At 39.7% G+C, this 144,179-nt stretch overlaps 1 protein-coding gene across 4 annotated transcripts; it reads right to left on the minus strand.

Annotated features, from left to right (window-relative positions):
* Positions 1-241: 241 nt before the first annotated feature.
* LOC149255889 (2-oxoglutarate (2OG) and Fe(II)-dependent oxygenase superfamily protein) lies at positions 242-105,810 on the minus strand. 4 transcript variants are annotated; one of them, XM_089460594.1, is made up of 4 exons: positions 104,909-105,789; positions 62,552-62,727; positions 61,682-61,752; positions 242-529 (listed from the first exon to the last, which is right to left on the minus strand). In XM_089460594.1, exons 1-4 carry the CDS (start codon positions 105,617-105,619, stop codon positions 525-527), a joined length of 963 nt encoding a protein of 320 aa, XP_089316720.1. In that variant the 5' UTR covers positions 105,620-105,789; the 3' UTR covers positions 242-524. The 4 variants fall into 4 exon arrangements, with proteins under 4 accessions (XP_089316720.1, XP_089316718.1, XP_089316717.1 ...); XM_089460592.1 differs by lacking the exon at positions 242-529 and adding an exon at positions 61,059-61,514 and having other exon boundaries at positions 104,921-105,810; XM_089460591.1 differs by lacking the exon at positions 242-529 and adding an exon at positions 61,059-61,514 and having other exon boundaries at positions 104,909-105,794.
* Between the last annotated feature and the right edge of the window lie 38,369 nt (positions 105,811-144,179).

The raw sequence follows: 144,179 nt of genomic DNA on the forward strand, positions 1-144,179 counted from the left end.
AGATAAGCAGTAAGTAGAAAAACAAAAAGAATGTCTTATAGGCAACTAAACATATAAAGCAAACATGATTTCCATTTAAGAGAATGTAAATTAGATGAAGCATCATTATAAGGATCAACAATTACCTCTGGGAGGAGAGTTTGGAAAATTAGGAGTTAGAACTAGTTTCATTTGAAAAACACCAAATTCATATGGAGTGCTAGCTGTAGGAAAAAACATCAATAAATGTAAATATAGCTCATGTTCCAAAAATCTAGTAATAACCATGAAAAAAAAATGAATTCAGATTCTTCAGTAAATGCAATATAAGAAATAATCCCTTTCTCAAGCATAAAACATCCAAAATATGCTACATTGTTCTGGATTATTCTTTTAGAATGTACATGGTCCTTCAATGTCCGCAACTATGATTGAAAAAGTTGTCATCATTTACCACCACTTTTATACCTCCATGAGGTGATTCATTAAGACTCTTCAGCCCCTTTGAAATTTCATTTATCACCACGGGTGGGAGCTTCTCATTTTCAACCTATAACACAAGATATATATGTATTTATGTATGAAGATCCACTTCAAAATGGAAAGCATCACAAAAATTTATGCCTGACAAAAACCATATTAACTTATCGTGAGAAACTCGAAATATAACAACCTACATGCAATTTTCACCACTGTCCAGGATGTTGGGGTTTTACATTTTGTAAATTGAAGACTAATTGAAACTTTGCACCTTTAATTCTAGCATTGAGGAGATGAAAGGAAAAGGGACTTTCTTGCAGTGCTGAAGAAACCAAAATATGCCAAAAATATATGTATTGGTAAAGACAAAACATAAACATTCACAATATGCCAATTACTAATAGCTATTTATGTATAGGAAAATGGTAATAGAAAGCACAAAAAGGTCGAGTAAGAGATGAAAGGCCCCAACTATTTATTGATGTAAGGTTTTTACATTTGAAAGGAAGAGGGGCTTCCTTGTAGTAAGAAATAAACAAATTTATGCCAAAAATCTATGCATGAGGAGAAAAAGGGATAGAAACATTCATAATATGCCAATTTAGTTGTAGGAAAACCTATATTAGAGATAATTGAGTATCTATAATGAGTTAAAAGGCCCCATCATCCATCAGTAAGGTCAGGATTTTTACCATGTCCCACTGATACAATTGCCTAAAATTTAATTTGTAGCAATGGCTGAAAACATCCACTTGCTAATTTGGTAGATGTAACCTCCCTATCTAGTAGGTAAGATGGAATTTCACAACTCTCATTTACCTTGAAGGCTTGAGAATGAAAACTTCAGTAAGGAATGAGGAAAGAAAAAAGAATAGATAACATAGTCAAGGAATAAAGACCACTCGCCATGACAAGATAAAGGGGCCACATATTCATTCTTGTCTATATTGACCAATTGTATCTGGGTGAAACATGTGTACAACAGTAACATAATTAAAAGAATGAGAGTTCAAAGAAGATCCGTACAAAACATTTGCAGGTTGGTTGTAGAAAACAGTCAAGGTATGCATATGATGCAATGGTGTAGTTTTAGCAGGAAGAAATAAGAAAAGATATGAGGCTCCAAGAATTGGCAGGAGAAGAAAATATTTCTTCTTCTTTCTCTGGGACCAAGGATTCTTCAATTATTTTGCATGAGAAGTCTATTAATGACATAGTACACGCAGAATAAAATGGAAATCCTTTATCTGAAGAAAAAGGAAGCTTGTGAATGAATGGCATGCTTTTTGTTCAACCCATGGAAACAACATTAGTGTTTTCTAGTGTTCTATCTCTCCATACAAATAATCAACCTTTTCTAGTGCTCTATCTCCCCATAAAAATAATTAGCCTTCTCTAGTGCTCTATCTCTACATGAATATAATCAACCTTTTCTCTATCTCCGCATGAAAATTTTATACTAATCAAGTTTAAAAATTCTCAAAATGGCAGTCGAATTGGACTTGAATTCCAATGGTTGTACCACTATATCCTCCATGGAAAGGGGAATTGATGTGATTGGTTTTGGGTGAATTACATGAGCATTCTATATCAACGTAGCTTAGGATTTGGTACATATGAGCAAGCTATAATTGCATTAATGAATGAGATTCAAAGCCAATGGTCATTGCATTATGGATTTGTACATTGTTGGGAGATGAGAGATGTTATCTTCTTTTCCCCTTAAGTTTCAACCTTGTTAAAGTCCTTTTTTAGTGTACCAATAGGATAGGAACCATTCTATAGATGTATGATGATGTAGATAACATAAATATATGCAACTATATACTCTGTAAATTATTTGTCTTCAATTGTTCTTTGTACGACTGAGTTGGGTCAAGAGTACTTTTAACATTGAAAAGTTCATATAAATTACACTACATGTCTCAGAGGTTTGGTTTGCTCCATCTTCCAAATAAAAAAAATCATGTTAGCATGATAGAATTTATGTATCCACTAACTAACATTGCATTTGTAACGAATCTCCCGTATTTTTTTTTTAATCTTGTGTTGTTGAAACTCAATATTAAAATTCCCTTTAACAAATATTCTGGTTTAGCATGGGCATACACACAAGTCTCACTCCCTAGTATTTACCCAAAAAGAAAGAGGTTGAATTAAGCTAATGAAAATATTGATTCGATAATGGAAGGCATTATGTGTACTTAACATGGGCAAGTTGTTTCCTATTTAATCATAGCTTATTATTAATCTATGTCTGCAGAGTCATTATAAAATGGTTGACCAACAGATAACAAAAAGTTCTCAAGTTTGAGTTTGTGAAGCTAATGGTTCAAAAATTTACTTCATCCTTATTAGACACTCACTCAATGGTTATTACGCACCCACATTCTCCTTTAAGTCTACACTAGCAACTTACGACATTTATAGGGACATTGTTGTCCATGTCAATGATCACGATATGAGAGAAGTTGTAGGGTTAACATAAATATTCATCACAAATGTATATTATTGACATGTAAGCGCAAAGGAGATAGAAGAATTTGCAAACTAAGAAAACATCACTTTATAGGGTGAAAGAAACTATTAACAAATGGATTATGTACTTCCAATTCCATATAAGCGATGGTGGAATTTTGCCAAAAGGTTTCTGCAAATTTTCTTCATATATTTCTTCTTTGGTAAAGTGTCCTTCCTTCCAGCAAGAATGTTTGCATTGTGTCATGTCAAATCTACCTAGTTATTGTCATCAATCACATTTTGAGCTACATATTGCTATATTCGACATAACTAGTTTGAAAAACATATAACACCACAACCCAAACAAGGAGGAGGCCTTGAAATGCCCAAGTTACAGAAGAAAATCAGTTTAAACAACACTGTTAGGATTTGAAAAAGTCTCCAAGGTGTTTTTGTAAAAAAGGGTTTTCAATTCTGTGAGGACTGAGGAGAGTCACAACTATGTGCTTTAGTTTATTTCTGTTAGAGACTATGCCTCAGGTTTATGGTCCCTAGACCATTTTAGCCTCTCCAAATGATGTTTTATTTTATAAGACTAATGATGCAATAAGAGAGGGAATATCTAGCTAAAATTATTTTTTTGTATCTCAGCACATTGCAAATCATACAGTCCCTGTGGATGCAGATGGAGGTACAAAGAAGGTCATGCAAACCACTAGAGTTAAGGGCTATAATTCCCATCTTGTCTTTCATTCATTGTACATGACTCTGTTATGCTATAGAGAAGTATGAACTTAAAATGTCACATTGATTGTGTGCCTCTCTTTTGAGCAGGTCCATAGACACTTGCAACTTCGTATGGAAGCACAGAGAAAGTTTTTGCAGTCAGTTCTAGAGAAAGCAAGGAAACTCTTGCAAGTTAAAACTTGGGGTCAATTGGATTGAAAGTTGCTTGTTCAAAAATTTTTGAGAAGGCCTCAAGACTGAAAAGTGTCTACAATTTCTAATTTGACTTTCCCTACTTTGACTAAAATATCAGGTCTATTTCCAGAATCTGAAATTTTCAGTCAATAATTCTAGGTTGCAAACTTGTTTGGATATATTTCCTTCACTTCGAATGAGAGTTCAACGAAGATTCCTACAAAAAAACAGTCAAGATATGCATATGGCATACAATAGTGTAGTTTTTGTAGAAAGAAATGAAAAAAGATACGAGGTTGCAAGAATTTTCAGGAGAAGAAAGTAAAGTATTTCTTCTCCTGTTTTAAGGACCAAGGACTCTTCGACCATTTTGAATGAGAAGGCTACTAGTGACATAGTACAAACATAAGAAAATGACAACTGTTTATTTGGGAAGAAAAGGAAGCATGTGAATGAATGGAGTGCTTGTTCTTCAATCCATGCCAACAACATTAGCCTTTTCTAGTGCTCTGTCTCTGCATAAAAATGGCCAGCCTTTTCTAATGCTCTATTTGTGCATGAAAATAGTCAAATGCCTTAGGCAAGCAAATTTTATATGAATTAAGATAAAAACATGTTCCAACGAGAGTAATAAAATTTCAAACTGGTTGCAGAATTGGACTTGAATTCCAATGGTTATACCACTGTATCCTCCAAGGAATGGGGGCTTGATATGAATGGTTTTGGGTGGAGCATATGAGTCTTTGGCACATATGAGCACACAGTGGTTGCATTCATGAATGAGGATTAGATCCAATAGCCATTGTATTATGGCTTTATACATTTCTTAGATATGAGAAATCCTTTCGTCTTTTTCCCTTGAGTTTTAAGCTCGATCAAGACCTCTGCTAGCATATCAATAAGATGCACGGCATTCTACATTATATATGTGATGATGTAGATAATGCACTTATACAACTACATGCTCTGGAAATTCTTTAGCTTCAGTTGTTCTATGTGCCAAAAAGTGTCCAAGGCCTACAACAATATCCTGGACCCTAGGAAACAACAAATAGAATAAATTCAACTAAATGCCCTTTCACTTATTCATGTAGATTAAATAAATTCAACTAATTTTCCTTTCACTTCTTCATGTAGATTAAATAAATTCAACTAATTTACCTTTCACAACTAATGTATTGAATTCAAGTCCGAATTCAAATTATGATTGGAATTACTAGTCCAGTTGCGTAATGATTAGTTTCCGAGCGTAGAAACAATCTGACAGACATCAAAGTAATTGGAAGACAATACATTTTCAAGCGAACATAACTAAAAATTGTAGAACATCCGGTACATCAAAAACCCATTTCTCACACCAGTACAACTGAAAATGGAAAACAACATATATTATACTATGTATCAGAGTCCCAAATAAATTCTCTCTCACCTCATATGAGATCAGAAAAGTTTCTCTAATAAATCGCATGTTTTTTTTTTAAACGGACACTAACCTTGGCTGTTTGGGTAAACTTGCAACTATCTCAGAGATATAATTCTGAACATTAAAATCCTATGAAATGGAATCTACCATACCTCTATATAGAACTAAATTCTATGACTAAATCAGACCAAATGCACTTAATTCCCCTTACTGAAACTCTTTGTAATATTTGACTTATGTTTGAAGTTTGTAATGATACCATGAACAACCTCTTTCGAAGAGAGAAAGAGTTTGAAACAACTACGCAGCGAAAGTGATCGAGATATGCTTCTTTTCATGTCTCTTAAGCTTCACATTGTAATTATTTTTCATCCAACGTTAAGAGTGGTGTTATCCTGAACTTTTCTTCTCGGGCAACATTCTTTACTGTCCCGATCTGTGGAGGAAGCGATCAAGTGATGACCTCGATCTGTCAGTGATGGTTAGCTTCCTCATTATCTTCTTCCCCATCGATATTGAACCACCCTTGTTATGAGATGTTGATATATGGTGTTTTATGGAAAAATAACAGTATCTGAGTTGGGTGTAAACTTAAAGAAAGTAAAGTGAAGATCAGCGATGGTGGTGGCTGCTCGTCTGGCTATTAATGACCAGGAGTTCCATGAGGCCACTTCCACTTGCCATTCCTTCACAATTTGCTTTAGCATATAAATCTCTCATTCATATGTGGGATTATTCAAAACAACTCTATGAAACATTTCAAGGTTATCATTGATGGGTTTTCCTCCTTGAATAAGGACAACACCCTTGGCATACCTATGTACACCAATCTGAATTTCAAATGGTTGTTGTAAATTAGAAATTGCCAATCCTGGTGCCTTGCTAATATTCACTTTTGACTCTTCAAAATATCTCAGTTTGATTCTTTCTCCAACTCCCATCCTTCTTTGAAATGGTGACTATTGGTCACTAACAAGATCAAGTGCCTTATGAATCCCTTCTCTAATAATTGTTCAATTGTCACTTCATTTACTTCCAACAATGACTAATGATACAATTCAATGTTAGGAAATGGAGATTTGAGGAGAAACGGAATCCCATGTTCAACATTCGTCTTCATTGGAAACCCTTTGAGTTCTTAAAACACTTCATCATATGCTTCCACAAGTTTCTCTAGTTGTTACTATGCTCATTATTAGAAAATTTTATGGATTCTCCAACCTCCATTTTACCTTCATTTTGATTCTATCCTAAGAATAGTAATCTAAATTTCTTGTTTGTACTTATCAACCTACTTTCTTATTGTGCGCTTGTCAAAGATATTTTTCTATTTTATTTTGTGAATGTTGACAATGAAAAATGTCCATCCTTTACCAAGTAGTACTAATTTTCCCTTCATGTACAGGCTCCCAAGTATTACCCTACATACATCAAGTGGTATGGCATCCAAAACCACATCATCAATATAATTTGCGTCAATGGAAAATATAAACTTGCACTACTTGGTGACTCCCACTTCCATATCTTGAATTACCCATAGCGAAGAATAAGGTTGGAGATGGTCTTGCACTTATAGTCCAAGTTTTTCTACTAGATAGGATGATACAAAATTTGATTGTAATCCAAGATGAAAGAGACAATCAACCTTCATTTTATCAAGCTAAATTTTTGCATGGAATAATTTGGACATCTACCTTTCAATTCAAGACTAAAAATATTCAAGCTTACCTCTTTGTGAGTGGATTTACAAATTATTCTTCCAACAACAATGAAATTGCTCTAAATTTAGCTTCAATTTTCAACTATTAATATAGCCTTCTTTTTCTATTGCTTATGGTGTTGTATATGAATTTTGGATCAAATTTCCAACATTTGTCCTATGTGCCCATCAACATGATAATATTTACGATGGGTTGAGAATCAAGGTTTTGTTGAATGGTGGCTACCAGTTTTTTTAAGGGAAATCATCCTCTCTCTCAATGTCAGGATTGAAAATTACCAAGGCTCATGCTCAGAAATGAAAAGGAAGCAAGGAGGTTCCATTCAATATAGTTTTTTCATGTCCTAAGGGCACAAAATAGCCAAGTGGACCAATTAGATAATCATTTGGCTCTTCTAGATGAGGAAAAATTAAAGACAAAAGGGGGGATAATATCTTCATCCCATATCCCATAACATAATTGATATTATCTATAATTCAATAGAAAATGTCAAATTGCAATGAAGGACAAAAATAGAGACAAGGTGGTGTAGTGCATTCAATCTGAAATCATGGGTATTAATAAACCACAATGCCTGAGTACTCTCTCACATATCACTTGCAATGACATTGTAGGACCTTAATGGCATAAAATGTTTCTAGATATTATAAGTGCAATTATTTTGGTTTGTTTTGTTATGGAATGTGTTGGTTTCAAGGATGATAGTGGCTTCCAGAGACCAGACCCTTCCCTTCAAACTTCTATTTTGATGTTTCATTAATATTTTTTCTATGCATGTGTTTTGGCAGACTTTCTTCTAAATATGGGATCCACCATTCTGTAATAGAGCATCATTTCAAGTCTAGATTTGTGCCTTTTCAAGCTCATGTCATGAAAAACATGGAGGGTTTGGAGGATGGCCGGGAAGAGTGACCCAAGTCATTGCTTTTCATCTAAGCCATCAGATTCACATCATGCTTTGACACAGAATGAATATCTCCTTGTTTACAATTAGGTACCTATCTCAAATATGAATAATATAATTTTGATAAAGTTTGTTAAGTTATGGTATGTTCTATGCTTATAACAGTTTACTTCTTTTTCTGTTCCACAGATTAGCAATCACATGTACATAAAGTAAAGTGCAGATAGAACATTAAACGATCGACAGAAAACAAGCCAAAACAAGAGACACAAGATGTGGCGGCTAGCCAGGGACAAACCCCACAATGCGTGGGGAAACCCTTTGATCAAATCTTCTTTTATATTCAATAATTCAGCAGAGAGAAATAGTACAATAAATCTTATTTATATCAGCAGTAGCAAACCCTAGATCAGCAGCATCAGCATTAGCGGCTTCATCATCAAAACTAGGGCAAACTATATCTCCTCATAACTATTTATATCCTTCAATTAAGCTCTTCTAATATCATCATTCATAAAGTCCTGATGATGGATCCCGATTGGGATTTGAAACATTGACAGAAAATGGTTAGTACTGTGGATTCTCCAGTAACTGAGTCAAAAGATATAAACCACAGATGTCTTAAATCCGGAATCTTGTCCCTATACGGAGGGGATACTTGGAGTGAAATCATTTTACTCGAAAAATTTAGAGTGAAGATAGCAAGAAGAGCTGCGGACCTCACTTAGCTGATCCTTAAATCTACTCTCCTCATAACTATTTATATCCTTCAATTAAGCTCTTCTAATATCATCATTCATAAATTCTTGATGATGGATCCCGATTGGGATTTGAAACGTTGACAGGAAATGGTTCGTACTGTGGATTCTCCGGTAACTGAGTCAAAAGATATAAACCACAGATGTCTTAAATCCAGAATCTTGTCCCTATACGGAGGGGATACTTGGAGTGAAATCATTTTACTCGAAAAATTTAGAGTGAAGATAGCAAGAAGAGCTGCGGACCTCACTCAGCTGATCCTTAAATCTACTCTCCTCATAACTATTTATATCCTTCAATTAAGCTCTTCTAATATCATCATTCATAAAGTCCTGATGATGGATCCTGATTGGGATTTGAAACGTTGACAGAAAATGGTTTGTACTGTGGATTCTCCGGTGACTGAGTCAAAAGATATAAACCACAAATGTCTTAAATCCAGAATCTTGTCCCTATACGGAGGGGATACTTGGAGTGAAATCATTTTACTCGAAAAATTTAGAGTGAAGATAGCAAGAAGAGCTGCGGATCTCACTCAGCTGATCCTTAAATCTACTCTCCTCATAATCTTCTAATATCATCATTCATAAAGTCCTGATGATGGATCCCGATTGGGATTTGAAACGTTGACAGAAAATGGTTCGTACTGTGGATTTTCCAGTAACTGAGTCAAAAGATATAAACCACAGATGTCTAAAATCCAGAATCTTGTCCCTATACGGAGGGGATACTTGGAGTGAAATCATTTTACTCGAAAAATTTAGAGTGAAGATAGCAAGAAGAGCTGCGGACCTCACTCAGCTGATCCTTAAATCTATTCTCCTCATAACTATTTATATCCTTCAATTAAGCTCTTCTAATATCATCATTCATAAAGTCCTAATGATGCATCCCGATTGCGATTTGAAACGTTGACAGAAAATGGTTCGTACTGTGGATTCTCCAGTAACTGAGTCAAAAGATATAAACCACAGACATCTTAAATCCAGAATCTTGTTCCTATACGGAGGGGATACTTGGAGTGAAATCATTTTACTCGAAAAATTTAGAGTGAAGATAGCAAGAAGAGTTGCGGACCTCACTCAGCTGATCCTTAAATCTACTCTCCTCGTAACTATTTATATCCTTCAATTAAGCTCTTCTAATATCATCATTCATAAATTCCCGATGATGGATCTCGATTAGGATTTGAAACGTTGACAGAAAATGGTTCGTACTGTGGATTCTCCGGTAACTTAGTCAAAAGACATAAACCACAGATGTCTTAAATCCAGAATCTTGTCCCTATACGGAGGGGATACTTGGAGTGAAATCATTTTACTTGAAAAATTTAGAGTGAAGATAGCAAGAAGAGCTGCGGACCTCACTCAGCGGATCGTTAAATCTACTCTCCTCATAACTATTTATATCCTTCAATTAATCTCTTCTAATATCATCATTCATAAAGTCCTGATGATGGATCCCGATTGGGATTTGAAACGTTGACAGAAAATGGTTTGTACTGTGGATTCTCCGGTAACTGAGTCAAAAGATATAAACCACAGATGTCTTAAATCCAGAATCTTGTCCCTATACGGAGGGGATACTTGGAGTGAAATCATTTTACTCGAAAAATTTAGAGTGAAGATAGCAAGAAGAGCTGCAGACCTCACTCAGTTGATCCTTAAATCTACTCTCCTCATAACTATTTATATCCTTCAATTAAGCTCTTCTAATATCATCATTCATAAAGTCCTGATGATGGATCTCGATAGGGATTTGAAATGTTGACAGAAAATGGTTCGTACTGTGGATTCTCCGGTAACTGAGTCAAAAGATATAAACCACAGATGTCTTAAATCCAGAATCTTGTCCCTATACGGAGGGGATACTTGGAGTGAAATCATTTTACTCGAAAAATTTAGAGTGAAGATAGCAAGAAGAGCTGCGGACCTCACTCAGCTGAACCTTAAATCTACTCTCCTCATAACTATTTATATCCTTCAATTAAGCTCTTCTAATATCATCATTCATAAAGTCCTGATGATGGATCCCAATTGGGATTTGAAACGTTGACAGAAAATGGTTCGTACTGTGGATTCTTCGATAACTGAGTCAAAAGATATCTCACATACCAACCGTCGGATCGGCTTGATTCCACCACCAAAATTTGTGGCTTCCAAAGGAGGTTCAGATGAACCTACAGCGCAGTTCAGATGAGGAGATATTCTAGTCCACGTAGGTCAAACTTTACTTTTGCAGTTGCATCTTCAGTTTCAGCGGCTTCCTTCAAACTAGGGCAGCTAATATCTTGCAAACCGTCCGTCGGATTGACTTGATTCCACCATCAAAAGTTGCGGCTTTCAAAGGAGGTTCAGATGAACCTACAGTGTAGTTCAGATGAGGAGATCTTCTAGTCCACGTAGGTCAAACTTTACTTCTGCAGTTGCAGCTTCAGTTTCAGCAGCTTCCTTCAAACTAGGGTAGTCGATTTCTTGCAAACCGTCCGTCGGATTGACTTGATTCCACCACCAAAAGTTGCAGCTTTCAGAGGAGGTTTAGATGAACCTACATTACATATCAGAAGAGGAGGTTTGATGGTCCACGCTGGTCAAAGTTTGGATCTGCAGTTGCAGCTTCAATTTCAACAGCTTCCGGCTTCACATGTGTGAGAGAGAGACCCTTTTCTGCGCAGTAGAGAAGAGACTCTTTTCTGCGCAGTAGAGAGAGAGAGATGTGATGAGATGAGTGATTCAAAATGAGGAAAAGTCCTCCTATATTTATACACAACGTTGGTGTTTGAATAGATGCGACTGTTAGGCTTATGAGCCTACATGAGTTGTAGGTCGGCGTGATAATATTTCCATAATCAAAATAAATTCATATCTCCATGAATACTTATCGGAATTGGATGATCTTTATATCAATCCTACACCTCTCAACGAGAGGAATCTAATAAAAATATTATCAGCCATGAATAAGATGACCCACATGAATTTTGGCCCTAGTTGCCAATTTTAATAGAAGCTCAAAACTCCAGACATGCAGAATTAAAAGAGATTGTGAAAAATTGGAAAAGGAAAAATAAGAAACTTGAAGCTAGGTATCATGTGCTTTAAAAATTTTCCTAGGCATCACTAATTTTCAATTCCAAAAAAACTGGAAATAAGGGATGATCCAAAAAAAAAAGGTTCAACAACTCATAAGCAATTGCTACTAGTCAAAAAAATCAAAATCATCCACTAAAGTGAACCTTGGGAGAGGTTTTTGACCATAGGGAAAACCCTCAGAAACCCTAAAAAAAGAAACAAATCTGAAAACCCTAGATGAATAACCCTTAGGGTAGTGCCTCTGGCCAAAAATATTCAAATTAGTTGCACTAAGTAAAATGAAATAGGTTCTCACCTGCTCTAAAATTGTCCAAGGCCTACAACGATATCCTGGACCCATCAAAAGAAGTACGAGGAGATGCTTACTAGTCCAACACTTAGGAAGTTTCCCAGCCTATGAGCAGCATGAGTCGGAACCCTCGACGAACCCTCGGTGAACCCTTTGCGACCTTCACTGTGAAATAATCATGAAATGCCCTCTACGACCTTCACTGTGAACCCTCTACAACCTTCACTGCTAAATAATCATGACATGCCCCTTGAGACCTTCACTGTGAACCTTCTCTAACCTCCATTGCCAAAAAATCACCCTCTGCGACCTTCACTATGCTTGGTGTGAAACCTGTCCTCCCCTACTCACCTCTCCTACCCAATCTACAGAACAAGGAATGGACCTCATCACTGGAACTACTACTCTAGAAAGGGAAGGAAAGACTAATTCATTAGTCACTATCATTCGCATATGGAACTGGATTGGCTGAATGACCGACTTAGCTGACAGAACGAATGGCCCCTTTGGAAATGTTTCTCAACCTACGTGCCTTTGCGACCTTCACTTCCAGGAAATGTTGCTCAACCTACGTGCCTCTATGACCCTAGCTACTCAACCTACGTACCTCTGCGACCTTCACTGTGCCTTCACTGCGACCCTGGCTGCTCAACTTGCTTGCCTTTGCTACCTTGACTATGCCTATGGTTGCTCAACCTGCGTGCCTTTACAACCCTGGATTCTCAACCTGCGTACCTCTGTGACCTTCACTGTGCCTTCACTGCGAGAAAATCACAAAACCTGGCTTCTCAACCTGCGTGCCTCTGCGACCGTGGATGCTCAACCTGCGTGCCTTTATGACCTTCATTGTGCCTTCACTGTAAAAAAATCACAAACCCTGGTTGCTCAACCTGCATGCAGCCTTCACTGTGCCTTCACTGCTAAAAAATCACAAATAATGTATGCACTCAGCGTACTTTAATTTTGTTTTAGCTGCTTTTTTTTATGCGCTTGGCCATAATATTTAATAAAAAACACCCTAAAATACTAATATTTCTCTATGGTATATAAAAACCCAAAATCCCCTAGTTATATAGTCAATATAATGTTTTTTTTTTTTTTTTTTTTTTTTTTTTTTTTTTTTTTTTTTTTACCCCAATATGAACGCACGTGATATAGTATTGCTTCGTCAGTGAAGCCCCATGGAGACGAGCTTGGTCTGGTTGTTGTATCCTCCCAAGTTGAGAGGGAGAGATAGGAACATCATTATTGTCTTCACTTAGGAAGACAAAATGGAGGATTGGATAAGCATTTGGCATCTCATACTCTTTGAGGATGAGGTAAGGCATCCAAGATGAGAGTAGTCGTGGACCAATATTCTTTGAGGATTGGCTTTCCAAGATAAGAATAGTCCAAAGAAGGTCATACTCTGTGAACACCCAGTGGAGTATGTACCTTGAAAGACAATGATGATGATGTCTATGAATCATTGGTCTCACCAGCATTGTGTTATGATCTTGTGGAGAGATAGAGTTGTTAGTCAAGGCCTTGCTATGTGACAATGTTGGTTGGTATGATGCTAAACATATGGGTTACCAATCTGACTCTTCTTATTAGATCTCTTCATATTTATAATATTCATGTACCATTTATGAATACCTCCCTAGTTAAGAGGGAGTGTTGGAAAATGTGTAACTAGGTTCGGTCTTCATAAATATGATATGTACTTTTGATTCTTGTAAAATGAAAGAAAAATATTGTTATTGTTTTTGGTGCATGAGTTTCATGCTCAAGGTATTTATTTTATAGTTCAAACACCCATTGAGTGATTCTAGGGTTTGTCCTAGGTCAAGAAAAAGGGTCATTGTCATAAGTTGAAGACCCCATCGGGCACATTGTAACTTGTAAATAAAATTTTTATTTTTTTTAAAAGTGTCAAGATACCCTCCAAGACCAAGTCGGCCAGACACTTGGAAAGTCGACCTAAAAGGAAGAGCCATGTCCACCTTGAAGAGCCTATACATAGGAGGAAACTCGTCCTCCTTGAGACACATTCATCCATCACTCATTTCTAGCGAAGAAGGAGGAAGAAGAAGGAAGAGGACGAAGGAGACTTTTGTTTGGGCTATTTATCTGTCACACGTGTGAAGGAGGACTAGGGTTTCTGCAACATATCTAGGGTTTTCATCTACAAGTGTGATCTTAGAACAAAATAAGGCAAGGTCAAGTGAAGGTCACCAAAGGTCATTCTCAAGCTCCAGAATTCAAAGAGAGGCAAGCAAAGGTCTAAGGAAGCCTTAGAAGGCCAAATGAGGCTCACACATGTGGTAACAGTCATTGTTGGAGGGCTGAAATTTTTAGGTTTGCAGTGGAGGCCGAAATTTTGTAGCATAAGGTTGAAGAAGTGTTATTGGAAGAGATTTGACTAGGTTTGACTGGATCAAGGTTAGCACATCATCCGGAGAGGTTGGTCTTGGTATTGGAGGGTATTGGTTTTAGTCTTAAGGCCTTGGAATTCGTCAATTGAAGAATCGACAAGGAAGAGAAGCGATTTGCGGGTTTTCCTCTCATGTGGAGAGCTTTTGGCCCTTGCTTGCAGCCTATATTTTGTGTTCTTGTTATTCTTGTTTTGGTAGATGTTTGATGATATACAAATAATAATAACAAATCTAATAAGTAAAAGAACATCACAAGAAGTTATCAAGTAAATAGAAATCACTCTAATCATTGCCCTATATTTTCTCAACAATGTGCAACCTCATGAAGATATCACTAAACATTATTACACATCGGCCTTGCCGACTAACATTTATGTTTTCATAAAGACAGTTGCGAAAGAAACATCAGCCTTAAACTTTGTGGAAGCTCTTACTATAGAGAAATATTTGTGATCTATTGGAGACATTGGCAACGATGAGGATTTGAAGGACTCCGAAAACACTGGTAAGAAAAACCAAGCCTCTTCTAGTAGAACCAAAGACAAAGATTTAATCAATGTGGAAGGATTTACCAAGTCTCTGAAGTTGCTCACAAACGGAGTAGAATTGAAGAGACGGTCAAGGAAGGCATCCACTATCAGTAGCAAGTCTTCCAAGCCACTGTTATTCAAAATAAATAAAAACTCTCAATCGGCCAAGTCTGCTCAGGGTTCTAACATGGTGTTCAATATCGAAAGCATGGGCATGGATATCTTCTGCAACTTTCATTAAGAAAACCATTCGAAAAATACATGCCTACAATGGAACCACAACATGAACAACATGATGGTGAATCTCGTTGACACCTTATTAACGGAAGATCAAACTAAGCAGAATGAAGAGACAAATGAACCTGTCGCAATTGAAGAAAGTATGGGTGTTGGACATTCATTGGATATGTTTAGTATCATATATAACAATTAAAAAAAAGTGTTGATCAGCCGACAACGAGTGAAGCTCCTCTCAGGTAGTCATTTGACCATTACAACCTGAGGAGCAAGGGACCTATTTCTGAGCATTAAATTAAGAAGTAATTACTGGACATAATTTTTCCGCCTTCTAACCCAACTTAGAATTCACATAATAATTCTGGAGGTTCTCCTTCTTCTAAGAACACTTCCAACTGTTGAAAAGTGTAACTAGGTTCGGTCTCCATAATGACATGTAATTATGATCTTTGTAAATGACAAAAAGAAGAGAATAAGATTATTATTGTAAGACTTGCTTCATGGGTTTCATGAGCAAGAGATTTTATTTATATGGCTCCAAGAGATTTTATTTAGATGGCTCCCATTGAGAGCCTTAGGATTTTCCATGAAGAACCCTTCTTGTGGATATAACAATGTATATGAGTCTATAAAAATGTCTAGAAGCCCTCCAACGACAAGCACTAATACTCCTCTTCAAGTCAGCCTTAAAACAGAGAAAATAACTCATGTTGACTCATCTATTTGGAGACACACATTTTCATATGTATAGGTCAGCTTATTATATGGGACAAACCACTATAAATAGGTGGAATGGTCTCTGCATTATTACAACACGGAGGTTCGGGTTCCTCTGAAATTTCAGTGATGAAGTACAGTCAACAGTTCAGTGACATCTATGAGATATTCAAATGGGTAAGGGAGGGACAACGAGTTTGTGTTTAAGGCTAAATCATAGTAAGTAAGGCTCAGACCTCTCTAATATTCAGGTCATGGTCACAACAAAAGGAAGAGAAAAAGTCAAATGCAAAGAAGGAACTCAAATAATCGATGGAGGAGCATCAAGGGTCCTTTTAGGGCTCAACAGAAGTTATGTTTCATAAGATAAGGGACTCTAGGCTATAGCAGAGGAAGACCATTGTGTGGTGCTATGAAGAAGCTATTGTTCTCGGATCTATCACAGTATTTTGGTGTTGCTACAGTGGTCACATTTTGGTGACACTACATTGACATGTCTCGGTGCCATCACTAGTGTATCTATAGCTTGTTGAGGAGATGATCTCAAGATTAAGAAGGTTGAAGAGGAAGAGGAGTCAAGAAGGAGAAAAGAGATGAAGACAGAGAACTAGTTTCTTGGTCTTGGAGTGGCTAATAGGTCAAGGGTCTTGTTCTTGGTATTTGTCAATTGGAATCTCTATAAGAAGAATTTGTGTAGGTTTTCCTCTCAAAGTGTGAGAGGTTTTGGCCCTGGATGATAGCCTACATTCTGTGTCTCTTTTCTATTTATTTTCATGCATTAGTTACTGTTTGATGAAGAATAACACTAATAAACTAAGAATAAGAAGATCCTAATCTAAAGAAGTAAAAAGCATTCACAAGCAGTCACTAATTGAAGATAAATCACCTAATGTCAATGCCCTAGATTTCTCAACATGGTATCAGAGCTAAGGTGACAGTGAAGGCAGGGCATCTAATCAAAGAGACACTCAAGGATTGAGTTTCAAGGAAGGCATCAAAGCAAAGTGAAGGATATACATTGAAGAATCAAACCCTAGATAAAATGAGGAATTCTACTTCAAATGAGTCTTGGGATCATCAAATAATCAAGGCCAAAGCCTTATTTATACTCAAGGCGAATATATCTACAAATCAAGGAAAATGGAAGTCTTCACCAACAAGAGTGTTGGATCCTATAGTCTTTAGGAAAAGACCACAAAGACCCTCATCAAGATGAAGAGATCTATAAAGAAAGGCATCTCATAGTATAGATAATCATTTCTGGGACTAATATCACATCATCTTGGAGATCCTAGAAGTATGTTTGATCTTCATTCATTCACTACCAAAGAATTCGAAGCATCTTGAAGGTGAGAAGGCATTATCATTTTCAAAATCTATAATGCAAGCTCCCTATCATTGCAGCAAGGATCCCCTCCTCATCCTTGAAGAAGATCATCCAAGGAAGCATCAAAACATCCTCATCAATCACCATCTAAAGGCATTGACATCATAAAAGGAGCAATCTCCTTTATTGAAGAATGGATTTTCATTTGGAAGAAGATCATCTAAAAGGGGCACTAGTACATCTTCTTCAAACACCATCAAAGTGATCAAGTTGAATATTTAATCTTCACTTGTCAAGTAAGTATCTTTCATTCTATAATAAAATTTGGTAAAATGACTTCGTTTTGCAAGGAGATCTATAAACGGGTTGGGTCATCAAGCATCCTTGCATGGAAAGAGGAGGATAGACATAGTCCTCAAAGAAAGTAAAGTCATTGAACATACAAATGAAAAGGTATCCTATGAATACATGGAAATAGATTCTTATGAAAGATCCCCTCATATAGCAGTATTGGAGACATCAAAGAGATAGTATATGATAATCTGGTAGAACTATTCTCTGAAGATGCGATAAATAAGGTCACATTAATTAGATCTGATCTACACAAGTTGAAGGTATCAAAGGATAAAGTGTTATCTTCATAAGATCTCAATTGCAAGATCTAGGAGAGATGATAAGGAGATAATCATCATTGTTCTAAATGCACTAACTGATGAACAAGGTAACAAATATCTATGAGGATAAGAAGGCTAGCCCATTCAACAACTTGTGGTTTCTATGCAAGATAGAAGAAGATAGGTCGAGGGAAAAAAATATTCAAACATTTATCAAAAGGAAAATAAGAACATAGCTAAGATTCAATGTTATGAGCATTATAGGAAATATTGTCCTAAGCTCAAGTAGGGCAATAACAAGGAAGATAAAAAGGAAGTCCATTTCACCGAAGAAGTGGAGAAAGTTAAAAGAAGGAAGTCCAAGGAAAAGGAAAATCATTAGAAGTAAGAGATTGTGACATCACCATAGGAAACATGAAGGATGTCTGATAGTCAACTATGAAGGATATAGCTCTTGAGAACCTCATTGGAAACTAAAGGAAAGGAATAAGTCATCCAGGAAAAGGCTCATCATACATCAAATGGTAACATTTGTTGTATAAGGATATGCAAGATCCTCAAGACTCATTGATGGAATATTCATCGAAAGGTTCACCAATCAAAAGTAGAAGCAAGTGTTTCATTAGGAACTCCAACTTATGGAATTCATGGGATGATGGTATGATGACATAAAAGATGAAGCAGATCAAGGGGTTGAAGCTCTTTTCAATCAAGGAAGTTTCTAAAAGAAGCCTAGAGGACCTAAAGGTAAATGAGTTATGTATGCTTGTATTCAATATTATAAAGTCATGTTGTATGGTTGTAGGTAACATGGATCATTGTTTGATCTTGAGAAGCATGATCAAAGGAAAGGAATCTCCTCCTATAAACGGTTGTTGGAAGGCATGGTCACACAAGATGAAATCAACATAATATGTCCTCATATGAAGTATGAGGTGGTTGACTACAATTGAGGAACTCTTATTGGAAGCTCCTGGGAATAGAATGAAATGTGTGAAGAAGGGAAGGAAGAGATCGTCAGATAATGCAAACATGGTAAAAGCAACCAACATCCAAAAGACCAAGAAGATTTGACTAGGAAATCTCCCGGAAAGACATGAAGACTTTGATGGAAGTTTGGAAAAGATGGAGACCCTTGAAAATGGATATCTTTGGGAGATATGTCAATACTACGCAAGATGGTGATGCAAACTGGAATATGTCATGATGAAAGACCATCAAAAAGGTAATTTTGATTTAAGTGTTCATTTCTTATTTTTTAACAAATATATGGATGGGTTTACGCAGGGATTAGGGGAATTTTGAGGTCTAAATTGGGCCTCCTAAGAAAAATGTACAACCAAAATAAACTTTATAATAACCAATAGGATTCAAGATGATGATGTTAACCATGGGGGATGATTCACCATTTTTAGAGTAAAAATGTAAAAATATTAAAAAATAATAAAATAATAAAACTATTTTTTCAACTCTTATTTTCAACTTATCTCCTTAAGGTTTTACTCAAATTTGGAGCGGGAGTACTCGTTGGATGAAAAATTTAATTCCTCATCCAAGGAGTACCCTTTTTCCATACTTTCGATGGACACTGCTACATGAAAAATGAGAAATACATGAAAAACGTGATTGCAAATACGTTTTTCATGTATTTCTCATTTTTCATGTAGCAAGGTCCATCGAAAGTATGCAACATGGGTACTCCTTGGATGAGGAATCAAATTCTATATCCAACGAATGTTGTCACTCGAAATTTGAGTAAACCCATAGGGAGATTAGTTGAAAATACGAGTTAAAAATTAGTTTTTTTTCCCTTTTTTCCTCTAAAATTGATGATGTAATCTAATCTTATTTTATGATTTCCACTATTATTTTATAAGTTCCTTAGGAGGCCCATTTTAGACCTTAAAACTCCCCTAATTTCCGCAAAGGGAAGAATTGTGGATGTCCTCCAAGAGGACAATATAGAAGGACGTAAGATCCTTCTGGAAAATATGGCATGAAGAAGGTAGCATGACATGAAGCAAGGCCAGATGAAGACTGATGGATCACTTTCTTATGAAAGGAGTAGTGACATGACTGACCCATGGATGAAAGTGATGGATGATGTATGCCCTCTGAAGAAGCCACAAAGGATGAAGACTCCTTAGTAAAGAAATTCATGACATCAAAGGAAGGAGACCTTCAAGCATCTGGTTGAGGAACTGTTGTAGGTCCCGAATTAAGAGGGAGCCTGAAAACAAGTTTCTTACTTGGAAGAAACTTGGAAATTCCTAAGACAGGAGGGAGATTAGGTACATTCCTTCTGTAGGAATGAGTACATTCCATTATTGGAATTGATATGTCCTTCTTAATTGAGAGGGAGATATAGACACATCATTCTGGTCTTCACCTAGGAAGACAGAATAGAGGATTGGGTAATCATCTGGCATTCGATACTCTTTGAGGATGAGATAGGGCATTCAAGATAAGAGTATTCGTGGACCGATATTCTTTAAGGACTAGTTATCCAAGATAAGAATAGTCCAAAGTAGGTCATACTCTGTGAACACCCAAGTGGAGTATGTACCTTGAGAGACAATGATTATGGTGCCTACGAATCGTTGGTCTTGCCAACATTGTGCTCTGATAATGTGGATAGGTTGTTAGTCAAGGCCTTGCTATGTGACAATGTTTGTTGATATGATGCTAGACAAATGAGTTACCAATTCAATTCATCTTATGAGAAATTCTTCAGATTGAAAATGACAAAGTACCATTATGAATATCTCCCTAGTTAAGAGGGAGTGTTGAAAAGTGTAACTACGTTCAATCTTCATAATGACATGTAATTATGATATTTGTAAATGATGAAAAGAAGAGAATAAAATTATTATTGTAAGACTTGCTTCATGGGTTTCATGAGCAAGAGATTTTATTTAGATGGCTCCAATTGAGAGCCTTAGGATTTGTCATTAAAGTCAAAGAGTCAATTTCATGTATGAAGAACCCTTATTGGGGATATAACAATGTATATGAGTCTATAAAAATGTCTAGAAGCCCTACAATGACAAGCACTAATACTCCTCTTCAAGTCGGCCTTAAAACAGAGAAAATAACTCATGTCGACTCATCTATTTGGAGACACACCTTTTCGGATGTATAGGTCAGCTTATTATATGGGACAAACCACTATAAATAGGTGGGCAGGGTCTCTGCATTATTACAACACGGAAGTTCGAGTTCCTCTGAAATTTCAGTGATGAAGTACAGTCAACAGTTCAGTGACATCTCTGAGATATTCAGATGGGTAAGGGAGGGACAACGAGTTAGTGTTTAAGGCTAAATCACAATAAGTAAGGCTCAAATCACTCTAATATTCAGATCATGGTCACAACAAAAGGAAGAGAAAAAGTCAGATGCAAAGAAGGAACGCAGATAATCGATGGAGGAGCATCAAGGGTCCTTTTAGGGCTCAACAGAAGTTATGTTTCATAAGATAAGGGTCTCTAGGTTGTAGCTGAGGAAGACCATTGTGTGTTGCTATGAAGTGTTGAAAATGCAACAAGATGATGGAGCTTAGTGGAAAGGAGTCGCCTTCACTAAGTGGGCCCGCGGGCTATTTTTGGCGCAAAGTCTATTTTTAGACTATGTCTATTTTTAAACATATGGATCATGGTCTATGAGTTGCAGGATGCTATTTGTGGATGATTGGTCATGTTGGTAAAAATAGATGGACTTCTATTTTTAGACATATGGGCGGATTCTATTTATAGATTGCCAGGCTAAAAATAGAATAGTCAAATATTATTAGCTCATAATAATATTTGGACTATAAACATTATCTTATCCTCTTGGAGCACTTCAGTTTGAGCTACAGATGTGGCACATGCAGCTGTCAGAAGGAAATATGCTTTTCTTATGGGTCAGTTGAGCTATTGCATGGTGGACTTCAGTTAGAACTCAAGTGGTTGAGTTTTGGTGGAGTTGATTGAGGAGTTGATGGAGTTGTGTTCAGCTTGACTTGGTTAAACTAATTGTATTTAGTATAATTGCAGAATACACTAGTGATGAGTGATGTGAATTAATTTTTAATTAATTCACTAATTATTAACTCATAAAGCAACTAAAGAATACATCAGTTAACTCAGTGCATGGACAGTTCAGTGGAGACAGGTGTTAGAGGTTGAGATTGCTATCAGTTGTGACTATAGTTGTGCATGAGATTTTGCACAATCAATGGATTGAGTAATGCCAATGAGGATTGCGTGGTTCAGCCAAGAAAATATGAGTTTGCTTCATCCATTCATCATTATTCTCATGCAGGATTGCGCAGTGGAGGCAGGCAGACAGTGGAGGAGATTTGAACCTGTGATTGATTCAGATCTGAGCTAGTTTGTGTGTAACAGGTGGAGATAGTACTGAGTACTTGTGAGGAGTATTGTACTATGTATTGTTACATGTTCTCAACCATTATAATATACAGATAGTGTGGGGTTTTCAACTGTATGCTTTCCCCGGGTTACATACTGTGTTAATGTGTGCATGCGATTGATGTTTCATTGTTTTTAATTTCGCAAAATTGATGATCAACGTAGAGGAGGTTATGTATTATGCATGTATTCCGCAATAGTGTATAATCGGGATTATCTCTGTGAATAAGTGTCATATTATTCAAAATTTCTACATGGTATCAGAGCCAAGTTGATCATCAGATCTATTATTCAGAAAGTGTTTACATTTTATTTCTTCAGGCAGAGTCTGTAATCGGGCCAGGTAGCCTCTGGATTTATTCCTTCCTTTGGAAGGTGAGATATCTGGTAAAAGCCCATATAGTCAATCGTTGTACGAGAAATAATTTGTTCTCACGAATTTTAAATCAGAAGCAGTTGAGTTTTGAGCTGGTGGAATTCGCATTTGCAGCAGTGTTTTCTTGGTGTCAAAGTTGAAATGTCTTTCAACGGATTGTGATTGGAGTATGCTCTTGAGGTCAGCTCGAATTATATTGCATGGAAAGACAGGATGGAGGCAGTGTTAGATGATAATGGGCTGAAGGAGTTCATAGAGGCTGAGGTTCCAAAACCTATTGATGATGTTGAAGGTGTGGTTTGGCAAAAGAAGACAACAAAGTGTCGAATGGTTCTGTTGGAGGGCGTGAAGGATCACATTGTGTCCAGCCTGCATGGAAAGGCTTCTCCATACTTGATGTGGAAAGCGTTGACAGATCTATTCCAAAACAAGAGCGATCAAAGGAAGTTGGCACTCAAGGATAAACTCAGAAACATTAAGTGTGAGAATGGAGACAGTATGCCCAGGTATCTCACAAAGTTCACCCAATGCTGGGATGAGCTGGGAAGTGTGGGGGTGACTGTCGATGATGAGGACTTGGTCAGCTTGGCTCTCCTTGGTCTTCCGAAGAGTTGGCATTCCTATCAGGACTCTGTCAATGGTCGGGAGAAATTGCCAGAATGGGAGAGACTTTGGTCAGATCTTGTGCAAGAGGAGATCAGGCGGAATATTAGGGACGGATCTTCATCAAAGGCATCTAATGAAGAAGATTGCGCTTTGGCTGCCAAAGCAAAGAAGGGGAAGGAGAAGGGTTCTCTTTCCGAATCCAGTTCTTCCAATGATGGGAAGAAGGTTGACAAGTTGAAGGTGAGATGCTTTCGTTGTCATGAGTTGGGCCATTATGCTACTAATTGCCCAAAGAAGAAGTCCAAAAAGGGATCCGAGGAAGGATCTGAAGGTGAGGCACTTGCTTCACAGTTTGAGTTGGATTTCACACTCTTCGCATGCATGGTTTCATCCATGGTGGGAAGTGGTTGGTTTCTTGACAGTGGAGCTTCTTTCCACATGACCAGTGACAAGAGTTTGTTCAGTACTTTTGGAGGAGAAATATCTCCAGATACTCATAGCGATGGGTAATGATGAGAAGTATAGTGTCTCAGGTGTAGGCACAGTTATTTTTCAGATGGAGCATGGAGCTCGCCTTACCTTGACCGATGTCAAGTGTGTACCAGGACTGAAAAGAAACTTGGTGTCGATCGCGATGCTGGAAGACAGAGGCTATGATGTAGTCTTCAGTAAGGGAAAGGTTTTCCTTGGACACATCATCACTAGACAGGTGAAGCAGATTGGTTCATGGGTCAAGAACTTGTATGCTCTTGAGGTTCAAGATGCATGCAAAGCCTTGAGCAGCGAGGCAACTGATGGAGACTTGGTGGTTGAGAGAGAGCGTATATTACCTCTCAACATGCAGAGCCAGAAGAAGTCTCAGACGATTGTGGAGGAGCCACGATTGGTGCAGTAGCTTCAGGAGGTTGTGGAGCAACCACAACAAGGGAAGCTGAGAGGAGATCGAGTAGAGACATCTACTCATGCAAAGACCTCCAGTAGGGGGAAACTTCGAGCCAGGTGGGCTGAGGGATCACATGCAGCCATACCTCCAGGTAGGAGGTGGGGCAATATAGAGTGATCGTCCCAAGGAGGAGGGGCAGGATCCTTGAGGTACCCAACCTCTTGGATGAGACCTTGCTACGGGAGCCCCGATGTGGAGTAGCAGGAACTGACTGATTGGGTAGAGACAGATGCGGATGGAGCAGCAGAGAGAGCGACAGTGTAGGGAATCCCAGGACAGCGCATAGCTCGCACACTGCAGCAATGCGAAAGGCACAAGTGTTTTGCACAGTGCTAGGTGGCACAGAGAGGTGTGCAATGGTGCGAGATGCATGGAGATGTTGCAGTAGCGCAGATGTTAGAGAGGGAGCACTTATCAGCAGCAAGTAGAGCTTCAGAATCAGAGTATGTTCCTAGCCCAACAGAGTGGTCAGTTGGGAGTGTTTTTGTTCCAAGTGTTGTTGGAGCAAGTGGACCGGGCAAATGTGTTGCATGCAGAACATTCCAGAGTTGCAGGATAGGGGTTGCAGATAATCCATATCTTGTTGAGAGGGAGTGTTGAAAATGCAACAAGATGATGGAGCTTAGTGGAAAGGAGTCGCCTTCACTAAGTGGGCCCGCAGGCTATTTTTGGCGCAAAGTCTATTTTTAGACTATCTATTTTTAGACATATGGATCATGGTCTATGAGTTGCAGGATGCTATTTGTGGATGATTGATCATGTTGGTAAAAATAGATGGACTTCTATTTTTAGACATATGGGCGGATTCTATTTTTAGATTGCCAGGCTAAAAATAGAACAGTCAAATATTATTAGCTCAATAATATTTGGACTATAAACATTATCTTATCCTCTTGGAGCACTTCAGTTTGAGCTAAAGATGTGGCACATGCAGCTGTCAGAAGGAAATACGCTTTTCTTATGGGTCAGTTGATCTATTGCATGGTGGACTTCAGTTAGAACTCAAGTGGTTGAGTTTTGGTGGAGTTGATTGAGGAGTTGATGGAGTTGTGTTCAGTTTGACTTGGTTAAACTAGTTGTATTTAGTCTAACTGCAGAATACATTAGTGATGAGTGATGTGAATTAATTGTTAATTAATTCACTAATTATTAACTCATAAAGCAACTAAACAAATACATCAATTAACTCAGTGCATGGACAATTCAGTGGAGACAGGTGGTTGAGATTGCTATCAGTTGTGACTATAGTTGTGCATGAGATTTTGCACAATCAATGGATTGAGTAATGCCAATGAGGATTGCGTGGTTCAGCCAAGAAAATACGAGTTTGCTTCAGCCATTCGTCATTATTCTCATGCAAGATTGCGCAATGGAGGCAGGCAGACAATGGAGGAGATTTGAACCTGTGATTAATTCAGATCTGAGCTAGTTTGTGTGTAACAAGTGGAGATAGTACTGAGTGCTTGTGAGGAGTATTGTACTATGTATTGTTACATGTTCTCAATCATTATAATATACAGATAGTGTGGGGTTTTCAGCTGTATGCTTTCCCCGGGTTACATACTGTGTTAATGTGCGCATGCGATTGATGTTTCATTGTTTTTAATTCCGCAAAATTGATGATCAAAATAGAGGAGGTTATGTATTATGCATGTATTCCGCAATAGTGTATAATCGGGATAATCTCTATGAATAAGTGTCATATTATTCAAAATTTCTACATGAAGAAGCTATTGTTCTTGGATCTATCACAGTATTTCGATGCTGCTACAGTGGTCACATTTTGGTGACACTACATTGACATGTCTCGGTGCCATCTCTAGTGTATCTATAGCTCGTTGAGGAGATGATCTCGAGATTAAGAAGGTCAAAGAGGAAGAGGAGTCAAGAAGGAGAAAAGAGCAGAAGGCAGAGAACTAGTGTCTTGGTCTTGGAGTGGCTAATAGGTCAAGGGTATTGGTTTTTGTATTCGTCAATTGGAATCTATATAAGAAGAATTTGTGTAGGTTTTCCTCTCAAAGAGTGAGAGGTTTTGACCCTGGATGATAGCCTACATTCTGTGTCTCTTTTCTATTTATTTTCATGCATTGGTTACTGTTTGATGAAGAAGAACACTAATAAACTAAGAAGAAGAAGATCCTAATCTAAAGAAGTAAAAAGCATTCACAAGCAGTCACTAATTGAAGAGAAATCACCTAATGCTAATGCCCTAGACTTCTCAACAACAAGAACAAGTACGTCACTCCTGCTGCAATGAATAAATTTACACCACCAGATTCATCAACGCAACCTATTACAACAGTAAACATTGATTACAACATTGTGGAAGATATGAAATGAGCTCGCGTAACCATTTTGTTGTTCGAGCTTGCAAGGATAACAGGCCAGCGGGAACTAATTCTCCGAGCACTCTCATCACACCCTCTGGTAGGTAACGAAGTTTTTTCTACTCAGGTAATGTTAGGTAATTCTTGTGATATCCTCAAATCTGTTGTCAATGTTGTAAATTTAAGTTCTAACACTCTATGCCCATCGGTTTTTTTAAATTTTGAAATTTTTAATTAAAATGTTCACAATTGTTTAGTCGATTTTGGTGCATCTACAAACATGATGCCATTGTCAATTGTCAAGAATATAAATGTAAAATGGGATAGAATTGATTCACAGATCATACAAATTGATAGATCACTTGTTCACGTCATTGGTGAACTCCGAAATGTTCTTATTTGACTATCATCTAATCACAGATTTCAACAGTTTATTAATATTGTAATTGTGGAAATTCCCGAAGCATATGGTTTACTGCTAAGCAGAGATTGGTCCAACAAACTCCAAGGATACTTTTGCGATGGACTAGTCTCACTTATGGCTTCCATACAAGGGCATAAATAATCAAATTCGAGTTGAAATTGAGCCCTACTTGAAGCGTACCGTGACACAACTTGATGAGAAGAATGAACCAATGAGCTTCGCAGAAGTGATCTTTGAAAATTGTTTTCTTGAAGGGGATCATAGATGTTATCTAGATCATCCTTCGCCAGTCCCACCAGACAAAGTTGGAACTCCTTCGTAGAAATCCAACTGGTGATAATGACATTTGTACAGTAGATGTAGGTAGTACTAGTGTAGGACGTAGCTCTAGTTTTTCTAATACTTGGATTTTATATTTTGATGGTTCGAAAATGCAAGAGGGATCTAGAGGTGGTTGTGTTTTATTAGACCCACAAAAGAAAAAACATTTGATCTCATGACACTTGGAATTTGAATGCACCAACAATATTGCAGAATACGAATCACTCATCCTGGGTTTAAAGAAAGCCATCGACCTCAAAGTTGAGGTTCTCAAGGCAATAGATGACTTTGAAATCATCGTATGACAAGTACAAAATATTATACATTATGTGTCACCTAAAGTCAAAAGTTATCAATAAGAGTTATGGCATCTAATTTTGCAATTCCAAGCTTTCAATATTATTTATGTTCCTAGGATTCATAATGTTGTTGTTGATACATTAGAAAATTCTATTGCTATGTTGTCACTGCTTAGAGATGGATTTTCTATTGAAATTATGTATAGGCCATATGTACCTGATAATACCACTAACTTTTGTGTTTTTAATGATGACCAGCAAATATTGGATTTTATGGTGATCACTAATGTGTTCAAGGATGCAACCACTGACGAAGATGAGCACGATAAAATATTGCAAGATGCAACACAAGCAAGAAAAGGGAACCCCATGCCCAAGGGCGTGGTGTCACTTGAAAAGTTGTATGACTTGAAAAATCGCTTCAAGGGATCGGTAAACGCGAAGACTCATAACTTGACCCTATCGCACGAGCAAATAAATCATGTTACAAAACAAGATCTGAATTTTGTTAATATCGATACTTCTTGCACACCTCAAGGGCAGTAAGATTTAATCCACCTTTTCAAGAAATATCTGGATGTTTTCGCGTGGACATACGATGAGCTCAAAACTTATGACATGTGAATAATCCAGCATGTAATTCCAATCAAGGAAGGGGCCAAGCCTTTTCAACAGAACTTGTGTAAAGTTCATCCGACACTTGAGCCCCTGATTCAGAAAGAGTTGCATAAGTTGTTGGATGCTCGAATCATCTTCAAAGTGCGACATTCAATATGGGTATCAAATTTGGTTCCGATAAGAAAGAAGTCTGGGAAAATACACTTGTATGTGGATTTTCACAATTTGAATTGTACCTCGGACAAAGATAATTATCCAATGTCGTCGATGGAGTAGATCATGTAAACAGTATCAAGGTCTGACATGTTTTCCTTGCTAGATAGATTTTTTGGCTACAACCAGGTTCTAGTGTCGGAACCTGAAAAACACGAAACAACCTTTCGGACCAAATGGGGTACATTTTATTTTAAGAGAATGCCATTTGGGCTTATCAACGCAAGTGCAACTTTTCAACGTGCTATAGAAATTGCATTTCATGGTTTGATTTGACAAAGTGTAGTGGTCTATCTTGAGGATGTAACAGTGTTTTCGAAAAGAAGGTCTGACCACTTATGCCACCTAAAGCAAGTTTTCAAGCAATGTCGCAAATACGAGATATACCTTAATCCCAAGAAGAGTGTATTTGCAGTGTCTGAGGGAAATCTCTTGGGCCATATCACCGCAAAGAGTGGGATTAAGATGAACCCTGAAAGTGTCCTAACTATTATGTAGATTCCCTTCCCAGTGAATAAGAAAGCCATGCAGTCCTTCTTGGGGAAAATCAATTTTCTCCACAAGTTCATCTCTTATTATGCTCAGATAGTGAAACCACTACAAGAGATGATAAAGGATACAATATACAAGTGGGATAAAAGGGAAAATGATGCATTCTCCCGTATAAATCAAGTGATCGCAGAAGCACCAACACTATACAGTCTAGACTTCAGCAAAGATTTCTTGCTCTACACCTTCGCTTCTTATAACTCTTTGGTTGTCATTCTTATGTAGAGGGATGATCAGAAAAATGAATGGCCCATATCATTCATGAGTGTCAGCTTGCAAGGACTAGTTTTAAACTACCCGGCCATCGATAAACAGGTGTACACAGTTTATAAGGCAGTAAAACACTTTCGACCTTATCTTCTAAAGAATCATTGTATTATTTTTGTGCCACACACAGCTGTCAGATCATTGTTTGTTCAACAAGAGCTAGGTGAAAGAAGATTGAATTGAATGACCAACTTACAAGAGTACGAAATGGAGTTCAAACCAGTTCACACTATCAAAGGCCACATTTTATGCCAGCTAGCAGCAAAAGCGACAAATGCACCAGAAGATGACTCTTCAAGATGGGAACAAGAGATTGAAATGTACAATATCAAACAAGCTACCCCCACGGATACACCAACCTCTTGGTACATAGACGTGCCATAGTATCTTGAGCACAGTACTTTTCCCTCTCACTTATCAACAAGATAGAAGAGGGCAATAATATTGAAAGCTCTATCTTATCAGTTGGTACACGGAGTGCTTTTGAGAAAGCACCATAATAGAGTCCTTCTTAGGTGCTTGGAAGCACAAATATTCTGAATGGGTTTTGCATGATCTTCATGATGGACTAGCCGTAGGACATCTCACGGGTGAAACAACGCATAAAGGTATGCGGGTCGGTTTCCATTGGCCCAAACTTTTCAAATATGCTCACACTTATGCCTACAAGTGTCCGTTTTGTCAAAAATGTGTTGGCAGAAAAAAGAAGTCAATTGCCCCATTGCAGCCCATTATTGTGGAAGAACCATTTCAACAATGGGACCTACATGTTGAAATGGGACCCACATGTTATCGATGAGATCATTCCACACTCATCAAAGAAACACTGCTATATCCTCACTACTACATATTACTTCACGCGGTGGACAAAAGAGGTTCCCCTCAAGCGAGTGAATGATCAAGAAGTCATCATCCTCCTCAAGTATAATATTATTATCAATTTCGACGTTCCGACTTCACTTATTTTTTACAATGCAATGTATAATTTCTCATTGCTAAAACTTTATGATTTTTCATTGGAAAATGGTATCATATTGAAACACTCACCTAACTACTACCCGTAGTGAAATGGTCTTGTTGAGTCAACCAAAAAGAATCTTATTCGTATCATAAAAAATATTGTCTTCTCTTAATAAAGGAACTGGCACTCTTCTTTGTTGAATTCTCTATGTGTTGATCGTGTCACGCCTAAGCCTTCTCTGAATACCTCTCCTTACTTCCTAATGTATAGAAAAGAAGACATCCTACCTCTGAACTTCTACCTGCATGCCCTTCAACTTTCGCAAGAATCTCAGGGTAAACCTTGTCTTCTAGTTCAGATTAGGATAGACACCCTTCTTAAGCTACAGGAAGAAAGAAAGAAAGCAAAAGAAAAAAATTATCTTCAAAAGAATCGTATCAAGAGATGGTTTGACAAGAAGTATGCTGAGAAAAGTGAATTCAATGTGGGTAACCTAGTCTTCAAGTGGGATAAATCCCACGAAAATAAGGGGAAACACACTAAGTTCCAATCTATGTGGATCAAACCATTTTTCGTTCATGAGAAGCTTGGCCATCACACTTACCATCTTCAATCTTTAGATGGGAATATTGATTCTCTTCTTGTAAATGGCCAAGATTTAAAACATTATTTTCAATGATAGTCTAAGGTTGTGTCCTACCCTATGTACATAGCCCATTGTTTTGTTTGCTTATTTTTCGTATTCAGTCTTTTCGTTTGTTTTCATTCATGTGAATAAGTGTCATGTTCAAGTGTGTTATGGATTCCCATGAATGTGGAAAAATTGAAAAGTGTTTTATGACACTGCAACATTGGGCATACCGTTAGTCATTTTTTTTGTTGGTTACACCTTTTGGTCGATGACGTTCTGATGGAAAATACAATCCTTGCATAAGGAAAGCTTTGTGTCGAACCATGATATCCATTCTTATTATGGAAACATCATGCCTACACTCAGTTCTTTATCTTTTGGTGTTCTCCATGCTAATCCAATCAAGTAGAGAAGGATAAGGGGAAAATCTAAAGAAGAAAACAAATATCAGAGGTTTTATATATACTTATCTAAAGGAACAACCTATTCTACTCTCAATAGGTAAGGGTCCCTCTTCCACCCCATAAAATGAATAAGTGTTGATGCACAGTCCTATATAAAATAAATAAATAAAGGGTGAAAGAAGAGAAATGATTATTGCACAGAGAGGTGAAGCAAGCAACTCTGTCAGGGAACTGTCCAGGATCGTTGGCGGCGGAGCAATGTTTGTGTTCTTGAAGTGACTTTGTCGGGGTATTGTCTAGGCCTACTAGCAGTGGAGCAACACTAGAGATGAAAAACTATAATCTGAAAATCTAAAGCTCACGAATAACATTACCCTTCTCCTTATTCGAAACATTGCGATATGGTTGATTCTATGATTGTGTCCAACCGAGGAAGGATAAAGGGGACTATGTTTATGCATCGAGTAAGTGGGGAAGTTAGAGTAATCCAAATGATGAATCAATACTCCCTGGGGAACTAGATCCTCCACGAAATATTTGACCAAGGCAGAGAAGTTGGAATTCAACTAATGTGTCGCCAACTGTTGTCGTTGCTACAACACCCTCCAAAATTTTGGCTTACATCCAAATTTCAGAGTCTACTTTTAATTTGGATATTGTCGTCGCAAGTATTAAGAATCATTACACATGTTTTCTCTAAGTGTTCTCATCCCATTTAGAATAAAATCAAAGTGTCATCTTTTAGCATGACAGACTTTGCACATTGCACAAATGTAGTTTTGGTTTGTTTCAAGGGATGATCTTTGTGTAAATGATTTATTGTTATCATGTAGACATGTATCGCACTCATTTCTAGAGTTTCAAGCATTGTCCCACAAGTGTCGTCACTTTCATTGCAAAGTGTATCTTTAGTGTCGCACTTGGGGAAATTTGTCGCAATGTCATCGCATTGAGGAAAGTATGTTGTTCATGTGTTCTGGGTGATCTATGTTGTGTCGTCAAGTGTTCTAAGTGTGTGATCATGCTCAAATCTTGTCCTTATTCATTTTCACCTTAGTGATCCGGCACTTAGAAAAACATAGAAAACTTTCCGACCAAGCAACTTGGCATCACTCAGCCTTCCTGAGATGCGCACTGTGCAGTTTCAATCTTCAAGCTTCAACATTTCCTCTTGGTACTGCACAATGCATAGTCTCTTCCTTCCAGAACTGCAGACTGCGCAGTCTTAGTGCTCAGTCTCGACCCTTGAGATCCAAAACTACGTAGTTCCTGACTTCAGTCAGTCTCCTCTACGCACTGCGTAGTCTCAAGCATCAAGCCTCAACCTTGAGCCCTTGAACTGAGAAATCCCTTGGCCTTTGTCCCTCTGGAAATGCGTAGTGGGAAACCTCAAGCCTCAAGCCCTTAGCCTGACCCCTTGAACCCCTCAACTACACAGATTTCTAGCCCTAGCTTGCCTAAACTGCACACTGCACAATCTCAAGGCTATTCCTAGCCCCTAACCTCCTAAGTTGTGCAAATACGCAATCCTTGAACCTGTGTCTCATCATGTCACCCATTTCCAACTCAATTAATGGATCATCATTAAGCATGTTATACTAGGGGTTTATCAGACTGATGTTATCTTGTCATGAGTGGATTTCAGTTGCAAGTGTCATTTCATGTCATGATAGGATGATGATGAAGGAGGTGAAGAAGAAGACCCTACTAGAAGAAACCTTTGTAGTTGTGAAAACAATTGATCAATCAAGAGAAGACAAAGGGACATCAATTTGCGATAACATCTGGAGATCAAGATTACATTGAAGACTTCCCATTTTCAAGCCTCAAGAAGGAGGAAGAGAAATAACATGCACCATCTCTCAAGATGACTCAAAGATAGTAGTAGAAAAAATGACTTGACATTTCCACATCATCATGCAATCCATGTCATCAATGTCTTGTCATGTCATTATTGGCCACATAATTTGTGAATTTTGTAATTTCATTTTATCATAAATGTAATGTAAAGTGGAAGTCCAAGAGACATGTATAGAATGTGAAAATTCATGTAGGAGTCGAGAGGTCATAGAGAAGTAAAATAGTCATGAGGATAGTCCAAGGGTCATAAGGGAGGTAACTCTTGGCTCCTCCTACTAGGCATTAGAAAGGAAAACAATTCTTTTGGAGGAGCAAGTGGTTGCTCTAATGCTCCACTATTGGGGATAGCGGTGTTCATTGTCTTGATGTATCTTGGAACTTTTTCTTAATTCAGAAGCTCATTGAGCCATTATTCTTTCATGCATATGTCATAAATATTATAAGACTATTCTTTGAATGTTTGTGATGTATGTTGTTTTCATGTGTACCAAGGAAATTGAACTACGTAAATATTGTAGGACTATTCTTTGAATGTTTGCGATGTATGTTGTTTTCATGTGTACCAAGGAAATTGAACTATTTCGGTGCCTTTGGTACTTATATTGTTGAAGGCGTGTTGTATGGGTTTTGACAATTGTTGCTTCTATGTGAACTATTTCTCTAGTTTTTCAACAATTCATTCATTTGTACATGCTCGTGTGCCTTTTCTAGATTAGTACTATTGCTTGTCTTTAAAAATCTCACTTTTCCCTCCCCTTTCGGTAGAAGAACCCTGATACATTCCGCAGTTGAAAATTCCACAAAGCATACTCACTTGCTAATCTAAAAGTACCTATGCATTACTCTCTTGTGTTGAACATTGTAGCCTAGGCATAGCTTTAAGAATATATGATAATCAGGCCTTATTTCTGGAAGGGCTCCCACACCAAACAGTGCGAAGTCTAATTGAGACTTTTCATCGGGTAGGCCCCCTTGCATGTTGGCGGTATCTAGCACTATCAACATATTCACATCATGAATAAAGAATGGAGGATTAGGTAAGCATCTGAGACCAATATTGATACTCTTTGAGGATGAGGTAGGGCATCCAATAGGCAAGAATAGTCAAATAGGAGATTCCTTGAGGATGTGTAAATCTAAGAAGGGAATGGTCCAAAAAGTACATACCTTATGAACATCCAGATTGAGTATGTGCCTTGAGAGACAATGATGAAGGTGTCTGTAAATCATTGTCTTCCTAACATTGTGCTCTAATCTAGAGGAGAGATAGAGATGTTATTCAAGACCTCGTTATATGACAATGTTGGTTGATATGATGATATGAATTGATATAAGCTGAAAATATAGCTTATGAAATGGCTACCAATCTAACTCTTCTTATTAGAATTATTCAGTATGAGAATGTCCATGTACCATCAATGTATTATGAATACCTCCCTAGTTAAGAGGGGGTGTTGAAATAAGTAACTAGGTTCAGTCTTTATAATATTTTATGTACTCTTGATTTTATGTATTTGATGTAAAATTTAAAAGAGAATTATTATTGTTATTTTATAGCATCGGTTTCATGCTCAAGGTTAAATTGTTTTAGGTCAAAGCACCCATTGTGTGCTTCTAGTTATTGTCATAGAGTCAAGAAGTCAAAAAAGTCATTCTAATATGTAGTAGACACTATTGGGAATTTTGTAACAAGTAAAAAGAATTTATTTTGAGTCAAAAGTGTCAAACTTCCCCTCCAAGATCAAGTCGGCATGCAAAGAAGAAATCGGCCTAATTAGGGTTATTCGTCCTCCTTGAAAACCTATATATAAGAGACCATTTAACTTCATTTGGACACTCACTCACTCATTCACTCAAGGAAGTGAAGACAAGAAGAAAGAGGGAAACTAGATATCTAGAAGGAAGAAGGAAAGGAAAAGTTATGAATTTTACTCTCTCTATCTCTCACATGTGCGAAGAAGAAGCTAGGGTTTCTACAGCTACAAGGACGAAATTTTTGAACTATCAAAGAATGGATAAAATCCGAATTGAAGAAGTTAGTTTGATCATCTACAAGCCTTTGAAGAAGAAGCATCCCATGTGAAGGAAGGAGGAAGCCTAAAATATCCCTAATCACTCACACGTGCAAAATTGCAGCTAATTTCATGAGGGTTGAAAATTGCAAAACTGCAGTGAGGGCCAAAGTTTGTTGCTAGGGGTCGAAGTTGAGCATTTGGAAGAAATTTGGCTTGGTTGACTTGGTGAAAAGAAGCACAACCTCAATAAGGTTGACTTGGTCTTGGAAAGGTGTTGGTCTTGGGTCTAAGGGTCTTGGAATTCGTCTTTCAAAGATTCTATAAGAAGAGAAGAATTTCTTGTGGGTTTTCCTCTCTAGGAGAGTATTTGGCCCTGGCTAGCAACCTACATCTTTTGTCCATGTATTCTATTGATCTTCATGTTTTGGTAGTTGTTTGATGATAAGATCACTATAATAATAAAAAGAAGAAGAATACATTCATAAGTACATAAGGTTAAAGTAATAACATCACAAGCAGTTATCAAAGTAACAAGAAATCACCTCTAATCTAGCTTCCATAGATTTCTCAACAAGGAGTACTCATGTTAAATATTTTCGATGGATCCTGCTACACAAAAAATAAGAAATACACGAAAAAAATGATTGCAATCATGTTTTTCATGTATTTCTCATTTTTCATGTAGTGAGCTCCATCGAAAGTATTCAACATTGGTACTCCTTGAATGCAAAATTAAATTTTGCATCCAATGAGTGCTCCCGCTCGAAATTTGAGTAAAACTGTAGGGAGATAAGTTGAAAAAATAGTTTTTCCATTTTTTGTATGTTTTTACCATTTAATTTTTGACTCCAAAAATGGTGAATCATCCCCCATGGTTTGCATCATCATCTTCAATTATATTGGTTCTTATAGAGCTGATTTTAGTTGTACATTTTTGTTTTGAGGCCCATATTTTACCTCAAAATTTCTCTAATGCATGGTTGAGCATAAAGTAGACTTCAGTCTCCTTGTCCACAACAGAAGCAGAATATATCGCAGTAGCAACATGTTGTACTTAGGTTCTCTGGATGAAGAAAACCCTACAGGATCTTCAAGTAAATTTTAATGAGCCAATTCAGTTATTCTGTCACAACACTAGCGCCATAAGTCTGATCGGGACTAATGCAGGAACACAAAAAAAAATAGATATAAACATAAACAAAAAGATGCAACAGAAATAAAACTTCATTTCATTAATATTAAAGAATTGAAATATGCTTAGATACATAATTGAAATAAACTAGCTCGGGCGATGGTGGCTTATCTCTGAGAAGAGATGTGCTAGCTACATGCCTCTGAATTGTGTTACAATGAGGCTCGAGGAACTTTTTATTATTGAACAACAATGGGAAAAACCTAAACAACCAAAACCCTAACCCCCAGAGATGAAACACCAAGACTTTGTGGGCCCCTAAGGGTTAGTTGGACAGCCAACTTCCCGAGGTCGTAACTTGGTCATATGGTCTTTGTTTGGCACGTACGATACCTTGTTGGAAATATCTCTCTGAGCACTACAAGATTTGCTGCTAGCCCCTACCTATGGCTATTTGACAATCGTGGACCTCAAAAAAACGTCGTTTATGGGTTCAAAACAGCGTCAGAAGTTCAAGACTTGAAAAACTGCTAAAAATAGTAAATGTTGCTATAATCAAGGAAACAAACGAAATCGACTGGAGGTCTAGGTGGAATACATGGGTGGCCACCAATATCCACCTGGATCAAAGTCTCTCTAAGAATCTTGTAATGCATTCAAAGACAAAACACATTCCTATTAATTACCACTTTCTTCAGGAATAGGTTGTAGAGAATAATATCAAGGTAGAGTACATTAGAACAAAGGAACATGTAGCCGATATATTCACCAAACTTCTACCTCGGAAACCTTTCAGTACGTTCGGAAAAAGATTTGGATTCTACCAGGTTCACATTGATATACATTCCATTCAGCGAAGCAGACAGGGGGATAAAATCATGTTGAAGGAAAAGAAAGGCATATCTCTCGTCAATGGAAGTTACCCCTTGTAATTTATGTCAAAGGGGGGGATAAATCAAGGGAATAATATCAAAGGCATTGATTCAGGGGGAGTGTGTGTGTTTCCATTAATGAAAAAGGAGGAAATTGTTGAACCATGGTTGTCATTGATGTCAACCCAAGCAACAACCAGAAGAAGCCCCACTTTCAATCACAAAAATGACAAGGAAAATAAGGTATTTGGGGTTAGGATCATCGACATTTGATTCTCCTTGTCATGATGATTTCGATGGTATGTGGTACATCTCCTAATTCCTCACGGTTGAGGAGTTACACCTCCGTAAATATTGGAGCCCAAATTTTGGTCAAGAAGCCCCAAAGGATATAGTTCAAGCAATTTGTTTTTATTCAAGGAAATTAATTTAAATGGTCCTATTTGAATCTATGATCAAGGGATAATTGAACTATCAAGTTGGCCACCGAATTAAAATTATTTTGGCTCCAATATAATTTTTGAAAGTTGAAGTGTTCAAGTCGGCCTCATAAAATAACCTTTTTTGGCTCCAAATTTGAAATTAAAATTTAGGTTGACTTTCCCTCTAGAAGGCACCTCAACCACAATATATTCAAGGTTTATTTATCCTCAATTACAACTAAAATCTAAGTCTTTTCAACGCAATATATCTATGTCTATCTGCGGCCTTTGGAGTGGTCATGACAAGCATGAAGACAGGTCAATCTGTGGGTGAAATACTTTCTATATTTTGTTTGTTGGGTCTTCACTGAGGCTTTAAGGAATTTTTGAGTTCATTTGGTTTGTTTGAGGGAGATTTGGGCTTATCTTCTGAGGAAGTTCGTTGATGTTCTAAGGCATATTTATCACGATATTTGGCCCTCTATGATAGGGCTATCTTGATCCAAATTTGAGACAGAGCTTGCAGTAATTGATGTGAAATCATTTGAAGACCATGTTGATTTATTGAAGCAAGGTTCAATTGTTTATTCACACTCTTTCTGAGGCTGTTTCAGCCTTCAATCTAGGACAAAATTGAGGCATTGTATGAGGCAATTTTTCGTGGAGATTTTGTGCATTAGTCAAGCCTTATTTCTAAAACCTATTTTGGCCACTTTCAATACTGCCTTATGGTATTTTGTGACAATATTTTTATCCCTTTTGATCAGCTTGTTTGAACAAACTTTCAGCCTCACTATGGTAATATATTTGGCCCTTTTTATCAACTTGTTTGCATAGATCTCTTTCAGGACTATTTTGTGGCATCTATGTGGGATATAAATTCGCCCTAGTAACTAGCTCTATGCAGCATACATACTCGGCCTAACATTTGTGATCATACTTGTGGCATCTTCAGCCATGTCAAACTCTTGAATCGGTACTTGTATTTGTCTAAGCTAAATATTAAGTGTGTGTATGGAGTATATGTTGGCTTGCTAAAGCATATCCTCTGAAAGGTATATTTGGAATCATGTCACGGTTGGTTGAGGTAAATTTTATAACCCTAATTCGAGCCACCTAAATCATTTTCTAGTGAAGTCTAAGCCTGGTTAAATATCACTTCAAGGCAAAGCCATCAAAGAAGTTGAAACAATTCACTAAAGTCGTTAAGGTCAAAGAGGCTCGGCTATCAATCATTTATATATAGCAAGAACTATGTATTAAGGGAAAAAGCATCAAGGCATGGGAAAAGAAGGTAAAGGTCAGATCAGAAGACTTAAAATGCATCTTCAAGACACATTTTACATCAACATGCATCATCAAGCACAATTGTAGCATACATGTTTCACTAGAAGACTTGAGGTACGTGATTGATTAATTTCAGTTACATTGTTATGTATCATAAAGTTTGTAAAAGTATCATTTAGTAGAAGCTCTAAAGTTTTGAATAAGTTTTATATCTGAAGCATATATCAGCAGGAAGGGTTTCATTGAAAATCTTTGTAAGTGGGTCATTCTCCCTGGTACGGAGGCCCAAAAATAGTTTCTTTATTTTATATATTTTTAGGGTGGATGGGTGGTGCAAGGAAGGAGAGTGGAGTCTCCTTCGAGTTGTATCCTAAAAATTCTTCAGGGTGGTAGGGTGGTTCTAGGGCAAGTTGAATTTTGTGGGGTGTTGGAGCATCCTATCAGTTGTAGCTGATAAAACTAGGGCGCTGGATTGTCCTTCTAGTTGGAGCTCGTAAAACCAGGGCGCAAGAGCATCCTTTCAGGAACTGGAGCTACCTGATAAACTTGAATTATTTTTTAGAGTACTATGGAGTTGGGGATTACATTTTAGTTGGAGCTAAAGCATTTTTGTACTCACAAAATATTAGAAAAGTGTTCGTTGGTTTTTCTCCTATAAAGGTTTCCAACTAAAAATTTGTTGTGTACTGCTCTTGTGATGTGTTGTTGATTATTGTTGTATTATTCAAGCTCTAAACATTTTTAATTAACTAATTGTAATCAAAATATTAATTCCTCCCCCTCTCAGTGTTTCCAATAAACATAATCTTTTAACTGTCAGTCAGATGTGTGATCAAGCTTATGATCTCACCTTTCATGCTAAACATTGTGAAATAAGGAACACTAGTTTCAGAAGATAGTAGGAAGAGAAATAAGGGCTCTAGGAAATCTATATATTCTTGATGAAATTCAAGGAGAAAAATGTTACATAGGATAGGTAGACAAAATTTGGTTATGGCATAAAAAGCTAGGACACTTAAGTTGTAGTGTCCCTCCTTGGTTAGTTAGTTTTGGTGACACTTGGAGAGGTTGATTTTGATGGAATGATATAAATATTATGTATTTCATACTTATATATATAATTTTGTAAGATATAGCCCTGGTTTGGTCACATGGTCGCTGCATGCTTATGATAAAACCCATGGTTGTGTGTAAAAGACTGATTTTGGTAAGTACATATCAACAATGTTTCTCTTTTAGTATCCTAATTTTGACTTTGGTGCATGACATGAATGATGATATATGATTGTGAAAAATAAATCTATGATTGATTATAGTTGTATTTATGATGCATAATTTGTATGATTATGTGTGCTTAACTTTGTAATGAGAATGATGTGGCAGGGAACTTGGTCACTTTCCAATGAGGATGTTCAAATCAAAGATGAGTGTGGAATTCATTTCTTCAAATCAAAATGGCTATGGAAGTCATGTACATCTCTGAGTAAAATTTGATTACATTAATTTCATTATGAAATTCATTAGATGGTTTTAAGCTATGAAAATTGTTATTTGTGCAGGCCTTAGCATAAGACCTTACCAATGAACCATCATACGAGTATGAGCTCACAATCAGTACCTTGAGGTGAAGCATGGAGTTTCAAGCAGAATAGATGAAAAGCCATGGAATATCAAGACGTAGAGTCTTGGATCTATGAAATAGATAGGTGCGTGAAGTCCTAAATCTTTGAAAGATCCAAATGCAGAATCTTAGATCTATTTAATAGACCAAGGCACAGAGTCCTGAATATACTAGGGCAAACAGCCCGGAATATATTAGGGTGTGGAGTCCTAGATGTAAGGAAAAGGGTGTGTAGTTCTAATAAATCTGGAGAGGAATGCAATAGGGGTGTGAAATCCTAATCCTCCAATAGAAAAAAAAAACACCACTCATGAGCATAAATCCACAGGGTAAGCCTACCTAGATTATCCTTGAATTAGTCTAATTCCAAATTTGCCCACTTTTAATGGGCTCTTAAGTTAAATAATATTTTAATAAAAAGGGAGATTATTTATTAGGAAAAAATGATAATAACAAATTACCTAGAAAGAACACATGGAGTGATGAATATTAGAAAATTAATTTAATTAATAATTAAGAAAATTTGAGTGTTTGCCACCTCAGGTGAGGGTGATGAATAATATTAAATTTTACAAATTAAAAATAAATTAATTTTGCATGAAAGGGGTGATGTGTCACCCCACTCATTGCCTATAAATTTTGAAGTATTTTTCCATAGTAGGGGAGACCTAGAAAGTAATATGATGCTGCTAAAATGTATTAAGATTAAATCTAAAATTAGACATTTGTAGATATAATACTATGTTTTAAGCATGGAATTAATGTTTGCTAATATGGTCCAAGTTGTGTTACAATAGGGGTGTTGAAAATGGCAACAAGAAAATCTTGATTTAATTCTCCCTTGAATTAAATTAGGAGAAAATTGTAATTCCACATTACAAGAAAACAAGAATGAGTTAACTAAGTTAGTTTCACTTAGTTGGCTCAGTTAATTTGAGTTGAGGACATAATTTAAGTCATGTAGAGTGGTTACTAAATTTCAAGAGCCTAGGGTGAGTTTAATTTGAGTTGTAATAGTTTAATTCAATTAAATTGAGTTAAAAACAGTTAAACTAGTTCCCACTGTTGTTGGAACTAGTAGGAGGTCTAGCAGTGAGGTGAAACTTCAAAGTTCAACCAGATAACTGATAAATCAAACATAATTAACTCATGCATGCATGAATTTCGAGTTACCCAATGTTAGCATTATTAATTAGGTGTTGTCCTTGATGGCAACCTACCTAATGAGTTGTCCTTGATGACAACCTATTTGATCAATGGAAACCTACTTGATAAGTTGTCTCTTGATGAAAATTTGTTTGTTAAAGGTATAAACAGGATGTGTTTACAGATGTGACAGAGTGTTTTGAAAAATGCATGGCAGTTCAGAGGCAGTGGAATGATAAAGTTGGAATTTCAATAACTATACGTGGGTTCATCAAGACCAAGTCGCGTATACACACAAGTTTAAAGAAGCAAAGGTGCATACAGTTTCTGCACCATGGTATTCTAAATACCAAGGGTACTTACCATGGTATTTCCCTGTGGTATTGAGCCCAACAACGATTTTTTTTCTCCCGTCTAAGAAAACCATTGGCTAGAGTATGGTTTTAACCTATGGAATTTAAAAAGGATAAACTATATAAGGTGGTGAAGATCAAAGTGTGTAAGGTGTGCAAGTGATGGAAATATTATGAATAGTTAGATCTAAAGCAAATGTGCATGTGAAAGGGTTTCTGATGAATACTTCAAATTGAAGTATATTTGCGTTGTAAGGGCCATAGTTGATACATAGATCTGAAATAATTATGCACCAATGAATACAATGATGGATCAAGACCATGAGACTTGAAATAACTTTTCATTGTATGATTTTCTCATGGATTGACTAAACCTAAGTATTCACGCATGTTTTTATCTATAAATATTATGATCTGGGTCTTTCTGAAGTTTTGAAGAGTTGTGCAATTTTAGGTCAAATTTTGCATATCTATACGTAGGTTGGTCTCAGTAAAGTTGTGTATACATACGGGTTCACTTCTTCAAAGTAATGTATATAAAGGAAGGATTTATGTTCATAAATAACCGATCAACCTGATCAGTGTTGTTGTATCTCTGTTGTCTGTCAATGATGTCCTCATGTTGATCTGGGTTGAGTGATAATGTCTGAAGTATAACTAATTGAATGATAAAGTCGAATTTGGTTACATGTTGATTAGTTGAAAAGATTATTGATGATGCCAACTGTATGAGAGTTTTGTAAGCTAGCAGCATATTTCAAAATAACTCTGGTCAACTCTGTGTCTGATTCAAAATTACAAATCTTTGGTATATTGAGATCTGTACGCAGGTTGCTCTAAAGAAAAGCGCGTATACACGCAAGTTGCCTTAAGTGAAGTAGTGTATACATGTTGGCATATGGTTGATCAGGATCTGCAGTAACGGAATATGGTTTCTGTGATATGCAGTATGATGTTTGATATTCTGGTTACAGTTATCTAACTGTTCCAGTTGATTGGTTGAGTTTTGATTAAGTTTCAATGGTTTGGGTTTTAGTGATTGGTTGCTTCAGTTGTGTCGGAGATTGATGATTGTGTTACAGTGATGAGTTACAATTTAATTATTGATATTGAGCGTAAGTGTTGGTAGTGGGTCCAGTCTGAAAATTTGATAAAACGTGACCTACAAGTTATGATGTGTTGTAGCATGTGGATCCAATATGAAAATTTATGAAACATGGTACTCAGAGTTGAGGGAGTTGGAGCTTCCTTCCAGTGGTAGTTGGTAAATCAGATCAGGGGTTTGGAGCTCCCTTCCAGTAGCAGGTGGAGAATGAGTGAAGGTTGTAGCCTTTTGCAGGTTGGTGTCTGCATATTGGTACAAGTTTACACCAGTACAAGAGCCAAGGGGTTGGAGCTCCCTTCCAGTAGGAGTTGGAGAACGAATGAAGATTGTAGCCTTCTGCAGGTGGGTGTCTGCGTATTGGTATGAGTCTGCACCAGTATAAAATTGTAAAAATATTTTTTCTATATATTAAAAAGAAGTCAGAGACAATAGCGAAAGGTGGTTTTCTCCCACATTCAGTTTCCACCTTAAATCTTGGTGTTCATGTGTGTTGCTTATGTGTGATACTTTATTTTGTTCTTACTGCACCTTACTGCTTGTCAAATGCCTGATAAATCTCTTACATTCTAGTTTAAGTTTAACAGATAAAGAATTAGTTGTTTTACAAGTTTACTAAGCATACACTAGTTTCTTTTACAACAGTCGCATACATAGCAAATTGGGTTCAGTAAAGTCGCGTATATATTTCAGAAAAGAAAATCATTATTGTGCATTTTTAAAAATACTAATTCACCCCCCCTCTCAGTATTTTTCCAAACAATTGGTATGAGAGCAGGTCCTTTCGCAGAAGCTTGACCGCTAGAAGGAGATCTGTCAAGACACTAGGAAAGAAGCAAAAGAAAAAAGCACCTCAAAAGAAGAAGACATCTCAAACAGACAGTGACAGAAATAGAGACGATTGGCTATTAGATGGAAGAAAATATTCAAATATAGAATCACCTCAGAATGAAGATGATCAAGAAAAAGAATTATCGGGCATTGATTTTTGGTCCTCTGGTGATACATTTCCCTATTCATGCAATTTTGAAGATAATGAATATGGAAATGAAACAATTGAATTTTCTCTTATGGGTAAAAGTGAAAGAAATCTAATGACCATAGAAGTAGAAGTTAAAAGGCTCACAGATAAAATTAGAGATCAACAAGATCTATTTGATAAAAGGGAATGTACCTACAAAGAAGAGGTTACCAGGTTAAAAACTCAGTTGGAGGAAGGAAACAAAATAAGGAAGCAGTACAAGGAAAAGGAAGATCAATGTCAAAGGTTACAAGATGAAGTAACATCATTAAGAAATCAAGTGAATGAAAAGGATACAACAACCAAGGAACTTAAAGAAAGAACCAATTACTGTAAAGGTCTTGAAGCTGAGGTCATCTCTCTAAAAGAAGATCTTGAAAAATCAAATAAGCAGAATGAAGAACTACTTCAAGCATTTGAAGAACAAGAAGATAAGATTCTCAAATTAAAACAAGTGAAGGAAGGAATAAAGGTTGAAGAAATCATGAAGAAGCAGTAACTAGAAAAGGAAAAGAAATATCAGGTTGAGGTAAATATCCTAAAAAGCAAATTAGAAGAAAACAATAAACTTTTTCAATTTCAAGATGGTACTAAGATTTTGGATAATCTTCTTAATAGTCAAAGATATCCTTGCCATCAAATATGGTCTTGGTTTTCATGAAACAAAGTGAATCTAGCTCACAAGCTGAAGCAAGGAATTCTAATGCAAAATATGAAATGCTCAACAAAAAGATAAGTAAACCCCATCAATAACCAAGAAAAGAAAGTCTTCAAAGGAAATCATTTACTCCTAACTATAGAAGTGTTAACCAATTTTTTCCTCTAATCAATAATGTTGAATGTTCTATATGTCATAATTTTGGACATGTTGCAGCGAGTTGCAGAAGTATAATGTTTCAAGCTAATAACCGTCTCACAGAAAGATCATCAGCGTCCAAGTACTTTAAGGGATATTGTTTTCTTGCAATATGTTTGGTCACAAAGCCATTAATTTCAATAGAAGGAATATGAAACATATAATATGTTATGCTTGTAGCAAGTTTGGGCATGTAGCAAAACAATGTAGGAACAAGTCTATGGACAATATGGTAAGCAACCAAATAAGAACATTGATATCAGAAAATCTGAAAAAGATGTATCCACCAACAAGAAAGAAAAGGAAGATCAGATAAGGTGTGGTCTTGCTCTATGCTCATTCGAAGACGAAGATAAATAGTACATAGATAGTGGATGTTCTCATCACATGATTGGAGATAAGAGTAAAATGGAGTCTCTCATGAAGAACAATCATGGTAATGTTATTCTTGGAACTGATGTTCCAACAAAGTTCTAGGACCAGGTACAGTCAAAACAAACTCAGGGGGAGATGAAAGTGTGAAATTTCAGTATTTCACTTTCGGCTTGCGAATCTTATGAAGAAAAGTCATGTATATACATGAGTTCTAAACTGCACAGTCACGTATATTTTGGTTTGATGAAGAAATAGTGGGACAGACTCAGGAAAAGGGTCTGATATGGTTCAGTCAATTATCAATTGTCTTTTCTGTTTTGATGGTTGATGATTACAGTCTGTTGATGTTATTTAGAAGTGCTTTTGGCCCTCATAATTTTTTTATGACTTGATGTATAACTGGTTGATGATGATGCCTTGATGATTCTTACTGATATATGAAATGATCAGATCTGACAGTGAACAGTTGGCACAAGTTCAAGGGGAGCATTTGTTATGCTTCTAATAATGCATTTTTGGCATTATGTTTGCTTTAGAAGTCCTTGGTACATAATGATGCTTATCAATGGTGATGATGCTTATGTTGTTGAAGTGCTTAAATGATACATCATGCTATGCTGCGGTCATGGATTGCTTATGATGAATTCACAGATAATACTTATATCTTCCTTGAGCCACATAGTTGTTTTGATCTACTGATCAAATTTATGGATGATTATTTTGATGATGCATATAGTACATATGTTATGTTGCTTACATGGTGATCTTCATAAGTTCAACGAGAAAAATAAAGCTTGAGTACACAACTTCATTATTTGATGACGATAAGTGTCACTCATTACTTTTATGCAGTTGTCATCATGCCTTCAAAGATGCATAAATTTCATATGATGCAGTTATGGATGAGGATTCCTATAGTTCTTGGCTCTCAAATGGTATATTGTTTGAGGATTGTTTCTTTTGATGGTATCAAGAAAGTTTTACAAATGATTGTGAGCTCATGGTTTTCTTTTCTCATTGATGAGAATCTAGATACATATTGCTACCTCTATGATGGATACATTACTGTAGATAAGGATCACATGGATGATTACTTAAGTTGCATATTGGTAAATGATGTTGGTATAAAATATCTTCTTGTATGACAAAAATTGGCCAAGAGAATGGTGTTATTGCAGGTTTCATGAAGACATGCCTATTTGGAGACATGGCTTACCTAGTCACATAATGATGATGATAAGGAATGATGAATACTTCTTCCTATATTACTTTATGATGATAGGCTTGGTTCTCACATATGTTGATTATCATGGTTGATGCTTATCAGATGTGGGATGTTAGAAAACTCCCTAGTGATGATACATGTTTGATATATTGAGGGTTGTTGTGGAAAGAACATGCAATTCTTGCTACGATGATTTGATGATGATGTTGTGTTCATGGATGATGAATATAGTGCTTTCACATGTATATGATATGATATGAAAGGTTTTGTGAAGATATAAACATTACTGCTTGGAGATATGGCATATGCTTAGTTGATTCATGAAAGGATATGTTTTTTATGAACATGAATTAAGGCTTTTTCTACTAAGGAAAAAGAGCACGGTCAAGAGGATGAGTTGATAGCAGATATATATGAAAATTTGTATGCAACATACTTAGTCATTGGTTGATGACATTAAAGCTACATTGTCTTATCTTGCGAATTGATGATGGACATATACAAGTTGTTGTTCTTGATGCTGTTAACAAATGCTTATGGTGCAGATCATATATGGTGTATGATAGTTGTTGATAACTATCATGGTCTTGTTTAGGTCTTTGGTTTTTGTTATAAATGTCATTTGATGTAAAAGTCATATAAATACTTATGATGTACTCATTGTAAAATTCAGCCATGTATGGACTATTGTGGTCAAGTCCTTTTGGACATATGATGAATTTTGAAACCCCATTGTGTTTGGGAAGTTGATGTAATAATGATGTCAAATGTGCAAACCCACTGTGATTGGGTGATTGATGTAAGTTTTTGGTGATAGGACAAGTTCTATGAGTCATAGAGTCATGTACTTCATTGTACATTTGTCAAATATTTTGGCATGTGCTCAGGGGGAGCATGATCAGAGAATTCAGCATGTGCTCAGGGGGAGCATGGTCAGTGAATTCAGCATGTGCTCAGGGCGAGCATGGTCAGTGTTCATATTCAGCAATTCAAATATGGAAGTCTTCATTCAACATTGATCAGCGGTTTTCCCTTGATGTCAAAGGGGGAGAGTAGCTTGGTGTTTGGGTTGGTGTTTGGAGAGTAGCTTGATGCTTTGAAAAGATTAGTGGTTGGCTTGATGTATTTACAGATTGTGGTGAACAAACACCAAAGTGGTTGCCATCAAGTCCAAAGGGGGAGAGTGTTGGCATTATGAATTAGGTGTTGTCCTTAATGGCAACCTACCTGATGAGTTGTCCTTGATGACAACCTATTTGATGAATGGAAACTTACTTGATAAGTTGTCTCTTGATGAAAATCTATTTGTTAAAGGTATAAACAGGACATGTTTACAGATGTGACAGAGTGTTTTGAAAAACGCATGGTAGTTCAGAGGCAGAGGAATGATAACGTTGGAAGTCCAAGAACTATATGCGGGTTCGTCAAAACCAAGTCACGTATACACGCGAGTTTAAAAAAGCAAAGCCACATACAGTTTCCACACCATGGTATTCTAAATACCAAGGGTACTTACCATGGTATTGCCCTGTGGTATTGAGCCCAACAATCGTTGTTTTGATCCCGTCTAAGAAAACCATTGGCTAGAGAATGGTTTTGACCTATGGTATTGAAAAAGGCTAAACTATATAAGGTGGTGAAGATCAAAGTGTGTAAGGTGTGCAAGTGATGGAAATCTTATGAATAGTTAGATCTAAAGAAAATGTGCATGTGAAAGGGTTTCTGATGAATACTTCAAACTGAAGTATATTTGCATTGTAAGGGCCACAGTTGACACATAGATCTGAAATAATTATGCACCGATGAATACAATGATGGATCAGGATCATGAGACCTAAAATGAATTTCCATTGTATGATATGCTCATGGATGACTAGATATAAGTATTGATGCATGTTTTTATCTCTAAATATTATGATATGGGTCTTTCTGAAAAGCTACGCAATTTTAGGTCAAAATTTGCAAATCTATATGTAGGTTGGTCTCGGTGAAGTCGCGTATACACACGGGTTCGCTTCTTCAAAGTTGTGTATATAAAGGAAGGGTTTATGTTTATAAATGACTCATCAACATGATCAGTGTTGCTATATCTCTGTTGTCTGTCAATGATGTCTTCATGTTGTTTTGGGTTGAGTGATAATGTCTAAAGTAGAATTGATTGAATGATGAAGTTGAATTTTGTTACATGTTGATTGGTTGAAAAGATTATTGATGTTGTTAACTGTATGAGTGTTCTGTAAGCCAATAAAATATATCAGAATAACTCTTGTCAACTCTATGTCTAATTCAAAATTACATAGTTTTTGGTATATTGAGATATGTACGCAGGTTTCTCTACAGAAAAACGCATATACACGCGGGTTGCCTTAAGTGAAGTAGTGTGTACATGATGGCATATGGTTGATCAGGATCTACAGTAACAGAATATGGTTTTTGTGATGTGCAGTTTGATGTTTGATATTCTGGTTATAGTGATCTGATTGTTCCAGTTGATTGGTTGAGTTTTGATTAAGTTTCAGTTGTTTGGGTTTCAATGATTAGTTGATTCAGTTGTGTCAAAGATTGATGATTGTGTTACAATGATGAGTTACAGTTTGATTACTGATATTGAGCTTAAGTGTTGGTAATGGGTCCAGTTTGAAAATTTGACAAAACATGGCCTACAAGTTATCATGTTTTGTAGCAAGTAGATCCAGTATGAAAATTTATGAAACGTGGTCCCCAGAGTTGAGAAAGTTGGAGCTTCCTTCCAGTGGTAATTGGTAAATCAAATCAGGGGGTTGGAGCTCCCTTTTAGTAGCAGCTGGAGAATGAGTGAAGGTTGTGGCCTTCTGCAGGTTGGTGTCTGTGTATTGGTACAAGTTTATGCCAGTACAAGAACTAGGGGGTTGGAGCTCCCTTCTAGGAGTTGTAGAACAAGCGAATGTTGTAGCCTTTTGCGAGTGGGTGCCAACGTACTGATATGAGTTTGCACCCATTAGGGGAATTTTGAGGTTTAAAATGGGCCTCCTAAGGAAATAATAAAATAAAATTAGATTACATCATCAAATTTTAGAGGGGAATTTAAACATACAAAAAAAAAACAACAACAACAACCTCGTATTTTCAATTTATCTCCCTACAGGTTTACTCAAATTTCGAGTAGCAACACCTGTTGGATGCAGAATTTCATTCCTCGTCCAAGGAGTACCCATCTTGCATACTTTCGATGGACCCTACTACACGAAAAATGAGAAATACATGAAAAACATGATTGCAATCACGTTTTTCATGTATTTCTCATTTTTAAGTAGTAGGGTCAATCAGAAATATGCAACATGGGTATTCCTTGAATGAAGAATTAAATTTTGCATCCAACAAGTACTCCCACTCGAAACTTGAGTAAAACCTTAGGGAGATAAGCTGAAAATACGAGTTGAAAAAATAGTTTTATTATTTTATTATTTTTTAATCTTTTTACTTTTTTACTCCAAAAATGGTGAATCATCCCCCATGCTTGACATCATCATCTTAAATCCTATTGGTTCTTATAAAGTTGTTTTTTGTACATTTTTCTTAGGTGGCCCATTTTAAACCTCAAAAGTCCCCTAATGTATACAAGATTGTAAAAAGCTTTTTCTTTATATTAAAAAGAAATTAAAGACGATAGCGGCATGTGGTTTCCTCCCACATTGGGTTTCCACCTTAAACCCTGGTGTTCATGAGTGTTGCTTATGTGTGATACTTTGTTTTTTTCTTACTACACCTGCTTACTGCTCATCAAATGCCTGATAAATCTCTTACATTCTGGTTTGAGTTTAACATATAAAGAATTAGTTGTTTTACAAGTTTACTAAGCATACACTAGTTTCTTTTACAACAGTCGCGTACATACGCGAGTTGGGTTCAATAAAGTCGTGTATATATTTCAGAAAAATAAAATTATTATTGTGAGTTTTTAAAAATAATTATTAAAACTCTAGCCGCCCCACCACCCCTCTCAATGTTTTTGCCAACACCTAGTTGATATTAGAGTTCTAGGGTAGTGTACTATCAGTTGTATAATTTTCTGAGTTGTACAGTTGATTCATGCAGTTAGAGAAGGGACTACAACGATTGCACAATTCTAATTGGGAATTTCCCTAATTAATAGTGGTCTAATGCCCAAGGAAACAACGAATTGGGAGCTTGGAGGGATTGAAAATTGACTAAGTGTTGAGCCAGCGTCAGTCAGTTAGGCAAAGGATAGAAGATATAGGTGCAGGTTGTGCTCAAGCTTGAGAAAGCATATTGTATGCATCGAAATTCTCTCATTAATGCAATACAAATAGTAAGGGGTTTTCAGCAATTTCTTTCCCTTCGATAAATCTTTGTGCATGTGTGATGTTTCCTTTTAGCACGTATATGATTTTTGTTTGAGATGGTTAATTAACTTTCACAGATGAGTAGAGTAGCTTCAAGTATTGTGATGTATTAAATTTCATGAGCAGTTTTAAATCTACACATTATTTTCTACATGTTATCAGAGCTAGATTTGTAGAAATTTATACATGGTATCAGAGTTGGATTCACATTAGAAACCTGTCCAAAGCCACCAATGCATATAGCTCAGCGAGGAAGTTGCAGTGCGACACGGTTTTTCACATTGATTAACGGGGATTTTCCCGTCCCACATCCACCCAAACTCCATTGAAACCAAAGTTCTTTCATATAAATCATTTAAGTCCTATTCACTCGAACACAATCCTATAACTTGCATTAAACAAACTCAAAGACTCCAAGGATTTCCTGAGGCTTTGTTGAGCTTTCCTTGGATCTGAATGTGACCTAGAGCACTCCCACAATGAGAATGAAACATTGGACATTTACATATGTCTGTCATACACATCACACACAGTGCATAATCGATTCTCCGCATAAATAGAGTGCATTATAATATTAAACAAGTCAGGGAACTTTTCACTTTATAAACATACCAACAATCAGAGCATTGTAATAACAATTAACCGCATGTCTTCATGCAACCAATCAAATTTGCATATAACTTCAATAAACATTCATTTCATCCACAGAACGTTAGTATTCCAACTTAGCCAAAAAAACATCCAAGGCATATTGCCCATCAAGGACATGCAACAATTTTCAATGACCATTCAAGAACATTATACAACCATGCATCAACTAATAACATACAAGTCATGGTAATCATTCACATTCAAATATGCATATGACATTGCACTTATTTGAATGGTCATAAATGGTTGGAACTGAAGGTGGGATTTCAACTCTTCATCCAACCATAAGCCAACTACACCACATTCTTTCTTACAATTGTCCACCCCCGAGCCAAATCCATGATCTGAGGGATTTCTTTCTCATGGATTTTAACCAAGCTTAGTTGGGATAATGCTCAGCCCCAAGAGTATAGGTTTACTTTATAGGTGGTTTATCAATTGTGTCTTCAAGGCAAGCACTGCAAGAACCTGTAGCTCGTTGTCTGGATGGTTTATCATCTTACTTTGCACACACTGAGTGGTTTATCAGCCCTCTTCAGCGAACACCCCAGTGGATTGCTACCCTGTCTAGTGGTTTATCAGTCGTCTTGGCAAGCACTAAACGGTTTATCAACTTTCTTCGCAAGCACTTAGTGGTTTATCATCCATCTCAGCGAACACTCATAGCCCAATTCCTCCTCTAAGTCTCCCAGTGACCTTTCATTCTTGGACACCAAAGTCCAACAACTTCTATGCATCTGTTATCACTCAGGTTGTTCCCAAAAGTTGTAAGAAAGGGAATATAGTCGAGGTAACCACAGACCAATCTTTTAGATACAGAATCTAGCTAATTTGTATCCAGAGAAAGCTCTCTCTTTTTTATTTAGCTTTGTTTTTTAAAGCTATTAGGCTAGTTATGAAGTTCAAGGTTTTTTGTTTGAGTTTGGGTGGTGAGATTCAATAGAACAGAGAGGTAAAACTGAGTAGTTCAGTCCATTGGGCATGATGGAGTCAAATGAGATGGTTTTTTGGATTTGGTTTCTAACAGAGGATGGCATCACAGAGCAAGGTAATCAAACAGGGAACAAATTAAAGAGCTGAAAACAGATAGAATGGGCTCAAATGGGTGAAGGGCAGTTAAGAATCCCTTAACATATTGAAAAGAGGGAAAGTGAATGATTACTGATAAGGAGCAGTTAAGAATTCCCTAGCAAAAAATCAACATGAAAGAATCAGAGGAAACAGGAGCAATTAAGAATTCACTTTATACTAATTCTGAAGAAAACACAAAGAATAATGAAGACTGAAAACAGAGTGCAGTTAAGCAAATTCTGAATTAATCTTTCTCTTTATCATTCAGATCATGAAACATAGATAACATAATAGACAAGAAAACTGTAAAACACACGATATAAGGGTACTTATTGATCCATAGGTTGATTCAAGAATTTTGTGACAAGTCTTCTGCATCAATTCTTCATCCAGTAGGCCAGACAACAGTTTGATTCCAACAACTTTTTATTCCAAAGTGTATGAGTTACAGCAAAGTCTAGGGAAATCTACAAACACCCAACCTCTTCAAAACTCTAATGAAGGGGGTATTTATACAATAGAATATGTACAACAGGTATCTCATCAAAGTTGTGAGATAATATCTGGATTTTAACCTAAAGTAATTTACAAGCAAAGTAGAAACAGCTAACTTATGTTGTGCTGGAGGCAGGCTTTTAGGGTTCGGCTTGCAGCTGTCCTGTAGTAGCTCTGTGCCGACTGTTTGTCTTAACTGCCCTTTAATTCTGATCTGCTTTCCTTTGTCGGCTCCGATACTCTTTATTTCTGACTTGATTTGCCTTTAATTCTGCACTGATACTCTTTAATGTTGATCTGATACTCTTTGACTTGTTGCGTACCCTGTTTTCTTTGTTCATATATGTCCAGTGTTTAGCCCAAAATATCTTTGTATATGTCGGTTTCTCTCTTCTGCAAGCTTTGGAAATCCCTCTGTTTGCTTTAAACTGTGTTAAACGAGGGAGAAAACTGCAAAATGGTGGGTCGGCAGAGTCTGCGAGCTCGTTGCTGGAGCTTTCTGGTCCGGAGGCGGTTGAAACACTGGAAATGCGACCTTGGTCCCTTTTACGCCTGGAGCGCGCAGGGGCGCTGAATGAAAAAACATAACAAAATGACCTTTTCATCCTTTTATTCGACAGAATGATTTTTGGTGGGAAAATTTTGGTTCGAAGGACGGATGACGTCAACATGACGTACGGGACAGATGACATGGCGGTGACGTCAACAGATGACATCAGCGGGGGGGAGGGCGGTAAATGGTTTTGCCTGCACCGCTTTTGGGCTTGGGCAGTTTTGGGCGGAGGGGCAGCGAACACGGCAGGCGGGCGACGCGTGTCCACGGTACGGGACCAAAACCATCGTTTCCCCGGGACTTAACGTGCGGCAGAGGAGGGGGTCGCGAAATGGATGTGGATCGTCGGATGCGAGGGCGCTGATCGGACGGTGGATGCACTGCGGAGATGGCGGGAGGTTAATTCGCGGGGCCGATCAAATTAACGTTAATTAATGATATCAAGCGCGTTTTCATTGGTTATCGGAGTGATTAAGTTAGGTTATTAATCAACCCTGATGGTGATTAATTCCATTATTTGCACACGGGGAGGGTTCTTATTAAGCTCCAAATGAACTTATTAATCCCATTTGTACAGTGATATGGTTATAACTAACCGGGGTGGGGATATTAACAATGCGGGGTTTTTGACATATTTATATAATACGAGAATTTGGGAAATGATTTTTACACGGGAGTTATATAATAAAGTTAAAGTTAACATGAAAAATGATTTAAAAATAAGCGCTAAGTTAAAAACTTTAGGCTTAGGATAAAAAAAGGGGTTTATGTGATTTTTATACAAATTTCCTAAGTAAAATGGGGTTTTTACTTAGGCAATGGATGAAATGGAAGGAGTGGTTTTTTGGAGATATTATGCAGATCTTAATATTTGAGGGGGAAATTAGTAAGTGTTTTGGGGAAAACATGAAGGGGAGTTAGTCATGCCTCGCTTGAGTTGCTCCAAGAGTAATGTCTGCCATAGTACATTGTGACAGGAAGTGTAAGTTAACACATTTTTTAGAGACAAAACCTATCACAAGTCTCATTCTGCAACAGCAATCTACCTACCCAGCCTACTTTGCCTAACATTTTTTCTTCCTTACTTTGGGTGCACTTAGACTAGCAAACCCTTTTCAATCTTCTTTTCTTTTCATTGTAAGCCTACCTAAGTCTGCACTTATTACTTCCAAGGGTTCAGATTAGACTGTTGAGCTCCTTTGCTTCTCTACCTATCTACATATTTGCCAAGATTAAACAGTTTGGTCAGATTTTATTCTCTATCTCTAAAACATGAAATTCAAACATGAACTGGCCAAGATTAAGTTGTTTGGCTATTCATCAATTGTGGCAAGAAGTTCAACAATCTGCACACAATGCTTATTTGCAGGAAATGAAAAAGTAGTGGCATTTAGACTTGCACACTTTCCTGGTCTTTTTATTTGGGGTTCATTTTTTCTCATTTTTTCTTTTGACCATTTTATTCTTTTTACCCTTTAATTTTTCTTTTAGCGTATACCCTCTTTACATTTTTTAAATTTTTTTGATTTTTTGATAATATGGAAACCTTTACAGCAAGGAAAGGAAGAACATATTACAGAGCTCAACTAGTCAATCATGAAATATGACACCTATTACTATAGGAGTACAACAGCATCAATATGGGGTATCACATCCCATCAGTATTAGCAAAGTTTCTCAAGCGTGTAGCTCCTTACACCTGCCTTTCGCTTTGTCTTTTTTCCATAGTTTTCTACACTTGCTCTATTCCCCCACATTCCCTTGTTTTGCTTTTTCGTTCTTTCTTTTTACTCTAAGCTCTTCGTGGTGCCCCCATTGGACTGTTCACTTCCCCTCCCCTTCATGTCATGGAAGCAGGGAAAAACGTGGGCATCTCCTCTACCCTGTCATGTCTTTGCCATTTGTTTGGTGGTGGGCTACACTAGCCAACACCACTTACAACTCTCCCTTAGATCATGGATCCGTATGTCCCACTCTTCAAGCCAACCAAATATAAAATTATTTTATAATCACAGTAATCATTTAACATTACAAAATCAGAGGCTAATACAAGGGGTGTTACATTAACCATTCATGCAATCATGTGTTTTCATTTAATGTTATGGGCATATTGATATGGATCATGGGGCAAACTGGATGACTGACCGATCTCGATTGTATTTTTGTTCCCACACTTCGCTTAGGAGGTTAATCTTTGACACTAAGTGGGACCTTCTTTAAGGCCTTAGGAAGGGAAACATTGGGGAAGCAGTAATTGATACAGTGTATCCATAGTAATCCATACTTACCATTTTCCATATCTCCCTTGTTTTTCATCTCCATTCTTTGTATTGGTATTCATTGGCCATTGGGATTGGCACCCTTCATCCACATCTCTGAGTCAGGACCTAGAAACTTGGCCCAAAAGGTTGATGCAGCTAAAAGAAAGATAAAAGCATGTAAGGCAATAATGAAAGAAAACGTAAAATGCAAAAGATGGTTAGGATTATATTTAGTGTGTGGGCAAAAGCCTACCAGGGGATTTGCCTTGCTCATTAGCCATCACCCAGTTCCTCAAGCATTTAATGCTTCATCTAAAGAATGGAATCTTGAAATTCCCAACCTTGATGAGTGAGAAATTGCTCCATCTTATAGGGGTATTGGTAAAATATAAAAGCGAGCTTGGGCACCTAAGTTATGCAACAAATAAAGATAAATCATAAAAGTAAAAGGCGTGCCAAAGGTATGGAAAAAGCAAGCCAAGGAAAGGGGTAACGCGTGCCACCATAATTGCTTCCTCCTTAAATCTATACACTCAGGATGTTGAACCCCCATTAGTTGGTCACATGGTTGTGGCACCTGCCATGAAGTCTTTCCCACTCTAAAACCATTATTATTACACACACCTATGAATTGATGGGCTAACATGTGACTCCCCTTGGGGGCTAGAAAGACCTAATAAGGCTATTGACATAAGCATCCCTAATATAAGTGTGATAACTTGTTTACTGTTCATGATCTAGTTAAACATTTGAAGGTGAGTTTTGTAAGAAGTATTCTTGTGCCCCTAGCATTAGATATGGTCCACTATGATGCTTTAACGGTTTATGTCCCTCATGATTATTGATCTCACTTCATCTTAAGAGGTTTTTACCAGGTAGTGTTATCACAACGATAGAGACCCCTTACGAGATGGGCTTGATCCCCTTCAACAACACTCTAGAGGTCGTTGCACCCCATCTAGAGAGAAATTCTAACCTGTGATGCAACATTTCCCCTCCAAAGATGAGCATTGTGCTATGAAATTATTCCACATGATACTTGACCCTCATGTAGCCCCGAATGTTGAAATGTTGAAGCAATGAAGTTTGGCATTGGACTACTAGATGATGTGCCCAACGAGACCCAAGATGCCTCTAGGCTGGCCTCGACACTGTTTGATGGATGTTGCTTATTCTAGAGCCCAGATGATGGTGATGATCCTTGAGATGACATGGGAGGGCTTACACATACCCTTGGACCCCAACACTTGAGCATGATGGTGTCATGTCACTCCCTTTGCTCATAGAAGGGTGGTGTAGAGCATAATTATGATGACATCATGGTTTTGGAGGCACTTAATGGAGGCATACCCATGCCCTTTGAGCCATTCTTGGAGTGAGGAGCACCCATGATCCATTTTATCACTTGCTCGTGGCACCTTGAGCACTTATTGAGGATGATTTCATAGTGGAAGGCATTATTTCCCACACGCATGGGTTATTTTTAACATTTATGTTATGTTTTTGAGTTATATTGAGGTCGACTTGTGACCTCACTCTTGTTGAAGCTTAGCAAACTTCTTTAGGGCTTCACTTGTAAAAATTATTGAAATAAGCCAAGTTAGACCTCATATAAAGAGACGAAGCTTTCTTTCATCTTTTTCATCACCATTCACTCATCACACTCTCCTCTCTTTAAGAATGCGCATTAGTCTTCTTGTCTCCATTTGGGCAAAATGTGATCTTTTGTAGTGCAAGTTTTCTAAGATTGATTGAAGTGATTCTTGTAGAAAATTATGTTAAGTTTACCGCATATTTTATATGTTTGCATGTTGTATTTGTGTAGTAAGGTTTCTACATGTGTTGATCTGAATGGAAAATGGCATCAACCCATGGTATTCATCCACCCATGGAATTTACCCATGGTATTGTAAGTGGCATCCACCCATGGTATTGTAAGTGACATCTACCAATGGTATTCATTCACCCATGGAATTGACCCGTGGTATTGTGACATCCACCCATGGTATTCATTTACCCATGGAATTGACCCGTGGTATTGTAATTGAAAAATACTATAAGTAACAAGTCGTATTTTGTAAAAGGACAGATTGTCCACCACAATGTAGTCCTTACAGTTATTATTTGTTTTAATAAAAAAAAATCTTTGTGGTTTTGTTTATTGGACATTCTACTCTTTTTCTTCTGGCAATTTCAATTTTTCAGATCTTAGGAGCCTCCCACCCAAAATTTGGATCAGTGCTATCAGAGCAGGTTACGATTCCATGGGAATGAGGGTTTCATGCATATTTTAGTTTCAAATTTTTGCAGCTATATTCAACAAACTTCAGGCACGCATTGCAACATCCACATAGCACTTTCTTGGGCCAAGCAGGAAGAATTTTTCTTTTTTCATTTTTTTTGCAGGAAATTTTTTTTTTGGCGACAAGTTGATCAAATCTGAAACATTTGATGCAATATTTACAAAAACAAATAATAGATCTGGATTCCTTGCGAAAAAATACCAAAATTCAAAAAAACAAGCAGCCGAATGAGAGTCTGGATGAAAAAGATATCGCTGATTTAAAATCAGCTATGTTGTAGAATTTTTTTTCTGACAACAACTAATGCATGGAGACACTCCTATCATTTTTTGAAGTTTTTTGTGCAGAATTTCAGAAAAAAGATTGTAGATCTGAGCTCCTCTTGAAAAATCACCCAATTTAAAAAAAAAATGGGTCGAATCAGAGTTCGAATGTGGGAGATATCGCTGATTTAAAATCAACTATTTTTTCAGAAATTTTGCGACGGCAGAAAAATTGCAGTGCGAATCTGAGATTCTAGAGTGTCTAGATAAAGATTTCCAACACATGGGAAGATGCAAAAAAAATACCAAAATTCAAAAAAACAAGCAGCCGAATCAGAGTTTGGATGAGGAAGATATCGCTGAGTTAAAATCAGCGATGTTGTAGAATTTTTTTCTAACAACTGATGGATGGAGACTCTCCTATCATTTTTTGAAATTTTTTGTGCAGAATTTCAGAAAAAAGATTGTAGATCTGAGCTCCTCTTGAAAGATCACCCAATTTAAAAAAAATGGGTCGAATCAAATTTTGGATGTGGGAAATATCGCTGATTTAAAATCAACTATTTTTTCAAAATTTTTGTGACGGCGGAAAAATTGCAGCGCGAATCTAAGATTCTAGAGTGTCCAAATAAGGATTTCCAACACATGGGAAAATGCAAAATGGTCCTTCTGCTTCTAAAAACAGGTTATAATAAATATTCTATGTTATATTGACCGAGTTATGTCCATTTTAATTTTGGAGCTGCATTCGGAGCAGGTTCCCATTGGAAATGTGCCCTCTCACCCCACTTTAGTAGGTACCTGCTTCACATTTATCAGTTTCAACATAGCAACATTCGGCTTAGGTTATTTGGAGACGTGCCCTCCCACCCTAGGCTATGTAGGCACCTGCTACTTCATCAACAACCAACTTCACGGTTATGGGTCAACCGCACAAAATCCTTGTCATCGAAGTCCATTTGCTAGGCTGCACACTATTAGTATCACAGTTGGTCACAACCATTACAGGGTATCTCTATCCTCGGATCTTCGTTTGTCATGGTTATGGGTCATTCACAAACCCACACTTCATCGAAGCCCATTTGCTAGGGCGCACACTGTCGATATCACAGTTGGTCACAAGCATTACAGAGTATCTCTATCATCAGATCTTCGTTCATCATGGTTATGGGTTAACCACATAAAACCCTTCTCTTCAGTAGCTCTTCATATTCAACAAAGGCTTCACAAGAGGGAACTTCACGCAATGGGGACCATTGCTTTTTAAGGAGGGAGGAATTATCTGAATGGAAAATGGCATCAACCCATAGTATTTATCCACCCATGGAATTTACCCATGGTATTGTAAATAGCATCCACACATGGTATTGTAAGTGACATCCACCCATAGTATTCATTCACCCATGGAATTGACCCATGGTATTGTAACTGAAAAATACAAGAAGTAACAAGTCGTATTTTGTAAAATGACAGATTGTCCACCACAATGTAGTCCTTACAGTGATTATATGTTTAAAAAAAAAAATCTTTGTGATTTTGTTTATTGGACATTCTACTCTTTTTCCTCTGGCAATTTCAATTTTTCAGATCTTGGGGGACTCCCCCCCAAGATCCGGATCATGTGCCATGATATAAATTGTTGAATTTTATCTTGAAATCTTGCTCCTCTATGATATGTAAAATTGTTATCCTAGAATCCTATAAGATAACTCCGAGTGTCCATCTCTTAAATTTAAAACCTTGCCGCACAAAGAAATCGTTAGGGTTTGGAAGTGGGTGCCCTAGTCATCCCCCCATTTCAACAAAGTTGTTCTCATTGATTTTTGCCCTAGAAAACTCCATTTTCCCATTCTAAGGAAGGCACTAATCATAGTAGTGTTGATCAAACCCCTTTCTTTAATAAATTTGTCTTTATTCTTTCTAATTCTTAGATATTTAGGGTTAGGGATAGGGTTTTATGTGAAATATTACTAAAAAATAATTTATTTTTGATGTATATTTGTTCTTAAAGTAGAAAATGCATTTAATAATTATACAAAAACAAAACCTAACATTATTTGCATGTTAAAACCCTCCTTTAGGGTTGACGTCATCATCCTTTTGCTATTTATGCATAGTTTCAGCCATAAAACTACATTATAAACCCTTGATCCTAAGTAACTATTTGAAGGTCTTGCCCCTTGTGTTGATTAATCATTAAGAGACCTTTTCCTTGGGCTGTTATATGACATTTCTTGCCTCATCATTGAAAATCTGTGAAACCATATAATCAGTCTAGGAGCATAGTACTTGAACTCCGGCAAAGATTACTTAGGACTTCTAAGCTCCACCGGTACTATATCCCAATCTTGAGACCTCATTCAATCACCTTGAGCCATTCTCATTGAATGTCCCTTAGGTGATCATTTACAAAAGCCTCCCTTATGGTTAAATACCATTAAATAGCATGATAAAGGTTGCTAAGGAGACAGTGGCAACAGATCTATTGTTGCCATAAAGGTCTGGTTCTGCCTAGTGGGGCTTTGCACTATGCCTGCTAGATTTTGTCGCAACAAGAACCATATACCAAACAATACAATTTTTAGCAAGCTGTATTGACTGCTCAGTGCGATGCCGTGAATTAATTTGGTTATATTATTATCAATTGAATACTAAGAATTCTCAAATCAGTCAAGGGTTCAAGAATTAGGCACCTTACAAGTTTCCAAGCTTAACCTGATGGCTGCAAGGATTAAATCTTTCATGAGATGAAATGAAAATTACTAATTCAGCCTGAACTTATGATACATCTAATTTCATCAGCTCATACAAAATGGACCATCATGATCCATTTCATGACAAAATGTATTACAGTTGAATAAGCGGGTTATTCCAGAACCTTGCTTCTGGAGGATCTTTGAGCTTATCCTCTTACAATAGGAATATATCCCTCTCCCAATAAAATGGCCGAGATTCAATTAGAAGTTGCAACTTGTAGATTTGCTAATTTTATGTGTTTGGGTACATCTCCCTGATTGCCTCTGCCCAAAAGCATACTTTGTGCAGATGAATCTTTCTTGATCAGCCTAAAGACTGCAAAAAATTGTAGTAGGCGTATTTAATATCAAACTGCATATCATACCCTGCCAGACAACCAATTATTTTAATGTTTGAGCTTTCATGGTACTAGCAACAATATTAACAAGAAGAAAAACAAATACTGAATCCTATGCAGCATGCAGAAGCAAAATAATACTCACAGTAGTTAATTGCAATTGTGCGTCCTTCACTGTCAGGGGTCTGCTTAACGTGATGAAACCACAAGCTTGGCCTGGATTGGTGATCAATAATTTTAGACAATAAGCTACAACTTGGAAATATAAATGAAAATTATTCTTTAAAGGTTGCAGCTATACTTTTGCAACCAGACTTGCTTGATATGCACATAAGAATTAAGTCTGAAGTTCTGAACTTATAAAATGAACTACTACAAATGCTAAATCTCTCTTTTGTGATGATTCCTATAGATCAATGTTTCTATAGGAATCGTGCTTCACCCACTGAAATGCAAGCATGCTTTTGGAGATAGCACTCAATTCATATTCTTGACCTAAGATGAAAACTGTTTCTAATAGTAATTGATGGATAATGGGGTTTTCATTGTTCAGACCATAAGTCTTATATCCCTTATGAGGGAATTTTATTCAGAAAGGTAAGCTCATGCTTCTTTTTCCCTTTGCTATTTGAAGGGGGGAAAGAAAGAAAAGACAAAATGTGTATACTCAAGTTGCTAGTAATTAAAACTGTAATGAATGGCTTTGCTAAATTTGTTTCTGTAGTCAATTTACATTTGAGTCTGTTAACTCTGAGAAACAAAACCTCACTAGTTCCCCCTCACAATTACAATAGTAACAATAATGTGCATTTGCTCTAAGACATGGCACAATCATTTGCATTGGCCGTAAGAAATGGTTACACTACACCCTCAAACCTGTCTTAGGGAAGCTTGATATCACCAACAATCCCTTCTTGGTTGACATTCAAAATCTCGACCCATTTCACTTTCTTTAATAAAAAGTAAAAATTCAGAGCAAGGCAGAGCAAACTGTGAAGGGGCTGAGGATACTCACAGGTAAAGCATCTCGCCTGCTCGGACTGTACATTCAAATGGCTTTGGGCCATTAAAATATCTGGGGAATAACATTCTTTGTTGTTCAGCTTGTGATGATGGTGGGTAAGGATCAACACTCGACCATGGAACATATCGCAATGGTGTATCTAACTCTATTTTGAACTCTCCATTTTCCTGTGATGTATTTCCAAATCAACAGCAAAATAAGTTTAGAGGTATATCCAGTGGCCTGCGAGACTAAACAACAGATAAAGAGATTGCATCATTTGTTCCACAAGCAAAATCAAGTGACTCTATATTACACGAATTGCTGGGCATACTTAAACACCAATCAAAGATTAGAACCCTAATCCGATATACCAACCCAGAAGAAAGAACATACATTGGAAGAGTAATAATAAAAACTCACATAACCTAAGAAATCAAAGACACAAATCCACTATCTGATGATAGAATATGCTAAGTTCTACTTTAAGAAAATGGAGGATAATATATTCTACAGTGCTGGATGAAATATGTGAGCACAGGAGAACAGGAGAAACACCTCCCTCCTCATCCACATGGCTCTTGACTCAAAACCTCAGGAGGTTTGACCAGCATGTAGGATTTGGCATAATGGTGACAGAGAAGAGCAAGGAGGTAATTGGGGCATGCCTGATAGATGAGCCCAGCACCTCTGGCACATAGCGTAGAGACCATTTTTCCATCCTAACGAGTTTGCTGTTATATGGCTGTGGCAGCAAGTTGCAGGAATAGGTGTGGTGGTGAACCTGTGAACAGGGCATACCATGGCAGCTAAGATAAGATAATTTTACTATGGTCCAACAAATGACCAAAAAGGTCGGTCAATAAGACTAAGAAGTACATTTAGCGATACCAAGGTAGGTCAATGGGGCTAGGAAGGACTTTCAGTGAATATCGATCAGTAGAAGTGCTATAGGCTACCCTAGTAGCATCAAAGCAAGATAAAACAAGAACATGAAAGATATGAACTAAATATTACATCAAAGGAGGAAGAAGAATGCAAGAGATCAACTAGATATGGGATGAGGAGGAATAAGTATTTACCATGGAATCTATCACTGAAAGGGATCCAATGCATTATCTAACAATGTCCTCTGTATAGTAGCCAATGCTGAGAGGGCCTGGCTATATGATTTTTGGAGGCATACACCCTCAGAGAGAACAGTGCCAGGGCATCTACTGGAGGTGAAATCCTACCTCCGTTTCAGGCCCTAAGATGATTCTTCGACCAATAAGTACAACCACTGATTTGTTCGGATGCACTGCCCCTGTCACCTCAACAATGCTCCTCTCTGTTAACACCAGATTTGTTCAGGATGCACTGCCACCATCACTTCAACAGTGCTCCTGCTCTCTGTTAACACAGGATTTGTTAATTCCAATTTAAGGAAGCTCTAGCACATGTTCATGAGTACACTCAGATCAGGTTTGGACTTCTCCAAAGTCTTCTTGATCAATTCGACATTGATGGTTCATGAGTACCTTGGCCATATTGGCACATTATTGCAGATCCTTATTCAGCCAAAGTTTATTCCAGAATTGTTTTGTATGAGTATTTGGAGATCATGAAGAAACAGCATTTGAAGGAGGCAGCACATGTGCTATTTTTAGCAGGTTTCCAATTCTTGCTGTTTAGTTTTCCACGCGAATAGGATTGACATTCAGACTTTGAGTAATGCATGTGTGTTGAGGACAGTCAGATGGGCACTTTTAGAATCTCGATTCGGCTATTTTTTGAAGTTAAAATTTTGGAGACTGGATCTTTTTCAGCAGCAGCTGACAGCTTTGGGGACCCAGCTGAGAGTACTCCAAATGGCCACTTCGAGATTTTCAAGATTCACTCTTAGAAAATTTCTACTTTGGAAATTTTATCTTTCTTGAAAGTAGACTTGGATACCCTTTTGATGAGCATGTGGTTTATTTTCTGTACAATTCTAAGTTTTAGGCCTTGGTCAAAATCAGTCAAACGTAGGTCTAAAAATAGGAATTTTGTGGCTTCAAAGATACCCACATTTTTGTTTACCCAATCTTGAGTATAGTGTGGGTATGAAGTTTGGCAACGATCTAACATTGCTGATTTTTGGGTGAAAGATAATGTTTGTCTAATTTTATATTTGAACATATTTTTAGATACCATTATAATGAGCAGCAATGGTGTCAAATCTAAGTCATTCTGAGAACTTGGTTCAAAATTAAGGTGTGCCATGTGTCATATTTCCATGTTAACCTTTTGACCATGTTCTTTGTACCCTTTATTTTCAGCTCTCAATTCTCTTGACCAGTTGAGTATTTTGGCCCAGTTCAATAGTGGTCATTCCTTGCAGATGCATTTGCACGTCATTTTATGGCTCATTGGGAGGTGAACCCTACTTAAGGAGGATTTGGGTTGAGTTGATTGGAGTTCAGTGCAGTTATCTTCAGTTCAGTTGAATTGTCTTCAGTTCACTTCAAGCACATGTTATTGTTGCCTTAAAGTGGAGCACACCACTTCTAGAAGCCTCCCAGTTGCTATTTTGGGCAGCAGTTCACTTATGCATACACTGGAGAAGTGCACCCCAAAGGATCTTATCCTTACCTTGATTTTGAGATTTTGAGCAGGTTTCACACTTATTTTTGGCAAAGGGAGGTGTGCCCACCTTAACTTGATTTGGAGTAATTTGCACATCAAGCAACTTTCATTTTTAGAAATTACTTGAAATGAGCGCATATGTCTTGAGAAGATCTCGTGCCTTCTATTTTCAAACAAAACCTTATTAATTTAAAGCTTCAGATTAGTAAGCCTTGGATAGGACTTGGGAGTTCATAAGAAAAGGCTATCCTTGGAGACCTATAGAGTGTCTGAACCTTATCCATCCACCCATGCATGCGTATACTCTGAGGAGGAGGGCAATGAACCTTGAGCATATTTTGAGCAGGTTTCACACTTATTTTTGGCAAAGGAAGGTGCCCACCTTGGAGTTCTATTCACAAAACTTGCTTACTTGTTTTTGGCATCCATCTACCTATCCCATGCACCCCTCTTGAAGGTTTACTATTAGTAGGTGCTGAAGGTTATTTCTACAAGATTCATATATCATTTGTTCGAAGCTATTGCACCCTGTTACCGCTCAAACTAGCAGGGTCCCAGGAGGGGATCCTATAGAGCAACTACTAGGTCAGGTGGCAAAAATGGAGCAATACCCACTATCACCTCAACTAAAGCTCCCCGCTCCTTACGGACTTTCACCAATGGGAGGAGACCCGATATAATAGGAATCACAAGGATCAATAGATCAATGATGGGATGTGAAGTGATTCCTAAATCCTATTCACAAGAGAGGCTCAGAAAGTTGGCTTGCTTGCTTTGGAAGCAAGGTGATAGGCTCCCTAGGAAGGGCTAACGGGAAAATTAAGCCTAGGTTTGGAGAATATCCCTTGACAAGAGGTGTCTTAGACCTAAGAATCCTTAAGGAGAAGTGGCTTCTATGTGATCCTTGTAGAATTTGAGTTACCAGGTTGCGGGACCACAAAGAACCCAAGTGGACCCAAACTAAGTCAAAGGTGTGGAGTTGATCAACAACAAAGGGGCTTGACCTGGTTAGTGAGGAGAATGGGATCAATGGATTAAGTTTCTTTTGAAATTTGAATGCAATGATCCAAATGAGGACAGTAACCCAAATCAACCTAGGGAGAAAATTATCCTCGAGCTATGGCTTGCGATATCTCAGGATTCCACCGACGGATTGTGCTCAAACTTGGAGGACCCCTTAAGAAGACCCCAGAGCAGTTTGGACCAATTTTCAAGGTGTTTGGATGGATACAAAAGATTTTACTTGATGCCCTAGATGACCTATCGAGGTTAGGCCTAGAAAGAGAAGGAAAGGTGAAAAATAATATTCTTTGTGATCACCTATGGACTAGATCAGTGCCTAACCAATTGGGAGAATGGAGTCTAATGGAAACAATGTTTAGAGATGCTTAATTTCAATCAAGGAGTTCTCCAACAACTTTGCATGACAAAAGCAACAACTAGGTTACAAGGGATATTTATACTTCTAATTATTTGAAAATGATGACTTATCAAGATAATGCATGAGTAATCATGTATCTCTCGGACAATAAACCACCATACATTTCAACAATCAACATGAAAAATCCCCCACAAAGACAAGGTCAACAACTTCGCATAAGCCCAAGAGTTGATGAACAACAAAGGGGCTTGACATAGTTAGGGAGGAGAATGGGATCAATGGACTAAGTTTCTTTTGAAATTTGAATGCAATGATCCAAATGAAGACATTAACCCAAATCAACCTAGGGAGAGAAATGATCCTCGAGCTTATGGCTTGCGATATCTCAGGATTCCACCGTCGGATTGTGCTCAAACTTGGAGGACCCCTTGAGTCAACTAGGTTACAAGGAAAATTTAATTTGTATACTTCTAATTATTTGCAAATGATGACTTACAAGATAATGCATGAGAAATCATGTATCTCTCGGACAATAAACCACCATACATTTCAACAATCAACATGAAAAATCCTTCACAAAGACAAGGTCAACAACTTCGCATAAGCCCAAGAGCAGCTACACCAACTTCATGAATGAAAATATTCCATAGATCATTTTATGAGACAAAATTACAAGATAAGCATGAAAAGAGTACTCACAATGTACAACAAGATTATTCCAATCATCAAGTGCAAGAAAAGCGAAGCTCCAAGATAGAAAAATCAAGATCTTCCAAACATCGAAATGCATTATTTCTCCAATTCATCCATCCAAAAGGCTAGCGAAAATCTCAAGAGATACAAATGATCCAAATCCAAGTGATGATGAGAGGAATGAATGAGCCTCTCATCTATTTATACAATCCAATAGGGGATTCGAATGGCCTAACTTGCCTAATTTAGCCCCAAATAATAAAATAATGTACAATAGTGATATTCATATAACTTGGTGACAAGCCCACCAAGATAGCTCAAAATAGAAAGATAAGCCTCTCAATAGGGCAAACTAGTAAACATGATGAGTTGTTGGGCCACTGACAAGGCCTAGTGGAGTCCAAAGTGTGCCAATGTGTGAGAATAGGCTCCAAATATAGTGAATGAGGGGTTGGCCCCTTAATATCCAAGCAAGTCACATGTGGTGTCCCCAAGCGGGTGTGGGGGCACAATGACATCCTCATGGGTCTCCAAGTGGATCGATAATGCCTGTAAACCATTTATAGGGGCTAGAATGATGACATAAGCCCTCCCTTGTCTCCTCATCTGGACCCTAGAACATCTGCCAAGTGTGCGGTACAAGTGTGAAGTCGGTTGGACACAATGATCTAGGTGCATCATCCTCATCCAAAAGGTGGAACACAAGAAACCATTGAATGGCGTTGGGGATCCATGAAGTGCCCTCTGCTATGGTGGAAACCCATGGCTCTCTACACTCACCCTACAAGTACCAAAATGACCCTCTGGAGGGCTTGGACCCTGTATAGGGAGACCAAACCCTAAATGGACCCATCTGCAATCTTACATAAGATCGAATGCATCCCCTTGTGTTCCAATACAACAAATCATTAGAGTAATCAAGTAAAAGAGCTTACAAATCATGAAACACAAGTGGACACTTCATAATGGCATGCCCTGCCATAGTCGCCTTTGGCATGTCCAAGTGTCTCCAAGCTCAAAAGGGGGTTAACCAAGGACCATATTGGGTGGTTTCATCCTCTAACGGGGGTGATATTTCCATGGTACATCCATCAAACGATAGGTGGCCTATGATATAGTGATGGAATGGAGTGGGGGTGAAGCAGAAGCTCTAGGCCACATGCCATGTTACAAGGGTAGCTAATATAGAGATGCCCACACTTGAGTATATGAGTGTAGGAAGGAGCAATCGTGGTACATGAGTTACCCCCGCATTTGTTTTTCCACCCTTCTTCATATGCCTTTTGTCTTCTATTAATTATTTTTCTTTAATTGCTTGGTGCTCCAGGGGATGAGAGCATGATGTGCAGGATAAAACAGTTGATACCCCCTTTAGGTGGGACAGTTCATTGCCCACCAAGGGTTGGGACAATCATGGGTTCCTTAATGATAGAAGGGGCTCATCTAGGGCCCATAGAAACAAGGGTGATGGCCATAAATAAGGGGTAGAGCTCATGTTTGGCTTTTTCCCACGTGCTAAATTTGTATGTCCCAGTCATCTTTTGCATTTTATGGTACAATTTCCTTTTGAGAGTGGCCAAATAAGTTTTTTCTTTTATTTTTAGCTACATCAACCTCTGGGGCATCATTCCAGGTTCGACACGAGCTGTGGACAAGGGGAAGGGGAGGCTAACTCCTTGTGGACCCAATGGACAAATGTGGACCCGAATGGGATATATGATGAATGGGGTTGTAATGAGCGGAAGGGGAGTGATGTATATGGTTTTGGGAAGCGAGACCACACAACCGAAATTAGGGTTTCCCATGTAGTGTGTTAAAATTGGCAACTAGGGCCAAACTCCATGTGGGTCATCTTATTCATAGTTGATAATATTTTTATTAGATTCCTCTCGTCGAGAGGTGTAGGATTGATCTAAAGATCATCCGATTCCGATAAGTATTTATGGAGATATGAATTTATTTTGATTATGGAATAATTATCAAGCCGACCAGCAACTCATGTAAGCTCAGAAGCCCAACAGTCGCATCTATTCAATCAGCGACAATTGTGTATAAATACAGGAGGTCTTTTCGTCATTTGGACTCACTCATCTCATCACATCTCTCTCTCTCCTGCGCAGAAAAGAGGCTCTTCTCCTACTGCGCAGAAAGAGACTCTTCTCTCACACGTGTGGAAGGAAGACGCAGAATTTAGGGCTGCAACTGCAGATCAAAAGTTTGACCAGCGTTGACCATCAAACTCCCTCCTCAGAACTGCGTTGTAGGTGAATCTGGATCTCCTCTGAAGGCCGCATTTTTTGGTGAAGGAATCAAGCCGATCCGACGGTCGGTTTGCAAGATATTGTCTGCCCTAGTTTGGCTGATCTAGGGTTTGTTGCTACTAATGTAAATCAGATTTATGTACTATTTCTCTCTGCTGAATTATTGAAGATAAAGGAAGATTTGATCAAAGGGTTTCCCCACATTGGGGTTTGTCCCTGGCTAGCCGCCACATCTTGTGTCTCTTGTCTTGGCTTGTTTTCTGTCGATTGTTTAATGTTCTATCTGCACTTTACTTTATGTACATGTGATTGCTAATCTGTGGATAATAATAAGAAAGATAAGTAAACTACTATAAGCATAGAACATACCATAACTTAACATGGTATCAAAGCTGAGGTGAAGACAAAGCCTGAGCAAGAGCAAGAGCAATCACCGAAGAGAAGATTGGCAAGGCTATCCTAAAAGAACTATGGGGTCCTCAACACTCTTCCCTGCCTAAGACAAGCTCCATGAAAAAGCTGACTATCACAGATGGAGGATGTCTCTCGATCTAACCTTAGAAGATCAAGGAGTGTTGGACCATGTGAGAGGCAATATTGTTGAGCCTCCATCAAATGCACCCGCTGCTGCCAGGAACAAATGGAAAACCGGTGAAGTCAAAACAAAGAAGATCATCCGGGACTCTATCGACAAGCGCTTGGTGGCCTACATCTCCGACTTGAACACCTCCAAGGAAATCTACAATAGACTGGTGAGTTTATTTAAAGTTAATGATGCAAATCAAGTCTTGTTTCTTAGAAATAAGCTGAAGGAAATTAAGAAGGGCAAAGATGAGAGTATGCAAGCATACTTCTTAAGAATCACCGAGATCAGGAACAATCTCCTATCTATTGGGGAGATTATTACTGATATGGAAATGGCACTCACGACTCTTGGAGGATTACCATTCGAATGGTACGTGTTCAGGACTACTCTTCTGAACAATAATGTAATTCCTGGTTTCGAGGAATTAATGGCTAGATGCATTCAAGAAGAAACAAGGGTAGAAGAGCAAGAAATGCCCATGCCTAAAGGTCCTCCTGCTGCCTTTTCTTCTCATGCTAAGAAAAGAAATAATTCCGGGACTAAATCAAAAAGAAAGGCTGGACCTAAGGGTGGAAGAAAAGGACAATGTTACATTTGCGATAAAGCAGGTCACTATGCAAGAAAATGCCCTGATAGAAGGGACTCACACCGGGACGATGATCAAAATCCCTCTCATGGCAATCAAAGGAATGGAAAATTTAATAGCAAAGGTAAAAGGAGTGTTGGAAATCAAGGAAGAGGACAACCATTCAAGAAGAAATTCCAAGTATGAATCCAACACTGTTGATAATAAGCAGGATGAATATTATCTACCAACTGCTCTATCTACCTCTGCTCCTTCAGACTCAATGGGAATTTGGCTCATTGATAGTGGTGCCTCAAGGCACTTCACTGGTTACAAAGAAGTTCTCCATAATCTGATAGAGAAAGAAACTAACCTGGAAATTGTCCTTGGAGATAATATGAAATATCCCGTGAAAGGTGTAGGCAATGTCTCTCTTAAATTGAATCAAGGTAATACGATCCACTTACAGGATGTATTATATGTACCTGACCTCAAAAAGAACCTGGTGTCCATCTCGGCAATGGAAGACAAAGGCTACAAGGTGACCTTCAACGATGGCAAGGTACGTATATGGAAAAATAATGTTAAAGATGCCTTCACTCTTGGGTTTCAAGTTGATTCATTATATCAAGTCGGTGGAAGTCCGCTAGGTGTCATGTCTTGTGACACATCTCTTTAGTCCGAACTTTGGCATCGGAGGTTTGCCCACCTTCATTATAAAGCTCTACCTGATGTAAGACAAATGGTAACAGGGATGCCTAAATTCCAAGTAGAGAATGAAGGTGTATGTTCGGGATGTGCCGCTGGAAAGCTCAAAAGGGGACCATTCCCCTCAAGCCAAAGCAAGACCTCCAATATATTACAACTAGTTCACTCAGACATATCTAGTATGATGCCTGTGAACTCCTTGGGAGGATATTCATATTACCTTACTTTTACAGATGACTATTCTCGAAAGACTTGGATATACTTCTTGAAAAAGAAGGATGAAGTGTTCTCTTGGTTTCGACACTTCAAAGCCTTGATCGAGAATCAAACCAAAAAGAAGATCAAGATCTTAAGGACTGATAATGGGACTGAATATGAATCTAACAAGTTTCATGACTTTTGTAAAGAGGCTGGCATCAAGAGGGAGACTACTACACCATATACTCCTGAACATAATGGTGTGGCGAAAAGGAAGAACCGTACGATTGTGGAAGTTGTCCGTGCCATGCTCCATGATCAAAGACTTCTGAAGTTTCTATGGGCCGAAGCTGCAAACACCGTCGTATATGTACAAAACCGATGCCCTCATCAAGCATTGGGTTCCAAGACTCCTGAAGAAATGTTCACCGGTAAGAAACCTGACGTATCTCATTTTAGAATTTTTGGAAGCCCTGTATATTTTCATGTGCCGAAAGAGAAAAGGAATAAATTGGGTGCATCTGGAAAGAAAGGAATCTTCGTGGGCTATGGTGAAAATACTAAGGGCTATAAAATCTATGTAGCTGGTCAAAGGGAAGTCGTGATTAGTCATGATGTCACCTTTGACGAAGATATGGCCCTCAGCAAAGTGGACAAACTTCCAACTTTGAGGAGCTCTCAAGAAGCCGACACTAGGGAACCAAAAGAAAAGGATGATGAAACAATGCCTGATGTGGAAGAACCCATGGATCCTATTGATCCACCTGAGCCTTCCTCTTCTAGGAAGAGGCCCTCTTGGCTTAGGGGGCTACTCGATGATGCTGAAGGACACACTACACCCCGAGGAACCTTCCGTGAAAGTAAGAAACCCAACAGGTATCAAGGATACTTGACCATCATGAGCACGATCATACAAAATGAGCCTTCATCATTCTCAGATGCCGTCAAGCATCAAGTATGGAAGGATGCTATGACCGAAGAATATGAGTCTATTATGAAGAATGATGTCTGGGAAGTAGTTCCCAAACCCCAGGACAAGACAATTGTCACTTCTAAATGGCTTTACAAGATAGAGCATGCAGAAGATGGAAGTACGGAAAAATATAAGGCTCGTTTTGTCGCTCGTGGCTTCTCCCAGAAGGAAGATATAGACTATGACGAGATATTTGCACCTGTTGCTAGATATACCACCATCCGCTCAATCATAGCCCTAGTGGCTTCACAAGGATGGAACCTACATCAGATGGATGTCAAGACCGCATTCTTGCATGGTTCGATCAAAGAAGAGGTCTAAGTGGAGCAACCAAAGGATTTGGGATTTATGATCGAAAATCTCATGTATGCAGGTTGAAGAAGGCTCTCTATGGGCTGAAGCAAGCACCCCGAGCATGGTATGAGAGTATCGACAACTACTTGATGAAGCTGGGATTCACTAGGAGTGAAGCCGACACTAAACTCTACTTTAAGGTTGAAGATGACAAACCTCTCATACTGGTGTTGTATGTGGATGACCTCTTTCTAACAGGTGCAGACCCTTTCATTCACAAATGTAAGAGGGAGTTGGCTTCTGAATTTGAAATGAAGGACCTAGGACTGATGCACTATTTCCTAAGACTTGAAGTCTGGCAGAAGCCAAGGGAAATTTTCCTATCTCAAGGAAAATATGTGGTGAAGATATTGGAAAGATTCGGTATGGTAGATTGCAAGCCTGTAACTACCCCGATGGAGCTTGACTTCAAGAAGTTAAGCGGTAGTGCTGCTGGACCTGTTTTATGAAATGATACCGAGTATTGGCAACTTGTTGGAGCATTAATGTTCTTAGTGAACTCCCGTCCAGATATATGCTTTGCAATCAACACATTAAGTCAACATATGGTTGAACCTCATCACATACATTGGATTGGTGCCAAGAATCTGTTAAGATATCTTCGTGGCACTATTACATATGGGCTAAGATACACTGCCGGAGATGTGAGACTACTTGGATACACTGATGCTGATTGGGCAGGCAGTGTGGTGGATCGTAAGAGCACTTTCGGGTGCTGTTTGTCCTTGGGATCTGCTTCGATATCCTGGGTGAGCAGGAAGCAGAAGTTGGTGGCTCTGAGCACTGCCAAGGCAGAGTATATTGTTGCTAGCATGGCCTCCTGTGAGGCAATCTGGTTGCGAAAGCTCTTCACTGAGCTGTTTGGATTTACATTGGATACCACCATGATCCTATGTGACAACCAAAGTGGGATTCGTTTGTCAGAGAATCTCGTATTTCATGATCGCTCCAAGCATATCGATATCAGGTACCACTATATTCGAGATATGGTGTAGCGGGGAGCTATAAGGCTCCAACATATTGGTATAGATGAACAGGTTGCCGACATTCTGACAAAGCCCCTAGGAAAGGTCAAATTTTTTACTTTCCGAGAACAACTTGGTGTCGTTCAGAAACCCTCTGATGAGGGTCCTTTATGATGTATGGAGCTCTTGTAGATCCGGGGCAGGGGTGCAGGGTACTTCTTGGAGCGACATATGACCACAGGGTAAAAGAATCAAAACTTTCCCTGTAACACCCCATGGCGACTATGTAGCAGGATATTTAGTTCTCCTATGAGGTCTAGATGATGTGTTTTCCATGACGATTATGTAGCAGGATGATTAGTTCTCCTGTGAGGTCTGGATGATGTGTTCTCCATGACGATTATGTAAAAGGATGATTAGTTCTCCTGTGACGTCTGGATGATGTGTTCTCCATGACGATTATGTAGCAGGATGATTAGTTCTCCTGTGAGGTCTGGATGATGTGTTCTCCATGACAATTGTGTAGCAGGATAATTAGTTCTCCTGTGAGGACAGGATTGATTAGTTCTCCTGTCGAGGCATCCTACCCATGCAGTCTGGGACTCATGGGAAGTACCTCTCATCTGATCAATGAGCAAGGAAATAAGGACAGGGACCATAGTAGTACCGATGGACACATCGTTGTATCTACCGTACTCCCTATGCTAGGATGACCTTCATTGATCTGGGATCAATGATACTGGTCTGGGACCAGTGGTAGGAGTTGTACCCACTATGACACTGACTTCGGGTTGGTTGAGCACTGGTCTGGGACCAGTGGTACACACTCTGACACTAACTTTAAGTCAATGGAGGATGGTATGATACATCCTCGATCATTTCTTCCTCTTCATAATTTGGACAAAGCAGAGCAGAGCAAAACAGAGCGGAGCAGAACAGATCAGAACAGGGCAGAACAGAGCAGAGCAGAGCAGGCAAAATAGAGCAAAGCAGAGCAGGGGTCAAGTTGTACAGGGCAGTGCATTTGATGGATGAATAGTAACGACCGACAGACGAATCGTTGATGGAGTTCTCCCTAGTTGAGAGGGAGTGTTAAAATTGGCAACTAGGGCCAAACTCCATATGGGTCATCTTATTCATGGCTGATAATATTTTTATTAGATTCCTCTTGTCGAGAGGTGTAGGATTGATCTAAAGATCATCCGATTCCGATAAGTATTTATGGAGATATGAATTTATTTTGATTATGGAATAATTATCAAGCCGACCAGCAACTCATGTAGGCTCAGATGCCCAAAATTCGCATCTTTTCGATCATCAACAGTTGTGTATAAATATAGGTCTTTTCCTCATTTGGACTCACTCATCTCATCACATCTCTCTCTCTCTCTCTCCTGCGCAGAAAAGAGGCTCTTCTCCTACTGCGCAGAAAGAGACCCTTCTCTCACACGTGAGGAAGGAAGAAGTAGAATTTAGGGCTGCAATAGCAGATCAGAAGTTTGACCACCGTTGACCATCAAACTCCCTCCTCAGAACTGCGCTGTAGGTGAATCTAGATCTCCTTTGAAGACCGCATTTTTTTGGTGAAGGAATCAAGCCGTTTGCAAGATATTGTCTGCCCTAGTTTCGTTGATCTAGGGTTTGCTGCTGCTGATGTAAATCAGATTTATGTACTATTTCTCTCTGCTGAATTATTGAAGATAAAGGAAGATTTGATCAAAGGGTTTCCCCACATTGGGGTTTGTCCCTGGCTAGCCACCACATCTTGTGTCTCTTGTCTTGGCATGTTTTCTTTCGATCGTTTAATGTTCTATCTGCACTTTTACTTTATGTACATGTGATTGCTAATCTGTGGATAGTAACAAGAAAGATAAGTAAACTGCTATAAGCATAGAACATACCATAACTTAACATAGTGCCATTCCTAAAGCCTAGTGGCCAATAGAGAAGATCCCACGGGACTAGAATACAAGGTTAACCATCAAAAGGGCAGAGGAGACAAGAGTACAGACCTAACCCACTGTTTCCGCCGAATCCTTTTGTTGAAGAAAGTGTAACTAGGTTCGGTCTTCATAATGACATGATCTTTGTAGTTGATGTAATAAAAGGAAATAAATTATTTTTGTAATCTTTCTACATGGGTTTCATGAGCAAGAAGTGTCACTAGGTGAAAGACTTCTTCTTGATGTCTTTAGGATTTATTTCTATGCAAAAGAGTCATGTCTCTTCATGTAAATGTAAACAAGTCCACAAAGGTGTGAAGAAGCCCTCCAAAGACCAAGCACAATCCTTCAAGAAGTCTGCAAGCAAGAAGCAATAAAGAAGTCCTAATGTCAGCTCCAGAATATGACTTAAAATGAATAAATATAAGTCATGTCGGCTCAAGGGATATACACATCCATTCACCTTCATGTCGGCTCCAATTATGAATTAAATAAATTAATATAAGTCATGTCAGCTTGGGTAAGAGACACAAGAGTTCGTGGCTCACGTCGGCTCAAATAAGATGACGCAAACCACTATAAATACCCAATGAAGTTATCCGCAAATGGTACAAGGAAGAACTCGCATTATCTTCTGAAATGTCGATGGGTGCAGGAAGGCATGGCTTGGGTTACAGATGGGTTGCAGGTAGAAGACCTCGTATGAGTGCAGGCAGGATATGGTGGAACTCTCTCTGTAGTCTTGCTCTAAAACGAAGGCACAGTAATGAAGATCACGAATGCACAGTGATGAAGCTCTTGGACAAAGGCACAGTAATGAAGATCTCGAAGGCACAGTAATGAAGATCACGAAGGCACAGTGATGAAGCTCTTGGACAAAGGCACAGTAATGAAGATCTCGAAGGCACAATGATGATGGATCTCGCACAGTAGTCCTGGCTTATAGATTTGTGCCCTTGTTAACTCGTCTACCATCTGCAATGATTGACGTTGTTCTTGGTTACAATCTCAAAAATCGAAGTTGCAGTCTTGATCATAATATTCATTGTTGTCTCGGCATCAACATAAGGGTGATGATCTAAGACACTGTCACAGTCCTAATAGATATGTATAGTGAAACAGTATGACAATCTCGGCAAGATTGTATCTAGTAATAAAACTCAGATCTAGCACTTCGATGAGTAGTTGTGATGAGGGTTTCGAAAGATCTCTGTGATATATGTATTCAGAACCTTACCTCGAGCATGGACAGAACATGAGATCATTTCAGTGATCTCATTGTTCCAAGGATGCAGATCAATAAGGATCTGGTAACAACAAGTGAAGATGCAGTAGCTGTGTGACTGCATGATGATTTTAGGATGAAAGATCTCATCAAGCAATATTGAGGATCTCAGTAATGTAGCAGTATTGGCTTCAGGGATGCAGTGAAGATGATGTTCAGAGAAGTGAAGGATTGATGTCTTGGTCTTGGAGTGGCAGAGTGTGTCAAGGGTCATGGTCTTGGTATTCGTCAATGGAATCTCTATAAGAAGAATTTTTGCGTGGGTTTTCCTCTCCAAGAGGGAGAGGTTTTGGCCCTAGCAGTAAGCCAAATATTTGTGTTCTTGTCTCTTTTGTTTTGATAGCAGTTTGATGAAGTTAACTTACACATGCTAATAATGAAGTAAACATCAAGCTAAGATAAAATTGCATTAACACTTCACAAATTGTTATCATGTAACGAAGAATCATCTTAACTATGCATGCCCTAGATTTTTCAACACCTCCCACCAAGCCATGCCCAAAAGTAACCATGACAAGTAAACAAAAATACTCATTCACATAATGATAAGCCATACCTTCAGGGTTGGAAGGCCCACCTTCAAACATACGATCATAACAGATGGGTGAGGAACCACATGGCTAGCTCAAGTGGCGGAGAAAATGGCACATCAAGCTATCTAGGGGTTGCAAGGGGCTATTGGCTGTCGGTTGAGGACCATCTAGGAGAAAAAAAATTCTCCTATGGATATCACCCACAAAGTGGTGGGTAACACACCCCACTTGATGATTCTTTTATTGGGCTTCCATTCCCTTTATCTAGTTGTATTCTTTTAACCAAGCAAGGGTAAGATATTCCTAATGGATCGCAGCCTCAGCAACAATCAGCCCACAAAATGCTAAACATGTCACAAGCGGGATTTGAAAACAAGTAGGGAGGATAACATTTCTTCTCCCTAAGCCCCCTGGCAGAAGCACAATTGGCAATCGCCGTGAAAATGAAGTGTTATGTACTATGAGATTTTAGGTTCAAATTCCCAAGTTTACCCCTAGTCGCGTACAGGGGGGTGGCATGGTTCATCTAGGGGTTATAGTGGTAGCAGTCAGAATAGACCCCGTGTCACGCGTGTTGGAAATTGTAAATTTCAGTCTTCATAATTGTCAATGTATTTGAGTCATTATGTATATTTTATGTTACAAGAAAAAAAAGAAAGAATAATATTGTTTTAAGCATGGGTTCCATGCTCCATTTTGATGGTCATCTGGGTCAAGCATGTTCTTCATGCTTCTAGGGTTTTTCATGTGAAAAGAATATTTTTCTTGAGTCAAGAGAGTTCTTGTCAACTGTATAAGACTCTTTTGGGCAAGTTGTAACATGTAAAAGATGTTGATTTTGAGTCTAGAAAGCCCTATGAGCCTCCAAGCACAAGTCGGCCCTGGGAGTGACAAGTCGACCAAAAGAAGGATATTCGACCTCTTGAAAAGCCTATAAATACAAGCAGCTTCGACCTCATTTGGAGCCAATTCAATCATCTCAAGAAAGAAGTTCGATCTGAGGCAAGGAACAAGGAAAAAGAGAAGCTAGAGCGAATATCAAAGAAGCAGCACAGAGTCAAGAAAGTTTGTTTTGGGGCCTTATTTTCTCAAACGTGCGAAGGTTGGGGTTTTTGCAGCATTTGGGAGGCCGAGAATTACAGGTCTGAATTTCAAGAAGCCAAATTGCGGATCTAAGTTGCAAGAGGGTCGAATACTCTGACTTGACCTACTTGGACTCTAGTTGACCTTGAAGATATTGACTTGCTTAAAAGAAGAACTCTTGGAGGATAGAGACATGCCATAAATTAGGGTTTTTGCAATCATTACAGGGTCAAAGATTGCAGGTCAACACTGGGGGCCAAAGTTGAAGTTGGAAGTTGGTTGAAGCGGAATTGATCTTTGTTAATTTGGTTGATCTCTAACTAATTGGAAGGGCTTCTTGGAGGGTTGACTTGGTGCTTGGAGGAGGACTTGGTCCAGGGTTTTTGGGTCTTGGTTTTCTCATTTGAAGCAGATTCTATAAGAAAGGAAGAGATTATTTATGGGTTTTCCCCTTGGAGGGGTTTTACCCTGGCTTGGAGCCTATATCTTGTGTCCATTGTCTTTATTGTTTTGCTCTTGATAATTGTTTGATGAAAAGATCTAATAAAGAAAACGAAAAGATAAATAAAGTTCACAAGCAATTATAAAGGTTAAGGAAAAATTGAATTAATAGTTGCTATACTACATTCTCCAACAACGTGAGTACGAGATCGGCCTAGTCGTCGATTCCTCTAGTCAACAAATATATATATATATAGGGAATTAATGAAGGAGCGATGGAGCTCTGCTGTGCACACCCCACCTGCTGCTTTGACTCTGGTTAACTACAGTAGGCACCCGTAGCGGTTATCCTCCTCTAGCCTACAACACGCCGGTCCTAGCCTGCACAACTATCATTTTCAGTGGATAAGTATGGAGGGTATGGAACTTGACGCTGTGGACTATTCGTCGGATCCCTTCTCCGATTAGGTTATTTTGCCAAAACCTATCCCGAAATCGGCTACCGCTACATCTGCCATGTCCTGCTCGCTAATGGCGCTGATTGTCTCCCTTCCTGGGCATAAGGACAACTCCCTCCGCATCGGTTCCCTCTCAATCGACTCTCCTGCCCTCAATTGTCCGCCCTTGTCTCCTTCAACCCTCAACCTCCTCGCCTCATGCTCATCTCCGCTCTTCGATCCCACACCCCCCGCTGACCTTTGTTTCTCTCAGAACCCTAACCCTCGCCCTAGACCTGCATCAGAAGCGGCCACACAATCTCAGCTACCAGCTAATCTCCCTGGATCAGGCGAAAAATCACAGGAATCTGCATTCCCATCAGGATGTTTCGATACCCCTGTTATTAGGGTTAGGTCAATGGAGCCTTCCTCAGCAACAAAAAATCCAGCAGATCCATTACAAGACCATCCTACTGCGCCACGGACAGGGAAGAAGAAATCCAAGTGCATCAGAGCATCCGGGAAAGATTTCACTATTAAATTTGGCGAAGGTCTCACCATGGGGGATATCACCGACAGAGCAAGCAAAGTTCTGGTGGGTAGGGTTCGCGGCAGAACCTATACAGCGGATCGATTAGGGCAATGGGTGAAAGAGATTTGGGGGCAGATCTTCCTTCAGCTACTGGAGGTTCAAACTCTGCCTTGCGGGTGGTTTGCGCTTCACTTTGCACTCGAAGAATACACGAATATGGCCCTGGCTCAATTTTGGCACATAGAGATGGCGTCGATTTTGCTCAAAAGATGGAGCCCTCTTTTTGATCCTGAAAGAGAGCAGATCGGAGCAGGGCCTCTCTGGGTGAGGTTGCCAGGATTACCTCTGCAATACTGGTCAGAAGAGGTGTTCATCAAAATAGGGAATACCCTAGGTACGTTTCTGGATTACGACAAATCCATTGTCCAATCCAAAAACCGAACATTAGCCCGTATTTTAGTGCATCTAGACACTCGGGAGGGTCTGGAAGAAAGGATAACTCTGCAATGGAGGAATTTCACCCAGGTACAGATCTTGGACTATGAGGGAGTGCCATTTAGATGCCGAAGATGTCATAAGGTCGGGCACCTATTCAAAGAGTGCCCTCTGGTAGTGAAAGCCCAGGAGACAACAGTAGGACAAGAAGCTGGCATCGACAAAGGAACTCCTGTCATCAGTAGAAAGCATCTAGAGGCTAGCCCAGAACCTCCCCGGAAGGTGACCTCATCCAAGCTGGTGCAACACGAATCTGGAACACCTTTGGGACCACCATCCCCTCCTCTAACTCGAGCTCGGGCAGCTGCAGAAGTGGCTCGTTCAGCGGGTATTCCTCTTCCCTCATCCCCTATTCTATCTTATGTAAATGCATCTACTGCACAGCATATGCATACTGCACCGATTTCGCATGGTATCATCTCCCCTGCCTCCATCACCTGCTCACCTCTCCCTCATCACTTGGTTGATTCCACCACCCCCCCCATTACCCACCCGGTGAAATCCCCCTCACTCCCTCCATCTCCCTTGGCACCCTCTCATCCCTATAACCTTCGTTCACGAACTCCCTTTGGGGACTCTCATCTTTACAACATAGGCCTTGGCCTGACTCTACCTGCATCCTCTGCTAAACCACTTAGAGGGCGCAAATCATACCTCACACATGCTATCCTTCGCGCTGGGGCAAAGGTGATCTCGGGAAGACAATCCTCTTTAGATCGGGTTCTTAGAGAAAAGCAAACCCTAGATATGGTTCCCCCATGAAATGCCTCTCCTTTAACTGTAGGGGTTTGGCTAGTGCTCCAAAAAAACTAGCCCTTCGCAAACTTTTCACTACAGAACCGGTCGACTTAATCCTCCTTCAAGAAACCCTAGGGGAAGCACATCATGCTACAAAGATTTTGCAGGCTATATGCCTTGGGTGGGTTTTCACTGCTCTGGATTCCATGGGTCGATCTGGTGGTTTGGCCATGGGATACAACCCCCGTTCCATTAATCCCATATCGACCTGGGGAGGAAAGGGTTACATGGGCAATTGATTTTTCTCAGCAGATTTGGGAATGGAATTCACGGTCATGAATGTTTATGGGTCGTGCCAAGGAAGGGAGGCCTTCTGGAACCACCTCCTCAATCTATCCTTATCCTCTGCTGACAACTTCATATTGGGAGGGGATCTTAACTTTTCTATCGGATTCAGTGAGTCTTGGGGCTCATCGGCTCAGATTGATCCACTCTCAGATACTATGGAAAACCTCCTTGAACAGGCCCAGCTCACTGATGTCCCAATGATAAAGCCCCTGCCTACTTGGAGGAATAGAAGGGTTGGGGAGGCCGCCCTCGCCAGGAGACTAGACCAGTTTGTCATCAAGAATCAGTTGTTGCAACGTTTATCCCATTATAGGCAGTGGGTTGGGTCAGGAGGCATATCTGACCACTCACCTATCTACCTGGAAGTATCTGGTCCGCCAAACAAACCTCGGGCCCCCTTCAAGTTCAACTCTGTATGGCTACAGGATCCCTCATTCATTGAGCTGGTCACTAATCATTGGACACAAAACCCACCCTCTCGGTATCATTCATGGGCTGAAGGCTTTTGTCAAAACCTTCTTCAGCTCAAGAAGCTCACTATCAAGTGGGCCAAAGAAAAACATCAGAAGGATAACCATATCCTCTCATCTGTGGAAGCAGCCCTGGCGGACCTTACCAATGATAACAATAGGGGATTCATGAGTGTTGAAGCCAAATCCTATCTGATTGAATTGGAAAACAAAAGAGCAAAGATATTGAAGGACCGGGAGGAAACTTGGAGACTCAAGAGCCGTGCTATCTGGCTCAAAGCAGGGGATGAGAACACTAGGTACTTCCAAAACTATGCCAAAGGAAGAAAAGCCTCCAATACTATCTGGCAATTGCCCACCCCTGACAGAGAAATTGCTAAAACTTTCCACCAGCTCTCACAGCTGGGCATATCACACTTCCAACATCTCTTCAAGGAACCTCCTATCTCAAACCTGGCTGAGATCATCCGAGTAGCAGGGCATTTTCCTAGATTTGTCAACCAGGATACAGCCGATGAGATCACTGCACCTATCACCAGAGAAGAACTGGAAGGGACTCTCAAATGGTTCCAGAAAGATAAAAGCCCTGGGCCGGACGGTTGGCCTATTGAATTTTACTTAGCATTCTTTGAAATCATCAGGAACGACCTTCTCAATGTAGTCGAAGAGTGCAAGACATCTGGGAGAATGTATGAGGCCATCAATTCCACTTTCATTGCTCTTATCTCGAAATCGGATTCCCCGGCATCCTTCAATGAATTGGCTTCAACCCATTCTATCCCATCACATCTCCCCCAAGCAATTTTCTTTCCTCCATAATAGGCAGATCCATGAAGCCATTGGCACAGCCCAGGAAGCCATTCACTCTATCAAATCTAAGAATCTGAAAAGCATAATTCTCAAGATTGATCTTGCCAAGGCCTTTGATCGTGTAAGCTGGCTCTTCATTAAGATGATTCTTATCCACTTAGGATTCCCTATTGATTTCATAAACTGGATTATCTATTGCATAAACACAGTCTCCTACAGCATCTTGATCAATGGCTCGACATCCCAGTTCTTTCATGCCGACCGAGGGTTGAGGCAGGGCTGTCCCCTGTCTCCTCTACTATTCCTTTTAGTGATGGAAGGTCTCAGTAGGCTCATTGCCTCTGCAAAAAGGGAGGGCAGACTAAAAGGCCTGAGAATGAATGATCTCTACCATCTCACACACCTGCTCTTTGTAGATGATGTCTTGATATTCCTAGATGGCAGCGTTAGGGACTCAGCCACCTTCCATGAGATTCTCATCCTCTTTGAAAAAGCCACTGGTATGATTGCAAATCAAACCAAATCTATGATCACCCTGACCCATACTACCCCTCAAGAGGTCAAAGCAGCGCAAATGTACTTTCATTACATCCCCCACAACCTCTCGGATGGGCTCAAATATTTGGGTTTCCGGATAAAACCCAACAGCTATAGGATTTCTGACTGGATCTGGTTAGTGATCAAGCTGGAGAAGAGGTTGAAAATTTGGAACCATAGATTGCTCTCTAGAGCAGGGAGACTTGTCCTGATTAAATCTGTTCTAGAAGCCACCCCGGTATACTGGATGTCTCTTGCCTAGATCCCACGGGGAATCCTCAGTCGTATACAACAGATATGCTGCCGATATCTTTGGAATGGGCATAAGGAAGGTAAAACATTTGCCTGGGTAAGCTGGCAGAACATCGCCTTACCAAAGAAATTGGGGGCGATGGGGGTTAAAAGATCTGTCTTATTTTGCCCAAGCTCTCGCAGCAAAGATGAGTTGGTCTCTTCTCACTGCTAACAACCTTTGGACGACAGTGACATACCATAAATACATTTGGCCTCATCAGATCCTGGACTGGGTACATCAACATGATTGGCCACGTGGGGGAATATCCATTGTTTGGAAATCTATATTACAGACAATGCCTTTCATCAGAGCAGAATTGGCATGGCGCATAAACAATGGTTCCTCTGTGAGAATTGGTATCGATCCCTGGATAGGTGGGGGTAACAGATATCTTCTTCCACCGAACCTCTTACAATATCTTAATCACAGGGAAATCAAGACGATCACCCAGATTGCTGATCAAGAACACAAATCCATTCTCAGACAACGTTGGCGAACAGCTCAAGAACTAAATATTCCTGCACAGTGGCAGCACACTTGGGAAACATACCTTGGGGCTCTGTCCGAAGCGCATATAATCCTCAATCAGGACCAGTGTTGATAATATCAGTATCGGGAAAATATCGGCGAGGGTCCAGAAAATATCTTATCGTCGAAAATATCGGCAAAATATCGGCAAATATCGGCAAGCATAAAAAATGCATAATATATTCATTTTTTTCAGATTTCTAAACACATAAAGCAATAACAACATGAACTAAACATATTGGCACATAAATATGAAGAAGGCATTGATATATATGATGTCAAATAGAAATGATACATCAAACTTCAAAGGCGATACCAAATCTTGTTGATCCCTGATAATTGTCCAATCAAGGACTCAAACAAAATAACATCACATATCCTGTTGATCCCTGATAGTGATAAATTGATAATTGTCCAATCAAGGACTCAAACAAAATAACATCACAATGTCACATATCCTGCTGATCCCTGATAGTGATAATTGTCCAATCAAGGACTCAAACAAAACATCACATATATAAAACTTTAAAAGTATTTCATCATCATGAGTTATAAACTTATATGTAGCAAAAGTTGCAAAACAAATAAAACTAGCAGCTATCTATCTGAGACCATTGGCCTCTCCCTAGCAGCTTTCTTTCTATCTTGTTCAGCAATTGCTTCACAAGCTTTTTGTATAACCTCTGCACTAGAAACCATACATCTGCATCATATGCAGAGAGTTTAGCCAGATGGTATTTCAATCGTGTAATCCCTCCTGACATCTTGGTCCCACACAAGTTGCATGATATATGTGCCTGATTTGCCCCACCAACAGCCTCCCCATACTCCCAAAATGGGTCCAAGGCTTTTGGCATATTTGACATTTGTAGTGAACTAATTCAAACCTAGGGCACAAAAAAAACAAAAAATTGGCATTAAACCCCCCAACACAAAATGAAAAAATAATAAGTAATAACAACCTCATTCAAAAAAAATTACTACATTATTTGCATTTTGCAATGTGAATGAAAAATGGCAATAAGAGGGTGCATAAGAAAGTTGAAAAAAAAAAATGAAGCTTGCTGTCCAAATATGGAGAAAACCCTTGCATTGGTTCATGGACATGAAAATCATAGCAAATGGAAAAAAAACAAAGAAACAAAATGTTGGTAGGCAAAGAGGCAAGCAAGCATAACCCTAAATCTATGAAAAAATCATTAACATAGGGGTTTTTAAGAACATACCTACTAATGGAAGAAATGAAGTTTGTCTCACTATTCTTCAATCTTTGATCCACAAAAAAATCTTAATTGGTGGTGATAATTGTCGTTTGATCTTCAAACCCTCCTTGACAAGCACCACAAAACTCTTTCCCTTTCTTCTCCAACACTCAGAAACAGAAATGAAGAAAAAAAAACCAATTTTCGTTTTTTGTAGCCGCGGAAAAACACGCCCAGCGATATTTTATATCATCACGCGATATTTTCAAAAATATCGCCGATATTTCGGAAATCGCCGAAAATATCGCGATATTTTCTAGGCGATATATCGGCTCGCCGAAAATATCGCGATATTTCCGATATTCTACGATATATCGCCGATATTATCAACACTGATCAGGACCCAGATGTTCTAGTTTGGACTCCTGCTGATCACAGGATCTACAGTCCAAAACTCGGATATTTACATCTTCTACAGCCCCAAAAGCCTAACCACGCTAATGAATGGTGGCAGCAGCTATGGAGACTAAAAGCTCCCCCTCGGGCCCGCCTATTTATGTGGTGCGTATTAAGCAACAAAACCCCCATAGGAGAGGCACTTATGCACATATCCATCTACAGGCCGAGTAGGTGCGTTCTTTGCAAAAAACAACCGAATCAAATGAGCACCTGTTCTTGTTCTGTTCATTCGCCATCCAATTCTGGCAATCAATAACATAGCATCTCTCAATGAGAAATGCTTGGCAGGGCCCTTCTATTCTGCATGCTTGGAATAATTGGAACACAGCGCACCTGAGGAAAAAAGCACAATGTTTACCACTTATAATCTGTTGGACCATTTGGCTTGCCCGAAACCGCCTTATTTTTAAGAATGAGACTGTTTGTTGGCCCCTACTCATCGCTAAGGTAGTGGCAGTCTATCATGACATCCCGAATGAAGAACCATCACACACCCGTATAATATCAGGACCTGGTAATATTGAGAAAACTCGGTCGTGGGCCTTTTTCGATGGGGCTGCACAACCACAAGGTTGTGGAGGGGGATTCTATCTATACATCTCAGATCAGCATCATTTCAAAGTCAAATTAGGACTGGGGGAAGGAACAAATAACTTCGCTGAGCTTATCACTCTCAGACATTTGCTGCACTTTACACTTGCACATAATTGCACTTCCCTACAGATCTTTGGAGATTCACAAATTATCATCAACTGGTTCAATGCAAAAAATCAATGTCATGCTATATCACTTCAAAACATTCTGAATGATGTTTACAATCTCAAGACAGGTTTTAATATGGTCTCTTGTCAACATATTCACAGGGAATACAATGAAGATGCTGACAAGCTTTCCAAGGAGGGCTCGCTACTTCCCCGAGGCATGTGGTTAATCGTTGAACAACTGGGCACAAAGGTCTATCAATATCATCATAGACCATATATAGATTAGGATTACTACAGGGTGGAATGACCCTAAGTTATATTAGTATCTTTCTTGTTGTCGTTTATTTTGAGTAACTGCATAGACATAACAATATGTATATATTTATATTTCTGCTGATAAAAGAGACAAGTGTTTTTGATACTGGAAATGGCAAGGCCATATTTTTGCTACAGCAAATTATTGTAAAAAGATTTATATAGATCCTTCAGATACAGCATATGCCACAGGCATCTACTACATGTAATTTTTCCCTCATAATGAAAGATTAGGATTTTTTCTTTGGAAAAAAAAAAAAAAATATATATATATATATATATATATATATATATATATATATAGATATATCTTCTCCCTAACCACCTGAGCTAGGCCCATACATTTAGCCTTACCTTCTTCACTCATTCTATTCATAGTGATATTATATTTACTCCTAGTCTCACTCTATAAGAGTTAGAGACATGGTGAGGGTCGATGATCCATTGTTTGCTCGAGTTCTTTGGTCTTTTATCCCATTTTTTCCGTTCAAGTGTGACAGAGCAAATCATTCAATGAGAGTCAGACATCACTCATATCCTGTTCATGTGCTTCCAGTCCTGGATTTGGTGAGAGAAGGTGCTTTGAAAATGATTTTTCATCCCATGGAGTGCTTGGAATTTGAAGCCGATATCTCCAAATTTTGTACTTGCAGAGTGCCAAGGAGAGGCCAGTTTGATTTGCTGAGAGGGATAAGGTTTCTCCTAGTATTTTTTAGTGAGGTAAATCGTTGGAGCTGAGCTGGGAAGGCCGGCAGTTGTAATTCTCCATATTTGCTGCATAATAAAACAAAACCTCATTTGTTGCACTAATTTTCCCTTCGGGGTTTCTCCGAGGACATTTAGTCCAGAAATATTGGTGTCTATTTTTATGTATGTGCATCTATTTCTCAATTCCTGATTTTATAATTATGCAGCATATTTTTATTGTGAAGAATGCATTAGTTATTTATTCGTTATTTGTCGTAAACAGATAAACTGCTAACAAGTTAGAAGAATAAACTCAGTTGGTGCATTCGAGGAAATTCCACAAGGTATCAGAGCATTATTAATCAGATTGGAGACTCAGAGGCGAAAGATCGAAAAAATGTGCAATTTTAAAGGGAGGTCTGAAGCACAGGGTTCAGACATGCGCAGGTCAGCCAGGCAGTGTGAATTGCTAGGTAGAAAATCGATTTCTAGAACCAATGAGGCGGAAAAGTTAGATTTGCTCAATAGCAGTTCCAACAAGCCATGAATTTTTCGGATAGATGATTCCGGTGAGCAAATCAATTGATACGTAGAGTAGATCTAGGCGCACAAGATTTGCAGCAAGGGTCGATTTGCAAATCTGCGCAGGGCAGGAAGAAAAAAGCACAAAGAGGAGATTTCCATATTTTCTCATAAGGTATCTAGTTTTCAGGAGGAGATCTGTGATTTCCAAGTGTAGTAGGTCGAGTTAGACTTGTTAGTCCAGCCAGTGGGTACTTCAAGAGTAGCAGTACGTGTGCCAGATTCCGGAGAAGGGCTTCCGGAAGATAGAGCGAGTTGGCCAATTGAAGAATAACAGGCAGTTTGAGTTCCAAAAGGACACCAAAGGCGAGTGCATGATCAGATCTGCAAGTACAAGAACAAAACTGCGCATTTCTAGAGGGAGTCTGAGTAGCAGAGGGAAGGTTGAGCAGGAAGGAGAAGAAGATTTCCATCACTAGTCTCTAGTTTATTTAAGTTTCGCTTAAATGGCCATAGTGGGACTCAGGGATCAAGTTATACTTGACAGAGCCTAAAATTTTGCCCTCTGGAAAGCCAAAACGCAATTCCTTTTGGATGAGCATGGCTTGAAGGAGTTTGTGACAAATGTCATGGCAGAGCCATCATATCCATAGCAATTGGCAGCCTTCAAGAAAGAGATAGCCAAGAGAAAAAGAATGGTCCTAGATGGTGTTCAGGATCATGTCATCCCGCATATTGCAAATAAAAATACAGCGAAGGACATGTCGGATTTCACCGTAAAATTGTATGAGAATCCGTCAGAGAATCACAAAAAGATTCTTAAGGAGAAGTTGAGGACCACTAGGATGCAGAAGGGTGAAGGCATTACTTCCTATCTCACCAAACTTCAGAATGTCTGAGATGAACTTGCAGCCATTGGAGAGAAATTGTGCGATGATGAGTTGGTGCGCACAGCTCTAAATGGGTTTTCTAGGGAGTGGCATACATTTGTCCAAGTTATTTGTAGGCGAGACACACTTATAGGATGGGATCGCCTATGGAGTGACTTCACTCAGGAGGAGCTGAGGCTCGGCCTCGCAGAAGCTACAACAACAGCAATAAAGGACAGAACTCAAAAGGAGGCAAGAAGAAGAAAAAGGACATGTCGAAGCTCAAATTCTTCGGATGTGGTGAATTTGGTCACTACGTCACCCAGTGTCCAAAGAGGAAGAAGGGCAAGAAGGGTTAGCAACAAACAGCAACTTCGGCAAAGATAGATGAGTTGACCTCTAGATTGGAGGAATTCGCATTGATAGCAGCGATACCTCCATATGGAGGACGAGCATGATGCTTTAGAGTACTAGTATGGGCAGGATCCAAGGCACAAGCAACAAGGAGATCAATTAGATCACTTCAAGTTGTTGCAGCAAGACATCACCTTCGCTACAGGAGCCAACGGTACATAGAAGCAGGAGGTCAATGTTCAGCGAGGCGTAGTCGGGTCTTGAGGGATGATGCAGAGCTAGTTGCAATCAGATGCTAAAGAGGCACGGAGACAGTTGGGCGGAGTTAGATGCTCAATAGACAGTGTAGAGCTAGTTGCAGTCAAAGTCATGGGACAGTTGCAGAGCCAGTTGTACGGGCACAGTAAATCTGTAGAGATCGAGTTTCTAATTGCATTTAGAGGAGGCAGTGCGAATTACCTAGTTGCAAGTCACAAGTGCAGTTCCAGCTAGAGTGAGACTCCAGTAGGAGTTTCCATCCAAGGAAGATTTCCCAATTCTGCTTCAAAGGGAGATCAAACACACCATTGCAGTAGTTGTAGTAGCAATGCAGGAATAGTAGCAGCAGTGTGAGATGAATCAGAGTATGCACAGTGTTGATGGACAATGTTTTCCAAATTGACTTCTTCAAAGTTCATAGTGATTTCCAGTGACAGGGAATAAAATCAGCGTAGATGTGAAGAAAGGGGTAATGACAAATGTCAAACATCAACAGCATGTTCCCACAAAGCAACACATTGCAGATATACTCACAAAGGCACTAGGGATAGCCAAATTCATCTAATTCATAGAACAGATGGGTGTAGTGGAGAATACCTTCCTCGCTAAGAGGGAGTGTTAGTTTATGGATTTTTTATAGCATCGGACAAGTGTTCTAGTCTCGATTTTTGTCTAAGAGGTTAAGGAATATAAGATCTCCAAAACCCATAAAAGGTTTTGAGAGTAAACACTTAAAAACCTCTCAATTATATTAATTGATCAATAATTAAAAGTTCCTAAGTCTAACTTAGGAAAATTGATTAATTAATGGGTATTAATTGAGGAAATTGATCTTGCTCTAGAGACTTCTGAAAAAGTGGTTTGACAACGTCTAAGATGATCTAAGCCATCGAACATGATTAGATCTTGATCATTTATGCTCCAACGAGAGATTATAAAAGCAAGTCAATGGGATGGAGATGGACACAAGAGGGAAAGCGAGTTAGCTAAGGCAAATTGAACTACCCAGCCACAGTGATTCAACAAGGCGTAGTTCAATCCAATGAAGGAGAGTAGCAAGGGTTTGCAGCAGGGATAATTTCTAGAGAAATTCTCAGGTGGTTTTCCAATTTCCAGCGTTAGGGAAGGAAGGTTGAATTATCCAACAGGGAGGCTGAATTATCCAATGTGAATTGCCCAATCAGCCAATGTGGATTGTCGGGAGAGGAATTGATTCAACAGCTAGTGTCTGGGTCAAGTCTCGAGAGGCCTAGCGAATTGTTTCCAAAGGCAGAGACAAGCAAGACGACTTGGCAGGATGAGTTTTTGTGGTTGTGCGAAAGTCCTAGAGGTTGCAGTGTGCATTTTTGTCAAGGGGCACAAGTGCAAAGGAGAGTGTGAGTGGCCAAGGAGAGGCCAGTTTGATTTGTTGAGAGGGAGAAGGGTTCTCCCAGTATTATTTCAGTGAGATAAATTGTTGGAGCTGACCCAAGAAGGCCAACAGTTGTAATTCTCCATATTTGTTGCATAATAAAATAAACCCTCATTTGTTGCACCGATTTTCCCTTTCAGGTTTTTCAGGGACGTTTAGTCCAAAAATGTTGGTGTCTATTTTTATGTGTGTGCGTCTATTTCTCAGTTCCTCATTTTATAATTCTGCAATGTATTTTTATTGTGAGGATTACATCAGTGATTTATTTGTTTTGTCGTAAACAAATAAACTGCTAACAAGTTAGAAGAATAAACTCTTGTTGGTGCATTCGAGGAAATTTCACATGGTATCAGAGCATTATTGATTAGATCGGAGGCTCAAAGGCGAGAGATAGAGAGATCGTGCAGTTTCAAAGGGAGATGTGAAGCACAGGGTTCAGATCTATGCAGGCTAGCCAGGTAGTGCAAATTTTTATGCAAATAATCAATTTCTGAAACTAGTGAGGTGGAAAGGTTCAATTTTCTCAATAGCATTTCCAACAAGCAGTGGATTTTCCAGATAAAGGGTTCCGGTGAGCAAATCAGTTAATTCGCTTAGTAGATTTGGGCGCAGAAGATTTCCAACAAGGGTTGCATTTGCAGATCGAGGCAGGGCAAGAAGAGAAAAGCACATAGAGGAGATTTCCAGATTTTCTCAGAAGGTTCCCAGTTTCCATTTTTCACAAGGAGATCTGTGATTTCCAGCAGCAGTAGGTTGAGTTAGACTTTCCAGTCCAGCTAGTGCTACTTCAGGAGAAACAATACGTGTGTCAGATTTCAAAGAAGGGCTTCCGAAAGATAGATCGAGTTGCCCAGTTGAAGAATAACAGGCAATGCGAGTTCTAGAAAGGACACCAAAGGTAAGAGCAAGATTAGATCTGCCAGTACAAGAACAGATCTGTGCATTTCTAGAGGGAGTGTGAGTAGCAGAGGAAAGGATGAGCAGGAAGGAGAAGGAGATTTCCATCACTAGTCTCCAATTTATTTAAGTTTAGTAGAAATGGCCACAACAGGACTCAAGGATCAGGATATACTTGACGGAGCCTCAAATTTTGTTGTCGAGAAAGCCAAAATGCAGTTCCTTTTAGATGAGCATGGTTTGAAGGTGTTCGTGACAAATGTCATGGCAGAGCCATCAAATCAACAGCAGTTGGCAGCCTTCAAGAAAGAGATGGCCAAGATAAAGAGAATGGTCCTAGATGGTATTCAGATCATGTTGTCCTGCATATTGCAGATAAAAATACAGCAAAGGACATGTGGGATGTCGTAGCAAAGTTGTATGAGAACCCATCAGAGAATTGCAAAAAGATTCTCAAGGAGAAGTTGAGGACCACGAGGATGCAAAAGGGTGAAGGTGTTACTTCCTATCTCACCGGACTTCAGAATGTCCAAGATGAACTTGCAGTCAATAGAGAGAAACTATTCGATGATGAGCTGATGCGCACGGTACTAAATGGTTTTTCCAAGGAGTGGCATACATTCGTCCATGTTATTTCTAGGACGGGACACACTTCTAGGATGGGATCACCTATGGAGTGACTTCACTCAAAAGGAACTGAGACTCAACCTCGCAGAAGGTACTATCAACAGCAATAGCAAAGGACCGAAAGTGGAGAAGGAGGAAGAGGAAAACGTAACCCTTGCAAATAAAGGGAAGGCGAAGAAGGGTTCCAGTCAGGGATAGAACTCAAAAGGAGGCAAGAAGAAGAAAAAGTACCTGTCGAATCTCAAATGCTTCAGATGTGGTGAATTTGGTCACTACGCCATCCAGTGCTCAAAGTGGAAGAAGGACAAGAAGGGGCAGTTGCAGACAATAGCTTCAACAAAGATAGATGAGTTGACCTCTAGATTAGAGGAATTCACATTGATAGCAGTAATACCTCCAAATGGAGGAGGACCACGACGCTTCAAAGTACTAGCATGGGCATGGTCCAGGGCAGAAGTAGCAAGGAGATCAATTAGATCAGTTCCAATTGTTGTAGCAAGACCATCACCTTCGCTACGAGAGCCTACAGTACATAGTAGCAGGAGATCAGTGTTCAACAAGGCGCAATCAGATCTTGAGGGACAATGTCGACCTAGTTGCAAACAGATACTAGAGAGACGCAGAGACAGTTGGGCGCAATCAAATGCTCAGTAGACAGTGCAAAGCTAGTTGCAGTGATAGAGTCAAGGGGCAATTGCAGAGCTAGTTGCAGTCAGAGAGTCAAGGGGTAGTTGCAGAGCTAGTTGCTGTCAGAGAGTCAAGGGGCAATTGCAGAGCTAGTTGCAAGAGCACAATGGATCTGTAGAGATTGAGTTTCTAGTGGCAGTTACAGGAAATTCGTGCAATCAAAGGAGGTAGTGTGAATTGCCTAATTACAGGTTGCAAGTGCGGTTCCAGCCATAGTGAAACTTCAGAAGGAGTTTCTATCCAAGAGAGATTTCCCAGTTCTGCTTCAGTGGGAGATCAGACTCACCATTGCAGTAGTTGTAGTAGCAGTGCAGGAATAGCAGCAGAGCAGTGGCAACAGCAGTGTAAGATGACTCAGAGTATGTGCAATGTTGATGGATGGTGTTTGCCAAATCGATTCCTTGAAAATTCATAGTGATTTCCAGTGACAAGGAGTCAAATCAGCATAGATGTGAAGAAAGGGGTATGACAGATGTCAAACATCAACAACATGGGAAATCTAGCTATATGTTCCAACAGAGCAGCAGACTGCAAATGCACTCACAAATGCTCAAGGGAGAGCCAAGTTCATCTACTTCAGAGAATAGATGGGTGTAGCTCGCACTGTTTTTCATCCTTCCCGAACACCAATCCACAACAATTCCCCCTTTTCTTCGTAAAGCAAGGGGGCAAAAGGAGGAAGGGAAGAAACAAAACTCAAAGGTGGTTACCCGCTTACAAAAGGAGGCTCGAACAGAGAACAAGCTTCCCAAACCCCACGCCTTCAAAAAAATGGGGGCACTACAAGGAACGACGACCAAGAAGGACTAGGGTGACCACCCTGGGAGAACACCTTCCTCACTAAGAGAGAGTGTTAGTTTATGGATTTTTGGTAGCATCGAACAAGTGTTCTAGTCTCAATTTGTATCAAACAAGCTAAGGAACACAAGATCTCCAAAACCCAGAAAAGGTTTCGAGAGAAAACACTTAGAAACCTCTCAACTAAATGAATTGATCAATAATTAAAAAGTTCCTGAGTCTAACTTGCGAAAGTTGATTAATTAATGGGTATTAATTGAGGAAATCGATCTTGCTCTAGAGACTTCCCGAAAAGTCATTTGACGGAGTCTAAGATGATTTGAGCCATCGATCATGACTAGATCTTGGTCACTGATGCTCCAGCAAGAGATTATAAGAGCAAGACGAAGGGATGGAGATGGACACAGGAGGGAAAGCGAGTTAGCTAAGGCAGATCAAGCTACCCAGTCGCAATGATTAAGCAGGGCAAAGTTCGAGCCAGTGAAGGAGAGTAGCAAGGGTTTGCAGCGAGGAGAATTTCCAAATAAATTCTTAGATGGTTGTTTGGTTTCCAGCGTTATGGAAGGAAGGTCGAATTATCCAGCAGGGAGGCTGAATTCTGCAGTGTGAGTTGCCCATTCAGCTAATGCATGTTGCTTAGAGGGGGATCGATTCAGTAGCTAGTGCCCGAAATCAAGTCCTGGGAGGCCTGGCAAATTGTTTCCAGAGGCAGAGACAAGCAAGACGACTTGGCAGAAGGAGTTTCCACGGCCATGCAAAAGTCCCAAAGGCTACAGTGCACATTTTTGCCCAATGGTGAGAGTGCCAAGGAAAGTACGAGTGGCCAAAGAGAGGCCCATTTGATTCACTGAGAGGGAGAAGGGTTCTCCCAGTCTTTTTCCAGTGAGATAAATTGTTGGAGCAGACCCAGGAAGGCCAGCAGTTGTAATTCTCCATATTTGCTGCATAATAAAAGAAACCCTCATCCACTGCACTGAATTTCCCTTCAAGGTTTTTCCGGGAACATTTAGTCCAAAAATATTGGTGTCTAGTTTTATGTGTGGGCATTTATTTCTCAGTTCTTGATTTTATAATACGCGGCGTATTGTAATTATGAAGAATGCATTAGTGATTTATTCGTTATTTGTTGTAAACAAATAAACTGCTAACAAGTTAGAAGAATAAACTCCATTTGGTGCATTCAAGGAAATTTTACATGGTATCAGAGCACTATTAATTAGATCGTAGGCTCAGAGGTGAAAGATCGAGAGATCGTGCAGTTTCAAAGGGAGATTTGAAGCACAGGGTTTAGATGTGCGCAGGCCAACCAGGCACTGCGAATTGTTGGGCAGAAAATCGATTTCCATAACCAATGAGGTGCAAAAGTACGATTTACTCAATAACAGTCCCAACAAGCAGTGGATTTGTCGGATAGAGGGTTTCGGTGAGCAGATCAGTTGATTCCAAAAGTAGATCTGGGCGTAGAAGATTTGCAACAATGGTTGAAGTTGCAGAAGAGAAAAGCACACAGAGGAGGTTTCCAAATTTTCTCAGAGGGTTTCCAATTTCCAATTTTCGAGAGGAGATCCGTGATTTCCAACAATAGTAGGCCAAGTTAGACTTGCCAATTCAGCCAGTGTGTACTTCAGGAGCAACAGTACTAGTGCCAGATTCTGGAGAAGGGCTTCTCGAAGATAGAGCGAGTTGCCCAATTAAAGAATAGCAAACAGTGTGAATTTCGAAAAGGCCACTGGAGGCAAGTGCAGGATCAGATTTGCTAGTATGAGAATCCAAAGGGTGTGCAAGTAGCAGAGGGGACGCTGAGCAGGAAGGAGAAGGAGAGTTCCATCACTAGTCTTCAGTTTATTTGAGTTTCACAGAAATGGCCACAACAGGACTCGGGGATCAGGATAGACTTGACGGAGCCTCAAATTTTGGCATATGGAAAGCCAAAATGCAGTGCCTTTTGGATGAGCATGGCTTGAAGGAGTTTGTGACAAATGTCATGGCAGAGCCAATAGATCCACAGCAGTTGTCAGCCTTCAAGAAAGAGATGGCAAAGATAAAGAGAATGGCCCTGGACGGTGTTCGGGATCATGTTGTCTCGCATGTTGCAGATAAAAATACAGCAAAGGACATGTGAGATGTTGTGGCACACTCACATTAGTCAGCATATTACACAAATCAGGAAATAAGGAGGATCTCAAGATTATTTTTAATACATGTGTTAATTTTAGTTAACAATGGTATGTTCTATGCTTAACACAAGTACTTCAATGTCCTTTAGCAGCCCCATGACAATTTCCAATTTAGTTTTCCAATAGCAATCACATTAATAGTAACTGTAGATAGAACATGAATTACAAAATGCAAAAGACAAGCCAAGACAAGAGGACACCAGATTTGGCGGATGCTAAGGAAAAACCCCAAGATGGGGAAAGCCCTTTGATCAATTCTTCTTATTATTATATCAAATGCTCGGCAGAGAGAATACAAAAATCAAAATTGACTTGCCAAATCACAATCAAAACAACCCTATCAAATTTGCAGTCAAATTTTGCCCTAACCAGAAAGTCAAAATGGTCAACGCAGTAGCAAAACATCCTCTTTGAAGCTTGGTCAAAGGCAGTCATACTCGGCCTTCAGAAGTGGTCAAAGTAAGCCCAAAACACTCCCGAAAACATTGGTCAAACCTGGTCAAATTCTGCACTTCAAGTCTGTGATCAGCACTGGTCAAAGTGCTCATAATACCTAGGTTTCTATGCCAATTGATGCAGCTCTCCAAAACCAAAATTTTGACCCAAAAATCACAGTCAAACTTGGTCAAATACCCCTTGGTCAACATTGGTCAAACTCTACAACAGCCCTGCAATTTGGCCCTGTAATTCATCCTCTTTTCCAGCCACACATGTGAGAAGAATAGATGCCCAATGCATTGTACGAACCAATCAAAGAAGGAGAGAGAAGATTGTGTGTGATGAGATGATGCCAAATGAGGTTTGAGGTCTCTTATATTTATACAAGTCGTGAGGGTGAAGTGACATGACTCTTGGGCTTCATGAGCCTACATGATGATGCAGTGGACCTTGACAATATGGACAGTTGTGGGCATAAATTCAAAAACATATTTCTGCTTATCCAAATTTGATGATCTTTAGGTCAATTTTTGGACAATCATCCCAAGAAAAACCCAATTCGGGAAAACAGGTGCAGCATGTAGAGGGTTTGTATTATTAAGCAGATTTTTTAATACAACTAGGGTGCCAAATGTGGCTCACCCAACAGAGAATAACCTTGGCAGAAGTACCTCTATCTGGAGACAGATATTTCAGCAAATCCAACAACTAGATGATCAAACCCCACAGATGACCCTGTTGTCCCCAATGCTGGGTAGCGATGGCTGCTCCAAGCTCTGCGTTGGAACTGTGTCACCTCCTCTAGGAGCTGCGTCACCCTCTCAGTGAGCCTCCCTTGCTCAGAAAGTCGATATGTTGGACTGCTCTCTCTGTGCCCCACAGAAAAACCCCAGCGCTGCCTCTAAGGGCCTGTGTCAGCCCTTCCAGCTTCTGTGTCACCTGCGTCAGCCCCTCTGGCCTCTGCGTCACCCTCTCTGGAGCTGCGTTGTCTCTCCTAGTGTTGCTCTGCCTCTCTGCTATGTATTCTTCGGCCTTGGATTGAAGTCCCTCTGCCGAACTACCCCTCACTACAACTCAGATCACTAGCTCGATTTTCTCAGCAAACCTCGCCCCAAAAAAATCAAACTCTTTGATCAATTCGGTGTATCTCCAACTGACCCTCAAGCCTCTTCTTATACTTTTCCTGTTGATGAAAAAATAGCCGTGATCTAATCTCCAATCAACGACTAAGATTAAAACAAACTTGATCCTCGTCACTTAGAACCTTCTCACCCATATTTTAATTAATACACATTAATATTTTTATTTAATAACTCCTCATCCGGGTGGAATTTCTCCAAATGGTTGTTGGGTTCTGGAGATCTTACGTGTTCTAGCCCCTCCACCAAATTTCGAAGCTAGATCACATCAGATGCTACCCAAAATCAACACTCCCTCTTAGCGAGGAATGTGCTCTAACAATACTTCCCCATAGAAGCATTACACTGAACCACTGCATCGATCCTCTGTGTTGTTGATACTTGGCCTGCTGCCCTTCATCCACTACATTGTTGCTTCCTGTACTGTTGCCCATGACTCTGCCACTGCCACTGCTACATTTGTACTACAGCTCCCTCTCAAAATGTTGCATCATGCTACCCATAGCACTGTCACTGCTAATTGTTGCACTGCAACTCAGTTACTGAGAAGTAAGTAACTGATACTTCACCCAAAACTGACATCTTGGTCAGTATGGATGCCTCGTGATCCTAAAACTACCTCTGCTGCTAATCTGTGCTAACCCTCTGCTGCCATTGCACTGCTGCAAACTGCTCTGTGCCTCTCGCACTGCTACAACATCCACTGCGTTGCCTCAAACTTTGGCACTCTAGCAATGCCACTGTCGCTCCATCACACCTCGCTCCAACTGACACCCGTCATTTTGCTACTGTCGTTAAGGGCTCCTGTAGCCGTATGTGATCCAAGAGTTTGGGCACCTCAAGGATCCTACCCTTCATGTAGTCCTCTCAACTACAACTCCATGTCGCCCCACCTCTTCTCCAGAGGCACATGAGCACTCATGGCACAATCGTCATCCTTGCCTTCCTTGTCCGCTTTCGCTGGAGCAGCCTTTGAGTCAAAGCCTCCCCCTTACCTTTCTTCCTAGGGCACTGAGTGGCATAATGTCCCAGTTCCCCACAATTGAAGCATCTCACCTTGGTTATGTTCTTCTTCTTCCTCTTCTGCTACCCTTGTTGTCCCGCTGATGCGAGAGTTGCATCCTCCTCCTCCTCCTTCTTGACCCGGGTTCCCTTGTCGCTACTCCCTACCTTGGTCAACCTCCTGAGCTCTTCTTGTCGAAGAGCTGCCCACATCTCCTCCCAATTGGGGAGAGTTGCTCTGCCCAAAATACTTTGGACAAATGTCTCCCAGTCCTTGGTGACTACATTCAGGGCAATCCTGACCATGAACTCAAGATCTGGTGTAGACCCCACGGAAGTCAACTGGTCGTGAATCCCTTGCAACCTGAGAAGGAAGGGATCTATCTCCTCTCCTTTCTGCATCTGGTACTGTCTCAGCTGATTTTCTAATAGCATCTTCCGTTGCACAGAAGAGCCCTGGTACAAGGTGGTCAGGGTCTCCCACATCTCCCTTGTTGTTTCCTTCTCAACAATGTGTGGTACTACATGATCTTTGACCCCATCTAGGATCATGCACTTTGCCTTCGCCTAGGCCTCCTCGTACTTGCAGCAGATTAGCGTCGACCAGAACAGCAACTACTTTCAAGGCATAGTCCTTGATGCGATGTTTGTCTAGGATTGCCAGGATCCTAGCCTTCCAGATGACAAAATTAGAGGCTCCATCCAATCTGTCTTGATCCCTCAACCCATTCACTGCCATCTCTGCTCAAAAATAGGACTAGTTCTCTTCTCCCTCTCCTGCTGTCAATCTAGCAAGACTTGGATCAAGATTTCTTTGGCGCAAGAAATCCTATAAGGAACGAGCTCCTTTAGACTCCCTCTGAGTCTCGATTTCCTTCTCATAAATCCACAAACCAAATGTCGAATCACGCCTCTCTAATCCTCCTTTGCAGCTGCAACCCGGATCTAGATTTCTTTGGCTAGAAATATGTCAAGGCAGTGACTCTCTCTACCTTGTCTCTGTCTCCACAGACACTGTTTTGCACCAACAGCAATAGCGTCCCACCACCTCCTCAAATTGAATCTTGTCTACTCCCCTAGCCCCAGCCACTAAAGTATCTGAGCTCCTCTGGCTCTGCGTAATCACTGCGTGAGCTAGATCAGCTCCTCCTGGCCACTGCATCACTCCTTCCTGGTCTGGAAAGATGATGTGGCTCTGCATGAGCCTGATCTACCCCTCTGCTTCTGCGCTAGCCTAGATAGCTGACACAGTTACTACATGGGCTCCTCCCAGCTACTGCGTCACCCTCACCTGGCTCAAAATGTTGACGCAGGCTCTACGTGAGCCTCTGCATCACCTCTTCTACACTGCGTCACTCCTCCTTCTGCGTCTCAGGCTCTGGAATAGCGCTGTCTCTCAGGACAGTTGCTCTCTACAGCAAATTCTTCTGGATTTTCTTGGCTGGTGTCTTCAGGCTCCTATGATCTACAATCCTCTAATACCATGTGATAATTTCTAAATCTACACATCATAAATCCTACTACAATCATTGGTTTATCATCTCCTACTTATTATTTGCATTTAACAAGTTATTTAATTACATAAACATCGATGAAAAACACTATTGCAGCCTACACATACATAAAGATCATGAAAGAAATAAACTAAGACAATCACACAAGGGACACCGTTATTTTTGGACAATCGTCCCCGGAAAAACCCAATTCAGGAAAATCGGTGCAGCATATAGAGGGTTTGTATTATTAAGTAGATTTTTTAATACAACTAGGATGCCAAATGCGGCTCACCCAATAGAGAATAACCTTGGCAGAAGTACCTCTATCTGGAGACAAATATTTCGGCAAATCCAGCAACTAGATGATCAAACCCCAGAGATGACCCTGTTGTCCCCAGTACTGGGCAGCGATGGCTACTCCAAGCTCTGCGCTGGAACTGCGTCACCTCCTCTAAGAGCCTCCCTTGCTCAGAAAGTCGATATGCTGGACTGCTCTCTCTCTGCCCCATAGAAAAACCCCAGCGCTACCTCTAAGGGCCTGCGTCAGCCCTTCTAGCTTCTGCGTCACCTACGTCAGCCCCTCTAGCCTCTGTGTCACTCTCTCTAGAGCTGCATTGTCTCTCCTGGTGCTGCTCTGCCTCTCTGCTATGTATTCTTCGGCCTTGGACTAAAGTCCCTCTGCCGAACTGCCCCTCACTGCAACTCAGATCACTAGCTTGATTTTCTCAGCAAACCTCGCCCCAAAAAAATCGAACTCTTTGATCAATTCGGTGTCTCTCCAACTGACCCTCAAGCCTCCTCTTATACTTTTCTTGTTGATGAATCAACGGTCGTAATCTAATCTCCAATCAACGGTCGTGATCTAATCTCCAATCAACGGCTAAGATTAAAACAGACTTGATCCTCGTCACTTAGAACCTTCTCACCCATATTCTAATTAATACACATTAATATTTTTATTTTCCTAAGTTTATACTTAGGAACCCATTAAAAAATATTAATTATTCTAATAACTCCTCATACGGGTGGAATTTCTCCAAACGATTTCTGGGTTCTGGATATCTTACGTGTTCTAGCCCCTCCCCAAATTTCGGAGCTAGAGCACATCCGATGCTACCCAAAATCAACACTATCCCTCTAAATGTTCCATTTCAAATTAGCAAGAAATCTTAAAATCGAGTAGTATGGAATATGAACTCCCCGAAATGCATGAGCATAATGTTCATAGACCTTTTCCCTACAATTTTCAAAGCATAAAAGGCTTTTCATGATAAAATGTTGAAAGGGCCCCAATATGAATAACAGCCATCCACATATTTCAATATCCACTGCCATTGAGAAAGGTCGGGGCTCCATTGAAAAAAGCCTAAGTCTTGGGACTTAACACTATTAATGAGGCAATAAATCCTTCCATGTATCACAAAAAATGCAATAACTCCTTCGGATGATACATGTAAGAAGGTACAGGCCATTCTTCTCAAACATGGCTTCTTTCAAAAAGAGTTTTGATCCAAACAAGAGCCACGAGCAAATTTTCTCCAAGCGTTTGAGGCTCAAAGAAAAATCTCGTGATATGGCTTTGGCCTAAATTGGGTTGTTGATCTAATCTATACAGAGAACGAATACCCTAGCACCTAAGCAAAAGATTCAACTAGATATGGGATGAGACATCGTATGGTGTCTCACTTAGTGCCTGTTGTGCCACTCACTGAAAGATCTGCCCACTGCTTAGTACGACTGTACAAGTGCTGAAGTTAGCTGAAAAAAAAGGTGGTACATTCTCACAGAGGGCACTGGAAGAAAAATGCACGGTCTGCCATTTGAAACTTGAAAGACACCACCTCATGCATGTAAAGAGCTAGACACCTCTGGCTAGATATTGGATGAAGGTGATCTCCCCAAATCGCAAAAAAGGAAGCGGTATCTTCTCCTGATCTCATAGTAGATGGGGCAACTGAAAAATGATATCAGGGCTATTAGGCATCAAGGCCATAAGATGTTGGTTAGTCCAGCCTGTTGGGCTCCAACAAAACTCATCTTTCATGGAGGAAATCTGATAAATGGTGGTGGCAGACTGGAGTGGAGCAGCGAGGACTCAAGATTTCAGGTAGTTCACAGCTGGCAAAGTGTGTCTCAGATTGGCCAGCATTCAGTGCAAAGCTACTCCATCTCCCTATCTGCAGCAAATGTTTGGACAGCACATGTTATAGTTTATAAGGGCTTGAGCTACATGGCCCAATCTCTCTGCACTCGATACAGATGAACCCCAAGATGTATCCTGAACTTGTTATGCAGCAGTACACTGTTAATTCAAGGTTAATGCAGTTGTTTGAGGCCATGGAAGCGTGTTCTCCCTAGCTCACCTTGATGGTGAGCCGTGGCCTACTGGAGATGTTATAGTGTTTACAGGCTGGGTCTTAGCAGCTGCAGCCACATGTTTAATAGTGTATGTTCTGTGTTTGGATCATGTTACTCCCTTGCATGAGACCCTGAGTTCTGTAAAGGGATTAATATTCAATATTGTATTGCAGTGTTGCACACCATGGCCATGCTGCTCACCTTCATGATTCTCTCTCCTTTGTAAGGCGGTGTAGCATGCTTGAAATTTGTTAGTTTCAGATTCCGTTTCAGAACGACACTTTGTGCTTTGCCACAGATTTTTTTCTGATGGCACCACCTATGAGCCAAGTGCTGTATGATTAATATAGGTGTATTTCAGATTTAAATAATATGTGTGTACTGCACAGGTCCTTGAGAAATTCAAGATCATTACAAATTGAAAAGCACTAGAACTGATTTGGATTGGATCATTATATTGTTTGTCATCCATCTCGATGCTTTATAGCAGAATAGTTGAGAGTGGATAGAGAGAGACAAAACAGAAAGGGTTTGTGTCCTGTAGCAGCCCACAGGTTTGTGTCCGTTTTAGAATGACACTTTGTGCTTTGCCACAGATTTTTTCTTATGGCACCACCTATGAGCCAAGTGCTGTATGATTAATATAAGTGTATTTCAAATTCAAATAATATGTGTGCACTGCACAGGTCCTGGAGAAATTCAAGATCATTACAAATTGAAAAGCACTAGAACTGATTTGGATTGGATCATTATATTGTTTGTCATCCATCTCGATGCTTTATAGCAGAATAGCTGAGAGTGGATAGAGAGAGGCAAAACAGAAAGGGTTTGTGTCCTGTAGCAGCCCACGGGTTTGTGTCTGTTTTAGAATGACACTTTGTGCTTTGCCACAGAATTTTTCTTATGTCACCACCTATGAGCCAAGTGCTGTATGATTAATATAAGTGTATTTCAAATTTAAATAATCTGTGTGTACTGCACAGGTCCTGGAGAAATTCAAGATCATTACAAATTGAAAAGCACTAGAACTGATTTGGATTGGATCATTATATTGTTTGTCATCCATCTCGATGCTTTATAGCAGAATAGCTGAGAGTGGATAGAGAGAGGCAAAACAGAAAGGGTGTGTGTCCTGTAGCAGCCCACGGGCTACAGGTCTCACTCCTTTGTATTTGCACTATTTCCACTCAGAGAAAGAGAGAGTAGGGAGCCTCACCTTCCAACTGGGGTTTCTCCTTTAAGGGTTTCTCGTATCATATATTGCTGTTATTGTGGTTTGTGAGTAATTGTTTGCCTGTTCTCTATTTTCCACATTCTATATCTTGCATGAATAAGCAGAAAACAGTAACTTAATAAATCTAGAAATCTAAAGGAAAATAATCTTCAATGTATACATTTTGGATTTCAGTATATTTTTCATCAGATCCGTTGTGATAAACTGTCGAGTGGAACGGCAGTCTACAAATGAAGAACCCTCCTAGAAAGGGCGAACCTTTAAAGACTGAAAGAGCTTTAAAACCTTAGTACTATATTTCTCGACTGCTGAAATTCAAACTGAACTGCATGGACAATTTACTTCATGCGCAGACATGCCAAACTGGCTTACTCCATTCAAATTAACGGAATTCACCTAAACATAACAAATTCCGCATAAGCTCGTCCATCAGTGATTCAATTGTAATTGCATTTTACGATCCATAGCTGAAGAAACCGCCTAGTCTTCCAACTACTCCGGATTCGAACTCTGCTCAGCCTTGCTGCCGAGCCAAGTTAACTCAAGGCTGGGTACGACTCTCTACTGGCACGTCAAAGTGGCTAAAAGAGAGTCAGACCAGACCCGCGAACAATTCACGGGCTATTTTCTGTCGAGTCCAACTCGCAGGTGGATGGAAAAATGTGTCAGTGTCAAATATAAATGCCAGAGAGAAGGAAAACCGATTTCTGCAGCCAAGTTTATGCCGAATTTTCGCTCGGTTTAAGGTTTAAATGTTATGGTTTTAACTTCAAGGGTTTAGTGTTGATGATAACTTTAAAGGTTTAGCATTTTAGGTTTTAGGATTTCGGAATGAATTTAGGATCGAACTCTTGTGCTCCAGTCTTACCGAGTCGTTTGCCAAAGACACATTTTTCAACATAGTTTCATCTTGAGTGCACTAATTACAAATTCAATTTCAATATTCAACACAAAACGAGAAGAGAGTACCTCGGATCTCACATAATGCGCAGCTGGATATTCCTTTATATACATTCTGTGCACATCCGTTGGAGGCAAGAGAAGAAAATGTTTTTCTCCTGACACAACCGCATACAAATTCTCATAGTGATCTTTATGAAACGAGGTGGTAGCTCTCTCGTTTCCTATCCAGAGATTCACCGCTTCGGGTTTCGAACTCAGAGCCTCGGTGGCCCAAGGAATATCTGTCTCGACATCCTCTGCCAATAAGGAGTATTCCGACATGAAACAGCCGTTCTGCTCCTGCGCATAGGCCACAGCGCCCCGCTCCCGGCGTTCCGAACCTGCGATGTACTCCAGAGCAGCAGGGAAAGGAATGCGTTCGACGTGGGCAGAAACGAAGCAAGAATCGCTATTTATGGTGGGTTTTACTACGGAATCCGCTCGGCCATTTGGGGTGAAGTGGAGGCTCACGATCTGGTTTTGTAGGCGGGAAGTCAGATAGGCGTTGGTCCATCTGGTGAGAGCGGGCCAATGTTGGAGCCCGGAGGTGATGATGCAGGGCTTGTTGGGCATCACGAAATCTCTGAGAAATTGGATAGGGGAGGGTGGAAGATGAAGACGTTCCACATCGAGGCCCGATCCCAGGGAGAGCTCTCGAACCTCTCTCCATAGTTTTGTGAAGCCGCCTTCTTCTTCTTCTGCAGCGTCTATATCCTCAACATATGCGGAAGTACCCATGTCGTCTTGTTTGCTGGATGGCGTAGACCATTCCACTAACTCGCAATTGCCTTGATGACGCAGAGATTTTTTTGATAAAAATTATACGTTGTTTGCCCAAATTCTTTATATGAAATGCAAAATCAGCGTAAGTTGATTGTGCAGAAAATGGACCTTTTTGGCAATTTAATTTAAAATTTCAAGTATAAGTAAAGATTTAAAACTCAGTGAAAAGAATCAACGGTGGCACTGAGCCGGAAAAAAGTCTCAAAAGCTGCTCCAGGTCTTTCAAAGGATTCAGGGCATTTCCGAGGCTTACGTACCGTGAGTTTTAACCATGTGTGCAAGACAGCAAACAAATTGGCGGACATCTTGGCCAATCAAAGTGTGCTCTGTACCAAAAGTAGGGCTGCACTGAGTTGGCCTGAGATGCCTCTGAATAGACTAAAGGCACAATGTCACGACTAGGCGGATGAGGACATAATGGTGTTCCGAAACAAAGACACGGAGGCGGGGTTTAGGTGATGTGGATTCTTGATGCAGAGTTTTTTTCGAAGTAAGAACATTCTGGGGATGTAGGTCATTGTCGGACTCCCCAACCCTCGACAGTACGAACACAGAAGTTTCAATTGGAAGTTGCTGCGCAGGCTCAGGTCTACGGATGGTCGGCCGAATAGATGGATTTTCTTCTTGCACTAGTTCATGGGGCCGCGAAGATGGGATGATGAGTGGGGCAGGAATTCCGGCTTTCCCGGCAACCATAAACCCCCCGTGTTTTTTTCCGTTGCTACAATACCGCTCGCAAGGTGGTTTATCGTCCATCACACACCCTTCACGCGGGAAGCGATTTTGTGGAGTTGAGAGCGATTCCATTCACCTTGCTCCAAGTGGCATAGTACAGGGAAGGAATACCGCCCTCATCGCGCGGTAATGTTCAGTGTGTTAGGCTCGTGCGATATGATCATCGGCTGTCGGATCAAGCAAGATGGATCTACGATCAGGAACAAGCGAGCATGTTGGTTAATCGCCGAGCAACTAGGTATAGCGATATCATCCTCCGCCGTTGGATCTAGCGTGGAGGATCTACGGTCAGGAACAAACGAGCATGTTGGTGGGTCCAGGATGGCTATCGCGTGGTTAATTGTCGGGCTTCTAGGTATAGCGATATTATTCTCCGCCGTTGGATCTGGAGTGGAGGATCGAAGGTCAAGGATAATGGTGCTGATCTAGGGAAGAATATCTTCCGGACAAGTTTCGAGTCTTGGTGGTTTTCGGTGGCTTTTGCGTGCTTTTCGTGCTCGAAGGTTATCCCCCACTCAGAACCGAATGCATCATTGGGTCTAACTCTTTATTTTATTTGTTTGATGGTTCGAGGGACCGAAGCTCAGTGTTTAAGCGTTTAGCTCGGGGCCCTAGGCTGTATGCGGGTGGCTTTTCTTTGGCCCATAGTTCCTTGGGCACTGTTGTATTTTATGTAAGTTGTTTTTAGATTTAATGAAATAGAAGGTACGACTCTTGCTTAAAATATATATATATATATATCTACCATCATTCAAATTGTATTGGTACTGAACAAATTTTTATGAGTTATGTTTAATTTTAAACGAATTTAGATTGTTAAAATTAAATTTGATTAGAGTTTTGAATGGATAGAAACTTTAATTTTCCATTTGTTAAAAAATTAGATAGTTTTATAAAATTATTTACCCTTAAAACTCTTGATTGGAACCTTAAGAGATTCCAACTTACTCGACTTAGTAGATGGACCTTGAAGTGACAAGTTGGGTAAGGTTTTACTCCGAGGTCAATTTGTGCAAATAAGTCGCTTGGTCTACTGTGCTAATCCCTTTTCTATAAATGGTCATTTGAGGTAGAGTTAGTACACCCAAGTATATATTTTCGCCAATGTCATTATAAATGAACTTCTTTGCCTTGAAATAACATGGAATAAGTCAATTACTTTGTGGTTTTTGTATATGCTTCAGAAAGTTAAAGGATGTTGATTTCGAAGTTCCAATTTACTCAACTTAATAAATTGACTTTGATGTGACAAGTTGGGTAAGATTTTACTCCGAAGTTAATTTGCACAAATAAGTCTGGTTACCTATCATTTTGTGGGTGATAATTTTAGGAGAATATTTTTTTTCTCCAAGATAGTCTTCCGCTAGCAGTCAGTGTACAAATTCCTTATAGATTCAAATTGCATATTGTAACATGCTAAAACAATTGACTTGAATCTACTTTGCTCATTAGCGGAAACAATAATTGATCAATGAAATCACAAAGTGTATAAGAGAAAGAATTCAATATCACATAACACAATGATTTTCTGGGGAAAGGCATAGATAAAAACCTCTGCTATTTGATATTGCATTAATCAGAAAATATGAGAAGATTACAATGCTTTGCTCAAGCCCGAGCAACCTTTGCATTATCTCTATCTATCTCACTGCTTGCCAGAGAAACTCAAGCCAATACTTAGCCAATTTTGTTGCCTGCCAAGCTCATATTTCTTTGCATTGTTCCCTTGGTAATTAACCCATATTTAATTGGAAAATTCCACAATTATGAATTGCGCAATCCTCATAGGTTTAGGAATTTACAGGGTAAGTTCCTCAGACAGAACACTAAAGGACACCACTCACAAATAGATCACAGATCAATACACCAGTATTGTTGACGTGGTTAAAACCCTCAAAGAGGAAAACAGTCCACGGCCTGAGCCAACGCGGCAACTTCAGGCAATTTATTAATAAAAGAATGAAAATTTACATAAGCTTCTCTCATGAATGGTTACACTACAAATGACCCTCCATGCTCTTTAAATAGAGATCATGGACCAATCGGGTGTTAAGCCACGGATCAAGTGTCAGTAATACCGAGAAGAGAATGAACTGTCGGATCACAACATATTGTGACCGTCGGATTGTAAGTCACAAAAGTACATAGTAAAGAAACACACTTTACCTAACTCTACACTAAACCAAATTATGCTTAACTATTTCCTATGTGTCGGAATATCCTAACATCCCCCCTTAAGAACAACTTGGGATAGGATTGAAGGATGTACAAATATGGCACAATAGGAGAAGGAAGGAGGCATTAGAGCCTATCCCCCCTTAGTGACAACTTCCTGAACTCCAACCATAAATCGAAGTTTAGTAAACTTCACCTCTATGAGAGCCTTTGTAAAGATGTTTGCAACTTGATCATCTGTTGAACAATATTGCACTTCAAGAACATGGTCGTGAATGAGCTTTCTGATGAAGTGCATGTGCAGTTCAATGTGTTTATTGCGCTGATGTTGGACTGGATCTTTGCATAGTTGAATGGCACTTTGATTATCACACCAAAGTGTAGTCAGATGTTGCTGCTGAAAGCCAAACTCTGACAGGATCTGACGAAGCCACAGGGCTTCCTTACTAGCTTCTACGACACCACGATACTCTGCTTCTGCTGAAGAAAGAGAAATGGCACTTTGTTTCTTGCAAGCCCATGTAATAGGTCTTGAACCAAGAGTGAACACATAACCTGCAGTAGACTTCTGATCATCAGGGTCACCAACCCAATCAGAATCAGTGAAACCAACCAATAGAGGAGATGCTTCTGCACTGTAATGAATCCCAAAATGAATTGTACCTCGAACATAACGAAGTATTCTTTTAGCTGCTTTCCAATGACTTTCATGTGGGTTTTGCATAAATCGAGCAATAAGGCCAATAGCAAAGGAAAGGTCAGGACGAGTATGGGTCAAATACAAAAGTTTTCCTACAAGTTGATGGTATAAGGCAGCATCAACTTCAGGGGAAGTACAAGTGACTGAAAGTTTGGCTCCAGACTGAAAGGGAGAAGGGGTTGGCTTACAGTCTTCCATGTGAAAATGGCATAGAAGATCACATGCATACTTGGACTGGGAAAGGGAAATACCTTCCTTGGATTGCAAGACTTGAAGACCAAGAAAATAATGCAAGTGTCCTAAATCTGTCATTTCACATGGTTTATAAGGTTGGGATCACTACCAGTAAGGATAAGATCATCAACATAAAGAACAAGAATGATAAGAGACTTGCCCACTTTCTTGGTGTAGACAGTATTGTCAGAATGACACCTAGAAAATCCAGTTTCTAAAAGAAAGCTATCCATTTTGGCATACCAAGCCCGAGGGGCTTGCTTGAGACCATAAAGGGATTTCTTAAGCCGACATACAAGGCTGGAGTTTGTTTGTATAAAGCCAGTAGGTTGTTCCATATAGATTTCTTCATGCAAGAAGACAGATTTAACATCCATCTGATGGACTTCCCATTTGAAAGAGGCAGCAAGGGAAAGAACAAGGTGGATAGAGTTCATTTTGGCAACAGGGGAGAAGGTTTCAGTATAGTCAATGCCTTCAACTTGTGAAAAACCCTTAGCAACAAGACGAGCTTTATGTTTATCAACTTTTTTATCTGGTCCATACTTGGTTTTGTAAACCCATTTGCATCTAACAAGTTTTCGTCCCTTTGGAAGGGGAACAAGATCCCATGTATCATTTTCCAATAATGAACGATATTCTTCATTCATAGTTGCGTCCCAATCTGGATGGCCTGAAGCTTCTGCAAAGGTGTCAAGATCATAATTAGCTGAAGCTTGAGCTAGTAAAGAAGAGGCTCTATCGAACTGAGAACGTGTACGTCGCTGATATGTAGGATCACCGGCAAGAGCACCTGCTGCATCCCGAGTAGCACGGACCCATTTTGGACGCTGAGGAGCTGAAGGAGGATCCTGAGAAGGTGGGGAGGATTGTCATCCTCGCTGTCATCATCTGAAGAAGAAATATTTTCAGAAGTAGAAGGGATAGAGAGAGGTGGCACATCTGCCGAACTAGGCTCGTAGGCCGATATATTTTCAGCAAACTTTACATCTCTTCTAATGATAAAATTTTTGGACTTAAATGGAATAAGTCTGTATCCTTTGACATCTTCAGAATATCCAACAAAAATACATTTTTCACTCTTAGGTTCTAAAGCTTTATGTTTCTCATCTGGAATATGGGCCCATGCTTCACTTCCAAAAACACGAAAGTGACTTACATCTGGTTTAATTGAGCTCCATGCTTCTTCTGGAGTGATATTCTTTAAAACCTTAGTAGGAGTGTGATTTATTATGTAATTTGCACAGTTAATTGCTTCTGCCCAAAAATTAAGACTAAATCCTTTAGATTGAAGCATACAATTAGTCATTTCCTTTAAGATGTGATTCTTCCTTTCAGCTACACCATTTTGTTGTGGAGTATATGGAACAGTATGCTGCATTTGAATTCCATTCTTAGTGCAAAAGTTGATGAATTTGTTGTTAACATATTCTCTGCCATGATCATATCTTAGCTTAAGAATTTGATGTCCATATTGTTTTTCAACAAAAGCCTTAAAGGCCAAGAACATGTTAAATACTTCACTCTTGAGTTTTAAGAAGTATACCCAAGTGCGTATGGAGAAATCATCAGTGAAATTTAAGAAATACTTGTAGCCAGAGAATGAAACAACTGGAAGTGGACCACATAAATCACTATGCACAAGCTATAAAGGGGCTGAGGCATGCCAAGAGGCACGTTTTTCAAAACTATCCCGATGATGTTTTCCGAGTACACATCCGGAACAAACACCATCTCTGCAAGATACTATTGGAAGACCTGTCACCATATTTTCTTTACATAGATTCTAAAGGGAGCGATAGTTTAAGTGACCAAATCGCTCATGCCAAAGTTTGCTCACTTCATCATTATGAGCAACAAATACCGAGGGAAGATTTGATGACCCAAAGTTGTTAAACTTATACAACCTTGTAGAATCATCAACAATGCCAGTAGCTAAAATCTGTCTAGGATCTCTTAGGTCCTTAATTACAACATCGTGAGGTGAAAATTCAAGGATTTTACCTTCACCTGAATGAGTTATCTGATATACAGATAAAATGTTGCAGGATAAGGTTGGAACACATAATACATCATTGAATTAACCATTGTCTATATGAATAGTTCCAGTCCCTACAACATTAAGAGATTTATCATCACCAACATATATATTTTTGGTGTTACAATCATTTAAAGAAGAAAACATGGTTTTGTTTTTGGCCATGTGATAAGAAGCTCCAAAATCAATGAGCCACTCATGAGAATGAGAAGAAGAATATACATTTAGTGCATATCCAGACTGAGATGCTTGACAACCACATGCAAAAAGTGGTATTCCTGAAGGTGAAGTTGAAGTTGTTGAGTGCTCCAAATGGATGTTATGCTTCTTCATTGCTGCTTCCAAGGCTTCCATCTTTTTAAAGCATTTGGATTCTAAGTGGCCATCTCGATTACAAAAGTGGCAATGTCTATCAGTGTTCTTCCCTTTGTTTTTATTTGCCTTATCATTTTGTTGAAATGATTTTTCATTTTGAGACTGAAATGGCTTAGGACCCTTATTTGGTTTAGGACCATTCTTTTTAGGATATGGCTTCTTAGGATTCTTTGAATTTGGTTGTTGTTGGGCGGTTAAGGCTTTCCTAGAAGAGTTTCCAAGATTACGAAGACCAAGATGTAAGAGTTTTTCTTGTTCTCTTATTAAAGAATCACAAAAGGCATCAAAGGAAGGGGACTTGTAGTATTGTTCTTGAGAATTGAAGGCTTCTCTTGTAGAGTGGAAGGTGGAAAGAAACACAGAGTAGGCTGGTCCCAACTTAGTAAGAATGGAATAGATAAGGTTACCATCTTCTTTCTTAACCTTAACACCTTCCAAGAGAAGTCTAAGGGTCTTGAACTTGGACAAAAAATATTCAATGGAAGAAAAATTATTGGGGTCCAATGTAAACAACTCATTTTCGAGTTGATGGGCTCTAAGTTCATTTTTAATTCCAAAAAATTTAGTGATCTGTTTCATTCCTTCATTAGGAGTATCAAGTTCTGCAATATGGAATCTAAGGTCTAGAGAAATAGACATCCTTATCAACCCACGTGCTTGATCTTGCCCATTTTCCCATTTGGCTGCCTTATCTTCATCTTTCGGTTTGGTTTCTTGGCTTGAGGCTATTCTGTAAAGACCTTTACTTCTAAGTAAATCCACAATGTAGGACCACCATTGGAAGTAGTTGGTGCTGTCAAGAGTAACTTGGCATGGACTTTCCATTTTAACAGAAACTGAAGCTATAGATGCTAAAACTAAGTGTTCCAATGGAAAGATCTCGAAAAATTAGGCTGATTAAAAAAAACAGCTCTTAAAACTACTTCCGGATGAAGAAGTTATGGCTTTTTGAAGAAAAGTTGTTGAAGATGTTGACGAAGTGCGGGAATGTGTGGAAATGAATGATAATGTTTAAAAAAATCTGCCCCCTTTCCAAACTTAATCTAATTAGCTCAACAAAAAGAAAGACTTGAACTCAAGAACTCTATTCTCATAAAGTAGCTTTGGACCAAGTGAGCTAGATTAAAAGGTTAGTAATTTTTGGAAAAGAGTAAGGGTTTTTTGTTTTTTAGTCACTGAAGCTTTGAGGTGCGTGCTTATAAAAGAAAGCTCTTTTTTGCCTACAAAAACAAACAACACAAAACCCAACACGAACATACAAAAAAAAAAACCTTACGGCTTGAAGTTAGTTTTAGCCGGAAACTAAATATTTTCCTCAATGTTTTTGATTTTCCGAGATCACACTAAGGCGCGGTGGAAAAGAGCATACGCATGAGAAAAATCATTCCTTTCTGTTTCTGATTTGCCCGGATTGCATAGAGTCGCGGGGCAAAGAGCATACGCAGAAATGAAAGGTATAGATCCGGTAATAAAAAAAAAAACAAAAATCTAAATAAACTGAAATAAACAGAGAGAAAATATCTAAAAACTACAAATAAACATTGTATACCTCCAGATCTTAAAAATGACGTAGCTAGGGCTACCGGAAACCTTTTCGCGTCAAACGAAAGGGCTTCCTCACTGGAACAGATGCTCCTAACACAATAGAGTAGTCCTCTCAGCTCGAAAGCAGTCAGTAAGAGTAGATCTAGGAAACGACAGTCAAATGCAGTTATACCAGCTTCATATTTGGATCACCAATGGATGCGGCCCTCAAATAGCTTTGATACCATGTATGAATTTACAGGGTAAGTTCCTCAGACAGAACACCAAAGGACACCGCTCACAAACAGATCACAGATCAATACACCAATATTGTTGACGTGGTTAATGGTGAGCACCAGTATTGCAACAAGAATGCTGCAACTCCTGAGGCTTCCTACTTTACTTTTATCAACCCAGTAGTTCATAACAAACTTGGAAGCAATGGTGTTGTATGCACAAGTACTAGCTCTTACTGCAGGCTGTCACTTGGTCAGCTAGCGCAAGATCACTAGGAGCTTAAGCCAACTTCTATGAATTCTCAGAAGAAGCTTTTAGCTGTGATGAAAGAAAGCTAACTCTAAAGAGGCTATTCTACTTGCAGAAAGAGAAAGAAGACTGGAGTGTAACGCAAACCCTAGCAAACCCTAATTCTTCCAACTAACCCTACTTTTGCAGAAAAAGAGATGAAAACTGATGAAATGAGTGCCATTGACTACTGAGAAGGTAAATTACATCTATTCAAGCTACTTCTGGAAGGAAATGAGAAAAAAACATCTTTTTTGGATTTTTGTGTATTTTATGTGGAATTGTTATGCTTGTAATTTATCTGTTTGTGGTTGTGGCAGAGATTTGGTGGCGATGGAAGGCGGCTTTGGGGTTTTTAGAGGTGTAGGAAGGTGTGGGGGAGTCTTAAGAAGCCTCTGGTAACCTTCTGGAGACTTCCTCTGCAATCAGACTTCAAAAAGTCACTTTCAGGAAATTCTACAGGGGGCTGCAGGGGATCTACAGGAGGATGTCGAGAGTTGTTTTTAGAGGTTTTAAAGGTGGAAAAGTGGTGGGAAAGGGTAGTGGAAGATTAGAGGGAGGTGTCAAGGTGTTTGAAGATCATCAAGGATGATTAGGAAAGAAAATGATGGTTGGATTTGTTCAAGATACAAGAGGGAAGCTTATGAGAAGAACACAAAAATTAGGGCAGATTCGTGAAGGGCTGTGAATGACTTGTGAAACCTGTAAGAAAAGAGATGATAGCTGTTTTATTGATGTACCATGAGCAAAGGTGTGTTGTAAGAGAGCTGCAAGTCAAAATACTGAAATTGAGCAAGAAAAGAACTAGCTGTACCAAAAGAATAGAACTATCTCTTATGTTAACCTAAATTCTGACCTAGTAAAATAAAATGTTGAACAGTGCTATATGAATAGGAAAGCATGTAAAGAGACCTATTGCAGAAACATAAATGAGCATGGCAAAATGGATCTGAAGCAAAACATTAACCTTTGAATCAAACTATAACACTAGAAATTGCATGGGGAAAGCAAAACTGTGTTTTTATGGCAACAAGCAGATCTTAACCTCAATTCATGGTCCCCAAAGGAGGAAAGGAGGTCAGGCTCTGTTGATGGCCTTTTTGTATCTTTATCTTACCACTATTTAACCTACTTCAGCAACTGAAATGGAAACAGCTATGTAAACCACCAAAAGCAACCTATTCTACTAAGGAAAAATGAATCTATCTAACATAAATTAATTCATGAACTAAAGCAAAAACATATAAGTACAAAGCAAGAGGTGTTGGGTAGCTTGGGTTGGGCCCTAACTCAAGAGCTTCAGCCCTCTAAAAGAAATCAGTGCTAGCTCAGAAAATATTTCATCTCCATTATCAAAAATAATAGTCACATTACATAAATTGTCACAAGAGTAAGCTCGAAAATGAGTTGAGCAAGAACTACAACAAAAGTGCGAAAATTTGACTAACAACCAACTAAACTACTAAGCACCTAAGCCCTCCTATTTATACAACTGGAGCCTCCAACAGCTCTCCTAAAATCAAGGAGGCTCGGCTCCCAAGACTAGAGATAGACAACAGTTCTTCTTCACTTGCTCGGCTACCCCTTTGATGCATCAATGTGGCTGTTGTGCTCCGAGTTTCCTGAAGGAGGATTCAAGGTAGGGAGTCATAAATGAGGGGGACACCCTCCTACAAATCCTCTCCCTTGTTTTCCTTGAATATTGGCTGCCAAATGCTCATTAATCCTTTGACTTTGTCCCAAAATTGACCAAAAATCTGCATAAAGCACACATTAGACTTCATGGCATAATGACTAACCCAATTCACTCTATTAGCATAAATATAATAAAAAACATGCAATAAACTAATGAGAATGGTGGATTAAGCTGAGTTAGGAGGCCAAATGAGCCCATATAATTACCCATTTTTGGGGCTCATCAGTTAAAACCCTCAAAGAGGGAAGCAGTCCACAGCCTGAGCCAACGCAGCCACTTCAGGAAATTTATTAATAAAAGAATGAAAATTTACATAAGCTTCTCTCATGCACGGTTAAACTACAAATGACCCTCCATGCTCTTTAAATAGAGATCATGGATCAATCAGGTGTTAAGCCACGGATCAAGTGTCGGTAATATTGAGGAGAGAATGAACCATCGGATCACTACATATCGTGATCGTTGAATTGTAAGTCACAAAAGTACATAGGAAAGGAACACACTTTACCTAACTATACACTAGACCAAGTTATACTTAACTATTTCCTATGTGTCGGAATATGCTAACAATAGGCCTTCCTCTAATTGCATGCACCATCGGTTTAATTTAAATGATTTTACAACTTGTAGTGCATTGTCCCTGAACTCCAATCTCAATTGGGTCTTTCTCTGATCTTACATGCATGAGTTAATTATGAGTGAATCTTCAGTTTATTGGTTGATCACTGTGGTTAGACCCCAGTACTATAGGTTACACCCCAGTACTATATGTTACACCCCACTACAGTAAGTTACACCTCACTGCTGCAGGTTAAACCCCACTACAATAAGTTACACCCCACAGCAACAAGTTACACCTCACTACTGGATCTCCCACTAATTCCTCCATCAGTTGGAACTAGCTTAACTAATTTTAACTCAGTTGGATTGAATTAGATAATTACAACTTAAAATAAACTCAACTAGTGCTCCTAATTGTAGGAGACACTCTACATGATTCTAGTTAGACCCTTAACTCGAATTAACTGAGTTAACTAAGTCAAACTAACTTAAGTAACTATTACAAGTTGTCATGAGATGTGGCATTACAATTTAATTCCTAGTTTAATTCAAGGACAAATTAAATTAGAATTTTCTTGTTCCATTTTCAACACCCCCTCTCAACAACAAAGGAATTATTTGCTACCTCGATCATGCCTATGTGAAACTCGAATTTGCATCTTGATAATGCCTTTGTCAAAATATTTGCATCCTGCTCCTCTGTAGGAATGCACTCTAGCAACATGATTCTCCTGTACACAAAATCTCGTAGATGGTGATACCAGATGTCGATATACTTGGATCGATAATGAAAAACTAGATTCTCAGAGAGTTTGATACAACTCTGATTGTCACAATAAATCATTGTAGGATCCATCTGCTAACCAAATAACCCAACAAGGATCTTCCTCATCCAGATAACCTCACAAGTTGCTTGACTAGAAACCATGTACTCTGCTTCTGCTGAACTTAATGCAACTGATCTATGTTTCTTGTTGTACCAAGGAACTATTGTTGACCCAATACTGAAGATTCCCCCTTGTGTGCTCTTCTTGTCGGATGGACTCCCTGCCCAATCTGCATCTGTTAAGCCTTAAATCTTCACTCCCTCTGTCTATTTGTACCTAATACCAAACTAAGTGGTGCCTCTGAGGTATATCAACACATGTTTAGCTGCCTTCCAATAGAGTTTGGTTGGATTAACCATGGCTTGACTAAGTTGGTTGACTACAAAACACATGTATGGTTGTGTGTTCACCAAATACATAAGTGAACCCATAAGTTCTCTATAAATAGTAGCCTCCACTACTTCGCCTGAAGTAGCATCTTCCTTCCCTTCCTCCAATTTCCTGCTATAGGAGTCTCCATGGGTTTGTTTCTCTCCATGTGGAACTTCGTCAATATCTCGTCGGTATACTTGCCCTGAGAGACAAACAGTTCCCCATCTCCCTACCATACTTCCATACCAAGAAACTAATGCATGAGCCTCAGGTCCTTCATCTTGAATTCTCTTGCAAGATCCTCTTTGCAAGATTTTATTAGCTTCTCATCACCTGTGAGAATCAAATCATCGACATATAATACTATAATCAACAATTTACCTTCAACCATAATATGGTAAAGGTTCGCATCTACTTCACTTTTTGTGAAGCCCAACCCATTGAAATAGTTTTCAATCCTAGTGTACCAAGAACAGTGTGCTTGTTTTAGTTCATACAATGCTCGCTTGAGTATGCACACATGCAACTCTCTGTTGAAGGTATCAAATCCTTTTGGATGCTCAATATACACCTCTTTCTAAATCATACCATTGAGGAATGTTGTCTTCACATCCATCTAATGTATCTTCCATCCCATCTGCGCTGACAGTGCTAGAATATATATGATTGAAGAGTACCTTTCTACTGGAGCAAAGGTCTCATCGTAATCAATTCCCTCCACCTGAGAGAATCCTCTGGCCACAAATCTGGCCTTGTGTTTCTCCACACTCCCATCTGCTACTTTCTTTACCTTGTAAATCCATCTAGAACTCACCACTGACTTATCTGTTGGTCTTGGGACCACTTCCCAAACATTGTTTCTGATAATGGAGTCATACTCCTCAACCATGGCATCAACCCATACTGGTTGTTGCACTGCTTCCTCGAATGAGGATGGCTCAACCTCTACACTCTCGCTCATTAAAGCCATGTAGCTAGTGTACCGATCTGGTGACCTCCTCTGCCTACGTTGTGATGTGGGTGCTCCCACATTCTCTCTAGAATCATGCATCAATCTATTAGCCTCTCTGGTGTGCTTCCTTCCATCTTTGGAAGTCTCTGCATGAGTGGGTGCTTCCACTCTTTGCTCCTCTGCATGTGGTTGCTCCACATCATCCTGAGGTTCCTCCTTTGGAGCTAAAATCTCCTCATTTGCATGTAACTAAAGCTCCCTCTCAAGGGAACATCTCATGGCCTTCTCTTCATCGAACTTCACATCTCTATGAACCACTGTCATCCTGTTGGATGGTAGGTACACCCGATAGTTTTGAGGTGTATCAGTGTACCCCACAAATATGCCCAACTCAATTGTTGGCTCTAGATTTTTATGTGCATCCTTGGTAACATGACAGTAGACTAATGAACTAAAGATCCTGAAGTGTGCCACATCTAGTTTCTTATCTTAAAAAGCTTCTTCTTGTGTACTCATCTCGAGAATTTGATGAGGACTTTTGTTCTACAAATAAACAGTTGTGTTGCATGCTTCAGCCCACAAGTGCAACAATAAGCCTTGATCATGTAACATCTCCTGTGTAGCTTCCACAATACTTTTGTTCTTCCTTTTAGCCACCCCATTCTGCTATGGGTTATGAGGTGTTATTAACTCCTGTAGAATGCATTATGATGCACAAAAGTTCTTGAATTCATTCAACGCATATTCTCCACTATTATCACTTCTAAGAGCTTTAACTTTCCTCCATGTATCTTTCTCGACAAGTGCTTTAAATTCACAAAATTTAGCAAATGTTTGATCTTTCTTCTACATGAAGAAAGTCTAGCACTTACAAGAAAAATCATCAACAAATATTACATAATATATGTGCTTGGTCATGGCGGTTATCAAGAATGGTCCACACATTTCTGAGTGAACACTATCAAGGATCGCTTGCGCTCGACTATCTTTATCATGAAAGGAAGCTTTGGTGTACTTCCCTAATGTACACCCTTTGCATGTGTCTCTCTTCTCTAGTGTACCCTTGGGAAGTCTTGTATAAATTTGTTGCATGATCTTCAAAGCTTTGTGGTGCAAGTGACCCAATCTTCTATGCCACAACTCACTGATGTCTCGGCTCTACACCTTCTTTGCTTTTGTGCTCAAAGCAGCACAATCTTCTACATCCAATTTGTAGAGGTTCTTCACCCGAACCCCAATCCGCTTCACCTGTCCTGAGGCTATGTGACGAAGGAAAGCCTTTCCCTTGCTAAATATCACATCGTAGCCATGGTCCTCCAACATGGCAACTAAAACCAAATTCTTCTTCAAACCTGGAACATACATGACATCTTTTAATGTGAGAGGAGTACCAGACTCCCTCTGAAAGGTAACAGTACTGTCTCGCTATACCTCCCATCATCTCCTATCTCGATGTGCATATGGAGGTCCTTATCCTCCAAGTCACTGAAGAACTCTTTGTTTCTAATCATATGGAATGAGTCTCCACTATCCAGGTACCACACACTACCCATCACCAATGTCACCATGCAATCAATGAGGGTGAAATCCAGCTTGAATTGTGAAGCAAGAGCTTCACCTACCATTCCTCCTAGAGGCTTCTTACCGACTTTCTTATGCGAACATTTTGTGGCATAGTGTCCCACATCATGACAGTGAGAACATTTAATCTTTGACAAGTCCTTCTCCTTGTCGCCCTTATTAGAATCTGATTTGGAATGGGATGACTTCCCCTTCCCTTTATTTGCCTTTCCAGCTAAGGCACAATTCTCCTCATCATCATGCTTGGATGAGGATCCATCTCTGGTGTTACGTCAAATCTCTTCTTGTACCAAGTCAGACCACAACCACTCCCACTCGAGTAGCTTCTCCCTCCCATTAACAGAGTCCCAGTAGTTGTGCCAACTCTTGGGAAGGCCTAGAAGTGCTAGGCTCACCATATCGTCTTCAACAATTGTAACACCGACACTTCCAAGCTCATCCTAACATTGGGTGAACTTGGTCAAGTACTTTGATATAGTTTCGCCCTTCTCCATCTTGATCTTTCTAAGCCTGTCCTTTCAGTGCCAACTTCCTGTGGTCACTGTTGTTTTGAAACGGGTATGTCAAGGCCTTCCAAATTGAAAGTGGAGTCTCCTTACCATGGAGGTTAGAGACAATATGATCTTAAACTCCTTCTAGGATAATCCTTCTTGCCTTTACCACACACTTTCTCCACTCTGCCAGATTCTGAGCATCAGCTACTAGAGGCTTAGGAATATCTTTGTTTATGAATTCCTTAAGCATGTTGTCTTCCGACATTACCTCCATCCTGTCCTTCGAAGCAATATTGTTTGAACTACCCTTAAGGGCATATTCGACTCTCAATCTGTAGAACGACATTATGTTGGCTCTAAAGTATGATACTGCAAATTCAATTTCTCCTGCAAAAGACAAACTCGTGCTCTCCACTTCTATAACAATTTCATCTCTGATACCATGTAAATTCAAACTATGGATTGTAATATGCTAAAAAAATTGACATGAATCTACTCAACTCATCAGCGGAAACAATAATTGATCAATGAAACCACAAAGCATATAAGAGAAAGAATTCAATCATACATAACACAATGATTTTTTGGGGAAAGCCACAGCTAAAAACGATGTTATCTGTATATTGCATTAATCAGAAAATATGAGAAGATTATAATGCTTTGCTCAAGCCCAAGCAACCTCTGCACTATCTCTATCTATCTCACTACTTCTGAGACAAGCTCAAGCCAATACTTAGCCAATTCTACTACCTACCAAGCTCATATTTCCTTGTGATGTTCCCTTGGTAATTAACCCATATTTAATTGGGAAATTCCACAAGTATGAATTGTGCAATCCTCATAGGCCTTCCTCTAATTGCATGCACCATCGATTTAATTTAGATGATTTTACAACTGATAGTACATTGTCCCTGAACTCCAATATCAACTGGGTCTTTCTCTGATCTGACATGCATGAGTTAATTATGAGTAAATCTTCAGTTTACTGGTTGATCACTGCAGTTACACCCCACTACTGCAGGTTACATCCAATTACCACAGGTTAGACCTCACTACGGTAAGTTACACCCACTAATGTAGGTTACAACCCACTATAGTAAGTTACACCCCACTACAATAAGTTACACCTCACTACTAGACCTCCCATTAATTCCTCCATCAGTTGGAACTAGTTTAACTCACTTTCACTCAATTGGACTAAATTAAAAAATTACAACTCAAAATAAACTCAACTAGTGTTTCTAATTGTAGGAGACACTCTACATGACTCTAGTTAAATCCTCAGCTCGAATTAACTGAGCTAACTAAGTCAAACTAACTTAGTTAACTATTACAAGTTGTCATGAGACGTGGAATTATAATTTAATTCCCAATTTAATTCAAGGACAAATTAAATTAGGATTTTCTTATTGCATTTTCAATAGCCAACAACCCCTTACAACCACCAATCAGCTCATTGTGCCATTTCTCCGCCACCTGAGCCAGCCATGTGGTCCCTCACCCAATTGTCATGATCATATGTTTGAAGGTGGGCCTCCCGAACCTAAAGGTATCCCTTGTCATTTCGTAATTGAGTATTAGTTTGCTTATCATGGACACTTTTGGGTATGGATTAATCGGGGGATTTGGCAAAAAGAGTGGGTTAGGTATGTGCTCTTCTCCCCTAGACCCCTTCTAGATATTAACCTTGGATTCTAGTCTCACGGGGTCTCTTTTGCTGACCATTTGGCTTTAGGGATGGTATTTCACGGGCAACCCTGATTTTGGTTGTGTGGTCCTACTCCCTCATTCGTATATATTACCCCATTTCCACTCATTATTGTCCCATTCATCATTTATCCCACCTAGGTCCACATTCCTCCACTGGGCCCACATAGGGTTATCTCTCCCCTTCCCTTGCCCACACCTTGGGTCAGGCCTAGAATGACACCCTAGAGGTTGATGCAGCTAAAAAGAAACATAAAAGCATAATTGGCCACATTCAATAGGAAAATGTACCACAAAATGCAAAAGATGGTCAAGACAAACACATTTAACACGTGGGAAAAATCCAATACATGAGGTCTACCCCATCATCATGGCCATCACCCTAGTTCCTACAGGTTTTATGAGCCTCCTTCATCATATAGGAACCCATGATTGTCCCAACATCTGGTGGGAAATGAACTACCCTACCTTAAAAGGGGTATACACTGCTACATCTCACACATGATGCTCTTACCCCTTGAGCCTTGAGCAATTAACTAAAGAAAAATCATAAAATTCAAAAGGCATATAAAGAAGGGTGGAAAAATCAAGGTTAGGGCACCTCATGTACCACGATTTCTCCATCTTATACATTATATACCCAAGTGTGGGCTTCCCTTTTATTAACTACCCTTGTACACCAGCATGTGGCTCAGGGTTGCCCCTTCTCATCCCTACTCCATTCACCTCTTCATCACATGGCACCACCTTTTAAAGGATGTACCTTGGACACATCATCCCCTTTAAAAGTAGAAACCACCAAATAGGATACTTGGTTAACCCCATTTGGAGTTTGGAGACATTAGCACATCCTGAAGCCCAATATTGAAGGGCAGACCATTATGTCCCCACCTGTGGTTCATGGTTTGTAAGATCTTTTACTCTATTTCCTTGGTAACTTGTTTTACTGGAAGGCTAGGGGACACATCGGATCTTATGCAGGATTGCAGATGGTCTCCATCTTGGGTTTGGTCTCCCTATACGGGGTCATAACCCTCCATAGGGCTACATTGGCACATGTAGGGTGTGTGTTGAGAGCCATAGACCTCAACAATAGTAAACAACACTCCATGAATCCCCAAGGATGTTAAAAGATTACTCAATATTCACCTATTGGACGAGGAAGATGCACTTGGTTCACTTTTGCCCAGCCAGCCCCACAGATGCACCGTACACTTGGTAACTGACCCAAAACTTGTAGGATGATGTGGCATCACTTACACCATCATTAGAGCCCTTATAGATGATCTACAGGCATCTTCAACTCATTTGGAGACCCATGAGGTTATTATTGTGCCCTCACACCCACTAGGAGCACCACAGGTTTTTGTTTGGAGAACAAGGGGCTAACCCCTTATCCATCACATTTGAGGGTCCTATTCTTCATTATGGCCCCTATGGACCTCATCAAGCCTCTTGGAGGGCCCTACGACATGTATTATTTATCATTTGACCTCTTAAGAGGCATATTATTTCATTTATGAGCTAGGTTGGTGGGTTTGTCACCAAAAGTTAGGTTATTAGTACAAAATTTTATTTTTGGGGCTTATGTAGGCTTAAGAGACAAATTCGAACTCCTCATTAGTGTATAAATACAAGTGAAATGAGTTCATTTTCTCATCATAAATTTGGATTGGATCTCTCTTCTCTTTAGAGAATTTCAAAATTTTTCTATGATGAAGAATTGGAGCATGGATAAATTTTGATGTTTGGATTGGAGTATTTTATCTTGGAGCTTATTTATTGTCAAATTGTTGATGGTTGGATACATTCTATTACATGTAAGTACACACTTTTATTGTTATTCTTGTTTTACTTTTGTCATTTGCATTGAATGGGATTTTCGCTATAATACGGCTAATTACTGCATTGCATAATTGCAAATTTGTGGAGTTATTGTTTCTATATAGCATCTCTCAATGTTTGGGCCATGTATGTGAATGAAATATCCTGGGGATAATTCCATCAAGGAATTCATCTTGATAAGCCATATCCTTTTCCAAGTGAAGTATAAAAGTTTTGAGGTCTCTTCCTCTTGCCCTAATGTTCCAAGGGACCAGTTTAGTGCTCAAAAATGATCGAAACATGTACGTTGGATATATCTTGGCAATCTGAATCCAACGCAACTCATTTCACACAAAATTGATATCGCATGCTCTCGATATTGTGTTCCGATCGATTTGGTAAACATCTAAAATTTAAAATTTCGGGTTGCAGGTAGCCCAGTTAGCAGTCTGCACGCTGGCTAGGAACTTGACTGGGCATATGACTGTATTTTTGTGGGCCAGTGGTTTTCTGACAAGTGGAATCTTTAGATTGGTTAGAATCATGTAGCTTCTATTGGTTTATGGTTTGTGAAGTGGACCAATTAGGGAGAGCCACGTGGGTCAATCCCTGGCAGCCATGTGGCCTCTTGTTGGCATTGAAATTTTTTGGTGGAAGGCCAAACAAGCCTAGTAGGAATCAAACCATGGATCGACTGAGTGGTAGGGTAGTGCTTTACAAATGCGTTGCGTGGTGGTGCTTACTACCTATGGTTCACAATATGTATATAAGGTTTACATATGCACAATTGGGGGAGGGGGTCGGGCTAAGCCCTAGCCCCTAGCCACCCTAGTGCCCATGGGATCACAGGCAGAGGGGCCAAGGGTCTAGGCCTTAGCCTAGCCCACAACCACAACCCGCAACAACGAAAACCTACGGAGCCAATAAAGAACCAGAGGCGGAAGGCTGGAGGGGGCCAGCCCTAGGGGCTAGCCCTGGGGTGACATGAACCCATACAACTACGGGCGTGGAAACTCGGAGGGGACTATCCCAAGGCCACATGGCGGACCACAAAACCAGGGGTGCGAAAAAACCAAAGGGCTCGGAGTTAGGCCCTAGAATCTCAGCACCCTATGTGGACATATGTGCCAATGTGACTGAAATTTTCGGGACTGGGGGCTTAATTGGTGGATTAATGGTCCTACAATTTTGCCCGTTGGGCGGGATTGTAGGTTATATTTGCGCGTTGGTTTCGGGTTTGGGATGCACAAGTTGGGTTTGGGGCGCACAAGCTAGGTTTGGGCCGAATTGGAGGATGATTAGCTGTGGATTTGAGAAAAAACTTGAAACATACATAAATTACACAATTTTTGGCTATATGAGGTGCTGAATTGGAGGATGATTAGCTGTAGATTTGAGAAAAAACTTGAAACATGCATAAATTACACAACTTTTGGCTATATGAGGTGCAAAAAGAACTCAGATGGGGGTTTTGGATAGTGTTGGATCCATTGGAGACATCAGGTTTGTTTATTGAGCTATGTAAAAGCATGTAAACATACTTTTGAGCACTTAATGAAAGAGGCCCTACATTGGAAGCTGGACCAAGAGATGTAGCCCAGGAGAGGGGTGAACTCCTTTATCATGTTTTATGTTATGTGTTTCAGATATGCTTATTTTGTCTCTATTTGGTTGTAAATTGTGGTTAAATTCACTTGTTTTATGTGTTTAGTAAATTGATCCTCTACCCAAAACACATATAATTTTCACTTGCAAATTGTTAAAAATCTTCAAGTTTACATATTCAGATCATTTTGGTATCAGAGCACAGGTTATTGTGAAGGTTTGATTTGTTTGCAAGTGTTTTTCTTATGCTTACAAGGTTGAAGCTTAAAAGAGGAGAAGGAGAACTTGTGGAGCCAAGATCTCAAATTGTTTCAAGGAGAACAAACACACCTCAAGCTTCAATAGTCATGGCACATGAAGAAGGTCCTAAAGGTATGTCTAAAGATGAGAAAAATTTCAGAAAAGCATTCTTTGAGATGTCTAAAATGGTCAAGGTTCTCTATGAAGAAAGGAATTCAAGATTGTATGGAGAAAGCTCAAAACCTCCTAGAGGAAAAGGAGACAAACCTCCAAAAGGAAATGGTGACAAACCACCACCTTCACCTCCATCCTCACCTTCACCTTCAACCTCATCATCTACTACTTCTTCTACCCTTTCAAAAACACCTCCAAGTTCCCCAAGGGGTCATGGTAAAACTCCTTTGCTTAAGCTTGATATTAAGTTTGAATTGCCTATGTACAATGGAGAGGTAAATGTAGAGAGATTAGATAATTGGGTTCGTCAGATTGAAGTGTATTGCAAGATACAAAGAATCAAGGATGATGAAACCAAGATTCAACTTGCTTCTCTTAGATTGGAAGGTGCAACATTTATTTGGTGGGAAGCCAAAACTCAAGAGGACATGAAGAAACATGGTAAGGTTTTATCCTCTTAGAATGATTTTGTTGTTGCAATAAGAAGGCAATTTTATCCATTAGCATACATGCAAAAAGCTATTATGGATTGGCAAAACTTTAGACAAGCTAAGGGGCAAAATGTTCAAAGCTATACTCAAGAATTTAGAAAAAGGGCTTTGATTTTGGGCATAGATTTGTCTTCTCAAGATACTTTGTTCATATATATTGGGGGATTGCATATTATTTGAGACACGCAATTCTCATGTTTAACCCTACAAAACTAGATGAAGTTTGTGTACGTGCAACTCATTTAGAAGCAAGAGGGAAGAATTTTCCTCAAGAGGGCAACAAAAAGCCATTCAAGAATGGTGACAAAGGAAAGGGGAAATTCAAAGGCAAAGGCAAGAAGAATGCTTTAGTCAAGAAAGAGGGAGAAAAGCTCACCTGTAAACATTGTTCAAAAGAAGGACATGATGAAGACCATTGTTGGAAACTTCATCTTGAAATGAGACCCAAAAAGTTTAACAACAAAGGGAAACAAAACACTGCTGCAACTACACAACATGATTTAGGATCTGACTCTGGGGATGAAACAAAGATCACAACCATGGGATTCAAAGGTAAGGACTATTACAAGTACTAGTTCTTCAAGTAGTAGCCTCAATGAAACTCAACATGAAAAAGAAAGAATAGAGCTTTTCCACATTAGAGTCATTTCAAAACATACCAAGATAGATACACTATTTTATAGTGGTTCACAAGCAAACCTCATTTCTGAAGACATTGTCAAGAAATTGAATTTGGAAACAACTCCTCATCCTAAACCATATCCTTTAGGTTGGATATGTGACAATGAAAAATTATATGTGACAAAAAGATTTAAATTAAGATTTGCTATCACTACAAACTTTATAGATGAGGTAGAGATTGATGTCATTCCACTTGATATTTGTGGTATTGTTTTGGGAAGCCCATATCTATATGATAGGAGAGCCATCTTTCATCACCATGAGAACAAATATCACTTGTTTAAAAATGGAATTGAGTACATTGTTAGAGCACATAACAAGAAGTTGAATCTGTCACATATAAATGCAGGACAAATGAAGAGGTTAGTCAATGCTAGTAAGAACTTTGTACTCTTGAAGATCAAACCCAAAGAGAATGTTGAAAATGAAACTTTCCAAGGATGTGATGCAAAGTTAAAATATGATTTGTATGAGGTTGTTAACACATATGATGAGATGTTTTAGGGGCCCAAAGGATTGCCTCCTAAAAGAGGTATGCAACATGAGATCCAATTGCAACAAGATTATCCTCTTCCAAACATTGGCATGTGTAGGATGTCGGTTATGTAGAATGCAGAGATTAAAATTAAAACACAAGATTTGCTTGACAAAGTGGTCATCAAACCAATCACATCTCCATGCAGGTCACCAATTTTATTTGTACCAAATAAATATGGTACATGGCGCATGTGTGTAGATTTCAGAGCCTTGAACAAGATAACGGTAAAGAATCGTTACCCTTTTCCTCGAATTGATGATTTGCTTGATCAATTGAAAGGTGTTGTGTATTTCACTAAGTTGGACTTGAAGGAGACACATAGAAGACAACTTTCAAAACAAAGCAAGGTTTGCTTGAATGGTTGGTTATGCCATTTGGACTTTGTAATGCTCCTGCAACATTCATGTGAGTTATGATTGATGTCTTAAGGCCTTTTCCTGATGATTTTGTAATTGTCTACTTAGATGACATATTGATATTTAGCAAGTCTCGTGAAGAACATGTCAGGCATGTGAAACAAGTCTTAGATGTCTTGAAGAAAGAAAATGTGTTTTTAAAGATGTTTAAATGTGAGTTTGGAATGATCAAGGTGGATATTGGTGGCCACCCGCCTATCCCACTTGGACCCTCACCATTATTTCTTTTAGTTTTTTAGTTTTCTGAATTATAGCTTAGTTTACTATTTTTGGCAGTTTTTCAGGTTCTAAACTTTTGGAGCCGTTTTGAAGCCCTAAATGATGTCTTTTTGGCAAAATAGCTCAGTGATTTCTATTGCAATTGCCTTGTCCATTGTAGTCCTCAAAAAGATCATTCCAACAAGGCATCATACACGTTAAACGGAGATAATATGACCAAGTTACGACCTTGGGAAGTTGGCTGCCCAACTAACCCCAATGGGGCCCATAAACTCTTGGTGTTACATCTCCTTGGGTTAGGGTTTTGGTTGTTTAGGGTTTTCTCTTATTGTTCAATAATAAAAAGGCCATTGAGCCTCATTGTAAATCAGTTTAGAGGCATGTATCCGTCACATCTCTTCTTAAAGATAAGCTACCATCGCTCGAGCTATCTTATTTCCATTATGTTTGTAATCATAGTTCAGTATTTTTCTATTAATGAAATGAAGTGTTTTTCTATTGCATATTTATTTTTATGATTATATTTGTAATTTGTTGTGTTCCTGTTTAAGTTCGGATAAGTGGTATCAGAGCGGTCTACTCTTTCTCTGTTTTTCTTTGCATGTCCCCAATGAGGTCAGGGTATAAGGAGTTAGGGCTCGATTTGGTTGAACCATTACAGGATCAACCTCACAAAACCCAATGACCTCCCATCGTGGAAGAAAAGAAAGACGAGGGGGCAACAGATTCTTTCAAAATGTTGCTCGAGGAAGCCCTCGAGCAATAGAGGGACGATATGATGGATAACTTTGCCCAGATCCTTCGACAACTACCCATAGGCAATGCATCTTTATCCAACAACCACTCTAATGTCGCCACTCCTTTTAAGGTACAATTTAACTTCGATATTCCCATATTTGAAGCCCTAATAGATGCAGACAGCGTAGATAAATGGTTAAATCTGTTGGAAGGATTTTTTTTTTTCATTTCATGACTTTTCCGATCGGGAAAAGATTACTTTTGCACTTCTCAAAGCTGCCCCACAAGTCAAGGACTGGTGGGAACTTACTATGAACAAAAGGACGAGAGTGAACCCTCGTTGTTTTTATCCGCACCCACTTGGAATTCTTTCTGAGATGCCATCAAGGAATAATATTACCTTGTTGGGAGCTATGAAGATAAATACACAAAGTGGACCACGCTACGGCAGGGAAGGGACCAAGATGTGCCAGAGTTCACAAATACTTTCCATACCCTTCGCATGAAGCTGGGTATCAAGGATACTGAGTGGAATTTGGTGCTCAAGTACCGCGGCTGTCTACAAAATTACATCCAGGACGAGATGGAGTTCCTGGGCATCTCCTCGCTGGGCACGTCACATCGGTATGTTGTAAATATTGAGCAGAAGTTTAAACAGAAGAAGCGAGACTTTGGATTTGCGAATCCAAAGCAAGGGAAAGGTGCCCCCAAACCACAGAACAAAGGACCAAGCCAAGGCGGGGCTACCCAGGACAACCCATCGAAGCCGCAAGCAAAGAACAACACCATGAAGATGAAGAAGGACATGGGAAAATGGTGTGAGTTCCATAAGAGCTCCACTCACAATACAAGTGAGTGTCGAGCCAAGCAGTCATTGGTGGTTGAGCTGAAGGCTTTTGAATCAGACGCAGGTTCTGACTCTAAATCAAAACCCGATAAGGGAACTGACAAAGGGAAGCAGATCATTGATGTGGAGCCCAGTGCCACTATGGCCACCACAAAGATCTAGAAAATTGAGCCTGAAGATCCGGAGGAGGGGGAACGATTCTTCCACTCACAGATGTGGGTGAAAGGTTCTCCGTTGCAGTTCATTGTCAACAGCGGGATCCAAAAGAACCTCATTTCAGTAGAGGTTGTGAAGTGTTTGGGCCTAAAGACTATAACACATCCATAGTCGTACACCATCGGGTGGCTTCACCAAGGACGATATCTTCGCGTCACCCAGCAGTGCTGCCTTCCATACAGCATCAAGCCCTTCACGGATGAGGTACTATGTGACATTTCTCCTCTTGAAGTTTCTGATGTATTGTTAGGACAACCATACTTGTGGAAGCGATAAGTTGTATGTGAGTCTAGACCTCGTTCTGTGATTATTACTTTGCCTAATAAGTTGTACAGGATACCGGAGGCAGCCCTACCTACCGCCATCTATTTGATCACTGCAAAGCAATGTAGTAAGATCATTTCCCAGACCAGGATTGTTTTCTTTTCTTATGATTCACCCCCAAGGCAAGAAGAAGGTTGTGACCACAACTTCCAGGCAGGGCTCCTCTGCATAGTAGTAGCAGATGGACAAGGTCGTGGAGGAGTACAGGGATATTTTTTGCCTCACCCATCAGAGTACCTCTGCACTATCACGTCAATCACTCCATCAATCTGACCTCGGACGTGTCGCTGTCCAATGGACTAATCTATCGACGCTATGTTCTAGAGAACGATGAGATCAAGAGGCAAATTCAGGAACTACTACAGAAAGGGCACATCAGGCCAATCTCATCACCCTCTGGGAGCCCGATTGTGTTGGTACAGAAGAAGGATGGGACCTGGAGGTTCTGTATTAACTATCGAGCGCTGAACAAGATCACTGTCTGGAATAGGTACCCAATCCTGCGAATTGATGACCTTCTAGACCAGCTCAAGGGGGCAAAATATTTTAACAAGATTGACTTGAATTCAGGTTATCACCAGGTGCCTATCGAACCCTCTGATGTGTGGAAGACTACCTTCAAATCCAAGGAGGGCCTTTTCGAATGGTTGGTCATGCCGTTCAGATTGACGAACGCCCCTGCAACCTTCATGAGACTGATGGATGACATCTTGTGACCCTTCACCAATGCATTCGTGGTGGTGTATTTAGATGACATCTTGATCTTCAACTAGAGTTGAGAAGAGCACCTCCACCATATTTGACAGGTCCTTCAAACCCTTCGACAACACAAGTTGTGTGCTAACTTGGAGAAATGCACCTTTGGCCTGAACCAGGTTCAATATCTAGGGTACATCATTGATGAGAAGGGTGTGTATGTGGACCCATTCTAGATACAAGTAATTTGGGTTTGGCCAGCCCCAACCATTCTAACAGAGCTCCGCAACTTTTTGGGTCTTACCAATTTCTACCGTAGGTTCGTGTTGGGGTTCTCTTATATCACTTAGCCTTTAAGTCAAGTCACCAAGGGCAAAGTGAAAGCACAGTTCTTTTGGTTGGAAACCCAACAGTGAGCATTCTCGAGTTGAAGAATCACCTTTGTTTTGCACCAGTGCTCACGTTACCAAACCTGCAACAACCATTTGATATTGAGACAGATGCCTCCAACTGTGCTATTGGTGCGGTTCTTACTCAACATGGGCATCAAGTGGCTTACCATAGTGAGACACTTTCAGACACAATTCGAAAGTGCCCCACTTACGATAAAGAAATGTATTCCATTGTGCAAGCTCCCGTCAATGGAAACATTACATTCTAGTGAATGAAACGGTCATCCACACAGACCACCGGCCCCTACAATTCATATAGACACAAGGGAAGTTGCAGAATGATCGCCATCAGAAATGGTCCACCTATCTGCAATAGTTCCATTTGAACATTAAGTATAAGAAGGGAAACACAAATAATGTCGTTGTTTGCCTTAGCTGACCACCGGCCATGGCGCTAATCACTGTGCTCGACTTCTGTCTGCACGAGACATCAAGGTGGCCGCATGTTTACAAGAGTGATCTAGAATTCGGCAGCATATACCAAACACTCCTGAAAGGGAAACAAGTTCCAAATTTTCACCTTCAGGATGCATTGTTATGCCACTTGGGACACATTTGCGTTCCTTCAAGTGAGTGTGCCAAGATGATTTGGGAGACACACTATAGTTGGGTCGCTAGACATTTCGGAATAGAGAAAACAATGGTGGTATTACAAAAGTATTTTTATTGGCCGAAACTTCGTCAGGATGTTGGGAAGTACATTAGATCTTGCACTACCTGCGCCATTGCTAAACCAACCATCAAGAAGTAAGGCATGTATACTCCTCTACCTACTCCTAGTCGGCCTTGGGAATTTGTCTCCATGGATTATATGTTGGGCTTTGCTTCTACTAAGCATGAAAATGATTGCGTTTTCATGGTCGTCGACAGATTCTCTAAGATGGCCATCATGGCAGCCTGCAAGAAGAGTATCACAACATAGGCCACTGTTAAGCTCTTCTTTGAGTGAGTGTGGGTACACTTTGGGATCCCACAGTCCATTATATCAGATTGAGACAAAATATTCCTGAGTGAATTTTGGTCAAGTCTCTGGTCGATGCTGGATACAAAACTTACTAAGTCCATGACTTTCCATCCCCAAACTAATGGCCAAACAGAGGTTGTCAACATGATGATCGTACACATTCTGCGCATGTACAACTCAAAGCATCCACGCACATGGGATGAAAGTCTCCCTTATGTCCAACACAGCTACAACAGAGCTCTCCACAGTTCAACAAGCCACAGCCCCTTTCAAGTAGGGCTAGGATTTCAGCCATTATGCCCCATTGATGTGGCCATACCATTTGCAGCCACTCAGGTAGATTTGGCTCATGTGTAGTCTGAAGCTAAAAGGGCTAACAGCTTCATTGAGAGCATTCAAAACATCCACCAATAGGTCCATGGTATCTTGGATAGAGCTAATGCTAAGTACAAGCAACGCCATGATCAGCATCGAGTGTCGCACAAGTTCTAGGTGGGTGACAAAGTTTGGCTACATTTGTAGAAGGAGTGCCTTACTGGACCCCACCGCAAGCTTTGCCCGCTCCAAAATGGGCCATACACAATCACCAAGGTCGTCGGTGACAATATCTTCAACCTCAACATCCCACCGTTACTTGGTCTGCTCCAAGTGTTCAATGTAGATCGCCTTCAGTCATACTATCCACCATTGTTGGACACATCTGACATTGCAAAACAACTCACACCAACAGAGCCCAACTCGGACTGCATGGAACAAGCCACAACTAATCAGATCATGGACACACATATCAAGAACTCTCGGAAATAGAGGATACAACTATATTGAGTTGTCAAAGCAGGCCAAATCCTTCACCAAGGGAAATGGCTCACTAGGGACCAAGTTAAGCAGAAGGTTCCTCATCTCATGGAGGAACTTAACGCAATGGTGACCATTGCTTCCTAAGGGGGGAGGACTAATCTAGGTGGATATTGTTGGCCACCCGCCTATTTCGCTTGGACCCTTACCATTGTTTCTTTCAGTTTTTCAGTTTCCTTAATTGTAACAAAATTTACTATTTTTGGCAGTTTTTCGGGTCCTAAACTTCTGGAGCTGTTTTGAGGCCCTAAATGAAGTTTTTTTTTTTGGTAAGAAAAATTGCTCAAATATTTTTAGAGAAATCACATCAATCGCTATAGTCCTTGGAGAGATCTTTCCAACTAGGTATCATATGCGTAAAACGGAGATAATATGACCAAGTTACGACCCTGGGAAGTTGGCTACCCAACTAACCCTAACAAGGCCCATAAACTCTTGGTGCTACATCTCCTCGAGTTATGGTTTTGGTTGTTTAGGGTTTTCTCTTATTTCTCAATAATAAAAAGGCCCTTGAGCCTCATTGTAACTCAGTTCAACGGCATGTAGCCGCCACATCTCTTCTTAGAGATAAGCTACTATCGCCCGAGCTATCTTATTTCCATTCTAATTGTAAGCATAGTTCAATATTTTTCTATTAATGAAATGAAGTGTTTTTCTCTTGCATCTCTGTGTATATGATTATATCTATAAGTTGTTGCATTCCTGTTTAAGTTTGGATCATGGAAAGATCTCATTAGTTTATTTGGGACATATTGTTGGAGGGGGTGAATTGAAGATAGATCCCTCAAAGGTTAAAGTCATTGTTGATTGGCCTAAGCCCACTAATGTAATTGAGGTGAGAAGATTTTTGGGAGCAACCCAATATTGGAGAAAGTTTATGTCTAACTTTTCTTCGATTGCAACTCCATTACATGCCTTTACAAGCATTAAGCAGGTTTTTCAATGGGGAGGCAAGCAACAAAAAGCTTCTGATGAATTGGAGAGAATCAATACAACTCCAATTCTTGCACTTCCTTATTTAATACAGCCATTTGAGATACAAACAGATGCAAGTGAATATGCCATGGGAGCGGTCTTGATGCAACATGGTAAGCCCACATGTTACCATTCTGAAGCTTTTAATGGTGCATTAGTTAACTATTACACTTATGACAAGGAACTGTATGCATTGGTGCAAAGTGTGAAAAAGTGGAAACACCATTTGATGGGAAAGGAAACTATCATTCACACTGATCATCAACCATTGCAATACTTTCAATCACAAACTAAGCTACAAAAAGCGAGGCAATTCAGATGGATGGGTTTCTTGCAACAATTCCACTTGGTGATAAGGTATAATAAAGGTATTTATAAGAAGGTTGTTGAAATGCTTTCTAGACCAACTGTTAGTGCTTCAGTTATTCTTAAACATAATTCTATCATGCATGAGAGCTATGTTTAATAATATTCCTTAGATGAAGACTTTAAAGATGTATATGCAACTTTGTGTCAAGGCAACCAAGTAGAGGAATTGGATTACCATGTGCATGATAAACTTTTGTATCATCTTAGCAAGTTATGCATTCAACAGGGTGAAAGAGTCAACATCACAAGGGAATCACATACTTCTCTAATTGCTGCCCATTTTCGTGTAGTTAAGTCGGTGGCACAATTAGAAGGTATTGTTATTGGCTTAAAATGAATGAAAGTATATCACAATATGTAAGAGGATGTTCTTTATGTGCTACAAGTAAGCCTAGCAATAGAAAGTTAGGATTGTATACTCCACTTCCAATTCCTTCCCGTCCTTGGGAAAGTGTCTCTATGGACTTTGTAGGAGGACTGCCTATGTCTAAAAGAAATCATGATTATCTTTATGTTGTGGTGGATCGTTTCAGCAAGATGTGTATTTTGATGCCTTGTAAGAAGCAGGTTACAGCTGAACAAACTGCACAAATGTTCTTTCAACATGTATGGGTACATTTTGGGTTGCCCAAATCCATTATTTCTGATCAAGATTCTCGATTTGTCGGGAACTTTTGGTCAAGCTTATGGGCACTCATGGACACCAAGTTGAAAAAGAGCACAACATTCCATCCACAAACCGATGGTCAGATAGAAGTGGTGAACATAATGGTAGTACATCTTCTTCATGGTTATTGCAGCAAACATCCCAAGCTTTGGGATGAACACTTACACTACATTCAACATGCTTATAACCGGGCAAAGCATTCATCGACTCAAACATATCCATTTGAGGCATGCTTTGGTTACTTACCAAAATCTCCTTTAGATTTTATCTTTGGGAAGGATGTTGCTATTGATGGTCATAGTGACATTGATAAGGCCAAGCAGTTCATTGAGCAAGTTCAATTGGTGCATAAAATGGTTCAAGAACAGTTGGAAAAGAGCCAAGCCAAGTACAATACAAGGCATGATAAGCATTGTGTTGACCACAATTTCCAAGTTGGAGATGAAGTTTGGCTTTACATTAGCAAAGAGAGGCTTAAAGGAGAAGGTAAAAAGTTGAAACCAATAAGGTATGGACCTTTTAAGATTCTAGAAAAGATTGGTAACAATGCCTTCCATTTGGATTTGCCTCCTTATATGCAAATGTATGTAGTTGTTAATGTTGATAATTTGAGACTATATGAGCCTCCTTTGATTGATGATCAAGGAGAGCATGTTCAGATTCCTTCAATAGAATATTTCTCGCCATAATTTCTTAAAGAATTGCAACAGGATACCATCCTTGATAGAAGGACAAGAACTTCAAAACGAGGGAATGTGGAGTACCTTTGTGTTGGTCTCAAAGGCACAAATCCAAGAAAATCTAAATGTATTGAGGTTGGAAGGGTGAGGGAACTATACCCTCATCTATTTTTTGATTGAAAGTAGTCTTTTGGAGGTCCAAAAGCTTCCAATGAGGAGGAGTGATCCAAAGGATCAGTTAGTGCTCAAAATTCAAAGTGCTAAAATATTGTCAAAACCTATACGATTGGATAGATCTCGGCGATCTGAATCCAACACAACTCGTTTCACTCAAAACCGATATCACATGCTCTCGATATTGCGTTCTGATCGATTTGGCAAACACTTAAAATTTTAAAATTTTGGGTTGCAGGTAGTCCAATTAGCAGTCCATACGCTGACTAGGCATTTGATTGGGTAGTTGACTATATTCTTGTGGGCCAGTGGTTTGCTGACAAGTGGCATCTTTAGATTGGTCTAAATTGTGTGGTTTCTATTGGTTTATAGTTCGTGAAGTGGATCAATTAGGGAGAGCCACATGGGCCAGTCCCTGGCAGCCATGTGGCCTCCTGTTGGCATTGCAAAATTTTGGTGGAAGGCCGAACAGGCCTGGTAGGAATCAAAGCATGGACCAACCAAGTGGTAGGGCAGTGCCTTCCCAATGTGTTACATGGTGGTGCTTACTACCTATGGGTCACAATATGTATATAAGGTTTACATATGCACAATTGGGGGAGGGGGTTGGGCTAAACCCTAGCCCCTGGCCACCCTAGCATCCACGGGACCGTAGGTGGAGGGGCCAAGGGGCTAGGCCTTAGCCCGACTCATGGCCACAAACTGCAACAATGAAAACCTATGGAGCCAGTAAAGAATCGGAGTTGGAAGGTTGGATGGGGCCAGACCCAAGGGACTAGCCTCGGGGTCACATGACCCCATATCACTATGGGCGTGGAAACTCTGAGGGGCAAGCTCAAGGCCACATGGTGGACCACAAAACTAGGGTCATGGCAAAACAAAAGGGCTCGGAGTTAGGCCCTAGAATCAGCCCCCTTGTGCGCCAACGTGATCGAAATTTTCGAGACTTGGGGCTTAATGGGTTGATTAATGGTCCTACAATTTCGCCCGTTGGGTGCGATTGTTGTCCATATTTGTACGTTGCTTCCTGGTTTGGGGTGCACATGCCATGTTTGGGTTGAATTGGAGGATGATTAGCTATGGAATTGAGCAAAAACTTGAAATAGGCATAACTTACTTAATTTTTGGCCAAATGAGGTGCAGAAAGAACCCAGATGGGGATTTTTGACAGTGATGGATCCATTGGAGACATCAGTGTTTCTTTTTGAGCTATGTAAAAGCATGTAAACACAATTTTGAGCAATAATGAAAGAGGCCCTGCATTGGAAGCTAGACCAGGGGATGTAGCCCAGGAGAGGGGTGAACTCCTTTATCGTGTTATGTGTTTTAGATATGCTTATTTTGTCTCTGTTTCACTATAAATTGTGGTTAAATTCACTTGTTTTATGTATTTAGTAAATTGATCATCTACCCAAAACACATATAATTTTCACTTGCAAACTGTTAAAAATCTTCAAGTTTACATATTCAGATCACCTAAAGGTTGAGTGAAGAAGTCCTTAAGTCCTCCTTGATTGAAATACAAGGTCCTTTCTCATCATTATCCTAGACTCCATTCTCCCCAAGGATTAAGGCACTGATCTTCCAATAGGTGGTCATTCAATGAATACTTTTCTTCACCTTTCCCTCTCTCTTCTTGGTCTATCCAAGTTGGGTCACCCAGGGCATCCTTTTCCCAACAAAATAGCCCAAGAAAAAGTTTGATCTCTTAGCCTCTCCTATGCTCGTGTGTCCTCAAGGCCTCCCATAATTTTGAAGCTATTCCAACGGTGGAGTTGTGAGATAACCAAAGCCCTAGCTCCGAGATGAAACTTTGCCCTAGTGCTCCCAAGGCTAGTGCCTCATACGATCAATTTGACACTTTCAAGTGATAATTTTTGCTTTGATCCTTTCCCCCTCCTTGTATGGGTTAAGAACATCATTGGTTTCCCGATTCTTCCATCTTAACCTAGGTTGGGTCCACTTGGTCCCGTGTGGTCCCAAACTTTTAAAAAGTCAAATATTCAAAAACCATTCGGGAAGTCAAGTCCAATAAGGATTTTAGGATTGGGAAACTCCTTCATAAGGCATATTCCTCTAACCTAACCCTCAAATCCTCACCTCCTCATCCTATAAATCTGTGTACCTTTCTTAACAAGCAAGTAAGCTCTATTCTTAAAACCCTTCTAGGAAAAGGATTATTAGGGTCACTTCACATCCATTGGTTGATTCATCCTTCACAAGTGAGCTTCTATATAACGAGTATCCTCCCATTAGTGAAAGTTCGTAAAGAGTAGGGAGCCTTAGCCAAGGCGACAATGGGCTAAACCTCCATCGTTGCCCTTTGATCTAGCAGTTGTCCCTTTAAGGGTCCCTTTTACGGCCCATGCTAGTTTGAGCGACAACATTTTTGGAATTGTTTTCGAGGAGGAAGAAGGTTTGCCTCCCTGGTGAATCATTTAGGAATTGATTCATTAACGACAATTCAAGCATTCCTCTGGCGACTCTACATTCTCTTTCCTATATGGAAAATCCTGAGATTATGATTTACCATCAAAGAAGAGATGATGAACCCCATATTCCATTTTTTAACAAAAAGGTCAATCAGTTGAGAAAAAACACAATATATTTAGACCTATAGAAATTTCCTCTATGGCCAAGGCTCTCTTTTGTTCAGTACCCAAAGACCCCAAAAGGCTCGTGTTCACAGGAAAAGAAGACCCCCAAGAACATCTTGTGAATTTTGAGTATCAAACATATGATGAATTATATAATGAGTATAGTCAAATGATTGCATTTGCTATGACCTTGATAGGGGATGCTCGGGATTGGTATTTTAATCTTCCATATGTACATTGGAGATATTTTTCCAAACCTTTAGAAGAAGGTGGTTTCCCAAAAAGGACATGGTCCAAATATACAAAGGCCTCTTGTCTTGTTAAAAAAAGGAGGATGAAACCATTGTCGAGTTCAACCAAAGATTCAACATCATTATCCATTCTATCCCTCAAGAGATGTCTCCCCCAAATGAAGTATCCATGGCTGCTTATGTCAGTGCCTTTTAGTATTTGATGTCCGAAATAAGAACTCTTCTAGTCTCTTCCAAGCTCAAACATGATGTTTGACCTTGACCAAGCCATGAGGCACAATTCCATCAATATGCTACAAATCAAAGATGAGCCTCCCCTCTCAAGTGAAGATATGCCCCCTCACAAAGAAAACGTGTCACAAGAAATCAACAATAAGAAGGAACCTCTTGATTCTAAGCATGACAAACCCTTTCTATGTAACCTTGGGAATAAACATGCACACTTTGAGAAATTGCATCCTAAACTTTGGGAGCCCTATCCATATCATGCCCTTGAGTATTATGAGAAAGCTTGGGATCACCTTATTGAGGAAGTGTCTGGGAAAGATGATTCTAAACTATGAATAATTTAAGGTATGTGGGCTGGTAGAAGGTAGAAGGGCCTTTTTCCATACATATCCCGAGAAATAATTCTCTATAAACATTGTCATTATCGAAACAGATCCAACATGCAACATGATTCTATCAAAACAACTCATTGGATATCTTAACTTGTCCACCAGTGGAGATAGTTCCACTATATACCTCCCTTGGAAAGAAAACTCCTATGTATCCATCCTTAGACAAGAATTCGTTGCCCCAATGATTGCTACCTCCCAAGAATATGATAATGACTTAGAAGAAGAAAATAATAAACTTGGGGAATGGAGGGTTTACAAAAATTGGCATATCAAAACCTCCCCTCTCCCCAGGCTTTGGGTAATGTATTTTGATGGAGCACACTCTAGGTCTGGATCGGGGCTGACATTGTCATCATATCCCCTTATGAGGAGTATTGTCTATTTCTTTTGAGACTCAAATTCACTTGCACCAATAACATCATTGAGTATGAGGCCCTCCTATTAGGACTTGACACTGCCCAATCAAGGAAGATTCAACAATTAATCATAATTGGAGACTTTGACCTTGTTGTCTCACAAATAAGGGGAATGTTTGAGACAAAGGATGAAAAGTTGAAACCTTATAGGGAAAGAATCATTAGCATGATCAAAATCTTTAAAGAGCTACATTTTATGGCCCTAGATCAATGTATCAATGGCATAACTAATGCATTAGCCATAATTGCATTCACATCCTCAATCATTCACATTGATATCGCCAAGACAGGGAGGTGTATAATTGACACAATCCACAAACCCTCTGTCCCTGATTACGAGGAGCATTGGCCTGTTTTCAAAGACGATCAAGACATAGAAAATTTCCTCCAAGACCATGAAGACACTGATAGGAAAAATAAAGATTTGGTAAACGAACAACATTTTGATAGGAATGATGTTACCATCACTAAAAAAGATGACCAAGAATCACCTAACACATTAGACCTCAATCTTGGATCTGAGACCTCTCCCCAAATGATCAAAATCGGGAAAAACTTATCTAAAGAAGAAAGGAGCGAGGTCAAAAAATTATTAGGGGAATTCAAGGATGTTTTCACTTGGTCCTATGATGATTTAATGGAATATATCCCTGAGGTCATCAAACATACCATCCCTTTCAAGGAAGGTGTGAAGCCCGTTAAGCAAAAATTGAGAAGAATAAACCCCAAACTTGCACCTTTGTTCAAGGATGAACTTCGAAGAATGGTTGATGCAGGGATAATCACCCCCATATGACATTCATCTTGGATGATCTAGGTGGATATTGGTGGCCATCCGCTTATTCCACCTAGACCCTCTAGTATGTTTCATCTATTTACTTGTTTATTTGAACATTTATTATTTTTAGTATTTTTTCGGGTCTTGGACTTTCGGAGCAGTTTTGACCCCCTAAACGATGTTTTTTTAGGTCCGTTGCAGGTTCAAAGCCATGGGGAAGGGCCCACAAAAAAACATGTAGTACTCAAAGAGACCTTTCCAACAAGGTATCATATGCGGCAAACGGATATAATATGACCAAGTTACGACCCCGAGAAGTTGGTTGCCCAACTAACCCCAAAGGAGTCCACAAAATCTTGGCGTTACATCTCTTGGGGTTAGGGTTTTGGTTTTTTAGGGTTTCCTCATGTTTTTCAATAAGAAATAGGCCCTTGAGCCCCATTTTAACATAGTTCAGTTGGCATGTAGCCGCCACATCTCTTCTCAAAGAAAAGCTACCATCACCTGAGCTATCTTATTTCCATTATGTTTGTAAGCATAGTTCAGTATTTATCTATTAATGAAATGAAGTGTTTTTATGTTGCATCTTTGTATTTATGATTATATCTGTAATTTGTTGTGTTCATGTTTAAGTTCAGATTAGTGGTATTAGAGCAGTTTGCTCTTTCCTTGTTTTTCTTTGCATGTCCCCAACGAGGTCAGGGTATAAGGAGTTAGGGTTCAATCTGGTTGAACCATTGCAAGATCAGCATCGCAAACCCCAATGAACTCCCATGGCAGAAGAAAAGAAAGAAGAGCGGGCAGGAGATCCTTTCAAAATGTTGCTCGAGTAAGCTCTCAAGCGACAGAGGAACGCGATGATGGATAACTTAGCCCAGATCCTTCGATAACTACCCATAGGCGACACATCTTCATCCAACAACCACTCTGGAAGTGCCACTCTGTTTAAGGTACAAGTTAACTTCGATATTCCCATATTTGACGGCCTGGTAGATGCACACGTCATAGATAAATGGTTAAATATGTTGGAAGGATATTTTTTAATTCATGACTTTTCCAATCGGGAAAAGATTACTTTTTTCACTTCTCAAAGCCGCCCCACACGTCAAGGACCAGTGGGAAACCTACTATGAACAAAAGGACAAGAGTGAACCCTCACTATTTTTAGCCGCACCCACTTGGGATTCTTTCTGAGACGTCATCAAGGGACAATATTACCCTGTCGAGAACTATGAAGATAAATACATAAAGTGGACCACGCTACGACAGGGAAGAGACCAAGATGTGACAGAGTTCGCAAATATTTTCCATACCCTTTGCACGAAGATGGGTATCAAGCATACTGAGCGACATTTGGTACCCAAGTATCATGATTGTCTACATAAGTACATCTAGGACAAGATGGAGTTCCTGCACATTTCCTCGCTCGACACGGTGTACCAATACGTTGTCAAGATTGAGCAGAAGTTTAAACTGAAGAAGCAGGACTTTGGATCTACCAATCCAAATCAAGGGAAGGGCGCCCCCAAACCATAGAACAAAGGACCAAGCCAAGGCAGGGCTACCTAAGACAACCCGCCAAAGCTGCAAGCAAAGAACAACACCAAGAAGATGAAGAAGGACACGGGAAAATGGTGTGAATTGCATAAGAGCTCCACTCACAAGACAAGTGAGTGTCGGGCCAAGCAGTCACTAGTGGCTGAGCTGAAGACCTACGAATCATTAGCATGTTCTGACTCTGAATTAGAACCTGATAAGGGGAATGACAAAGAGAAGCAAATCATTGATATGAAGCTCAGTGCCACTGTGGCCACCACCAAGATCTAGAAAATTGAGCCTGAAGATCCAGAGGAGGGGGAATGCTTCTTCCACTCATAGATGTGGGTGAAGGGTTCTCTATTGCAGTTCATTGTCGACAGCGAGAGCTCAAAGAATCCCATTTTAGAAGAGGTCATGAAGCGGTTGGGCTTAAAGACTACAACACATCCACAACCGTACACCATCAGGTGGCTTCACCAAGGATGAGATCTCCGAGTCAGCGAGCAATGTTGCCTTCCCTACAGCATCAAGCCCTTCACAAATGAGGTATTGTGTGATGTTGGTCCTCTTGAAGTTTGTGATGTATTGTTAGGACAACCATACTTGTGGAAGTGACATGTTGTATATGAGTCTAGACCTCGCTCTGTGATTATTTCTTTGGCCAATAAGTTGTATAGGATATCGGAGGTAGCCCCGCCTACCGCCATCTCTTTGATCACTGCAAAGCAATGTAGTAAGGTCATTTCCTAGACCAGGAAATTTATTTTCCTTATGGTTCACCCTCAGGGAGAGAAGAAGGTTGTGGCCACGACTTCCAGGCAGGGCTCCTCTCCACAACAACAACAGATGGATAAGGTCGTGGAGGAGTACAGGGATATTTTCACCTCACCTATAGGGGTACCTCTGCACTGTCAGGTCAAGCACTCCATCGATTTGACCTCGGGTGCGCCGCTACCCAATGGACCGACCTATCGACGCTTTGTTCGGGAGAACAATGAGATAAAGAGGTATATTAAAGAACTATTGCAGAAATGGCACATCGGGCCAAGTTCATCACCTTGTGGGAGCCCAATTGTATTGGTACAGAAGAAGGATGGTACCTGGAGACCCTGTATTGACTAGCGGGCGCTGAACAAGATCACTGTCCAAAATATGTACCCAATCCCACGGATTGATGACCTTTTGGACCAGCTCAAGGGGGCCCAATATTTCAGCAAGATTGACTTGAAGTCAGGTTATCATGAGGTGCCTATCAAACCCTCCGATGTGTGGAAAACTACCTTCAAATCCAAGGAGGGCCTTTTTGAATGGTTGGTCATGCCGTTCGGATTGACGAATGCCCCTACAACCTTCATGAGGCTATTGGATGACATTTTACGACCCTTCACCAATGAATTTGTGGTGGTGTATTTAGATGACATCTTGATCTTCAGCTGGAGTTGGGAAGAGCACATCCACCATATTCGACAGGTCCTTCAAACCCTGCGATAACACAAGCTATGTGCTAACTTGGAGAAATGCACGTTTGGCCTGACCCAGGTTCAATATCTAGGGTATATCATTGATGAGAAGGGTGTACATGAGGACCCAACCAATATACAAGTCATTCGGGATTAGCCAACCCCAACCACTCTAACAGAGCTCCGTAGCTTTTTGGGTCTTGCCAATTTCTA

The sequence above is a fragment of the Pinus tabuliformis genome, chromosome 7 (assembly GCF_031772625.1).
Source record: "Pinus tabuliformis cultivar Carrire ecotype Pingquan chromosome 7, CPIR1, whole genome shotgun sequence".
NCBI lineage: Eukaryota > Viridiplantae > Streptophyta > Pinopsida > Pinales > Pinaceae > Pinus > Pinus tabuliformis.

What these genes read in the sequence shown, in the direction of transcription:
- LOC149255889 (XM_089460591.1), bottom strand. Translation starts at nt 105,619, where the DNA reads ATGGGTACTTCCGCATATGTTGAGGATATAGACGCTGCAGAAGAAGAA. An exon ending in CGCATTATGTGAGATCCGAG is followed by an intron (nt 62,728 to 104,908) that starts GTACTCTCTTCT and finishes AATACATCACAG; the next exon opens with GAAAATGGAGAGTTCAAAAT. An exon ending in CACAATTGCAATTAACTACT is followed by an intron (nt 61,515 to 61,681) that starts GTGAGTATTATT and finishes AATTTTTTGCAG; the next exon opens with TCTTTAGGCTGATCAAGAAA.